The 137,891-nt window shown below is 51.1% G+C and overlaps 7 protein-coding genes and 1 long non-coding RNA gene across 14 annotated transcripts in view; 4 read left to right on the top strand and 4 right to left on the bottom strand.

Annotated features, from left to right (window-relative positions):
• The window catches only part of DNAL4 (dynein axonemal light chain 4), a 12,789-nt gene extending 4,839 nt beyond the window's left edge, over window positions 1-7,950 (top strand). Inside the window, exons 1-4 of one of the 3 annotated variants that reach the window (XM_051961999.1) lie at window positions 3,349-5,038; window positions 5,664-5,875; window positions 6,293-6,376; window positions 6,863-7,950. In XM_051961999.1, the coding sequence (XP_051817959.1) occupies window positions 5,810-5,875; window positions 6,293-6,376; window positions 6,863-7,027 (315 nt within the window). In that variant the 5' untranslated portion in view covers window positions 3,349-5,038; window positions 5,664-5,809 and the 3' untranslated portion in view covers window positions 7,028-7,950. Of the gene's footprint in view, window positions 1-3,348; window positions 5,876-6,292; window positions 6,377-6,862 lie in introns of those variants that run through there. The other 2 variants (XM_051961996.1, XM_051961998.1) reach the window with 2 other exon arrangements.
• A 36,042-nt stretch (window positions 7,951-43,992) lies between these two features.
• On the top strand, window positions 43,993-59,514 carry SUN2 (Sad1 and UNC84 domain containing 2). Of its 2 annotated transcripts, XM_051961986.1 has the most exons (18): window positions 44,005-44,369; window positions 47,022-47,189; window positions 47,882-48,081; window positions 48,214-48,351; window positions 48,563-48,658; window positions 48,851-48,944; window positions 49,698-49,768; window positions 50,459-50,586; window positions 53,771-54,007; window positions 54,151-54,228; window positions 54,822-54,865; window positions 55,123-55,288; window positions 55,501-55,722; window positions 56,192-56,276; window positions 56,356-56,471; window positions 56,599-56,766; window positions 57,428-57,520; window positions 57,689-59,514. In XM_051961986.1, the coding sequence occupies exons 2-18, from the start codon at window positions 47,053-47,055 to the stop codon at window positions 57,806-57,808; spliced, it is 2,193 nt and encodes a 730-aa protein (XP_051817946.1). In that variant the 5' UTR covers window positions 44,005-44,369; window positions 47,022-47,052; the 3' UTR covers window positions 57,809-59,514. The 2 variants fall into 2 exon arrangements, with proteins under 2 accessions (XP_051817947.1, XP_051817946.1); XM_051961987.1 differs by lacking the exon at window positions 57,689-59,514 and having other exon boundaries at window positions 43,993-44,369; window positions 57,367-57,516.
• Window positions 59,515-71,418: 11,904 nt separating this feature from the next.
• GTPBP1 (GTP binding protein 1) lies at window positions 71,419-95,757 on the bottom strand. The gene is made up of 12 exons (XM_051961982.1): window positions 95,517-95,757; window positions 92,031-92,142; window positions 80,799-80,979; window positions 79,837-80,185; window positions 77,289-77,412; window positions 76,069-76,183; window positions 75,458-75,602; window positions 75,180-75,362; window positions 74,497-74,632; window positions 74,008-74,186; window positions 73,413-73,610; window positions 71,419-72,826 (listed from the first exon to the last, which is right to left on the bottom strand). The coding sequence occupies exons 1-12, from the start codon at window positions 95,706-95,708 to the stop codon at window positions 72,734-72,736; spliced, it is 2,007 nt and encodes a 668-aa protein (XP_051817942.1). The 5' UTR covers window positions 95,709-95,757; the 3' UTR covers window positions 71,419-72,733.
• A 9,394-nt stretch (window positions 95,758-105,151) lies between these two features.
• JOSD1 (Josephin domain containing 1) lies at window positions 105,152-115,518 on the top strand. The gene is made up of 5 exons (XM_051961978.1): window positions 105,152-105,269; window positions 106,234-106,985; window positions 112,664-112,792; window positions 112,937-113,131; window positions 113,456-115,518. Exons 2-5 carry the CDS (start codon window positions 106,801-106,803, stop codon window positions 113,553-113,555), a joined length of 609 nt encoding a protein of 202 aa, XP_051817938.1. The 5' UTR covers window positions 105,152-105,269; window positions 106,234-106,800; the 3' UTR covers window positions 113,556-115,518.
• Window positions 115,519-116,517: 999 nt separating this feature from the next.
• On the bottom strand, window positions 116,518-119,377 carry TOMM22 (translocase of outer mitochondrial membrane 22). The gene is made up of 4 exons (XM_051961980.1): window positions 119,205-119,377; window positions 118,029-118,147; window positions 117,533-117,650; window positions 116,518-117,186 (listed from the first exon to the last, which is right to left on the bottom strand). Exons 1-4 carry the CDS (start codon window positions 119,343-119,345, stop codon window positions 117,112-117,114), a joined length of 453 nt encoding a protein of 150 aa, XP_051817940.1. The 5' UTR covers window positions 119,346-119,377; the 3' UTR covers window positions 116,518-117,111.
• A 3,469-nt stretch (window positions 119,378-122,846) lies between these two features.
• Window positions 122,847-131,226, bottom strand: LOC127538280 (protein chibby homolog 1). 3 transcript variants are annotated; one of them, XM_051961974.1, is made up of 6 exons: window positions 131,135-131,222; window positions 128,660-128,777; window positions 125,493-125,598; window positions 125,297-125,415; window positions 124,742-124,846; window positions 122,847-124,667 (listed from the first exon to the last, which is right to left on the bottom strand). In XM_051961974.1, the coding sequence occupies exons 2-5, from the start codon at window positions 128,735-128,737 to the stop codon at window positions 124,766-124,768; spliced, it is 384 nt and encodes a 127-aa protein (XP_051817934.1). In that variant the 5' UTR covers window positions 128,738-128,777; window positions 131,135-131,222; the 3' UTR covers window positions 122,847-124,667; window positions 124,742-124,765. The 3 variants fall into 3 exon arrangements, with proteins under 3 accessions (XP_051817934.1, XP_051817935.1, XP_051817933.1); XM_051961975.1 differs by having other exon boundaries at window positions 122,847-124,846; window positions 125,297-125,409; window positions 131,135-131,226; XM_051961973.1 differs by having other exon boundaries at window positions 122,847-124,846.
• A 212-nt stretch (window positions 131,227-131,438) lies between these two features.
• LOC127538282 (uncharacterized) lies at window positions 131,439-134,547 on the top strand. Its single transcript, XR_007947713.1, has 2 exons — window positions 131,439-131,840; window positions 134,283-134,547. It is a non-coding gene; the product is annotated as an uncharacterized LOC127538282 (long non-coding RNA).
• LOC127538281 (protein chibby homolog 1-like) overlaps window positions 134,132-137,891 on the bottom strand; it is a 15,951-nt gene continuing 12,191 nt past the window's right edge. Inside the window, exons 3-6 of one of the 2 annotated variants that reach the window (XM_051961977.1) lie at window positions 135,809-135,914; window positions 135,613-135,731; window positions 135,034-135,137; window positions 134,132-134,614 (exon numbers count right to left, since the gene is read on the bottom strand). In XM_051961977.1, coding sequence (XP_051817937.1) covers window positions 135,057-135,137; window positions 135,613-135,731; window positions 135,809-135,914 — 306 coding nt within the window. In that variant the 3' untranslated portion in view covers window positions 134,132-134,614; window positions 135,034-135,056. The remainder of the gene's footprint in view (window positions 134,615-135,033; window positions 135,138-135,612; window positions 135,732-135,808; window positions 135,915-137,891) is intronic. The other variant, XM_051961976.1, reaches the window with a different exon arrangement.

Here is a 137,891-nt window from a genome sequence, read left to right as displayed (position 1 = left end):
GTCTGGATTCTGAAATTCTAAAGAATCCTTGTGGTGTCTGCCTTAATGTCCTGTGTTTCTTTGCATCCCCTAATGTTTAACCAGAGGGTGATGGGAAGAGGGGAGGGGATGTATCGCCAGAGATGGATTATGGGTTTGTGTATGAGAATATGTGGTTCCAGGGAGATGGACGAGAATGGACATGGACCTGGGCTAGCCTTGTCTGTACTTTATATAATGATCAGATTATCACTTCCTAAGGGTTCTGGGAGTTCTGCATTAAAGAGAGAGAGAGAGAGAGAATGCTGACAGTGTGCTCCAAGAGCTTCTAAGGATCTAAATCTATAAAAATATCCTTCTTATAGTTAAGAATGGTCAGTGAGGTTGAGTCTGTTTGTAGCCTGGCCCTAGGGTGAATGGAGAGAAATGGAGGAAAGGCTATTCTGAAATAGAAGCATTTCATTTCTGGCTGCCATATATACATGACTGAATGAGAACAGAGATGGGCAACCAAAAGCCCGGAGGGGCTGCTCCCCCTCTGGCCCTTGCTGGCCACTTGAGTACCTGCCCAGTGCTCACCACCCCCAAGCCTCTGCTCTCTCTCCTGTTCTCTGATGGCATTGAAGTAGGTGGTCTGCCACAAATGGTGCCTAATAAATGCTGTTTGCTCATAATACATGTTTGGGTATCCCAGGTCCCTTTTAGCTCCTATAACAGTTCTGGTTTGTAATATTGTCTGCCTGATGTTTCTCTGAAACAAAACTAAGCAGTGTTTTAAGCATCTCCCCAATCACGAGAGCTAGATTTCATTTTGAAGTGTCTGAGATTCGTAGAGTCTGATCTCCTGGTTCCTGTTGCCTAGGAGAAGCCTTTCTATGGGGCAGTGATTGCCAGGATTGTTGGAAAGAGCTCCTGGGTAGACTCTGTCGATGAGAACGATCACAAGGAGAGAGGATGAGGACCCATGGAGGCTTGGTTTTCAGGCACAGTGATGGATTCTGTCGAGACTGGCTCTGGGAGAGCCTGAAGTAATGGGGATTAGGCTGCGGTTAGGTTTTAAATTATTCAAGTGCTTTCTTTTAAGCCTGACCTGATTCCATTCTGGCCTCCTCAGCCCATAAGAACTAGTTACACGTAAGGACCCAAAGGGCTTTGGAGAGTTCATTTTCTCACTTCGGTGCTGTGTGGGATGCCTAAGTTTATTTTTACTGGAAATTTTGTTTTGTTTTTTTTTAACCAAATTAAATCTAGTATCATTCAGTGGGAATGAAAGAAAGTCATAAATGAGTCCATCTTATTATCATGGCCTGATCTTTTTATCTGGTACTTGACAGTGTAGAAAGTACTATCTTCGCCCCAACATGAGGCCATTTTACAGATGAAGGAACTGAGCAAAAGAAGTGGATATTTGCCCAAAGTCAGTGAGTCAATCATCAATGTGAGGTAAAAGTATAATATTCCCATTTTACAGATGAAGGAACTGAGTCAAAGAAATGGATATTTGCCCAAGGTCAGTGAGTCAATCATCAACGCGAGGCAAAATTGTAACATTCCCATTTTACAGATGAAGGAACTGAGTCAAAGAAATGGATATTTGCCCAAGGTCAGTGAGTCAATCATCAACGCGGGGCAAAAGCGTAACATTCCTATTTTACAGATGAAGAAACCAAGTCAAAGAAGTTGATACTTGCCCAAAATCAGGGAGTATCAATCATCATCATAGCTGACATCTTGACAACACTTTTTTTTTTAAGTTTACAAAGTGCTTTCTTTACAGCTGTCCTGTGAGTGAGATAGAGTCTATGTCACTGACCCCATTTTATAGATGAAGACAGTGGAGTTCACCCTCTTTACAGCCGTGTGACAAGTCCCTTAATGTCTCCAACCTTTGGTTTCCTTGTCTTTAAAAAGGAGATAGTAGGAGTAGCACCTTGTACTTCCTAGAGTGGTGAGATCAACATTTTGGCATGCTAAGCAAATCTGAGTTATTAGGAGGAAAAACGGAAGCTGCCATCTTTGATGGATCTTTCCTAGGATACCCAGTATCCAGATGTCTGGATGGCCCTGAGCGTTTTAGGAACACCAGCAGGCTGCCAACCTTGATGTCAGTCTTGGTTGGAACCTTGATTAATGAAGGGAAGGTAGAGGTAAAGAACTAGGAGACTGGCTGAGAGGTGTGACTTAACATGAATGAAGAGAAAGGCTTTGGTGAGATGAGAATCCTGAGGAGTCAAGCAAGATTTTACTTGGGAAATTACCAGCCTTGAGTGTGACCATGGACAACAGTCCCGGGCTCCATCCAGAAGACTCGGCCCAGAGCATCGGTGGAGAAAAAGCAGAGCTGACGGTACTCACCTGTGGACTTGGAGTTCACAGGGTGAGTGAGGAAGGAGAGAACCAGCTGCTGAAAAAGCCTCCTCCCTGTGCCAGGCTCCCAAGCACAACCTGCTCCCTTGCTGCCAGGGAGAAGATGGAGCATCCAGGAGGGAGCCAGCCATTCAGGATGGTCCTTTATTGGCCAAGTAATATCATGGCACCGGAGGTCAGCGGGAAGCAAGGAGGAGAGAAGGCTATTTAATCAACTCCTGCCTGAAGTATATTAGCCTAATAACTCTCCCTTCTGAAGCAACCCTTTGTCTTGCGCAGCCAGAATGAGTTGCTTAGCCACTGTGCAAGATTATTATGGCTCCCACCCCATGCATCCTTCCTGTTGGGAAGGCTGGGCCACTTCAGAGACTTCTCATAGAATGGGAGGGAAGAGAGAGAGAGAGGAGGGGACAAGAGAAGTATTTACTGTGCAAAACACTGCTGGTACAAACACAAATGAGATAATTCATATCCTCCAGAAATTTGTTCTAATGGAAGAAGATGGTACATAAAAGGAATCTGGAAAGCAGGAAGGGAGAAAGATGTGGAGGACCTGGAACAGCCTGGAGCATGAGTGATGAGTCAATGAGGGTAAAGTGAGGAAGGCCGGAGCCTCTCAGGTTTGAGGAATCAGTCACCGAGGGCAGAGTTCTCAAATGCCTACTGTGTGTAGGACTATAGTAAGTCTTGCCTGGGGAAGATAGAAAATTTAGATTGGCTTTCAGCCTAGCAGGGATAGACCAATATCTTTCTCTAGAGACCTCACCTGATGAGATAGTAGGGAGAGGATGTTGGAACCTCGAACATTATGCTCACGGTGTATAAACTCTGACACTACTGGACCATAGACTGAATTACAGAGGGGATTGCAGATTGCATGGATGGAGGGAATGCCCCATCTGGGATTGGAAGAGAACCATAAGAATTATCAAACTCAACATTTATGTCTGAAGAAATGGAAGCACACAGAGATTGCTGAGTGTCTGAGGTTGCCGTTGAACCTGAGTTTTAACTGATTCCACCATACAGCACAGCACTCAAGAGCATCAGAGTTACACACGGTGTGTTGTGTAACCTCTGACAGGGAAGACTGCTATTGATGGAGGTCCAAGGATTTTTGAATTGAACAAATGAAGAGAGTTACAGGGACCAGTGTGAACAAAAGCTCCAATGTTGCAGAGTATAGGTGATGTCTAAGGGTACAAAGTGGTCCAGTTTGCCTAGAATGTAACGAGAGAGTTAGACGGGACTTGGGTGACCCTGTAAGAGTGGAGAGCTGGGCGGTCCCCGTTCTCCAAGGGCTTAGAATGCCGACTAGAAGTCCTTATTCAGAAAACAGAATAGAAAGCACTGATCATTGGAACAGGGATGTGACAGGATCTTTGCAGATAGACGATAAGTCTCAAAGCACAATGAAAACTGGATTGGAGAGAAGACTGGAGGCCGAGAGATCTCCTAGAAGGCTCTTAGAAAGGTGGGTGGAAGCATGAGGCTAATTGGAATTGGGAATCGAGCAGAAGCGGCCGGCAACGAACATTGTGCAGGAAGAATTGGTAGCTGATCATCTGGGAAAGATGAGAGAGACAGAGAAGGCTTAGGAATCATGTGTGAGGGACACAGAAATAGTGACACCATGAAGAGGAATGACTGTGTTTGGATGTGCTGAGGTACCATTGGGATGGCCGATCTGTAGACAGATGGGAATTTAAGTTTAGTTCTCAGAAGGGCTGGAGAAAGAGTTTGGGAAGTTGTTTGCATAATGATGATCACTGAAACCAAGAGAGCATTTGCCAAAGGAAAGAAAAAGAGAAAAGGACCCAGGAACGTCTTGAGGAGAAGAGAGTCACCATGGAAGTGGAAAAGAGGCACTTGGAGAAGAGTCGGAAGACTAGTCTAGAAGAGCACGAGAAGAGTGCTTAGTATAAGCACTAAGTCCAGATTTATTGAATGAGGGAGACCTTATGAGGAGAGGACATTGAGTCACACAAGGTGGTCAACAGTGTGATTCTGCAGAGATAAGGAAAAGGGATCCTGAAAAGGCCAGGTGGTAAAACATCAGAGACAGAATGAGAGATGTGGAAGTGGAGGCGTCCAATGTAGATGACATTTTCAAGAAATTTAGCAGTGAAGGTGAAGACAGAGATGGGTTGGATGGCAGCTGGATGGGTTAGAAAGAGAAGGTGCTTTGTCACCATAAAATGCCATGTATGTATCAGTTTGTCAGGAATTATTATTGTAAAGAACCCATGAGCCACAATAGTGAATTTAAGGAAAAGACTCCATTGGGTTGTCACAACATTTTTTTAATTAAAGTTTTTTATTTTTCAAAACATAGGCACAGATAATTCTGCAACATTAGCCCTTGCAAAACCTTGCGTTCCAATTTTTTCCCCCATTTCTCCCACTGCTCTCCCCCAGATGGCAAGTGGTCTAATACATGTTAAACATGGTAGAAATATATGTTAAATCCAATATATATTGCAACATTTTTGATGAAGAAGGTGGAGATGATGCAAGTCAGTCCGCTCAAAGAAACATTTGGATAAATATTACTGCTGCTGCTCCTGCTGTTCATAACCATGGAATTCTGGAGTGCGTTAGAGGCGAAAGAGACTTCCAAAGATATATAGTCGAGCTTCCTCTTTTAACAAATAAGGCCCAATAAGGGACTTTCCCAAGATCCCCTAGTTGGGTAAGTGATGGGGCTGGAGATAAAGCTCTGGTCTCTCACCTGCCTGCCAGGATTCCATTATGTTTACACATACACTCTTTCATTTCACCCTTATTGCGAGGCATTCAGAACAGGTCATATTATCCCCACTTGACTAACATTGTTAGACGCCCACGGTGGAGCCAGACCTAGCACTCCCATTAGTCCAGCTGCACCAGGAGGGCTGAAGAGTTCACCAGAGAGCCAGTTGCACTTCCCGTTGCTCTTCCTTGCCCATGGCTTCTGCCAATAGGAATTAGGACCAAGTCTCCCGGAGGAGTCACGGTGCCCGGCACATCGGAGGCTTGTTTGTTCCTTGATGGATTGTCCCGTACCGTCACCTAGACTGCTTAGAGTGCCGTTGGCTGATAGTCAAGCTCTGTCTCCTCAGAGCGTGGGCTCACAGCAGCGTCTCAGTATGTTCTTCCTCGGGCCTCGGCATCTCGTGTTGAATCATCCTCCGATCTGCAGACAAGTTGGCCATTTGGGAAGGGACGGTGGAGGCGTTCAGACGGGGGCGGGGGATCAGAGAGCTTCTGCCACCTTTCCAATCTGTGATTTGTGGTTTTAAAATCAACTTTCTTTGACTGGTTTTTCCTGTTTTCAGCGGCATCCCCTTGGGGGGGAGCATTCTCTCCTGCCTCTGAGACAGCTGGGCCTGCCTCCTTAGCCTTCCTGGCTCTCCCTAATTGCTACCATTAGCACCTCCCCAGGAGCGCTCCTCTTTCATCAGCTGTTCACAGTGGAAGGATCATGGGAGAAGAAACAAAGAAGGATGACACAGATTACAAGAGACTACAGATCTTTCCTCTGGTCAGAGTAAGTTGTGCTAGAGGAGGAGAAAGGCCACTCAAGGGGCAGCCTTGGGGACGGGCCCTCTTAGAGCGACCTTGCAGGATAGCCCCCTCTCGGTCTCCAGGGAGCCTCTTCTGGGCTGAGAGGTTTTTCCTCCGTTCTGATGCAGGATTCAGACGTGCTCAGAGGTTATGGGTGAGGTGCTGGGCTTGGCTCCTGGCTCGGCCATCTGTGACCCTGGCTGAATCAGGAAGCCCCCGTGCCTCAGTCTCCCCGCATGGCCTCGCTGGCTCTCCCTGCATCATCTCTGCAACAGGCTTTGGGGCTTTCTCTCCCCAGCTGTGCTCAGAGTAGCTGACCAACCGGCTTAAGCTGGGCGCTGGCTGGCCTGGCAGCATCTTGTGCTGAGCCTTGTCTGTCTGTCCTTCCCTCCTCCCCCAGCACTCGGACATGCCAGAGGAGATGAGACTGGAGACCATGGAGTTGTGTGTCACCGCCTGTGAGAAGTACTCCAACAACAATGAGGTATCTGTCCCTGAAGGGCCCCAGCGGGAGGCCGGGCCCCTGAACTTCCGGGTGGGCAGTGGGGATGATGGGGGAAAGGAGAGAGGCTCTTTCTCATGCCAGGCTCTTCTGAAGCAAGTTCCAGTAACCTCGGGGATCCCTGGCCAATGCCGGGCCCAGTAGGGGCCAGCCCCTTCAAAGTCACCGGGAAGCTGGGGAGGGTTTGGGGACTGGAACCACAGTGGGTGGGAGCTCTGAAGGGAAAGATCCCCGAGAGAACCAGCTGGTTCACCTCATCCATGGGCAGGCAGGGTCAACACAGGCCTGTCGCCCGGCCAGGGAGGAAAACAGAAAGGTCCAGCCCTCTCCCCTCCCCCCCAATGGACCCCCGGGAAGCCTCATGGCTCTGCGCTTTTCTATCAAACGGGGTGGCCGGGTGTAGAAGAGGGGCTGGGTTGCCCTCCGCGGCTGCCCCACTCTCCCATGACGCCGGTCCGCCCTTCACAGAGCGCTGCCAAGATGATCAAAGAGACCATGGACAAGAAATTTGGCTCCTCCTGGCACGTGGTGATCGGCGAGGGCTTTGGTTTCGAGATCACCCACGAGGTGAAGAACCTGCTGTACCTGTACTTCGGCGGCACGCTGGCCGTGTGCGTCTGGAAGTGCTCCTGACACAGGCCGAGCCCCTCCCGGCCTCGCCCCGCCCCGCGGCTCTCCCGGGGCAGGGCAGCCTCAGGCCGGCCCTGGCTTTGGGAGGGAGCCCCGGGGCCTTCTCTTTCTCTCCGTGTGTGTATTGTGTGTCTTTGTGGGCACTTCCCCTGGCACCTGGGTGCCTTACTTGTGCTTGTGTGTGTGTCCAAGTGTCTACCGTCTCACTCCAAGAGTTGGGATATGGGGGCAGCAGGCTCCGGGGCAGTGGGCAGGGAAGGAGCCCCCAGAGCGGAGCCTGAGCCAGTTGGGAAGGGAGGGGGCCCAGAGCTGCCCGGGGCTCCTCCCAGCTTCCCTTCCTGCAGCCTTTCAAGAGGCTTGGGGTCCCTCCAAGCGGCGCCTCTGGGCCCCCTGCCTGCAGGGCGGCTTCCCTCCGTCTTCACTGGCCAGTGAAGACTGAACCTCTCCTCCGGGCGGACAAGGGATTATTGCCCTTTCTTGTCCCCCAAGAAGGGAAGTAGCAGGACCTCCCCACGTGACCTCCTAGTTTACTCACCCACTGCATCTTAAATAGACTGGCAGCAGAAGCAGCCACCCCCTCTGGGGGCCTCTCCCCCCTCCTCCTCGCCTCCCTCCAGGAGGCCAGGTCAGCCTTTTCACACCTCCACCACCGAGGGGGGGGAGGCTGGAAACCCTCCCAAGTCACGGAGGGGGCGCCAGCGGCCTGGTTTGCCCTCCCGGGTGGGCCCCCAAGGCTGCTGCTACTTAGTCATCAGGGACCCTGTATATTTGTACAACTTATTTCTCTGTCTTGGGTTTTCTATGTGTTTTTTTGAGCGTGGGTTGGAGAGGGTATTTAGTAGAAAGAAGAACTAACTGTATTTTACACAACAGTTTTATTTATATGAATGTTTTTGGTTTTTATGATTAAAGTTACCAGAAACAGATTTTGGTCCTTATGCTTCTGAGTTTGGGTTGAGGGCTGTGCTGAAAAGGTTCCTGGGGTGATGGGTTCCAGGGAAGATCCTTCAGGTGCGGAGGCATCTGTGAAGAAACTATTAGCCCATGAGCCAAACCAGGATGACACCCCTCGGTTATTTTTGCTAACTATTTATCCCCTGCTCATTCTATTCTCTCTTTCATTCTGACCCTCCTCAAAAGTGTTTTGCTGTTGAACGCCTCCTCATTGATCCCTGGAATATCATATTCCAAGCTCTCCAATCCTTTAATGTAGAAGCTGCTAAATCTTGTGTTATCCTGACTGGTTCCACTATACTTAAATTGTTTCTTTCTGGATGCTTGCAGTATTTTCTCCTTGACCTGGGTGCTCTGGAACTATACTATTTCTGGGAGTTTTTGTTTGGGGATCACTTTAAGGAGGTAATCAGTGTATTTTTTCCTATATTTTACTGTCTGGTTCTAGAACATCAGGGTAGTTTTCCTTGATAGTTTTTTGAAAGATGATGTGTAAATTCTTTTTTTTTAATCATGATTTTTAGATAGACCAATAATTTTTAAATTATCTCTCTTGGATCTGTTTTTCAGGTCAATTGTTTTTCCAATGAGAGATTTCACATTGTTTTTCTATTTTTTCATTCTTTTGGCTTTGTTTTATTCTTTCTTGATTTCTCATAGTCATTAGTTTCCATTTGCTCAATTCTAATTTTCTTTTTGTAAAGCTTTTTATTTTCAAAACATATGCATGGATAATTTTTCAACATTGACCCTTGCATAGCCTGGCATTTCAGATTTTCCTCTCTTTTCCCCCACCCCTCCCCTAGATAGCAAGCAATCTAATATATTTTATATATGTTAAAATATATGTTAAATCCAATATGTGTAAACATTCATACAATTCTCTTACTGCACAAGAAAAATCAGATCAAAAAAGAAAATGAGTAAGAAGACAAAATACAAGCAAATGACAAAAAGAGAATGCTATGTTGTGATCCCCACTCAGTTCCCACAGTCCTTTCTCTGGATGTCTATGGCGCTCTTCATTACAAGATCATTGGAAATGGCCTCAATCATCTCTCAATTCTAATTTTCAAAGAATTATTTTCCTCAGTGAGTTTTTGTACTTTTCCATTTGGCCAGTTTTGCTTTTTAAGGCATTCTTCTCCTCCTTAGCTTTTCCTCTCACTTACCTGATTTTCAAAATTCTTTTTGAGCTCTTCCATGCCCTGAGACCAATTATTTTTCATCGAGGCTCTGGTTGTAGGAGCTTGACTTTGTTATCATCTGAGTGTGTGTTTTGATCTTCCTTGTTATCATAGTAACTTCCTATGGTCAGAATCTTTTTCTGTTATTTGCTCATTTTCCCAGTCTATTCCTCAACTTTCAAATCTTTGTTGATAAATTAGGGCTGCATTTCCAGGGTGGAGGGTGCACCATTCCCAGCTTCAGGAATTTTGTGCAGCTTGTTCCAGAGATCCAGAGGTCTAGGAAGACAAGCCCTCCTTTGTGTCCTGCCCCATGGTAGCTATAAAATCTAGTGCGCTGAGGCAAGAGTCCTTCCCCAGTGTTAGTAAGGAGACCTCCCTCTGAGAGCTGCCATGGCCACTGCCCAGTCCTGGTTTGCTGGCTTCCCAAGGCCCTCTCATCCCTCTGACAAACCTTTCCTGCCAACCTTCCAAGTTGTCCTTTGTGTCTCTGGGCTGAGAGGTCTGGAAACCGCTGGTGCTGCAGCTGATTCAGAGACCTCAAGGCCATTCCTGCTTGGCTGGCACAGCCTGGGCTGGGACTGGCACTGAACTCCCCCCCTCGTGCCACAGACCTTTCCTGCTGACCTTCCAAATTGTCTTCGCCTGGAAAATTTTGTGTGTTCTGATGCTCTCAAAGTTGTCCAGAATCAATATTTAAAGGAATTTGGAGAGGTTTGGGAGAGAGCTCCACCATCTTGGTTCCCCCTCCCAGGATATTATGCTCCTTGTGCTGTGATATCTCAAGTGAAGGGTGCATGGCAATAGGCTGGGCAAAGTCCAGAGGTGACGGTCTTGGGCATCCGTGGCAGAAATGAGGAACATCCTCCCCCTTCTCTGTGAACACTGCCCCTGCTCAGCCACCTCCAAGTCAGCTTTGCCTCTTTCATCTTAATCACAGCAGTCACTGGGTCCTGTCAATGCTGAATTCAGAACTCCTCTCAACCATCCCTTCCTTCCATTGCCAGGACTACCACTGTTTTCCAGGCCTTTGTTCCCTCTGCCCTGGGGGATGAGAAGGGCCACCTACCTGGTCTCCTGCCTGGCCAGGCCCCTCTGCAGTTTTCCCATCCCCATAGTTCCCATCTCTCTCCCTGCCCATCTCTCTTCAATGACAGCCATGATCCACCAGATAAAGTTCAGCCTCCTTTGCTCATGGAGGAGACCCTCACGGTCCACCTGAGCCTCCCTTGCCAGGCTTTCTCCCACCCCGTGCCTGGTCATGCCCTTAACTTCAGACAAATCAGTCCACACACCGCCCCACGCTTCCCCCCTTCTGCCTTCACTCACGTCAAGTCCTTGACCTAAAATGCTTCCCCCAGCTCTCCTCCCGTTGAAATCTTCCCTCCGTCCCTCAGGTGGGACCTGTTCTGGAAGCTCCTGTCAGTCCTCCCAGACTTCCAGGGGCCTTCCCACGAACACTCAGTCTCCGTTCTTGTGCTCCCCCACTAAGTCAGACCCTCCCTGAAGTCAGACCGTGTTTCCCTGGGCTCTGCTTCCCCCTTGGCTCCCAGCCCCAGCATCCCCCACATTAGGTACTTGGCCTGTCTGTTGGGTGGGATCAAAGTGGGGATGGAGGACGGGTTCTCTGGATTTGAATCCCATCTTGGATGCTACCCGTGGAACATGGGGGAGTGTCACTGCCCCGCACCTCAGTTTCCCCATCTGTAAAATGAGGGGATTGGATTAGACATTCTAATGTCCCTTCCAGCTCTCCAGGACTGGGATCCCATGATTACAGAAGTCCCTTCCAGGTGGGATCGTAGCAGCCCCTGGGGCACTGGTCTTCATCCAGTAGAGGTGAATCCTCGGATTGGAGGCGAGCGTTCCAGGGCCCATCAGGGCCGCGCTCCACATCAGCAGGGAGGCTGAGGGGCTGAAATCAGACCCAAGAAACCGGCCTCCTGCTACTCTGGATCAGGCGAGGCCGGGCTTCAGAAGGAGCCTGCCCGCGGTGGGTTAGTGCCATCAGGCACACACCTGCTGAGCAGAGCCCGGAGCCCATGGTTTGCAGAGCCCTTGGGAGAGGTGCTCTCACAGCCCCTGGGGAGGTACGCTGTCGTGCCCATCTTGTGGATGCCCAGTGGGGCCCAGCCAGGACGCATCTGAGAGGGGTCTGACAGGCCTTCTGGACCCCGGCTCTAGCCAGTGCTGAAGTAGGCCCGCGGCACCCCTGCCCTTTGTCTCAGGAGCAGCCTCCCCTTCCCTGTGGCTAGTGCCCGGCCAGGTCCGGCGGCCCGTGGAGTCAGGACGGGTGTATCTGACGTCATGTCTGAGCAGCTGAGTCAGCTCTGAGCCAGCGTGCTTGGCTCCCTCCAAACTAATTGTTTTTGTTTTTTTAATGTTAATGGCTTCAAAATAATGGATTTCCTTTGTAATCTCATGTATTTTGTGCATTTAACAACATGGCTCTGAGAAGGGGTCCACGACTCCTCCACCAAGGGATCCAGGACCCACCAAATCCCTGCCCTGATGACAGGCCCCTGAGCCACCAGGGGGAAGTACAAGAGGACCACGCTGGGGCCGTGCTGAGGGTCCGCCCTGCCGGCGGCACTTTCACGCAGCCTGGGGTTAAGAGTTTTCCCTCCGCAACTTTCTCACTCGGTCCTGAGCTTGCACTGAACACTGGGCTTGACAAACCCCTGCCTTCCTGTGATAAAACCTAAGTCACGCCAGCTCCGGGTCTGCCCCCAGGTCCAGGGACCAGGCCTCCCAAGCTGTGGCTGCTGTCTCAGGCCGGCGCCAGACTTGGGTCTGTTGGGGGAGAAGGGGACGGCCACTTTTCCATCCATCCCAGCTATCGCTGCTGCGCCCGGAGGCTGCGTGATGGCGGGAAGCCGCTCCACTCATTGGGCACAAAGGCTGCGTTATCACTGATGGATCAGCGGGCTCAGCTGGGGACGTGAGTCACGGACCTCGGCCCGGATGATCCCACCCGCCAGGACAGCCTCCCTGACCCAGGAGGACAGCAGCTTGTTCCAAATGGATCCGAAAGGCCGAGATTTAACGATGAAGATGATGAAAGGACTCGCTGGCGTTGGGCGACAAGGGCAGGCAGGCAGCTGCCGTCGGGGGTGGGCTCCCTTTGAAGCGCTCTGTCTCTTACATCCCATCACCCCGACTGCCTGAAAACCGCCTGAAAACGCGACTCTCAGAGCGAGTATTTAATGTCATCTTTGAAGAGAGACTTAAAGGTTCCCATTGAACCTGCTCTCTGCTCACCACCATGGAAAGGGCGGCTTTGTTCTCAGCTGCAGACAAGGTACATCCTTCTCCTCCCTGAAATACGGCCCCTCATGAGGAGGAAGCGGACCACCGGGCTTTGTTCTCTGAGAAAGGGCAACGTTCAGAGACTCTGAGATGCTATTCAGTCACAGGGAATTGTTAAAAAGTGCCATAGCAGGATCCTGCCGATATTGATGGGATACATCCTCCTCCTCCCTGAAATATGTTCCCCACAAAACCAACGGCCCTCATGAGGAGGCGTCGGACCACCGGGCTTTGTTCTCTGAGAAAGGGCAACGTTCAGAGACCCTGAGACTCTGAGGTGCTACTTAGTCACAGGGTAATTGTTAAGAAGCGCCATAGCAGGACCCCTCTGATACTGATGGGATACGTCCTCCTCCTCCTCCCTAAAATACAGTCCCCACAAAACCAACAGCCCTCATGAGGAGGCGTCGGACCACCGGGCTTTGTTCTCTGAGAAAGGGCAACATTCAGAGACCCTGAGACTCTGAGGTGCTACTTAGTCACAGGGTAATTGTTAAGAAGCGCCATAGCAGGACCCCGCTGATACTGATGGGAAAGGTTCACGTGTAAAAGGAAGGTAGAATCTCCGAGATGGGGGGATCAGAAATCGGGAAGCATCACTTCTAAGGCAGCCCTGACAATCCTCATCCCACCTCCCACTGGCGAGCGATCATCCCCAGGCAGCCTGTAACCCTTTGGGCCACACATCGAGACTGGACCTGGCCAGAGCTTCTTAAACTTGTTCCACTCGCGACCCCTTCTCACCAAGAAAACTTTTATATGACCCTGGGTATATAAGTATATAAAATAGGAATAGGAATCAACATTTGCTAATAATAAATCATGATTTTGTGACCCCCTCAGTGAGTTTTGTGACCCCCCCATATGTGGTTGTGACCCATAGTTTAAGAAGCTCTCCCACTAAGGGAAGTCCCACTACCAGGGCAGATTGGCAATTTCTCTATGACTTAATTAAAGTTAAGTGACTTTTTGAGGGTACAGCCCAAGTAGAAATTTAACCCAAGTCTTCCTGGATCCAATGGTGACTTTCAACTCACTGTGCAACATGGCCTATTTTTAGAAGGAAAAAACATCTTTCTGCAACTCTAGGGCCAAGGCAAGAAGACCAATCTCCTCCCTTCCATGTAACAGCCTTTCGGGGCCTTATCCCCCTGTAATCCATTGTCCAGGCTAGCCATCCCCACTTTCTGCAGCTGATCCCCACGTAGCATGTGGATCTCATGTGGGCCAATCTATTCTCACCAGCTGGTCATTCCTCTCTCCAGAACTGAACTCGGAACCCTGCTAGCGCAGAGAACAAAGCAGCAGTCACCTCTGGGGTCCAGCTCCACTTCAGGCTCACGGTGCTCAGAGCTATGAGGAACTCTTATCTTGCTGACCACTAGGGCCCCTAGCTTTTTGGGGGAAGGTTACTTTTTTACATGAATATCTTGTCCATGAATCCGTCACCCTCTGCAGTCATCCTATTTCCTTCTTCCTGTCCCATCCACTCATCTAGCATCTACCTCCGTGTTCTCATCCAATTCAATTCACAAACTTCTTTTGAGTACTGGCTATGTTCAAAGCCCCATCCCTGGTCATACAGAATCACAGCCTCCAGTGGGAAGGGACTTTAATGCCCTTCCCAAGTCCAGCTCAGACTTGATCCAGAACCTCCACTGGGCAGACCTCCAGACTCTCTATTGTGACTCCTCCAGTGGGAGAACCCACAACATCCTAGCACAGCCCACAGCGAAGTTCTTTCCTCCCATGGATCCCTTGGCAACTTGCCACCGTTTTTCCTAGTTCAGCTGTGTGGGGCCAAGCAGGGCAGGTATCATCCCCTCCCATCAGCCAGCCCTGGAGACAGTACCCATCTGTGTCCATCTTAGGCAGCCATCATCCCACACCTCTCCACCAGCACCCCTAGCTGCGATGAAATGCAGCCACCTGGAAACTCCCATGGGGCTTTGGGCAGCGAATCCTGGTTAACCCCACAAAGCTATTAAAGAGACCCCTGGCCCTATTTTAGGGGGAAAGATGGCAGAATCAGACACTGAAAAATAACACAGTTGCTAAGAAACTATTGCACCAAAGGAAGGGGGAGAGCCAGGAAATAGCCTTCCCTTGGACTTGTGGGCGAGATAGAGGGGACAGAAAAACTGTGTCCTCCATCATCAACACCAAGAAAATGGGGTCCACAGAGAGTCCAGAGCTTCCCAGAGGCAATGAGAGCGGGGCAAGGGGAGTGGTTGTTCCAGGGCATTTCCTGAAAGAAATCTCTGTTAAGCTGAAGCGTTGAGCCCGGGCTCTCCCGGGTCAAGTTCAAAATGGAGTTTTTACTTCCTGACCAGTCTCAGCCATGCTAGAAGTTGTTTGTGGCCAAGGGAAGTCACTCCCTTTGAGCCTTTCCTAAGGGAAGAGCTCTGGATTTGGAGCCCGCTCGCCAGGATTTTGGCCCTCCCACTTCATATTTGGGTGGCCCTGACACAAACGGGGGAATGGCCTTTGGGAATTGGGTTGTTCAAATATTTGGGTTCTCTTGGCAAAGATACTGGAGCGGTTTGCCATTGCCTTCTCCAGCTCATTTCACAGATGAGTAAACTGACAAGGCAACATGCCTACAACTAGTAGTGTCTGAGGTCAAACTTGAACTCGGGTCCTCCTGACTCCCAGCCTAGCATTCTGTGTTTGGCAGGCTTTAATTTTTAAAAGCCATCGATCGGAAGGATTGTCGTATCATCTAGCCCAAGACCTTCCATGAGTCAAGAATCTTCCATGACACTCTTGACCTCCATGTTTTTCTGCCTTGCTTTGTATCCCCAGTACTTAGCATAGTACTTAATGCTTATTGACTAAATGACTGAAGATAACATAGGATGGGAAACCCAATGAACATCATCTTTCTTTGTGGAACAGCTCCAGTTGTGAGGAAGTCTTTATGCTGAACAGAAGCTTCTATTCCTGGACTTTTCTCCACTGGTCCCATTGGACACTGGAGCTCCACAGAATAACCCAGAATCCCTCTTCTCCTTGGTAGTCTGTCAGAACTCTTCGGGCAGAGAGTAAACACCTACATCTCTTTAAGCATCTCTGCCATTTTTGAGAATGATTCCAGAAACAGCTGGCGAGTTTTTTTCTGAAGTGTCTGTGATAGCCTAATTTTTTCCCAGTGAAAAATCCTTTTTGACGTCTCCAAAGTCTTATACCTGGAAGGTGGAGGTGGGATGGGGAGGAGATACAGAATGGAGCCGGGCTGTTCTGAGCATAAGTGTACATGTTGTGCGCCTCTCCTCCCCAGGATGCCCTGTGTGTGTGTTGGGGGGGGGGAGTAGATGCAGTCAGCCCACCTGCCAAAGAAACCCAGTCTGAGAGGCTGTGCCAGACCCTACCTGGCTTGGAGATCAACCAATCACTCTCATTCAAGTCCTGGAGACTACTCTTTGGATGACTTCCTAATTCCAGGAAGCAAATTTTTGAACCTTTTAGTTCAAATGTTAAAAGTTGGGATTACAGTAGGAAATATAAGATGATCCTTGTTTTTTTTTTCTTTGCCCCAAGGCATTTGGTGGAGGATGCCATAGGAAGTTTTCAGAAATGTCTCTGTGCTCACTAACTAGACTCATAAAACATTCTAGCTAGAAAGGATCTCAGGGTGGCTGCCATTCAGTTGGAAAATGGCTGAATAAGTTATAGTACATGAATGTTATGGAATATTATTGTTCAGTAAGAAATGACCAGCAGGAGGATTTCAGAAAGGCCTGGAGAGATTGACATGAACTGATGCTGAGGGAAATGAGCAGAACCAGGAGATCATTATACACAGCAATAACAAGACTATACGATGGTCGATTCTGATGGACGTAGCCCTCTTCAGCAATGAGATAATTCAAATCAGTTCCAATTGTTCAGTGATAAAGAGCCATCTAAACCCAGAAAAAGAACTATGGGAAATGAGTATGGACCACAACGTAGCATTCTTAGTCTTTCTGTTGTTGTTTGCTTGAATTTTATTTTGCTTCTCTTTTTTTCTTTGCAGCATGAAAATTGTATAAATAGGTATGCATATATTGGATTTAACATATATTTCTACCATATTTAACATATATCAGACTACTTGCCATCTAGAGGAGGTGGGGGAAGGAGGAGAAATTGGAACACAAGGTTTTACAAGGGCTAACGTTGAAGACTTGTCCATGCATATGTTTTGAAAAATAAAAAGCTTTAATAAAATAAAAAAAAAGAAAGGAAGGATCTCAGGGATCACCTAGTTCAACCCATTTAAGGTCAACAAAACTCCTTCAGAGGAGGAAAGAGACCCAGAGAAATGACTTGCCATGAGCTGCCTTTGGTGAGGGCCACACTGCTAGTAAATGTAGAGTCTGGGATTCCAGCCCCAATCTCTCCTGAAACCAGGGTCAAGACCCTTATCACCATCATAGACATCATCGAGGTCCCTCTCTGGAGCTCCATATCTGTGATCCGATTCACTTTAGCTAGAATTTTGGGAGCAACAGCTGCCATAGCTGAGGCCCTGTGTGGGGTCCTGGAAATAATTAACAAAAATGAGATATCCTCTTCCCCGAAGGTGTTTCTATTCTGTGTGTGCATGAATGCTATGGGAATCACAAAGTAACTGGGGAGGGGCAGGTGTATCAAGCTTGGGGGAGCCAAAACTTGAAGAAGAAGAAGAAGAATACTCCAGGACTTTGGCAGAGGGTAGGAGGGAGGCAAGCCTGAATAAAAGCACAGAAATGTCATGAATGGAAACCATGAGTAGGCTAATTTGGCTGCATGTAGAGTAATGTGCGACCAATCTGGTAAGAAATTGGAGCCAAATGATGAAGAGCTAAATGCCAGAAACAAGAACTTATTACTTCCTTCCAGGAGATGATAAGGAGTCTTCAAGTCTCTTGAGAAGGAGCACGGTTAGGCTTTTTTTTTTTTACCTTTGGCAGATCAGAAAGGGCAAAGGCCGAGGACCAGCTGCCAGGAACTCATTCTCCACCGAGGGCTCAGCTCAGGTGACTTCTGGGGTCCCTCCCAACTCTAGAATTCTGGGAGTCAAAGTTTCAGCTGTTGACATGTTCACGTCACTGAAGTGTCTCTCCTGAAGGCAGCATAGTGGCCTAAAGTTGAATTTGGAGCCTGAAAATCTAGTTTCAAATCCTGATCGGTCATTTAATCAGTGAGCATTTATTATACACTTATTGTATACCAGGAACTGTGCGAAGGGCTGGGAGTGCAAAGAAAGACAAAAAAAAAGTTCCCGTTCTCAAGGAGTTTCTGGTCTATCAGGAGACAATATGCAGACATATTTAAGATAAATTAGGAGAGTCTCAGAGGGAAGGTAATAAGATCAAGGAGGGTATCTTCTTGTAGAAGGTGGTACTTTAGGGACCTGTACAATCATGGATAAGGATACTTAACTACTCAGCCTCAGTTTCCTCATCTGTAAATTATGACTTCTGAGGTCTCTCAAAGTTCAAAATCTGAATTTGTGGAATTCTGAGTGTTAGTCCATGTAAATTGTTAATAATTATGTTCTTGAGTACTTGCCATCTAGGGAAGGGAGGGGAGGGAAGAGGGGGATAGAACACAAGGTTTTGCAAAGGTCAATGGTGAAAAATGATCCTTGTATATGAAAATAAAAATTTTTGAAAATAAAAACTTAAATAATTTTTTTAATGATGTCCTTTAGGTAAGAAAAGTAAGGACCAGTGTAGGAGCCCCTCCCCAACCCCAACACCCAAATCCCCTTTTTTCTCTTTCTCTGACCCTGGGGATCATGCTCCTGACTCAGAAGCACCTGTGAAAGTTCAGAACCTCCATCTGATGCTGAAATTGAGCTTCCCTTCTCCCTCCCAAACCTGCCCCTGCATCCTGAGAGTTCCTGATGGATGGAGCCTTTTCCTTAACTCTCTGGAATCTTGATCCCTTCAAAGTCAAATAAGTGAAAGCCTCTGGGAGAAGCAGATTTCCCGGATTCAGTGGATGGCTAGCAGCCATATAGGGCAGCTCACTAAAGGGATCTGGGTCTCTTTGCCTCAAGGAATACCCTCAGCAACCAGCAAGTCAAAACTGCTGACCCTCTTCAAGCACTCCTTGTATAGCCCCTAGCCTTGAAACTGGAAGAGGAAAACAAGCTGGATTTTGCAAAATCCAAGGACATCATGATGTCCATGATAATGACCATGGACAGGGAAAGCAAGAAGCAGTAAGATTTGGGGGGCTGGTGCCTTTAGCTTCCAGAGGGTTTTGGATGATTTGACCGAGTGAGGTATGCTTTCTGGGCCTTAGTTTCTCAATCTGCAAAATGAAAGAGTTGAATGCTGTTAGCTCTAAGGTTCCTTCCAGTATTTTAAAAAAATTCTTGTGATTGTATGAGTCTAGAATAAAATTACAAGTGTGATTTCCCTCTAGCTCTAGAACCTCCCATTCTGCTGTAATCCCAAAGAATTGTAAATTATAATTTTAACCCTTAATTTTACAGAAGTGGAAACTAAGGCCCAAAAAAAGTGAATTTCCCAACATCACCCAACATTTGGTACCTTTAAATCCAGAGCTATCACAAGCTTTCCCATCTTCCCACTCTCCCCATTGTCTTTTCCCTGCTTCTAGGTTGAGTCTCACCTCATCCGGCTCTTGGACAGATGTCCACTCTGTCCTGTACCCTGGAACCCAAGAAGCTGAGCTAAACAGTGTGGACCTTGCTGCTGCCCTCTCTGGTCATTTCCCTTGGCCTTTGTGACCTTTAGCAATTTAAGAGAAGGATCAGAGCTGTGCCCACCCACAGGCACCATAGGTGACTGCCCACTGTGATATATCCAGAGAGTCCAGGAAACCCATGATCACTCAGAAGGATTCTCCCATCCACTCTTCGGGATCACTCTCTCTGAAATCCCATCACTTAAAAGATATCCCTTTGAGGAATTAAACATGTCTAAGAATGTTAAAATATCAGAGCTAGAAAGAGCTTAAAAAACACAGAATTTCAGAGCTGGGAGGAGCCTGAGAACAGGGAATGTCAGGGCTGGGAGGGAGCTTAGAACAGGAGATATCAGAGCTGGGAGGGGGCTTAGAACAGGGGATGTCAGGGCTAGAAGGGAGCTTAGAACAGGGGATGTCAGGGCTGGGAGGGAGCTTAGAACATGAGATATCAGAGCTGGAAGGGGCCTGAGAACAGGGGATGCTCTCTAGGGAAAAGGTGGGGAAAGGGAAGGAAAAACCTTAGAATACAAGGTTGTACAAGAGTGAATGTTGAAAATTATCCATGCATATATTTTGAAAATTAAAAAAAAAACAAAAGGTAGATTGTGAAAGACTTGAAATATCAAACTGGGATTTTTATTTGACCCTAAAAATAAAAGGGAGACAGTGGAGTTTACAGAATAGGTAAATATTAGGCCTCTGGAACCTTGCCCCCAAAACGCAGGAGACTCTCACAAGTCTGCACCGTATCAAATTTCAAGTCCCCCCTCAGAACTGAACAGGGGGGAACTCAGTACCAGGCTAAGCAGTGAATCGGCGATGTGGGGTTATCCCTCTTGGTCCCCTTGATCAGGCAGAGCAGACACCCAGGAGACCATTAAACTCCTAGAAACTGGGCCTGCAGAGCCATAAATGGACTCCAAAGGGGAATGGGCCAAATTGGTGCGGGGCAGAGCCGTAAATGGAAGCCAGAGGGAGCTGGGAGAGACTCGACCTTTCAGAATTATGTCTCTGCAGCCAGGCCTCTTCCAAGCACGGCCCAAAGCTTTTGCTGGCCAGCGAGCAACTCAGTTGCTATACTCCCTTGGGGGAAGGGCTGTGGAATTCCTTTTTCACCCCAAAATTTTAGGGGAGAATTGGATTTCCATACCATAGACCCCCAAAGAGAAGCCCCAATACTTTCACACTTAAGTGTTATAATTATCAGAGGTCACTCAATCCAGTGGAAGAGCATTGAAGTTGGGTCAATGATTTGGGTCTGAAATCTGAAGTCCCTTAACTGAAGTCTGTGTTGGCAAGTCAACCCTGGCTGCCTCAGTTTCCTCTCTGGTAAAGTAGAGATAATAATAATATTTATCTCTCAGTATTGCTATGAAGACCAAGCAAAATAATATTGTGAAGCTCTTTGCAAGCCTTAAAGCGCTATATAAATTCTAGTTATCATTGTCATTTCCTCCCTATTTTACAGATAAAGAAACGTGAGACCCAGAAAAAGTTAAGTGGATTGTCCAGCTATGTTAGTTAGTAGTAAGCATCAGGATTTAAAACTCAAACCTCTGAACCAAGAACTAGGACCTTTATCACTAAATAACCCTACCTCAATGAAATTTTAATTTTAAAAATTCAAATTTTAAAATTGAAATAACCCTGCCTCAATGAAATTTTAATTTCAAAAATTCAGAATTTTAAGTTGAGATAGCCAGATAATCCTGCTTTAATGAATTTTAAGTTAAAAATTCAAAATTTTAAATCAAAATAGCCAGATAACCCTGCTTCAACTACATTTTCATTTAATAATTCAAAAATTTAAATTGAAATAATCAAATAGCCCTGCCTCAGTGGAATTTTGATTTTAAAAATGAAAAAAATTAGATTGATATAGCCAGATAACTCTGTTTTGATGAAATTTTAATTTAAAAATTAAAATTTTTAAGTTGAAATACTAGATAACCCTGCTTCAATTAAATTTTAATTTAAATATTCAAAATTTAAAACTGAAATAGCCAGACCACCCTGCCTCAATTAACTTTTCATTTAAAAATTCAAAATTTTTAATTCAAATTTTAATTGAGTTTAATTGATGCCTTAGGTTTTGATGGAAAGGATGGGTTGGATCAGGTTCAGGATATGGGGCTCTGGCTTGGGATAACAGACCCACCAAGAGGCCCTTAGGACCCTGAATGTCTAGGGATGGGCAAAGGAAAGATGCCATGGAAACTCATCTCCCCAAGGGAAGAACTAAAGGCAGATTCATAGTCACGTCTTTAAATTTGGTGGTGTGGGGCGACCTCTTGTGACAGAAAGTAGGCATAATGTTGGACTTGCTCTACCTTGGGTAGCCAGATGGTAGTAAGTGTAGACTTCATGTCCCGGCTCCCCAGCCCCGCTGTCTGCCGGGCCCGAACAGTTTGAAAGAGACCTCCAGAGTCTCCAGTCATTAATAAAGAACCCAAATCAGGAGCCTCCATCCTTCCCATCTCATCAGCTTTCCTCAAGGGATAAAAGACTTGACCAGGAGATCCTATAGCTTTAAGGAACCGCAGAGAACAGGCAAATGGCTTCCCCACTCCTGCCTCAGTTTCCTCCTCCATAAAATTAGACTGAGTGAACCTCAAGTTACCATCTCCTTATATTTTCTATGACTTTTCTGTCTCAGGTAACAAACTGCTCTCTTTTAACCCGGACTGAGGAAGAGAGATCAAGAATCTTTCTTCCAACAATGTGACCAAGAATCCACAGTGTTTCTGACTCATGGTCTTTCAGATCCAACTCAGAGTAAGGTAAACTGAGGCTGGGAAACAGGAAGAGAAACAAACTCCTTATCCTTCTAGCCCACCACTCTGGCAAGAAACTTCTCTGCTGATGGTCTTCTTATGGATTTTTCTGACTATAATGGATGAGCTGAGATCAGAATCTAGGACTGCCCTGAGCCTTCATCCCAACTAGTCCGATGCTCCTTCCATCACACCACGTGGCTTGGGTCCTGGCTCTCATTTTCTGGTGTAAAGTAGGGAGCAAAGCTAGCCTAGCTAAAATATGGATTTAAATCTTGGTCCTGCCATTAGCCTTCTTTCTGATTATTTAATCTTAACTTAGCTTCTTTGGGACTCAGTTTCCTCATCTCTTGAATGATGGGGCTGAGCGAGGCAGCCTCCTAAGAACTAGCTTAGCCTTCTATCTATGATCCTAGGCGTATTAAAAAGATATATATGAAATGCTCTGAAGAAAAGGAAGATTTGTTTTTGGTGAGGGAAAGATCAGGAAGTAGCATTTCATCTGTGTTTTGAAGGTAGATTGAGATTTTCAGCAGAAATGGAGAAGAAAAAAGGTGAAAAAAAGAAGGCACTGTGGGTAGATTAATTTTTTAAAATAGCAGAATAAGGAATAGCTCACTTTAGCTGGAGGGTAAAATACATGAAAGGGAGCACAGCAAGGGAAATCTGAAATTGTGTGTGTGTGTGTGTGTGTGTGTGTGTGTGTGTGTGTGTTTCATATCAGCCAAAGAGTCTTGACCTTATTCATTAGGCACTGGACAATCATTGATGATTTTTAAGCTGAGGAATAACATGGTTACGAACTTTAATTTTGGCAACTGTCTGGAATATGTTTTGGAGAAGAAAAAGATTAGGGCTAGAGACTTTTATTATATAGTCTCAAGTAAGATCTATTAAGAGCTTGAGTAGCAAAGGTAATGACTATCCCTCTGGTGCATGCGCTGTCCTAGGTACTGAGGACCACATAGTCAATATAAGATGGGCAATCCCTGCCCTTCAAGTTGGAAGCTTTATCACACAAAATTAACTAATACTACTAACTTGTTCAACAAAATACAACAAATATCCATTTAACACCCACTATGCTGGGTTCTGAGGGAGGTAACATGGTTTTTTTATTTCAATAGTATTTTATTTTTCCAATTACATGTAAAAATACCTTTCAACATTCATTTTTGTAAGATCTTGCGTTCACATTTTTTTTCTTTCCCTCTTTTCCCCTACAGAGCAAGCAATCTGATATAGCTTATCCTGCACAATCATTTTAAACATATTTCCACATTAATCATGTTGTGGAAACAAATCATAACAAAAGGAAAAAACCATGAGAAAGAAAAACTAAACAAGAAATAAGGTGAAAATAGTACACTTCAATCTACACTCAGTTTCCATAGTTCTCTCTCCGGTTGCAGGTGGTATTCTCTATCCCAAGTCTATTGGAACTGGTTTGGATCACTGTATTGCTGAGAAGAGCTAAGTCCATCATAGTTGACCGTGTCATAAATTCGTTATTACATTATTACATTACAATGTTCTCCTGGTTCTACTTACTTTATCTGGTACCAGTTCTTGTAAGTCTCTCAGGATTTTCTGTTCATCATCTCTCATAGAACAGTATTATTCCATTACATTTATATAACTTATTCAGCCAGTCCCCAGTCGATGGGCATCCACTCGATTTCCAATTCCTCGCAGTTTCGTTTCAATGAGAGATTATACTCCAGAGGAAATTAAGACATCAATCAGTAAATTAACAAATATTTATTAAGCACCTATTAAGTAGGCATTTGGAATACAAAAATTAAGCATGAGTGGCTTTTTAAAATTGCATAAAAATCTCAGGAGTCTGTGGAGCATAATATACAGAGGGGTAGTCCTGGATTCAGGAACATCTAACTTCCAGGCCTGCTTCTGCCAGACTAGCTTCGTGAGCCCATCACTTAACTTCACAGTGCCCTGAACAACCCTGTAATATCGTAAGTTGTCGATCTGCATCCATGGAGGGAGTTAATGTTCCTCTTAATGAAGTCATAGATAGACATGGGTCAGAATAAAGAGGGGGTCAGCCTAAGGGTTGTATGATGAGTGAGTAAGGAAAGGTCATTGCTGATAATGTTGAAGATAGGAGTCAGCAGTACGGGATGGGCCAGGATAGGACTGGAGGCCCCTCTTGCTCACTGCCTGGGAGAGGAGCCCATCTTTTCCAGGGAGACAGGCCGAAGTCTGACTTCCCTTTTCAGATGGTAGGTCTCCCTTCCAAGACCATGGCTCCCACCTACTCAACCTTGTTAACATGACTATTCTAGATTTCCTTAAGAGTGAGATTCAGATGATAAGTCACTGAGGGAGGGAGCTATAGACTTGGAGGGGTACAGAGAGGGTAAAGAGGGGATAGGGGGAGAGACAAACAGACAGAGGCAGAGATAGACAAAGATAAAGAAGACAGAGACAGAGACAAAGGGATAGAGATAAAAACATAGGAGAGAGAGAAACAGAGACGGAGAGAAGACCAGTAGATGAGGGAAGGATGAGGGCAAAGGAGAGTGGCAAAACAAAGGAAAAGGAAATAAAGGAGGAAAAGGAAGCAAATAAGTGAGCGTCAGAGGCAGTCTCTAAAGCTGGGGATGCTGCTGTCTCCTTGTTAGCTGAAGATACAATGAATATGGTCCAGTGGAAAGAGTAGCAGCTTTTGAGTTAAAGAGCCTGAGTTCAAATTCTGCTTGCTGTCTACATGACCCAGGACAGATAAATTTCCTTCTTCGACCACTAATTTCTCCATTGTAAAAGGGTTTGACCGCAATAACCACCTCCGTCCCTCCCTCCCTCCTGTTTTGCTTTTTCTTCTTCCTGCTCCTCCCTTTCCCACTTTTCCCTGTCCAGGAAACCTGGACAGGCACCCCCAGGAGACCTTTCAGAAATCTGGCAATGTCATCTTCCTGCCGCACCTGGACAATGTCTGAGGTTGAGATCAGGGTCCCACAAAGCTAGAGAACTGGGGGATTGAGCCAAGCACTTTGCAAGCCTTCAAGCACTATGAAAATGTGAGCTGTTCATGGGCACTGGAGTACGAATTCCAGCTGTAAATAGGACCTAGTAAAAGTTTTCTCCTGGAGAGGTAGTGAGCTCCCCATCACTGAGGGATTTCAAGTGGAGGCTGGATGACCTTAACTTATCAAAACGGGAATCCAATTCAGGTTTGAATATCTCCTGAGGTCCCTTCCACTCTGAGATTCTCTGCCCTGTGACTTTCAACTGCTGGGGAAGGTGTGAGTCATAGAAGGTTTCATAGAGAAGAGAGCATCTTAAGAAAAAGGAAGACCTTCAGTAATTCAAATCCCCACTCAGCTGTTTAGAATCATGGATAGAGAGAAATTATATATAGCTATATATAATTTATATACATAAATATATAAGAAATTAGTAAATTGATAAGCACTATTAAATGCCATAATAGCTATTGGGCTATTTATCATATGCTTTTTACTAGATATAAAATGCTCTCAGAGAGCTTACATTCTATATAAGGCTCACAGCCTTCTATTCTTTTCTAAGCAATTAATCCCCTTCATGGGAGCAGAGTTCTACATTTTACAGATGAGGAAACTGAGGCCAGGAGTCACCTTAGCAGTCCTATAGTTGGCTCCTGCATTTTACAGTTAGGGAAACTGAGCCCAAGAGTCGCCTTAGAGGCCCCATAGTTTAGCTCCTGTATTTTACATTTAGGGAAACTGAACCCAAGAGTCACTTTAGAAATCCCATAGTTTAGCTCTTGCATTTTACAGTTAGGGAAACTGAGCCCAAGAGTCGCCTTAGAGACCCCATAGTTTAGCTCCTGTATTTTACATTTAGGGAAACTGAACCCAAGAATCACTTTAGAAACCCCATAGTTATCTGTTGCATTTTACGGTCAGGGAAACTGAGGCTCAGGAGTCACCTTAGGGGCTCCATAGTTTAGCTCTTGCATTTTACAGTTAGGGAAACTGAGGCTCAGGAGTCAACTTAGAGGCCCTATAAGTTTAGCTCTTGCATTTTACAGTTAGGGAAACTGAGATCCAGGGGAAATGAAATAACCAACTCAAGATAAATAAATGTTAACTATTAAGTCATAAGATCATAACTCACCATAGATTTAAAGGAATCTGAGAAACCATTTGGACCAAGTCCCTTCATTTTAGAAATGAGGAAACTGAAATGGCTTTGCTCTGTCCTTAGCTACATGAGAGAATGAGGAGCAGAGTTAGGATTCCAAATCTAGTGTGTTTCCTACGGTATCATGGGCGCTTTGGCTAATTTACGGAGTGACCTTAAGTCTCCTCAGTATCCTCAGCCATAAATCAAGGGAGTTTTAACTCAACCATCTTCAAGGACCGTTCTAGCTCTAGCTGTGATCTTGTGAAATTCCCAATTGAGGATCTCCTCCCACCCACTCCTTCCAACCAAAAGGTAAACAAGGAAACCCAAACCGTAAACAGGATAGTGTTCTCTCTATTACCTTAAAAACTTGACCAGATAACACATCAACCCCCAAATTTACAAAGGACGCCCTTTCTCTTGCGGTGTTAGACTATGGGGCTTGTTTACTTCTGCTAATTCAAAAGTGCCCCAGCCTTATACTCAGACCAGTTGGGAAAAAAATCTGTAACAACAGCCCATCTTTCTGACCCTACCCTGTGCACACTGGGAAATGGGGTTTGGGTTTGAGGTCACTTTCTGGCAGAGCCTGAGGTTCTGATTAGGGAATTGATATCTGATGGCCATGAGGTGGCCAGGGCACTGGCCTTGGAGTCAGAGGACTTGGATTTCAATCCCCGCCCCAAGCATTTGCCAGCTGTGTGGCTCTCTGGACCTGGTTTTCCTCATCTGAAAATGGAGATAATAACAGGACCTATTTCAAAGGGTTGTTGTGAGATTCAAATCCGATAAGGGAAAAAGCATTTATTAATCACCAACTATGTGCTAGACACTGTGAAAGTCTCTTAGTGGATCCCCATGAGAAGCAGATATTGCTTTTTTTTTTTTTTTTAACAGGGATCTGAGGTAGATGGGTACGCACTCTCAGGCAAGCGCTCTACCCTCCAGCGCCAGCTAAAACATAACAAAATCAGCTTACGTATTAAAATTTAAAAATAAGTGCTCTCCAAAGTACTTTACAGGCATCTCATTTGATGCTCACAACTGCTCCATGAGGGAGGAAACTCAGAAATGCATGTTCCCAGCATAAAATGCCTGTTATAGTAGAGCGGACACTCTGGCTCATCCAACTTGTCCATCCCCCTGTAACGCATATATGACATCCCATCGCCCATCTCCAAGCATTTTGTAGAGGTTGCCTTCAACCCTGAAAGGAAATCCTCATGAGGAATGAAAGAATTAAAAGAATGAAAATTCTTTTCCTCCACCCTTCAAAATTCTGATTATCCTTCAGGCTGAGCTCCAAAATATGGCATTTTCTGCAGCTTCCAACTTCTAGTTCCTCTTTTACAAAATTACTCTGCCTGTGTGTGCAATACATATACAATGTATTATATATAATGCGCGTTATATACAACACATTATATATAACATACCTATAATGTATATATATTATACACATGTAGACATTTTTATGTACAATACATTATATATAACATACCTATAATGTACATATATTATACACATGTTGACATTTTTATGTACAATACATTATATATAACATATCTATAATGTACATATATATTATAGACATACAGACATTATTTTATGTATATTATCTATAACATCTATAATGTACATGTATATTATACATGTATAGACATTATTTTATGTACAACACATTATATATAACATATCTATAATGTACATATCTATAATATACATATATATTATACATTATTTTTATGTATATTATATACAACATATCTATAATGTACACATATATTATACACATATAGACATTATTTTATGTGCAATACATTATATATAACATATCTATAATATACATATATATCATACATGTATAGACTATGTTTTATGTACAATACATTGCATATAACATATTTGTAATGTGCATATATATTATACACATATAGACATTATTTTATGTGCAATACATTATATATAACATATCTATAATGTACATAATACATGTATAGACATTATTTTTATGTATATTGCATACAACATATCGATAATGTACATGTCTATTATACATGTATAGACATTATTTTATGTGCAATATATTATATATAACATATCTATACTATACATATATATTATAGACATACAGACATTATTTTTATGTATATTATATAAAACATATCTATAATGTACATATAATACAAATATAGACATCATTTTATGTACAATACATTATATATAACATATTTATAATGTGCATATATATTATACACATATAGATGTTATTTTTATGTTTATTATATATAACATATCTATAATGTACACATATATAACATACACATATAGACATTATTTTATGTACAACACATTATATATAACATATCTATAATATACATATATATTATACATTATTTTATGTATATTATATACAACATATCTATAATGTACACATATATTATATACATGTAGACATTATTTTATGTGCAACACATTATATATAACATATCTATAATATACATATATATCATACATGTATAGACTATGTTTTATGTACAATACATTGCATATAACATATTTGTAATGTGCATATATATTATACACATATAGACATTATTTTATGTGCAATACATTATATATAACATATCTATAATGTACATAATACATGTATAGACATTATTTTTATGTATATTGCATACAACATATCTATAATGTACATGTCTATTATACATGTATAGACATTATTTGATGTGCAATATATTATATATAACATATCTATACTATACATATATATTATAGACATACAGACATTATTTTCATGTATATTATATAAAACATATCTATAATGTACATATAATACAAATATAGACATCATTTTATGTACAATACATTATATATAACATATTTATAATGTGCATATATATTATACACATATAAACATTATTTTTATGTTCATTATATATAACATACCTATAACACACACATATATTATACACATATAGACATTATTTTATGTACAATACATTATATATAACATATCTATAATGTACATATAATATACGTATAGACATTATTTTTATGTGTAATACATTACATATAACATACCAATAATGTACATATATTATGCACATATAGACATATTTTTAAAACAAAAAGATATTAATAGACTTATTTTTAAAAGAAGGAAAAATTTCTATATTACATTAATTAAATTCATTAATTCGGTGCCATACAAATCAAACACTTTCACTTGTGCATGCATATGTGTGTTTTCAGAAGTGTATAAATTTCTACAATTTTCTACAATGTTTTCTACAATGTGAGAGTTTTACCTAAAATGGATTTGTCTGCAACGTGGTGCCCGCGGCCTCTGTTCCCCCAGAACGAGTTCTTCATCCTGTCTCCACTTTAGCAGCAGCACAGGTGAGACCCCTTGAACCTTCCTCACCCCAGGACTGTGGGCACTGCCAAAGTAACAGAGTGAGAGGCTGACCTAGAGGCAGCTCCCCACACTGAGAAGAACCCTGGCCCAGGAATCAGATGCTGTGTGATCTTGGCCAAGTCGTTTAGCCTCCTCTTCATCTGCAAAATTAAGGTAGCCTCTCAGGTCCCCTAAGTCTATAAAAGGAATTAACTAGAAAGCTTCTCTCTCATTCACTTCATCTCTCTGGAGCTCAGTTTCCTCCTCTGTAAAATGTGAGGTTTTGAACTTGGAAACTCCTTCCAGCTCTGGAGTGGTGACTGACTCTGACTTCTCACATTCCTGACCCAGGTGGAACCTCCCTGCATCATGTCCACAGCAGATTCTGGCCAGGAACAAAAGAGTTATCAGAAAGGAGGTCAGCTTGGAGAGGAGGGTTAGCTGGGGTGGAGAGAAGAGGGAGGATCCATGGGATCCGGGAGGAGACCCTACTCTGGGGAAGCGACACAGAAAGCTATTAAGGCTGAGGCTGCAAAAAGAGAGGGAGATGGGAAGGAAGGAGAAGGAGAGGGAGGGAGGGAGGGATATAAGACAGGAAGGAAGAGAAGAAGAGAGAGAGGGAAAAGAGAGGGAGGAAGAGAGGAAGGGAGAGAGGAGGGGAGAAGGAAGGGAGGGAGGGATGTGAGGCAGGGAAGAAGGAAAGGAGGGAGGGAAAGGAGGGAGGGAAAAGAGAGAGAAAGGAGGAAAAAGGAGAAGGAAGAAGGGAAGGAAAAAGGGAGGAATGTAGAAAAGCAGGGGTGAAGAGAGGGAGAGAGGGAAGAAGAGAAGGAAGAAGAAAAGAGACAGAAGAGGAAAGAGAGGGAGAGAGGGGAGAGAGGGAAAAAGAAGGGAAGGAGAGAGGAGGAGAGAAGCGAAGAGAAGAGAAGCGAAGAGAAGAGAAGAGAAGAGAAGAGAAGAGAAGAGAAGAGAAGAGAGAAGAGAAGAGAAGAGAAGAGGGAGGGAGGTAAAAAGACAGGGGAGAAGAAAGGGAGGAAGGGATGTGAAGGAGGGAAGAAGAGAGAGAGGGAAAAGAGAGGGAGGAAAAAAGAGAAGGAAGGAGGGAAGGAAAGATGGAGGAGGATTTAGGAAGGCAGGGGAGAAGAAAGGGAGGGAGGGAAGATAGAAAAGAAGTGAGGGAGGGAAGAAAAGAATAAAAGAGGGAGGGAAGGAAGAAGGGAGGGAGAAAGGGAAGAAATGAGGGAGGGAGGGACCAACAGAGCAGAGGATGCCAGGATTAAGCAGCAAAGGGAAGAGTTCACTGTCCCAAGCCCAGATCTTGTCCATGGAGCTGGAAACCACCTCACTGAGTCCAAGTCCCTCATTTCACAGATGAGAGAACTGCAGCTTTAAGAAGTGCAATAACTTCATTTTACAGAAGAAGCTGCAGATTTTGACTGGAACCCGTGGCTCCCCACTCCGGGTGCCATGGCTTTGCCCAAGAACGTGAGCAGGTGGGGCCACCGAGGGTCACTGAGGAAAGGATCATGGGTCCGCACCGATTCCCGCCTCCGCTTCCCTTCAGCATCAGAGTCCAGCTGTAGGCGGCAGCTCCCAGCCCTGGAGCTCTGACACCTGCGTGACATCATGGGAAAGTCTGCCCACCGCTCCTCTGACCGGCTGCTCTCAGAGCGGCAGGGCCGGTGACCGAAGGCAGGGGTAGCCATGTTAGGGAGGTGCAGCCCGAGGGGGTCCTGCCAAGGGGGGCCGCTGAGGAGCCACCTCCAGAGCTGAGAGAGATGGAGATCCCTTCAGAGCAAATCTTAGACTGTGGGCTGGTGACTGAAAGGAGGAGGCTGTGAAATCTGTATACCCGAGGGGCCTAAAAGTGTCTCAGGTAAAAAGGGGTCACGAGGGGAGACGAGCTCAGGAAGCTGTTCGAGGGCACCTGCCCCAGACTGGTGACAGTGGCCTCTGGAGGCTCCTGGGACAGCCCTGGGGAAAGATGGCGCTTGGGAGGAGCAGAAAGGCCTGAGAGCCCCGGGCAGTCTCCTAAGAGCTTCCGAGGCCCGTCCTCCCTTTTGGAGGGACTCCCGGGTCCAGGGACTCCCGTAGGAGAATTCCTCTCAGGAGGGACCCCCTCCCAGGGCTGTTTGCAGAGCTGCTAAGTTACTGCTGAAGGATGCAGGAGAGCCCGGGCTTTATTCCCACAGGGGGAGGTAGGCCGGCCTCTCACCACCAATAAAGGCCTGATGATTAACCTTCTTGCGTGTCTCCACAGCTGCCTCTCCAGCTTAGAGCCCTTTATCATGAGCATCTCTGGCCTTTTCACAATGTCCCCTAGAGGTGGGGAAGGGCAGGCGATTACAGATGGGAAGATCAAGGCTCAAGGAGAGGAAAGCTCTTGTCCCAGGTCACACCAAGGTGACTCAGCTCCTATTAGACCTACCCTGCTCCATGTTTGGAGATCCCCAAGGACGTCCGGCTCCCAGCGTTCCTGCTAGGAAGGGCCGGCTTTTTTCTGGCCCGGCTCACTCATTTCTTCACCTTCCTTTCCCAGCCCCCCATGGGACCCCATGACTCTCAAACCTACCTCTTCCACGAAGCCTTTCTCGACTTCCCCTTCCACGACCATCTCTGATCCTGTCATGTTATCTTCTCATCCGTGAGTGTCTTTTTCATCAGCTAGACTCTGAGCTCTCCGAGGGCAGGCAGACGTGGTGTCTTTTGTTTCCTGGTATCCTCCACAGTGTCCTGCACATAGTAGGCACGCTATGGATTAAACCACTGGCCAACTAAATTTGAAATCTCCAAAACCCTATCTCAGGACACATCTCCCTTCCTTTTTCCTTCCTCCCTTTCTTCCTTCTTTCCTTCCCTCCCTTCCTCCCTCCCTCTATTCCTTTCCTTTTGCCTTCCTTCCTTTTTTCCTCTTTCTTTCTTTCTTTCCTTCCTTCCTCCCTTCTTTCATTCTCTTCTTTTTACTTTCCTTTATTTCACTCTTTCTTCCTTCATTCCTTTCCTTCCTACTTTCCTTCTTTCCTTTCTTCCTCCCTCACTCTCTTCTTCCATTCTCTTCTTTTTTGCCTTCCTTTCTTTATTCTTCTTTGCTTTCTTTCTTCCTTCCTTTTTTCCTTCCTCCCTCCCTCCTTTTTTTCCATCCTCCCCTTTTCTCCTTTTATCCCTCTTGCCATCCTTCCTTCCTTCCTTTCTTCCTCCCTCCCTTCCTTCCTTCTTCCATTCCTTGAAGACTTACATGAAATGATGCTAAGTGAAATGAGCACAACCAGACCATTGTACACGGCAACAGCAAGATAATATATGATCAATTCTGATGGACATGACTTTTCAACAATGAGATGATTCAAACCAGTTCCAATTGTTCAGTGATGAAAAGAGCCATCCACACCCAGAGAGGACTATGGGAACTGAGCGCAGACCACAACATTTCACGTTTTCTGTTCATGTTTGCTTGCATTTTGTTTTCCTTCTCAGTTTTTTTTTCCTAGATCGGATTTTTATTGTGCAAGAGAACTGTATAAATATGCATACATATATTGGATTTAACATATATTTTGACATATTCAACATGTATTGGACTAGCAGCTAGGGGAGGGGGTGGGGGGAAGGAGGGAAATATTTGGAACAGAAAGCAAAACTTTCTGTTTCACTGTTGAAAAATTACCCATCCGTATGTTTTGTAAATAAAAAGCTTTAATAAATAAATGTGTATTTTAAAAGTTAATATACAATTACACAATTATACAATTATACAATATACATGTATAACTGAAAAAATAAAACAATAAAATTTAATTAAAATTATATTAAAATTTTCCATCCCTCATTCCTGCCCCTTATGTGTAAAGATGATCCATTTTATAGATGAAAAAACTGAGAGATTTTTGCTTTCTTCTGAGCCGTGGTGCTCCTCTCTGGGGGCCCGGATGGAAGGGCAGCAGCTGCTGCCCAGGAGCTCTTTCCCAACACTGATTAGCACAAAAGCAGTGACCTACTCTTGGGGCCAGTCCAGCCCTTTTAGGCAGCCCCACAGCCCTCTGTTCCATACTGGAGTAGCTCAGAGTTCCCCGGCCTCAACGTACCTTAGTAGCAGTAATTGTGGGCAGGTGCCATCTCGCCCAACTTGAAGGGAAGTGGCTTGAGGGGGCACAGTGAGCTTTGCTAGCATGGAACCCACTCAAATGCCAAATCTTGGACTCCTTTCATTAGCCACACTGCCTTGGGGATCAGGCCCCAGAGCTGCCACTGACAGGGGATGCTCAAAAGTAAATTGATCCCCAGAAATCCCCCTTAAAGGGTCACAGGCAGCCTGGACTTGCTCAGAGGGCCCCGTGCCTCCTCCCTGGGGGCCCCTTGCCTTATTTCACCCCATTACCAATAACCCTTCTTAGAACCTAGCATGGGCACGTGGCGGTGCGAGAGGAAGACGGAACATTGTGTTCCTTGGGAGCGCAGGCTCAGATTCTGCCTTAATCTCCAGATCTCGGGCTCAGAGCAATCTCAGGAGAAGAGGCCGGTCAGGCAGCCATGGGCTGAGCAGGGAAGATTGAGTTACAAGACAGGCTGAGCCACTGGAGTCCGGCCAAGCTTGGGGAAAGCGAGGGACGAAAGGGTTTCCAGCCCATCCCGGTGGCGGAACCTCAGGGAGGTGAAGGGGCTCCCTCTGCCTGAACAAGCGTTCTGGACAGGGGAAAGTGAGTCCCAACGGGTCCCTCCAAGGCCTTAACTAGGCTAGGCAACCGGACCTCTGAGTCAGGGTCCCAACAAGGGCTGACACGACTGGGGGGGAGGTTGGGGTGTTTCTGCCTTATACGGTCTGAAAACCTGGCCCCATAGTTGTGGTCTTCCCTTTGTATATTAGTTAAACTGCTAACAAGGGCATCAGGGAGAGCTGAGTTCCAATCCTGCCTCTGATGCTTGCTAATCACCTACAAGATGCTCCACCTCTCTCAGCCTCAGTTAAACATGAAGGCTGGACCGGACAGCCTTCTAAGGCCTTTCTATTCCTCCCTCCATGGTCCCAGGATCCCTCTCTAGAACCCTATCACCATGGCACCTTCCTCCCAACTCCAATAAGCATCCTGGGTGCCATCCCCCCTTTAAGGGTGACAGAATGATTAGCTGTTTGGGGGGACCTCTATGAGGACTTGAGGGTCCATTTGTGGGCAGGATGACCTTCCCACAGCAGATGAAGTAAATCCACAGGACTTGGAGCTGAGGGTTTTTTAATTTAAAAAATACATAGAATTGCCAAAAAAAAAAAAAAAACAATTTTTTTGAAATTTAATAATCAAAATATTTTTTCAAAATAAGTTCATGGACCCCCGATTAAGAACCCCAAGTCTGGATAGTCTAACCATCCCTTTTTACAGACAAGGAAATTGGGGCTCCGAGAGGGAGGAGTTGGCCAAAGTCACCCAGTTAACGAGTGACAGGACCAAGAAGTAAAATCCAGCTTCCCTCCCGAGGGCCCCTCCAAGACAATCTCCAAGGGCAGCAGACGTTCTCGTAGCCCTGCAAAAGCACTGCGAGTTTGGGTTAGCTCCTAGACCATCAGAACAATACCCATGAGCCTCCGGGCAAGGCTGGCCTTGGCCAAGATCCCAGGCTCTACATTCCCAGCCCAATTAATGAGACTCGGATCCAAGCCCCGGCTTCCTTGAAGCCCGGGCTTGTCTCTCCATAAAAGCAGGTTAATGATGCTTCCCAAGACCCAGTGAAGCCACGTTGAGGTCCCTGGATGAAAGAATTCGCCGGTGCTGTCTCCAGGGAAGCAGGGCCAGTGGCGAAGGGCAGGGCAGGAACCACACTCTGGTCCCCAGGGGGGAGGGACCCGTCGGGACAATTCCTCCCGGAATTTTTCAAGGGGCCCTGAGGTAAAAGCCCCAGGGGCCCAAGACCAGCTGAACTTGTTTCTCTGGTGGAAGGAGCCCCAAGGGAGGAACCACCCCACTCTCCCTTCACTCCACCCATGGCTGTAGCCACTGATTAACCTGTGGTGGGTAATAACATTAAAGGGTGTACACTGGGCTGCTGAGGTGACCGCCAAGGAGAGAGAAGACCCCCTCATGCAGCCCAAAGCACATCTTCTGACTAAAGGCACCCTCAGAATGGACCAAGTTACCCAGACTGTTCAGCAGCTAGTCCCTTCTCTCTTTTTAAATTTTTTTTTAGTTGTTATAAAATAAAATTAAATTAAAAAACTATATACAGATTTAAAAAAATAAAATAAAATAAAATAAATTTTTTTTCTGGCTATACATGTATATTAACTTTTTAATACACATTTAATGCACTTTTCTTTATGAATCATGTTAGGAGAGAAAAAAATAGTTGCAAAAGGGGAAAACCATGAGGGAGAAATAAAAACAGAAAAAAAATGAACTTGGCTCGTATTGATTTTCATTCAATCTCCATAGATTTTTTTTTGGCTGCAGTTGGTGTTTTCTACTCAAAGTTTATTGGGATTGCTATGGAAGTTAGTCCCTTCTTGTAGAAAGGTGCACACTTTTGGAGCTGGAAAACCTATTGGCTCAGACCTGGCTCTACCCTCAACCCACTAAGTTATCAAGTTATTGCCTTTTTAATTTTTAATTTATTTTATTTATATTTAATTAATTGCTCAATTTTCTTGCGTAGTAATTCCTTCCCTGCATATTATCACAAGAGTGGGATCCAATGAGATAATGTATTGCTGTTTTTAAAATATGATCTATATTGGCTAAGAAGAAAGGAAAAGATGATAAATGTTGGAGGGGATGAGGGAAAACTGGAACACTAATACATTGTTGGTGGAGTTGTGAGATGATCCAGCATTGTGGAGAGCAGTTTGGAAATGTGCACACCCTTTGATTCAGCAGTATCTCGACTGGGTCTGTATCTCAAAGAGATCATGAAAAAGGGAAAGGGACCCACATGTGCAAAAATGTTTTGTTTTGTTTTTTGAATTGGCAAGGAACTGGAAACTAAGTGGTTGGAGAATGGCTGAATAAGTTATGGTGTATGAATGTTATGGAATATTATTGTTCTATAAGAAATTATTAGTAGGATGATTTCAGAGAGGGCCTGGAGAGACTGACAGGACCTGATGCTGAGTGAAATGAGTAGAACCAGGAGATCATTATACACGGCAACAAGAATATACAGTGATCAATTCTGACAGATGTGACTCACGGAGATGATTCAGGTCAGTTCCAATGATCTTGTGATGGAGAGAGCCATCTGCATCCAGAAGGAGGATTGTGGGAATCGAATGTGGACCACAACATAGCATTTTCACTCTTTTTGTTGTTCTTTCCTTGATTTTTGTTTTCTTTCTCATTTTTTTGCTTTTTGGCCTAATTTTTCTTGTGCTGCATGACAAATATGGAAATATGTATAGAAGAATTGCATGTTTAATATATATTGGATTACTTGCTGTATAGAGGAAGGGGTGGAAAAGGGAGGGAGAAAAAATCTGGAACACAAAGTTTTGCAAAGGGCACGATGAAAACTATCTATGCATATGTTTTGAAAACAAAAAAACTTAAGAATATAATGATGATTTTTCTTTGTTAATATTTTCTTCTCCATCATCTTGACCTGAAGTCGGCCTTCAGCTCCTGGATTCCTGCCCCAATAGGTGAAAAAGAGACACCACCATCTCGTCCCCCACTCCCTGGGCCACCTTCATTCTACTTTCTCTCATTATGGAAGGGACAGAGGGAGATAGAAAAGGAAGAGGGAAGCACAAAACCAGTAGTATTCTGGTAAATGCTTCAACTTTGAGGGGAAAAAAAAGGAAATCAGAACATACTTCTAGGTTTAATCTGCATTATTTTCTTCATCGTTTTCCTATATCCGGACAACTGGCAAAATAAGAAATCATAACCTATCTGTAATTACCCAATTTCCAAGGTGTCAATACTGATACTGAAAATTTAAGAATCATCTCTTGAAAGCCAACTCAAGCTGACACACCCCAGTCTGAAATGATGAGAGAAAGGGAAGGGAAAATCTGAGTAAGTGTTCAAGAAATGATTGGCAGAAAACTCAGGTCAATTTTCCCTGAAGTCTAACCAGAGGGGAAAAAATTTACCCCCCCAACAATGAGAGCTGTCCAATAGAAGAACGGGCTGATTCAGGTGTTGGGCTCTCCCTTGTTGGAGTTGTCACCAGTGTGTCAGGGAATGAGTGGACCAGGAGACCCAAAATCCCTCCCATCTTTGGGATTCAATCATTTTGGGAGGTCAGGCCCTCAAAGAAACTCAAGGTCACGGAAATGTCTGTTCAAGGTCAGTAGGTCATTCGGATCATTGATCTAGGAAGAGCTGGAAGGTCCCCTCTTGTGACCTGTCCAAGATTCCATAGATAGGAATCTGAAACCTGGTCCTCTGACTTGGGGGCAAACACTCCATTGAACTGCCCAATGCCTGAGCTCAAATTTCCCCTAAAATACAAACTGTCTTTAGGGGCTGTCTAGTCCATGCCCCAGATTTTACAGAGAAGTCCCTGAGGGACTGAGTGATTTTCAACACAAGTTTAAGAATGGCAGAATTAGGATTTGGACTCACGTCGAAATCACAGTAGTGGGGAGGGGACCCCCATGTTTAAATCACAGTGAGGGGGGAGGAAGGAGAAGACCATCCATATCCAAATCACAGTGGGGAGGGGAGAGAGGGATGACCGTCCATGTCTAAATTACAGCAGGGCAAGGGAGGTAAGAGGGACCGCCCATATCTAGATCATGTCTAAATCTCATCATGGGGGGGACCACCCATGTCTAAATCACTTGGGTGGGGGGAAAGAAGACCACCCATATCTAAATCACAGCCAGAGGGAGGGGGACCCAGCACTATAGAACATCAAGCTAGTTCTATCACATACTGCCTTGTGACATCAGGAATGGCAAGGTCAGTCTCTCTAGCTTCAAAGGGTCTTCACCTGAAGAACTCTATGGTGACTGAGGTCTCTCCCAGCTTTAGATGCAGCCTCAGCCAGCCCTTCACAGCCTTCATCTGGGCCTCCTTGACTCAGAGACTTTACATCTCTGAGACTTCAGGCAGACCGGACCCCAGACCCAAATGCGACCTCAAAGCTCAGAAAGTCTGCTAACTGTGCCAGTTGTCCACGTGCCTCCCTCCTGTGTTTGTCCTTATTCTCCCCCCAGATTAATAAATGCTTGCTCTGAATCGAACATCTGCGGGCTCTCCAGGGGAGGACTCTAGGTCACCCACTTCCTTTCTCTCCCCACGGCCGAGCCTTCTAGCAGCTTCCTCCAGTGGTTGGGCCCTGTTTCATTTCATTTCCTGCAGGCCCCTTTTGGGGACTATTTGGGTAAAACAACTGCTCTGAGATCTTGCACCTTTCCTCAGAGAACTGCAGTTCATATTACCCAAAGCAGCCTTCATGCCCATTTCACAGATAGGGCAACATAGAGGTTCGGGTCAGCTCTTGAGACTTGACTCAAGGTTCTTGACTCTCTGTACCCCAAGACTTACCCCCCTCAAAGGAAGCAAGGTGGGCTTTAGGAATTTATTTCATGAAAATGAGGAGGGGACCAGCACTGTCTCTTCTCAGTTTGAACTGTGGTTAAACGCTCTAAGATCCCTTCCAGCTTAAATCTATGTGTCCAGTCTCCTGTCAAACTCACAGGGCGAGAAAGTCAGTGACCTTTTCTGGAGATGGAGGAGGGCTAGAGTGGAAGACTAAGGAATAGACTCAGGGGAGCCTCTCTGGAACCCCAAGTTGGAAAACTTGCAGGCTTTGTCCAGACTGGTAACTCCCAAAAGTATAAGAATCCCTTATTCTTTTTTTAATTTAAAATTGTTATTTGTTTTTATATCACTTTCATTTCCCAATATATTCTTCTCCCCTCCTCCCCCAAAAAGAGAGTCAACCTTATAGGAAGAATAAAAAAAGGACAAAGCTAAGCAATAAATTAAATAAACTTTAGCTCCCCCAAATCCCTCGGGCTCCCATATTATAGAAGGTAAACTCCTTGAAGTCAGAGGCTATGGATTTATTTTTTATTTTTTTTAACTGTGAATTTATTATGTGAATGTCACGCAGTAAAGTCTTCATTTAAAGGCTTGTTGATGGATGTATGAATGGAAGGAAAGAGGGAAGGAGGGATGTAGTAGCTGCACTATTCAGTATCTGTTGAGTTAAAAAATCCTGCAGCAAGGTGGAATAGTAGAGAGAGTGCTGAACTTGAGCCTAGGAAGCCCTGGATTCAAATCCTGCCATAAACATTAAATCTAAGCAAATCAGATTGTTATATCTCTGGGGAGGAGGGCTTCTTTACAGATATTTTTAGTCTGTTTATCTCAGAGAAAAGGAAAATGAGACTTGACCCCACTCTCCCCAGTTCCACCAGACTTCACTTAAGCTGACAGCAGCTGTGTGATTTTGAGTCAATCCCTTCCCCTCTCTGGGCCTCAGTTTCCCCCTCTGTGAAATAAGAGGGTTTGTTGGACTGGACGGCCTCCGAGATCCCGACCAGCTTTCCAGCTCTCATCTGATGACCTCAGTGAGCTTCAGTTTCCTGGGGGTAACAACAGCACCTCCCACAGAGAGCTATGGAGAGGAGCAGATTGAAAGCCCTGCAAGCCTAATATAAATATAATACATTTATATATATATATAAAATATATTTATAAGTATAAAAGCATATATAATAAAATAACTATAATATTATATAATAAAATAAAAATAATATAATAAAATGGGGAAAGGACAAAAAGGCCCTGGGAATTTGTAGTATATAATCACAGCCACAGCTACAACACAGGGCATGTGCAGAAAACAAGGTTGCCTTATTTCTAGTAACGAGTCGCAAGCTCTTATGTTGTTGGGGCAAAAGAAGGCTGGTTTCGGATCAGAGTGACCCGGCTCCAGTGGAAAGCAGCTTCTCTAGTTCCCTTCCCGCCGGGACGGCCCGAGACAGGCTGATCCCACTCCCAGCCCGGGGACCGGGCCTCTGCACTGTAGAGTCCAGCTTTGAAGTGATTGATTCCAGTTGCTGGGATGGCTGAGATGAGTGGGGGCAGTTCTGCTCAAGCTACTTCAAACATCACTCATTCACTCCACAAAGATTTAGTGCTTTAGTATTTATTAGGAGCGTTTGCCAGAGCAGATTTCGGCTCTGAATGAAAGTCACAAAGAAATAGAGCTAAGGCAGCACCAGTCCCAGGGAGCTCCCGATTGTGCCCAAATAAAAACTGCAAAATGGACCTGGAGAGGACTGGGGGTAAAAAATTAAACAGGTAGAAAGAAGACGGAAAAATCACTTTTCCAGGAAAAAATAAGCTCCGTGAGAGCAGGGACTGGGGTTTGCTGTTGTCTTTAGACTAGCAGCTCCTCCATCGGCCGATGGAAAGCTGGGACCCAGAGATGGTAAGTGTATTTACCCAAAGACATCCAGAGTAACTGAGGCAGCTCGAACCCAGGTCCTCCGGCCCCAGAGCGAGTGCAGGATCGGGAAGCCGCGTGTCTATGAGGCCTCGTTATTTTGCTCTTCCTTTGCCGCCAACAAACAGGAATCTGCGACTCACCGCTGTAAGGAGGAGAACATACCTTCTGTGGGTTAAATAAATAAGGCGTCTCCGCCACTTTGCAGTCACGGTCAGTCAAAAAGTGCGCTTGTTATGGATCACGAGACCCGTTGGTGCAATGGAAAGAGAAGTTAATCCTGCTCTTGAAGGGAGTCTCATGAAGAAAACAGCAGGTAAACAGCGAGTACCCATCGGTTCTGTACAGAGAGAGGTGTACAGGAAGGCGATCTCAGCAAGGGGGGAGTCTAACAGCTGGGATACCAGGGCATCCTTAGCTCAGAGGAGAGAGCACGAAGGGAAAGTGACAGAGAAGAGAGGACTAAGAGGAGAGAAAGGAGGGATGAAGAAGGAAGAGAGAGGGGAAAGGAGAGAACGGAAAGGGAGGAAAGAAACAGAGACAGAAGAGGAGAGAGAGAAGAGAGAAGGGAAAGAAAGACAAAGAAGAAAGAAGAAGAGGGGAAGAGAGAAAGGGACAGAGAGATGGGGGGCAGAAAAGGGAGAGAGAAGAGACAAAGAGAGAGGAAAGAGAGGAGGAGGAGGAGGAGGAGGAGGAGAAAGAACAGGTGAAAAAGAAAGAACAAGAGAGGAAGGCGAAGAAAGAAACATAAAAAGAAGAAAAAGAGAAGAAGAAAAAGAAGAAAGAAAAATGAAGGGGAAAGAGGAGAGGAGGAGGAGAGAGACAGAGAAAAAGGAAGAGGAGGAGGAGAGGGAAAAGAAGGAAGAAGAAGAAGAAGAAGAAAATGAAGAAGAAGAAGAAAAAAGAAGAAAAAGAGAAGAAGAAGAAGAAAAAAGAAGAAAGAAGAAAGAAGTAGAAGAAGAAGGAGGAGGAGGAGGAGGAGGGGAGGAGGAGGAGAGGAGAAGGAGGAGAAGGTGGAGAAGGAGAAGAACAAGAACAAGAACAAGAAGGAGGAGGAGGAGGAGGAGGAGGAGGAGAAGAAGAAGGAGAAGAGGAGGAGGAGGAGGAGAAGAAGGAGGAGGAGGAGAAGAAGGAGAAGGAGAAGAAGGAGAAGGAGAAGAAGGAGGAGGAGGAGGAGAAGTAGAAGAAGAAGGAAGAGGAGGAGGAGGAGAGGAGGAAGAGAAGGAGGAGGAGGAGGAGGAGGAGGAGGAGGAGGAGGAGGAGGAGGAGGAGAAGGAGAAGGAGGAGAAGAAGGAGAAGAAGAAGGAGAAGAAGAAGAAGAAGGAGAAGAAGAAGAGAAGGAGAAGAAGAAGAAGAAGGAGAAGGAGGAGAAGAAGAAGAAAAGAAGGAGAAGAGAAGAAGAAGAAGAAGAAGAAGAAGAAGAAGAAGAAGAAGAAGAAGAAGAAGAAGAAGAAGAAGAAGAAGAAGAAGAAGAAGAAGAAGAAGAAATGAGAAGGGAAAAGGGGAAGGGGAGGATGGAAGGGCAGAGGAGGAAGGAGGGAGGGAGACATCCTAGTTCCCAAATGGTAAAAACAATTTACTGTCCCGCCTCTGAAGGGAACTAGAGGAGTTTGGGCCCCAGCGCTGCGTTAGGGATCGGAGAACCTGCCTACGTTTTGTTTGAATCCTGCCTGCCTCTGTGACCAGCCCCTTCTCTCTCTGTAGGAGGAACTAGGGCCTCTGCAGTCCAGCCCCCACAGACCACTTCCTCCCCACAGACCCCCAGCACTTAGTACAGTGCCGCGCACATAGTAGGTGCTTAATAGATGTTATTGGCCAACTGTCTCCAGGCCTTGAAGAAAGCTCTTCCTTGAGGGCTTGGCGGCCAGATTCTGCGGGTCCTTAGGGGCTTCCTCCACCTCCTTAATGTCCTAAAGGCTTAAGCTGGATCTCCCCATCGCCCACCCCACCCCCACGCAGTAGGTGCTTCGGGGCCTAGCAAAGGAGCATGGGGGGGAATGTCAGAGCTGTGGCCCTCGGGACAGCAAGGACGGGCCGGGGCATTCCAGGCCCAGAGGAAGCATGAACAGAGCTGGGCAGAAAGAGGCGGGAAAGTGCCTGGCGCTGGCCGGCTGTCCCGGGCCCAAGGGAAACGCGGGGAGAAGCCAAACCCTGGGTTCTTGTGGACCTTTTGAAAGCCCTTCCCACGCTTTATTTCATTTGAGCCCTAAAACTGAAAGGAGCCCAAAGGTGGGGGCCGACCCCTCACCAGAGGGGGAAACTGAGGCACCGAGGGGGAGGTAACCCCCCCAGGTGAGGTCCTCGGGCCCCCAATCTAGCCTCCCCCCAACCCCCTGCACGTTTCCTATGGAGTCAGGGAAGGACACAGTGTTAGGCACTTAGGGTGTCCCAGGCACTGGGAAGCAGGTGCCCTTATGATGGAGAGCTGGGCAGCCGCCCGCCCCGACCCCCCCACAGGCTGGGGACTGGGGGAGGGACAAGGCTGTGTCTCAGGTGCTTTGAACTACAAAGGAGGATGCTGCCGGGGAGTCTGGAAACCCCTGACACCGGCCAGCGCCCTTCCCGTGCCCAGGCTGGCAGACCTGGGGGTGCCAGCCCTCGGGCAATGGGAGGAACAGGGAGGAGAGCAGGGAGGAGGGAGGGGCAGGCCAAGGGAGGGTTGTCGGGAGCACAGGAAGGGGAAATGAGTGGGGAGAAGGTAAGGGAGGAGGCCCCAGAAGAGGAGGGTGGGGAGGGAGCAGGGAGGGCTAAGGGGGAGAAGAGAAGGGGAGGTGGATCATGGAGGGGAGGGAAGATGGAGGCTAGAGGGGGAGGGGAGAGGAGAAGGGGAGGAGCAGGGAGGACTGGAGGTGGATAATGGAGGGGAGGGAAGAGGAGAATGAAGGGGGAGGGGAGAGGAGAAAGGGAGGAGCAGGGAGGACTGGAGGTGGATAATGGAGGGGAGGGGAGAGGAGAAAGGGAGGAGCAGGGAGGACTGAAGGTGGATAATGGAGGGGAGGGAAGAGGGAGGCTAGAGGGGGAGAGAAAGGGGAGGGAGGGAGCAGAAAAGGAAAGTTAGTGGGGGGGAGAAAGGGAGGGGGAGGGGGAGGGAGAAGAGGAAAGGCTTAGGGGAGAAGGTAGGCCAGAGGGGGCGGGGCCTGGGTGGGCGTTTCCGGACGGCGGGGCGGGGCGCATCCTCGAGCTCAGACTGGTGGTTTCGTTGGAGGGCGGGGCCATCGGAATCCTTTTTGTTCAAACCGCCCAATGGGCGCGCGCGGGGGGCGTTGCCGGGCTCCAGGGGCGGTTGCCTTGGCCTCGGCCTGTTGGTGGTGACAGAGGCGGCTCGGCAGAACGGAGGCGCTCCCGAAGCTTCGTGGAACGCTCGCCGCGCGCGCTCATTGGCTCCTGCTCGCGCCCGCTTTGTCCTCGCGCGTCTCGGGAACGCGCACCGCACTCCCTCGGTAGCCGCCAACGGACGCGGACGCGGACGCGGACGCGGAGGGCGGGGAGGGACTGAGCGGTCTCCGCAGGTACCGGGGCGGGTCCCTCCGGGCCAGGGCCGGTCCGGGACATGAGAGGGGAGGGAGGGGGAGGATCGGGGCGCGGGCACGGTGCCCTCCTCGGAACCAGGATGCAACTGTCCCCCCCGAGAGTTACCCGCCAAAGCCCGGGCACGGCGACTGCCCCTCCTCCTGTCTGCCCCCTCTATGCCAGGGCACAGCTTCCCCCCTCGTCCGCCCCCCAAGCCCGGGCACGGTGACTGCCTTTCCTCTCGCCTGCCCCCTCTGTGCCAGGGCACAACTGCCCCCCTCGTCTGCCCACTCCTCTGTGCCAGGGCACAGCTGCCCCCAAACCTGGGCACGGCGACTTCTCCTGTCTGCCCCCCGTGCCAGGGCACAGCCGCCCCCCAGCCTGGGCACGGCGACTTCTCCTGTCTGCCCCCCGTGCCAGGGCACAGCTGCCCCCAAACCTGGGCACGGCGACTTCTCCTGTCTGCCCCCCGTGCCAGGGCACAGCCGCCCCCCAGCCTGGGCACGGCGACTTCTCCTGTCTGCCCCCCGTGCCAGGGCACAGCTGCCCCCCAGCCTGGGCACGGCGACTTCTCCTGTCTGCCCCCCGTGCCAGGGCACAGCTGCCCGGGCACAGCTCCGGGTCTGGGAACCCCTCCCTGGGCTAGGGGTGGGCGGGACAGTGCCTCCCTCTCACACAATCCCGAAATCGAGTTGCGGGCGCGCTCCTGCCAGCGCCAGGGCCCGGCGCGCCTTCCCCTCTCCCTCTGGGCCAGAGTTGTGTTGACTTTCCCAGTGGAAGGGATGGGGGAGAGGGGCGCCTGCCCCATGCCCCGGGTTGATCCGCCCCGGGCGGCCCCAGATGCCCGTTTTTGCCCGCTGTCGGCCGGGGATGCCCACCAAAGTTGGGCGCGATCCCCCGGCTCACGGGGTACCCGCGCCCCTTTCCCCGATCCCTTCCCGGCCTGCCCCGAAATCACCTGAGAAGTGAGCGAAACTCAGAGACGGAGTCGGGGCAGGTGCGGGCGAGTCCTTCCCTGTGGGCGCAGCCGACGAGCGACGGGCGGCTGCCCGGGGACCCACGCTCGGCAGCCGGGGCGGGGCTGACCCCCAAACTTTGCTGACCGCTGGGGGCAGGTCCCGGGTGCCGCGGCCTGAGCCGGCCGGGATCCCACAGCAGGGGCGGGCAGTCGGTGGCCCCTAACTCACTGGGCAGGGTCGGCGCGGGAGCTTTCCCGGGAGGAGGCATCTTGGCGGGCGCTCCCAGGGGGCAAAGCGGGCTCCGGCTGCCCCGAGTTGGAGGAGCAGGAGGCGGAGGCGGCCGGGGCCACGAGGGGGCAGCGGTTTGGGGGGTCGGGCACCCCAGCCCCATCCTGTTCCTGCCACCGACTTGCCGGATGACGGCCCGTGCGTCCAGACCTTTCTAAGCAGTTTCTTTTCTCCTCATAAGCAGGGGCTCTTGTGGACGGAGCGGGGCGACTGGCGCGGCGATCCGCGGGCCCCGGCGGGGGTGTGTGGGGGTCCGCCAGGCGGCGGCGGCAGAGCGGGCAGCCCAGAGAAGCGGGTTTTGTGCCGTCGGGACCACCGGGGGGCTCTGAGGGGGAGGCGGGCAGGGGAAGGCCGCCGGCGAGCGCTCGGACCCCAGAACCTTTCCAGGCCCCTGTGAGGGGGACAGGTCGATGTCAGCGCCCGGTGCCAGATCCGGCTTTGTTCTGAGGCCTCGGGGACAGGCTCCACCCCAGCATGGGGGCGGCGGGGGCTGAAAGGGAGAGAGACCAGCGGGCGGGGGGCCGAGGGCAGCCGCCCAGCGGGCACCCTCCTCCCGGAGCGCCGGCGGGTCTCCCCAGCGGGCTTCCTTGGCCAGCCGGGCATGTGGCTTCTTGCTTTTCAGGAGAGTCTGGTAAGCAGCTCCCTGCCAGCCGAAGCAGACCTGCTCGTTCTCCCGGGGCGGGCGCGTGCTAGGGTCGGACCCGCCACCCGGGCAAGGCCACCGAAGCAGAGGCACCGGAGGGGCGGCAGCCTGGGCAGGGAGCGGGCGCCCGGACTCGGAGGGAGGGCTCCCCCACCGGCTCATCCCCCGGCCTTAGGCTGTGGGGCAGTCCCTGGCCGTTGAGAGCTCCCCGAGGCCCTGGGGGGGGCGGGAGGCCGGCGCCTCCTGGGGGCCTGGGGGGCTTAGCGCTCGTCCATTACTGGTCTGTAAATGAGTTCGACGGCCCTAACGGCTGCGATCCAGAGAAAGGGTGTGGGGCATGCGGAACCGCATTCCCCGGGCTGGCCCGAGAGCTCCGCCCGTGCCCCCAGGAGGGGCCACTTTCCGGGTCGGGGACAGAAGCTGCTCTGAGGAGCAGGAGAGGGGCTCGCAGTCGGGGAGGGGTCCGGAAAGCTGTGCTGGGCCGGCGCAGGGAGGCGGCGGCGCTTTACCCCGGGCCGCCTGCGAGGGCCCGGGCGCGGCTGCCGACAGGTGGCACTTGGGGGCGGGCCCGAGCTGGGGGGCTCGCGGGGTCAGGAGGACCCTCTCGGCCCGGCCCCGCTCCCTTCGGAGGAGAGTCTGGGGCGTCTCGTCCGCCCCTTCGAGGTCACCCCTCGGGGTCTCAGGAGTCCCGGACACGGCATCGCCGCCCCGTCAGCGAGCACCTGGGTTCCTGCGTCTCATTCCTTTTTTCTTTCTTCCAGATTTTTCTAGAATTTCTAGAGCGAAAAAATAATGATGATGTCTCGACGCAGTCAGCGCCTGAGCCATTATTACCAGGTTGATGATGATGGAGGCAGCAGCAGCAGCAGCGGAGGGAGCTCCCTGACTGTGGGCCAGCCCGCTGCCTTCAAGGACAGCAGCCCCGTGAGGTGAGCCGAGGGGCTCGGGCCCTCCCGGGCAGGCTGCCCCCTCGGTGGCGGGGGGATCACCCGCGGCCCGAGGCGGCAGCTGAGGACGGTCAGCCCCCTCCCCCAGGGCGAGGGAGCTTCTGTATTTAAAGGCCCACAAAACGGGCCCTCCCTCCCACAGTCTGAGGGACAGGGAACTGGCCCCTATTTAAAACGTCTGCGGGCCCTGCCAGTGCTTTGTTAGCCCACAGATGTGAGGATTCCCTGTCCCCGGCGCCCTCTCTTCCCCTTCGGCCACAAACAGCCTGGGGTTTGCTACTGCCTTACTCTGAGAGCAGGAACTGGGGGGAGCTGGGAGCTTCCGGAAGCCTGAGGCCCAGTGGTGGGTGCGAGCCCCCGCCTCTGCCCCGGGTCCCTTCTCCGGGGCTCCCAGCGGCAGAGGCAGCCGCGCAGGGGAAGGGCCTGTCTCCGAGGGCGCGAAGGCCTCATCCTGGGGCACGTGGGAGAAGGCCTGGCCGCGGCAGCTGCGGCTCGTTCCCCGCTGCTGCCGGTTACAACTTACCCATCTGCTTAAGGCTGGGAAAGGGGCTGGGAAAGGGGCTGGGGGGCCCTTCCCTCCCCTTCGGGGCAGCCTCCTCCCGGCCGGCCCCCCCCCCCCCCCCCCCCCGCCCCTCTCTCACCCTCCCCGCCGCCGCTCTGCTTGCTGCCCGCAGGGCTCTGAAGAGGAAGTCGAGCAGTGTGAAGCACCTCTCTCCGGTCCGCCTGGCGGGCCCTGCTCCCAGTGCCCAGAGCACCTATTACAGCGAATCCGTTGTCAGTGAGACTTTCATTGGGAGACCCCGGGCCACCCCAGGGGCCAAAACCCAAAGCTCCATCCTGAACGATGAGCAGCTGGACAGCGATTCCTATTGGAGTGAGTGGGGGCTCGGGAGGGGGAGAAAAGATGCCCCGTCTTAAAGCTTTCTGGGGGTGGGGCAGCGGGCGGCGCAGCGTGACTCCCCCCAGCTGTCAGAAAAAACCCAACATACATACGCTCTGTGCACAGGTGGGGACCCACTGGTGCGGAGGAGGAGAGGCACAGGAGGCACTGAGAGCAGCAAGATTAATGGCCTGACTGAGGGCAAAGTCACCTATGACACCTATGGGTCTTCCTCAGGATACTCCTCCGAGGATGACTTCACAGGTAGGTAGCGCCTCCTCCCCGGGAGCCCCATCCCCGAGCACTGCTCACCTCCCTGGGAAAACCATCCTCCCCCGGAGGGGCAGGTGGGTCTCAGTAAGAGGAAGAAGAGACTGCAGTCCAGCTCCGGCCGGGGGAGGGGAGGAGCCACCCAGGGGAGATGCTAGGCCCGGGCGCCCCCGGTGCGGATCCTCAGTTCTTCCCTTCCCTGCAGGGCGGGCAGCTATGGACCAGCTTAGCCCAGTATCCGCCCTCAAGAATGCCGCCGCCCAAGTTGGCGCTTTCCTGTGGATGGTGATCACTTTTCCAGGTGGGTTTTGGCAGGGAGAAGGCCTGCTGCCCGGGGTCCTCGGTGCAGGGGCACGTGTGGCCCTCTCTGGTGGTGTGGCTCGGGGGCAGCGACCCCCAAGCACAGAGTAGCGAGAAGCAGCTGCAGAGAGGGCGGGCTGGGGGCGCGGGGCTCGGAGGGGAGGCCTTTGAATCCCGTGCTGGACTTTTACAGGATGGCTTTTTGGACTGCTCTACTGGTGGATCGGTACCACCTGGTACCGCCTGACCACGGCCGCCTCTCTGCTGGATGTTTTCGTTTTGACCAGGTCAGTGCAGCCTCCCTGGGCCTTCATTTCCCCAGACTTCGCCGTTTGTTTTCAGCTTCTATCAGTTTTTAAGGTCAGGTCAGGGTCAGGGGTGAGCCGGAACCAGCTCGAGGCTGCCCCGGAACCGGCTCCGGCCGCCCAAGGCAGTCAGCTACCAATCAGGGCCCTACTGAGTGTGGAGGCAGAAGCAAAGGATGGGGAGGGGAGGGCCTGTGGGCCTTCCGCCGCCAGAGCCGCTTGTTAAACATTTACCAGCCCCGCCCCCAGCCCTCTCGGCTCTGAGTGCAGGGTGGGTCGGAACCGGACTCCTGCCTCTGGTGTCGGCCGCGGCCGCTGGGCCCACCTTGGCCGTGAGGGGACGATCCCTCCTCGAGCCGCTCTTGCAGCTTCTCTGGGGGGGAGCGGGGCCAGGTCAGCGTGCCCAGTGACCCCCGGGGCTGAGGCAGGGGCCTCCCCACCAAGGCCTAGGCCTTCCTCCTGGGGCTCTTCGGGCCCATGCGTCTGAGCCCAGGAAAGAAGTCGTCCTCGGTGTATTAATTTCTAATGGAGGCCCGAGAGGAAGGCGCGTCCCACCACACTGCCATATTGCTTAATGGCGGGGATTGTTTCCTACCTCAAGGAGCGCCCTCAAAGCCCAGCGCTCCGCGCGCGGCGGCTGCCGAGGGGACTCCCCCGTGGACCCCTCCCTCGCTCCCGGGAGGCTCCCACGGGAGACTGAGCACTAACGCCCCTCTTTCATCCCGATGAACGCAGACCCTTTTCCTCTCTGAAGAAGTTGTTCCTGATTGTCTTGATGATGCTGCTTCTGGCTTCTCTGGCTTATGGTGAGTCCCCGGCAGCCTGGCGGGGGGCCGGACAAGGGTTTGGGGGCCGGGCCACGGAAGGAAAGTTTGGCAGGGGAGCCTCGAGGGGGGGAGAACAGAAGCCCTGGGAAAGGGGCCACCTGGGCAATCCTCGTGCCTCCAGTGGGAGCCAGGTCTCGGTCTCCTTCTGTCCGGCAGCCCTTGTGCACGTGGGCGGCGCAGTTGGGGGGCCGCCTCCCCGGGTGTTTTATCTGTGCCCTCGGTGGGCACGTGAGGGAGGGGACTGACAGAGGAACAAAGCCGGGCTCCAGGGGGGCTGCGCCCCTCCTCTCAGGGTGGACCTCCCTCGCTGGTCCCGGAAGGCCTGGACTCTGTCAGGAGCCGTGCATCCCTCCCCAAAGCTCGGGAGCGATGACCCCAGGGCTGCTGCAGGGGCGTCCCTGCAGAGCTTTCTGGTCTCCCCCATTCAGAAGAGACAGGGCTGTGTGCGAGCCAAGCAGCAGAGCTTCAGGGCTCAGTCTCCACTGAGCTTACCTTTCCCCTTATTCTTGCCATAACCTGGACGTGTCTAAATGACTCGAGAGGGAACTCCAGTCCTGGGGCCCCTAGTGCATCCGCCATCCTTGGGGTCACCCTGGACTTCTTGCTGCCTTCCTGCGCGCGTCCTGCGTGCGACCTCTGCCTTAATTAGCCTCTCCTCCCGTGGGCTAGGTGCTTGGTATTTCTACCCCTATGGACTACAGACCTTCCACCCTGCTGTGTTCTCCTGGTGGGCAGCAAAGGGCGGCAACAGGAGAGAGGAGGTGTGGGAATCGGGAGACTCCACCCCATATTTCCAGGTGAGTGCCGGGAACGCTCCCCACAGAAAAGGCAGACCACCTGCCCACGGCTGATGTCATCCGTCTCCACCCCAGTGTTAGTCTCAGCATTTATTAACCATGGCCTAGTGTGTGTCGGGCACAGCGCTAAGCACAAGGGATTCAAAGAAGGGCAAAAACAGACCAAAAAATCCCCATAGTCCCTGTCCTCAACATGGCATTCTCCTTTTGTCCTTGACCACTCTGACGGTGTCAGGTAGTTTCTCTTAATTATTAGTGATTTGGAGTTTTTTTTCCCCCATAGGTTATTGATTGCTTGCATTTCTTTTGAAAAATAACAATTTAAAAAAAGAGAAAAATTTAAATGTCCATTCATATCCTTTGACCATTTATATATTGGAAAATTAGCCACAGAAGTCTGAAGGGGAAAAAAACCACAGGTCCTTTTTGTCTTTTTTTTTTTTTTTTTTTTTTTGCTTCTTCCCTATACTCTTGATTTCAGCTTCCTTTGTAAATTTGTTAGATTTGTGATCTACCATTTTTACCTAAATTATTTTTTGTTGCATTTAATTTCTCATTTCTAAGCATTATTTTCATAATTAGGCTGTTTTTGCTTAAAGTAGTGACAGTCCCGGCTCATCTACAGCTTTCACATTCTAGACCATCCCTAAATGTGATTCGCTTTGGGCCGTTATCGTACAGTCGCTCTGCAGTTACAACAGTTCCGATCCTTCCTGTTCAGATGTGTTAACAACTCAGGAATGAACAAAAGTAACACTGACTCACAGTATCGTTTCCTAAGGATGTTTGAGCACTGCCCCCAAATACCACATTCCAGTGAGAAGGCTTAGCAAGCCTGGAGGCTGCCCCTTGTCAGGGACCGGAGGCTCTTTGCCAAGCGAAGAAGTCACCGAAGCCAAAAGCAACACTGGGTCCAAGGACGGGTCACTGGCAAAAGGGTGGTGACTAAAGAGCACCAACCGTGACCTCGTGAAATGGCAGAAAGCAGGAAGGGACTTCAGTCCAGGCCTGAGAATGGAGGCCCTTAACCTCCTGAGGAGGCAGTCCTCTCCCTTTTTAGCAACTCGCCCCGTTAGGAAGTTGTTCTTGCCTCTTTGAAATATGGCACAACTTCCGCCCTGCCGGGGCAAGCAGAACAAATCTAACCCCCGTCCTCCAATGTCTGAAAATAGTCTTCTGGTCGTCTTTGTTTTTGTTTTTTAAAAAAATGTTAATATCTTTTGTTTTTACATAATTTACATTTCCATAACCTATATAACCAGTGGCTCAGAGGTAAAACCTTCAGAGCTTATGTGATCTAATAGTGAAAATAATTACTAGATAGGTATATAGTTTTTATTCATATCACCCACCTTTTTCAATATAGCTTTCCTAAAAAAAATATACACACACACACATACACACACACACATACATATAGAGCTTCCCACAGAGCTGTCCCTTACAAAAAAGAATTTTTAAAAAGGGGGAAGACCAACCCAACATTGGCCACATCCAGCATTATATGCAATACGCATCCCAGTAGGCTCATTTTTGCAAAGGAGGAAAGGGAAGAGAATCCTCATTGGTCATCTTTGGGGCCACATCGAGCATGATCTTTTCACGACATTCGGTTTCAATCATTGGTGATTTATAGGGTTGACCGTGGTCCTTATTATCATGTTCTCCTCGTTCATTTAATTTACTTTATGGGACATAATAGTTCATATAGGTGGTCTTGTGTTTATTTTATTGAGATCATGGTTTCTTATAACACAGTAATATTTAATTGCATCTATAAACCGATTGGTTTAGCCAATGAGTATCTACTTTATTTACAATTCTTTGCCACTAAATAACTTTTGGGCTAGTTTGAGTGGTAGGGCATTGAATAAGAAAGTTAATTTAGGTAATGTCATTTTTATTTTACTGGCTTGACCTACCCATGGGCAATGAATATGTCTCCAACTGTTGAGATTTGTGTGTGAAAACTTTTGTAATTTTGATATAGTTCCTGTGTATATCTTGGCAGGTAAACTCCTATTGTATGCTGACTACACTCATTTATTTTTAATTTTTTTGGCAAGGCAATCGATGCTAAGTGACTTGGCCAGGTCACACAGCTAGGAAGTATCAAGAGTGTCTGAGGATAGTTAGCCACATTTATTTTAAATGGAATTTCTCTCTCTCTTCCTGCTGGATTTTGTGATTGATGGTTTTTATGGATTGATTTTACATCCTACAAGACGGATAGTTTAGTTTCTTTGTTGCATATGTTTATCCTTTTGATTTCTTTTTCTTGTCTTACTGCTTTGTCTTAGAATTTTCATATCTAGTACAATATTGAATAGTAATGGTAGTAATGGACATTCTTGCTTCACTCCAATCTTACTAAAAAGGCATCTAGTTTTATTTCCATTACAGCAGCTGCTTGCTCCTGGTTTTATTTTAGTTAGCTAATACATAAGCCATAAACCATTTTAAGAAACTCCATTTATTCCTGTGCTTTCTAGTGTTTTTAACTGCAATTGGTGTTGTATGTTGGTTAAAGCTTTTTCTGCTTCTATTGAATGTGATTTTTGTTGTTTTTGAAATTAATTTATAATTATATATTATATAATTAGAATTAATAGTTGTTTTCCTAATAATTGAAATCCGGCCTGGTCAGAGTGTATGATCTTTGTTATATATTCCTGTAATTTCCTTAATGGTCTTTTTAATTATTTGCAACAGTATTCCTTAGTGAAAATGGCTGTCTTCATGGGGAGAATTTATTCTGGGCTCCCTTTCCACTTGTATTTCTGTCCCCCAAGCTGGTGTCCTTTGGCATTTAGTAAGCACATTGTACCAGGCCCTGCCTTTGGGTGGGAATAAAAGTACAAAAAAGAAACCATTTCCATTTGCAGTGAGTTTAGGTTCTAAAGGGGGAGGTGAAAAATAGTGTAGGAAATGTCAGCAGCGTACGCAGTATAAAATTAATACACACAGTAGTGTAATACCCGGCAGTCTGGAGTGTTGTCACCGTCATTAGGACGGAAGGTGAGGGTTAGGTTTCATTTTTGGTCCTTGGATTTCTAGCCTCCAACCCCATGCAGGGCAAACAGGAGGTACTCAATAAATGCTGGTGGCTCTAATACACAGTGTTGTTGTTCCTCCTCCTCGGAGACTTTTCACCTTTGTGTGTTTTCCCTTCTTGATCCCCAAGGCTGAACAACACGTCCTGTCAAAGATTCATACCCTGGAAAGACGCCTGGAAACTCTGTCTTCCGAATACTCTACCCAATGGCAGAAGGCGATCCTGGAGCATGGGGAACTAGAGAAGGGGGCCGGTGGGAAAGGCCTGAGCGCCGACAACACTCTGACCATCCTGGAGGGCCTGGTGAGCCGGCGAGAAGCCGCCCTGAAGGAGGACTTCCGCAGGGACATGGCCGCCCACGTCCAGGTGAGGAGAAGGGCCGCCCGGTGAGACCGCGAGAAGCAGTTTTCCTTTGGGGCTGAGTGGGCCGGGGCGGAGCATGGCGGTCTGGGGGTGAGACAGAACTCTGCAGCTTGCTGAACCCCCTTCTCCTTCCCTTTGCTCCCCAGGAAGAGCTCGCCATGCTCAGGGCAGAACATCGGCGGGATTTGGATAACCTTTTGAAGAGGGTTACTCAGACCTCCCAGGTACTGCAGAACCTGGAAGGCTCCTGGGGCAGAGACAGTGGGGGTGGGCTGCTCGGGGCGGTCGCTTTTGCTGAGTCAGCGGCCTTGCAAGGGTGCTGCTGCGGGCTGGGGCCTGGTACTTGCCTCCAGGGGCGTGGCCAGATGGGAGGTCTCGCTGAGGGATGACCGCTCCCTGCCGGAGCTGCCTGGAGACCCTGGGCCCTCTGGTCTGGAATTGGGGCACGAAGTTTCCCGAGTAAGAGAACCTGGGCCTCCCCCGCAGCTCCTCTCTGGGGCCCTCCCGTGTGCACATGCGCGCATGGAAACTAGGCAGGGAGAAGGCAGTCAGCGAGAAGAGCCGACTCGGCAGCTGCTGCGGGAGCTTTTCTTCTCCTCACTGCTCTGGGGAAGTGGTTCATGGCTCCTCCCGGCGGGTCTTTCTCAGTGTCTCCTCCCGCTGGAGCCCCAGGGTTTTGTCGGCAGGGCCCAGTCTCTGAGACCCCTCAGGTTAAGGTTTGTGGCTGCTCCCCGGCAGACAGGGGCCCCCCAGAAGGGAGGCAAGTCCTGGGGGGCGGCACTGAGGTTGTCTCATAATGTCCTCCTCTTCCTCATAGGAGATGGAAAGTTGGGTCCTCCAGTTCAAGTCTGAGTGGCAGAGGTAAGGTGCCGAGCCTGAGGGCCAAGAGAAGCGGAAGGGAAGGTCCAGAGCTAGAGCTTCCCACAGGGGGTCCGGGCGGGGAGGGTGGGGAGGGGTGGGGCAGCCAGGATCTGGGGCGATGGCAGCCCCAGAGGGAAAGGAGCCGCTCAGGGGACTCCGGCTCCACTGGGCACGCCTGTGGTCTCCTGGCTCCGTCCCACTCCCTCCTGTGTGCCCGTCCGGGAGCTGACCTTGACCTTTCCTTTGTCATTGACCAGTTTGGCCCAAGAAGCCCTCCGGGAGAACGTGCTGAAGGAGATGGGCCCACTGGAGGCCCAGCTGGCCGGCCTGAAGCAGGAGCTGTCAGGCCTGAGCCAGAAGCAAGCGGCCGTGGCGCAGCAAGTGGACCTTTGGCCGCAGAAGATGGAGGCTTTGCGCGATGACGTGAGCTCACGGGTCCCGCAGTTGGGGGGGGGGGGGGAGGGGGCGGCTCAGGCCGGGCCGTGGTGGCGGGGGAGGAGGGGGGGCTCAGGCCGGGCCGTGGTGGCGGGGGGGAGGAGGGGCGGGGGCGGCGGCGGGGCCGGGAGCCCGGCCTTCTCCGCACAGGGGTCCCCATGTCGGGCCGTGGCTGAGCTGTCTCCTCTGCTGGGTTCTAGGTGAAGTCGCACTTGCCAACTTGGATCCGCCAGTTCCTCCTCCGAAACAAGGAGGCTCTGGCCGGGCTCTTCCAGCTGGAGGAGGTTCAGGTCCAACTGCGGGAGCTGGAGCGCAGGATCCTGGGGAGCGTGGCCGAGGAGCAGGGCCGGTCGGCACGTGAAGCCGCCGCCAACCTGAAGCTGACCCTCCGCAAGGAGGGCATGACCGGCGTGACCGAGGAGGTGAGGCAGCGGGCCCGCCCAGGGTGGGAGCAGGCCGGCCCGTGGGCAGGACTGAGGGGGGACGGGCAGGGGGCTGGGCCCGGCCTGGGGTGGGAGCGGGCCGGTCTTGGGCAGGACTGAGGGGGGACGGGCAGGGGGCTGGGCCCGGCCTGGGGTGGGAGCAGGCCGGTCCTGGGCAGGACTGAGGGGAGACGGGCAGGGGGCTGGGCCCGGGCCGGTCCGTGGGCAGGACTGAGGGGGGACGGGCAGGGGGCTGGGCCCGGCCTGGGGTGGGAGCGGGCCAGTCCTGGGCAGGACTGAGGGGGGATGGGCAGGGGGCTGGGCCCGGCCTGGGGTGGGAGCGGGCCGGTCCTGGGCAGGACTGAGGGGGGACGGGCAGAGGGCTGGGCCCGGGCCGGTCCGTGGGCAGGACTGAGGGGGGACGGGCAGGGGGCTGGGCCGGCCCCACAAGTCCGTCCTCGTCCTTTAGGAAGTGAACCAGATCGTGCAGCAGGCTCTGAAGCGCTACAGCGAGGACCGCATCGGGTTGGTGGACTACGCCCTGGAGTCGGCAGGTAGGCGGCGGCGGCTGCTGAGACGGGTGGGGGGCCGGGCCCGGCGGGGGCTCCCCCTTCACCTGCCTCTGCTCCTCAGGCGCCAGCATCCTCAGCACCCGCTGCTCGGAGACTTACGACACGAAGACGGCCGTCCTCAGTCTGTTTGGTGTCCCCTTGTGGTACTTGACTCAGTCCCCAAGAGCCATCCTCCAGGTAGGGCTGAGGGTCCCAGCCTGCGGCCGCCCTCCCACAGGGCTGGGCACGTGGGCACTAACGGGGAGGCCCCCCCGCCGGGCCCCGGGCCCCTTCCCCTCTGAGCCCGCCTGCCTTCCACCCGCAGCCGGACGTGTACCCCGGCAACTGCTGGGCATTCCAGGGCCCCCAGGGCTACGCCGTGATTCGCCTGGCCGCCCGCATCCGCCCCACCGCGGTCACTTTGGAGCACGTGTCCAGAACCCTGTCCCCCTCGAGCGACATCCCCAGCGCCCCCCGGGAATTTGCTGTCTTAGTGAGTATCGGAGGCTGGCGGCGCTCGGGGGTGCGGGGGGACGGGACATGGGGCCGCCTCCTGGGCCAGGAAAGGACCGGGAGAGCAGCCGGACGGGCCCAGGTTTCCCTGCTGTGGTCGGGCTTTTTAAACACGGCCCCTCCGTGGCCCCCATGCCAGGGGTGCCCGGGGAGGGGGCGATCGCCATTCCCCGCGTGACAGTCGCCTCCCGGGACGGAGCTAGAACGTCCAGTAAGGAGAGAGCAATGAAGGCAGAGGAGGGGGTGCTCGGGACCTAAATCCCAATAAACTGAGGCACACGGGGCCAGCATTCGGCAGCCATGGGGAAGAGGCCGGGGAGGTCGGGCTCAGAGGGGAGAGGATCTGATGGTGGATGTGAAGGGGGTCGCAGGAGAGGCTACTAAGGAAGCGAACATCACTGTGGCTTTTGTTTTCTCCCCTTTACTCTCTCCAATGTATCCCTCCCCCTCTCCTCCCCCCATCTCCCCTCTTTCTTCCTCCCCTTTTCCTCCCTCTCCTTCCCCCCCCACTACTTGTTGTCTCTCCCCCCCATCTCCACTTCTGTCTCCCCGGATTGATTTGGATTCTTGTCCTTAACAGCATGATCTCTCCTCCAGCCTCCGCCCAGCCATCCCCTCCCTCTGCTTTTCCTTCTCTGCAGGGACTAAGTAGAGAATACGAGTCAGAGGGGATCCTTCTCGGGGAGTTCACCTACGATAAGGACGGGGATCCCATTCAGACCTTCCAGCTGCAGGTAGGAGGGAGGCCTGGGTCTGGCCCCGGGCAGGCTGTGGCTCTGGGGGTGGCAGTCATGGAAACCGGGAGCCCGTGGGCCGAGAGCAGCGGGAGGGACAAAACTCTGCTTGGGCCCAGGCCCGAGGGCCCCCGGCCTCCCTGACCCCCCACACTCCCCTTCCCACAGGGCAACAACACATTCACATACCAGGTAGTTGAGCTTCGGATCGTGAGCAACTGGGGTCACCCGGAGTACACCTGCATCTACCGCTTCCGTGTCCACGGGGAGCGGGTGTCCTCCAATTAGGCCCCTCTCAGTACCCCGTGCACCTCCCCCCTCCCCCCTCCCCTCCCTCCCGCAGCAAGCAGCTCCCCCACTTCCTCCTCCCGCCCCCACGCTTAAGCCCCCTAAAGGCTTCTGGGAGAGGGACGGAGGAATAGGAGCCCCCTTTGGAGCAGTCTTGCCTCGGCGGGCTCCCTCCGACATGGAGAGGGCCCCCCGAGCTATTTCTGTTTCATTCCCCTTCCCTTTGGGCCAGGCGGCCCAGCTCCCCCCTGCCCGCCCCCCAGAAGCGTATCTACGTGTTACATGGTGGGGATGGGGCCTGGACCTCGGGGGGCCCTTTCTGCCCAGCACGGCCCCGCGGCACCACGGCTCCCCCGGCTGCAGGCCGGGACTCGGGTGTCTCAAGGACGGACTGATTGAACAGTTGCGAAGGGCAGACTGGCGGCCAGCCTGTGGCGAGCGAGCCCCAGGCGCCGGCCAAAGCCCCTGCCAAGGGACCGCCTGGTCCCCTCCACCAAGGGGCACGACGGGTGCGGATTTGAGAGCGGAAGCACCTGAGATGGATCGTGACTCCCTGGACATTGTGCCAACAGCCTCGGTTCGGGGAAAGATGTGCGTCCGGGACCACCTGGCGCAGCATTTAGAGACTGTCTCCCCAGGGACCCAGCCCTGGCGGGGAGGCCTTCGACCCAGCGGGGTTCGAGAGGGATCGAGGGCTTCTGATGGCAGTATTAGACGCAGCATTAATCATGGATTAGATGATGCTGAAAGGGAGATGGGGCTGGGGGTCCTTGGGACCCAGGCCCAGGGCTCCCAAGGCAGCAAGGGCAGCTTGTTTAGGGGCTCCTCCCTCCCCCTGCAGGCCCAGAGGCCCTTCTGTTCCACCTTAGAGCCCGGCCAGCTCTGCCTGGGTCCCCGGGGGCTCTCCTTGGGGCCCGCCAGCTCCGTAATTGGGGGCACGGTGGGAAAGGAGCCTGGCGGGGATGCTGATGAGAAGGGGCCCTCCGGGGTCCTCTAGGTTTGCACTGAGCATGTGCTGCCCTCTCCCGGGGCGGAGCGGGACTTGCCATGCCTGAAGGGCCTCTGCAGGGAAACTGGGCCTTATAGGCCCCCCTGGGCTCTCAATAGGGGCTCGAGCTCTTAAGTTTTTTTCTGGCTTGGCTAACCAAGCCCAGGGCAAGTGTTAAATTCATTGGGATGGGGGTGGGGGTGGGGGTGGGCTTGTTGGAGTTAAGACCAGGTTGGGAGGGGGAGGGCACAAAGTCTTTGGCCCTGCGGGCCACTCGTATTATGTATATAGATCTATATATTTCTATATAGATATATTTCGTGGTTTTTTACCAGAAAGAAAAGCTAAGGGCTTCATTCTTGGCCACCTCCCCTGGGGCTCCGGGTGATATTCACTCCAGCCCCAGCTGGGGAGGGGCTGTCGAGCACCGATTCTGCCATCCTTTCTGCCTCTTAACCATCAGGAGGGAAGGCCGCTCTGTGCCAATTGAGGCGGGGCTGCTGCCAGCTGCCCCTCGGCCCAGCCCGCTCCCTCTGCTTCGGGCCCCTCCCGGGAAGCTGGCATCCAATAGGAATAGGATAGGAATAGGATAGAACTGCAGATGGGGCTTTAGCTCTTCCCCATCCCAAAGGCTACACTGTTTAATTCCTTGTTTTATTTTTTAATCGACAAGATTCTAATTTATGCCTATGCAAAAACAATAAAATTTTTTCTTGCATCTGTGGGGTCTGCTCGTCTGTCCGTCATGCGAAGGCCGCTCCGGGAGTAGGGGGGCCAAGGAGGCGGGATTTGGGTGGAAACCCCCTGCTGGCGGGTGAGGAGGAAGGGTCCCGGGCCTGGTCAAGGTCATGGGCCAGCGAGTGGCAGAGCCCGGATGGAAAGGGCCCTCAATGCGTCAGCTTCCCGAGTCACAGAACTCAGGCTGGATGGTTAGAAACGGAGGAAGTGCCGGCGGTGGCCTGGAGCCTCCCCTCGGGACAGCCTGTTTAGTCCAGTACAGACCAGCTCCGGGGTCCCCAGAGAAGACATCAGCGGGAGAGATGACGGAGTCTAAAGGAGGAGGATCTTATACAGGAAAACAGGAAGAGCTCCAGAATCGGACCAGGGCACACCCCAAAGGTTATGGGCCCAAATGTCTCTCAAATCCCAACCTAAATGATTCCTCGTGGCCCCTCAAAGGGCCATGTTGTGTGCACTCCGTCGGTTAGCCACTCCAAATGAAGTAGGGATAGAGGCAGGGCTTGGGAGGTCGCCGCTAGGGATATATTATCAGCGAAGAAAAATGGCCTCTTCCCTTACCAAGTAACTTAGTACATGGGCAAACATAAAGGTGAAACTTTGGTTCAATGTACAGTGCTGGGGCAGGTGGGAATACCTTGAGATGGGGGTTCAGTAGGAATAGTTCATGAGTGACTGTTCACAACTCATCTGGGTTTCCGTGGCAGATAACTCGAGTGGGTGGCCATTTCCTTCTCCAGCTCATTTCACAGATGAGGAAACTGAGGCAAATGGTGAATTGACTGAACCTTGAGCCCAAGGTCTGGCCTAGGAAGCTGGGAAGACACTGAGGCTGGATTTGAATTCGGGAAGATGTCTTCCTGCCAACAGACCCGGCACTGTGGGCCCCGTGGCACAGCCCAGCTGCCTCAGCCCTCTGGATGACCCAGGAACTCACTGGTGTGCAGTGAGCGGAGCCAGAAATAGCGAGTGAACGTAACTTTCAAAGACTTCCGATGAACACAAAGTTTCTGCTGAAAGAAGACACAATTTGGGAAGAATGTCCATGAATCTGTTACTCTTGACACACTTTTGTTACAAGAGGGTTTTTTTGTTATTTTTTTTATGGAGGAGATAGAAGAGAAAAAAGAGATCTTTGTTCACTGAAAACTTTTAAATCTGAAGCAGAGATGGGGGCGGGGGGAGGAAGGAGGGAAGTGTTTTAGTATTTGTCATGTGAGAGGAAGAGGGCAGAACTGAAAAATAAACCAGATACCACAGCCCGGCACTGGCTGAGCTGGTTCTCCTCATTCTGTTCGCCCCTTCCATGAAGCTTCTCCGGGTCTTGATGCTCCCTTCCAGTTCTGGGCCCCCAGAAATCTGTATTTGTTTTGTGCTTGCTTGTTGTGTCTAGATATCCATATGTACCTAGACAGATCCGTCAGATGCTCGTTACATCTTGCAGTGGCAGGCGAGCTCCCCAAAGGAAGGAACGGTTCTGTGTCTTAGCTCTCCATCACTCGGCACACAGTCTGCCCCACAGCCAACGCTTACTAAGAGCCGTTCCAGTCTTTTAATTTCCACGTAAAGAATCCCCTCTACAGCAAAGCTGCTGAAACTCTGGGTTGCGACATAAGGGAATCGCATAACTGAATATGGGGGTTGCAAAATATCAAGATATTGATCAACTCTGAAAAACTCTGTCTTACAGAATCAAATATTCCACCAGAATTTAATTATATATATATTAAAAAAAAGCACATCCCTTTCATTAGTATGCAAATTTGCTTTTATTTAATAAATGGTAAAATTATGTAAATACCAAAGAATCGTTTTTAAAATGAATTTATGATTTATCAGTAAATGTTTGCTTTGTATATGTATTTTATATACCTATATACCTGAGGTTGTATATAAATTTCTCAAACAGGAGTTGCAAGTGGGAAAAGTTTTTTTTTTAATTAAAGAATAGCTTTTTATTTTCAAAATATATGCAAAGATAGTTTTTAATATGAATCATTGCAAAACCTTGTGTTCTAATTTTTTTTCCCCTTTCCCCACTCCCTCCCCCAGATGGCAGTAAGTGATTTAGAGCTTTTTTTCATCTGACTAGAAATGGTTTTAATTTCATCTGAGAATACAGAGAGGACTGGCAAGACTTACATGAACTGATGCTAAGTGAAATGAGCAGAACCAGGAGATCATTATATACCTCAATAACGATGCTGTTTGAGGATGTATTCTGATGGAAGTGGATCTCTTCGATAAAGAGAGCTAATTCAGTTTCAATGGATCAAGGATGGACAGAAGCAGCTACACCCAAAGAAAGAACACTGGGAAATGAATTTAAACAATTTACATGTTTGTTTTTCTCCCCGGGTTATTTCTACCTTCTGAATCCAATTCTCCCTGTGCAACAAGAGAACTGTTCGGTTCTGCAAACATATATTGTATCTAGGATATACTGTAACCTATTCAACATGTATAGGACTGCTTGCCATCTGGGGGAGGGTGTGGAAGGAGGGAGGGGAAAAATCGGAACAGAAGTGAGCGCAAGGGATAATGCTGTAAAAAATTACCCTGGCATGGGGTCAATAAAAAGTTATTTTAAAAAAACCTAACAAAAAAATAATTTCTTCATCTGAAAATTGTCTGTTCATATCCTTTGACCATTTATCAATTGGAGAATGGCTTGTATTCTTATAAATCTGAGTCAATTCTCTATATATTTTGGAAATGAGGCTTTTATCAGAATTCTTGGATGTAAAGCTTTTCCTGTTTTCTGCTTCCTTTCTAATCTTGTCTGCATTAGTTTTGTTTGTACAAAACCTTTTTTAATTTAATATAATCAAAATAAATAATCAAAAAAGAAAGAACCAGAGTACAGTATGAAATGCAATTTTGGCCTTATGTATTCCTTCTCCACACATCTGAGAGGCAGACTATCCTTTGTTCTTCAAATTTGCTTGCTTATAGCATCAGTGAGTTGGACAAGTTTAAGAAGCCGTGGTTTACGGTATTCTCAACATGGCGCCATCTAGCATGCCCTTGAAACCCTCCAGCAAAGATCAAACAACCCACTTTGGGACTATTCAGACTGTTGGGAAATTGGTCCCGAAATCTTCCTCTTGCTGCTGAGTCAAACAAAATTGGCTAATAACAGCTAGCACTTATAAAGCACCTACTATGTCAGAGCACATTATAAATATCTCTTTTGATCCTCACAACAACCCTGAGAGAGAGGTGCCGTGATTATCTCCACTTTGTTAAAGATGTGGGAACTGAAGCAGATACAAGTAAGTGACTTGCCCAGTATTACACAGCTAGTATCTGAGTGTGGATTTGAACTCCAATCTTTCTTCCAGGCCCAGTGCTCTATCTCCTAGACCATGTGAAGACAGTTCCCAAGGTCCCTCTAAGTCTCTGAGGGTCTTCCAGCAGTCCTTACGGCATTTTCTTTGGGTCTTTCATTATTCTGTTCACCCTTCTCTAAATGCGCCTCAACTTGTCCATTTTTTTTTTCTCAAAACATGATGTTCAGGCATGGACAGTGTTCTCTAGCTGTGGTCTGACCAGGCTGGAGTAAGGCAGGCCTATTAGTCTGTCCCTCTTTCTGGACCAGTAGGCCCCTTGATGCCTTGTAGACAGGAACTAGTCACTCCAGCTGCCATGGTCCACAAGTGACTCACACAGATTCTGCTTCCTTTGAAATCCCCAAGATCCATTGAACAGGGGCCGTGTCCACCTCTTCTCCCCACCTCGGTACTTGTTCATTTTTTTAAAACTCAGATTGAGGATTGAATGTTTCCATCTTACAAGAGATTCTAGCAAGCTGAAATGTCCCTTCTGATATTCATCTCCACCCCTTCCAGCTCTGGTTTTGGTACCTTTGGAAGTACACCTTCCATGGCTTCACTTAAGTCATTGATAAAAATGCTGGAACAAGCACAGGGAAAAGGAGAGTTCCCAAGGGCAATTAGGACGGTCACCTGAGACCTCCGGATGAGTTGGCATCCGTTCATCAGCCAGCTCTCCTCAGGCTGGGTGATTTAACCCCTTAACTGTTTCCAGATCCAACTGTCATCTGGTCCCTGTCCCAACAGTCTGCAAGGATGGCAGGAGTGATGCAATCAAAGATTTTGCTCAAATTTTAGTGCACTTTGCAACATTTCTCTGATCTAATCAAAGACTAGCTGTACATCGGACACTGTTTTACAAAGGATCTGAGATCTCTGCAGAGTAGGCAGGAAATGCATCTTTTTATCACACGGTTCTGCCCTCCTGTCACAAAAGATGTAAAAAAAATTTTCCAGTTTTCTGCTTTCTTTCTAATCTTGTCGGCATTGGTTTTGTTTGGACAAAAACTTTTTAATTTAATATAATCAAAATAAATAATCAAAAAAGGAAGAACTAGAGTACAGTATGAAATGAAGCAGTGCTCCCAGTGAGGTTGAAAACAGCTTTTTTTGGAGGCAGTTCCCACCTGCTCGATGAATCTATACACCTTCTATAAATCTGTGCCTGATTTCTATTCTCTGTTAAGAGTCACCTGCAGGAGTAGCACCATGGATAGAGTATCTGACCTGAACTCAGAGACCTGAGTTCAAATTCAGCCTCAGACACTTAACACATAAACTGTGTGACTCAGCACAAGTCACTTAACCCCAACTGCCTAGCCAAAAAAGAAAGAGTCCCCAAGGTCTCTCAAAAAGCATGCATGGGGCCAGAATGTAAATATCTCTAAGGGATATTTAGAGTAATCTAGAGCTCTTTCTAAGCCTAAATATATACAATCTATGGGAAAGGAAAAGAGTGAAAGTATTTAAGACCTCTTCCTCCTTGCTTTTCACTACAGGAAAAAAAGTTTAAAAATGAAAACAATCCAAGGCACTCCTAATAGACTTTGGACAGAAAATGCCATCTGTACCCAGAAAATGTAAATCGACACATACTATGTTCACTTTCTTTTGTTTTTTCTTCCTCTCCTGTGACTTTTTCCTTTTCTTCTGATTTTTCTTTCCTAACATGATTCATAAAGCAATGTGTATTAAAAAATAAAATAAAATATTATCCCTCCAATATAATAAATAAAAAAAAATGAAAATGAAAGCAAGTTAATCCAGGACTTACAGTTATCTGAATGCAATTTACCCGATGTAAAGGCCTTTAGTAGGCCTTCCTGGGCCTCAGTGCAGAAATCCTGAAGAACTCTGGGGAATATCCCCAGAGTAAGGAGGTGTGAACTGGATGAAAATCCAGACAAGGACATTGAGAAGGAGTAAATAGGAGGAAGAGAACCAGACCAGGGTGGTGTCAAAAAACTTTTTTCTAAAGAGTATAAAGGAGCCTTGGGCTCAAAATTCTCTTCTCCCTCCATTCTACTTCACTTGATGATCTCATCAGTTCCCATGGATTTTGCCATTTCTATGCTGAGGGTTCTCAACTCTACTTATTCTGCCTAAAACTCTTTGCTGACCTCTAGTTTTGTATCTTGTTTCATTCAGATGTCATAAATTGGATATCTAGTAGACAACTTCAATTCAATTCAACATGCCCTTGTTGGTGGAGTTGTGTCTCCATTCTGGAGAGCAATCTGGAATTATGGCCAAAAAATTATCAAATTGTGCATACCCTTTCATCCAGCAGTGTTTCTATTGGGCTTATATCCCAAAGAAATACTAAAGAAGGGAAAGGGACCTGTATGTGCCAAAATGTTTGTGGCAGCCCTGTTTGTAGTGGCTAGAAGCTGGAAAATGAATGGATGCCCATCCATTGGAGAATGGCTGGGTAAATTGTGGTATATGAATGTTATGGAATATTATTGTTCTGTAAGAAATGACCAGCAGGATGAATACAGAGAGGACTGGCGAGACTTACATGAACTGATGCTGAGTGAAATGAGCAGAACCAGGAGATCATTATACACTTCGACAACGATATTGTATGAGGACATATTTTGATGGAAGTGGATTTCTTTGACAAAGGACCTGAGTTTCAATTGATAAATGACGGACAAAAGCAGCTACACCCAAAGAAAGAACACTGGGAAACGAATGTGAACTATCTGCATTTTAGTTTTTCTTCCCGGGTTATTTATACCTTCTGAATCCAATTCTCCCTATGCAACAAGAGAACTGTTCGGTTCTGCAAACATATATTGTATCTAGGATCTACTGCAACATATCCAACATATAAAGGACTGCTTGCCATCTAGGGGAGGGGGTGGAGGGAGGGAGGGAAAAAAAATCGGAACAGAAACGAGTGTCAATATAAAGTAATTATTAAATAAAAATTAAAACAAAAAAATTCAACATGCCCAAAACAGAAATCATTTTCTTCCCCCCTAAACTTCTCCTCTCTTACCTCCCCTATTACTGTAGAGAACACCATGATGCTCCAGGCTCCCAACCTTGACATCATCCTAGAGTCTAATGTCTCTCACTGCCATCACCTCCACATCCAAGCTGTTGCCAAAGCTTGTCCCATTCATCAATTTTACCTCTGCGACATCTCTTGTGAATTTCACTTTTGTTTCTCATCAATTTCACTCCTGTAACATCTCTTGCAGATTTCACCTTTGTAGCACCTCTCATCAAGTTCAACTCTGCAGATTTCACTCTTCAACTTCATCCCTGCAACATCTCTTGTAAATTTCACTTTTGTCTCTCTTCAACTTCACTTCTGCAACATCTCTTGCGGATTTTACCTTTATAGGCACTTCTCATCAATTTCACCTCTGCAACATCTCTTGTAAATTTCACTTTTGTCTCTCTTCAACTTCACTCCTGCAACTTCTCTTGTAAATTTCACTTTTGTCTCTCTTCAACTTCACCTCTGCAGCATCTCTCATTAATTTCATCTCTACAGCATCTTTTAAAAAATGAGCTGAGACTCTCCTCTGTTTCCCCCTTACCCTGGTCCAGGTCTCATCACTCCACCCCTGCAGCTACTGCAACAGTAGCTGCTGTTAGATCCGCCTGCCTCAAATCTCTCCCTACTCCAGTCCAGCCTCCTTTCAATTGTCTTGATTTCCCTAAAGTACAAGTCTATGCCATCCACCTACCAATAAACCCCAGTGACTCTCTATTACCTCCAGGATCAAATTCAGAATCCTCTACTTGTCATTCAAAATCCTTCATAACCCTCAGCTCCTTCTCTCTGCATCGTCTTCAGTCCAGTGACACTGGACTGGCTATTGCTTGTACATGACCCTCCATCTTCCAACTCGGGAGCCTTTTCTCTGGCTATTCCCCATGTCTGGGACATTCTTCCTCCTCACCTTTACCTCCTGGCTTTTGTGGTTTCCTTCAAGTACTAGTTAAAATCTCACCTTCTACAAGAAGTCTCTCCCATCCCTCTTAATTCTGCCTTTTCTTGAATTTTTCCTATTTTCTCTATACATGGTTTGTTTTTACATAGATGTTAGCTTGTCGTCTCCCTCAGCAGATGGTGAGATTCTTGAGGGCAAGGACCCTGTTTTTGCTTTTCTTTGTATTCTTAGCTTTTATCACAAAGTCTAACACAAAGTAAGCATTACTGATCTCATTAAAGCCTGTAGAGAAATGAAAGACAATGACTACCGAGAGAAAGGCTTTATACTGGGCAATTAAGAGGTCAGTAGAGAGTAGCTTTAGTTGAATAAGAGGTCAGAAGCCAGACTGTAGGGAGTCAAAAGAGTGAAAGGAAAGGACGTCTAGGTACCTCTTGTGAACAAGGTAATCAATCAGTATACATTTCTCAATCCAGCTGTTTTTTTTTTTTTTTTCCCATTTTCTACATCATACAGAACATGAAGGACGGAAACATTAGCGTACAATGTGATCAATGATAAAATAATCTAACAAATCTGTCCATTTTTAGTACTTTTGTTGGCTTCTTGCCAGTTTCATTTTTAATACATATTCTTGGAATGATTTAGTTTAATTAAGTCTCACACCCGGTTTTCTGGAAATTTACTTTCCCATTTACTATTTCTCACTGTTTTTAAAGAATGAAAAGTGATCCTGTTCATGATCTTCCACCATCCTATTTAAGGTTTTTATGTCTTTTTATGATTTTATGTTTTAAACTGGTCTTACCTGGGTGCTTTATTTGATAAGACGATAAGGTGTGGTTAGCTAAAGCACCTACTTTATGTTGATTGAATTTCTACCCTTTCCTTAATCTCTTCCCTGCTTTTCAGCACTTCGAACGCATTTGAAACTGTTTTAATTATGCGCCATTTTATATTGCTGTTGAAGTTTTTAATTACATGCCATCTTATATTTTTTCTAATATGGGATTTTTGACCTTTGCTTTAACAAGATGATTTGACTGCCAAGTTTATTCAGAAATCTCCTCATCAATAATCAATGATTTCTTATCCACTAGGATTCAATTTCAATTTTTTAGTGAGATTGTTTAGCGTTTGCCACATCCAGCAACTTCAAATTTTAATTTTTTTTTTATTAATGAAAATCTACCCGTCTCTCTTTCCCATCTCTCTCCACTGAAAAACAAAGCCCTTGTAATAAACATGTAAATTTGAGTAATACAAATTCCTGCATTTAAATGTTTTTCAATTCTTCTAAGTCTTCCTAAAGGAAATATTTATGCTATATAGATATTGAACTCTTTCCTTTCCTACTCCCAAATTATACTTTCCAATGTACTTTTTGCCATCTTCTCTGCCATCCTTTGCACTGAAATCACTAAATATTAAAGTATACATCGACTTCATCTGGAGAAATATATTGATTTTTCACAGAACTTCATCTTCTGCTCAGAAGCTACAACAATGTTTTGTGCTTGTAATGAGCTCTGCAAGGTGAGAAGATTAAGTCATCGAGGAACGTTTCCCATTTGTTGCTTTGCAGGCCCAATGAAATCAAACCTTTTTCTACTTCTTCACTTCCTGATGTTTCATTTCCAGGAAGAATGACAACACTGATACACTTCAAATCCTCCAATAGAAGGTTGAACAGAGATCTCTGGTTAAGGCTCTGATATGTAAGGTAATGCAGTTAAAGCTGCAATTTCACGGTCCTCCTCTGCTCCCTTTGCTGATGATGTACAAGGGGGATGCCCACAAATGAAGGCAATTTCGCATTTTAGTTTTATGAGTTGTCATGGCCAAAAGTCACCACCTAGTGGCTAGCCCACAGTTCAGATTACGGAAAATCCCTATCTCAGGTGCTGCCACCTTGTAGGAAGCCTCAATTCCCCTAATTGTTAAGTGTTCTCCCCACCCTCAAAGCATCATATATTGACTTATTCGGGTACATGTAGCAAAACAGCAGCTTCCTGGGGACAGAGATTATTTTTCCATTGCTGTCTCTGTAGTTTCTCAGATTTTATGGAGTTGAATGGACTCTCCACCTCCACACTGTTCTTGGGCTTCGATTTTGGTGTCTTTATCCTTCCTCTTCCAATACTCATTCTTCTTGGGAAAGAAAATAGAAGCAAAGTAAAAGATGAATAGTTCAGTGATCATTTTTATTGGCCTATTTATGCTGAGCATTAGTCCCATCCCTTCCCTGTACCTTCTCTTGCCTCCACTATAGCTTAAATACACACACACACACACACACACACACACACACACACACACACACCCCTTTGTACTTAAAACTAATATATTTAAGCGTTAGATCTAATAGTTGAAAATCAAGTTGTTATAACCATTCTCAAGTAGTGTTAATTTTTTCAGAGTTGCAGTTTGGGGTTAGGAAAACAGTTTAATATTTACCAAAACAAATGCTGTTCATACGCCTTTGTAGTTAAGATTAATATATTTAAAGTGTTAGACTTCCTTGTATTTTGTTGCCTCCAATAAATACACACACACACACACACACATATACACAAACACACACACACACACACACACACACACCTACCTTTGTACTTAAGACTAATATATTTAAGCGTTAGACCTAATAATGGAAAATCACATTATTAAAACAATTTTCAAGTAATATCAATTTTTTAGAGCTGTATTTTGGGGTTAGGAAAAGAGTTGAATATTCACCAAAACGAATGCTGCTGAGAAACATAACAGATGTTAAGGGACTTGGGATGTTCACATAGGGAACTCGCACACAGGAGGCTGACACACCATACGCAAATGCAGTTTGGTGATTCTTCTTACCTGGCCCATGAGCCTGGCACTGGGTGAAAGGGAGGCTGGAGCCTGGGATTTCATCCCATTTGTGAAAATGATTGGATGGTATTTGCAAGTAATGGAATATTATTGTTTTATAAAAAATAAAAAAAAAAAAATGATGAGCAAGCTGGTTTTAGAAAGGCCTGGAAAGATTTACACAAATTGATGCTGAGGGAAAGAAGCAGAAGTGGGAATACACAGTAACAGCAACAATGTATGATGATCGACTATGAAAGACTCAGTTCTTCTCAGCGGTTCAGTGATCCAAGGCAATCCCAAGGGATTTTGGACAGGCCATGCCGTCTGCATCCAGAAGAAGAACTATGGAGACTGATGGTAAATCAACTCATCTTCTGTTCGCTTTCTTGGTTTGTTTTTCTCCTATCATGTCTTTCTGATTTTTGTCTCCCAATGGGATTCATACAGAAATGTCTATTTTTAAAAGTTAACATGTATGTAAAACCAGGAAAAAAAAATGAAACAGGCTTAAAAAATAATTGCTGCTGGATGGGAACTCCGAGTCCTGCTTTTCTGGAGTCTTCCCAGTGCAGGGTTCCGAGCCGTCAGGACGGCAGCTGCCTCACTTAGCCCGGGGAGAGCTGGGTTCTCGGCTCTGGTACCTCCTGTGTGATTCTGGCCCAGCCACGACCTCGACCGAGTCTCAGGCAAAACCAAGGTCACGCTCCATCTCCCAGAGGCTGCCGTTATTTGTGCAGAGGTGGGACTGCCTGGGTTATACACAAAGCCCGCGCCTGGCAGGAGACCCTCACTAGGGGTCCGGGATGTTACCGGGGGGAGGCGGGGGGGGAGGGGGACTGGGAGACTGCCTTCCTTTGCTCCGATTCTCTGCTCTGTGAGGGGTGAGGCTGGGGGATCCCGAAGGGATGAGTCCCCATCACTTGGTCACTGCCATGTGGATCTGGGTTAGTGGGTATGGGGAGGCTGCCCCCCTTCTCCCCCCCCCCACCACTTTGCAGGCCAGAAGTCACGGCCAGCACGGAAGGCAACGGGGGACTCCAAGACTCATTTGCAAACAGCCCGACCCAGCCAGGGGGCCAACATCCAGAGCAGGATGGCGGCCCGTGAGGGAGGGGCACGCGGGACTGCGGAGCATCATGGGAGCATCCAGCACAGACTAGGCTGCCAGGACGAGGGCAGGCCCCCGGGAAGACTGGCGAGTGTGACGGACCGCTGGCGGGCATTTTGAGGGGGCCACGCTACAGGGCTGGGCAGCGTCAGCCACCAAGGCTCCTGCTCCACCTGTCACCCTCAGTCCAGGTTGAGGGCGGGGAGGACTCCACCCCAGCGGGGCTTCCTGAAGAGGTGCCCAGGAGAGGCTGAGCAGCTCGGATCTGTGGGAACGGTCCTCCACGAGCAGACCTCCAGGACCCCTCATGGGACCTCCCTGCTGCTCCAAAGTGGTAGGTCCCGTGGGCACCTCCACCCCCCACCCCCCGGGCTATAGTGGCACAGGCCGGAGGCCTTGGCTCCCCGCCCTGGTCCCGCCCACCCCACTGGCTCTGCGGGTCCCCATGTCTCCAGGTGCTCTGGGAGACCCTATGTGGCTCTCGGCACCACTAGCCTTGAAAGGGGGGGTCAAGGAAGCCCAACCTGCCTGGGATGAGACACCATCAAACTACCCTCCACAGCCTCTCCTGTGCCAGGGGCACCGGCCTCTCCCCAGCGGGGCCGCCCTCACCCGGCTCCCCTCCACGGGCTCCCCGGAGGGGCTCAGACTGGCCAAGGGAACACGGGAGCCCATTCAACTTGGAACAAACTTTTATTTTGGATGTCAGTCTGGCCGGTCCATGAATGCTGGTCAGTAACAACCAGGGCAAACACCTGGGGGTGAGGGGGAAAGCAAGACAAGTCTGGGGAGGGGCTTGTCTTCCAGTGGGAAAGGGGGCACCAGGGGTGGAAGATGGAGGCTGAGGGAGACCCCAGCTGGGAGAGGGCGCCCCCCGGGCTGTGGGTCCTCCCCCTTCCCAAGGCTGCCCCCACAGCTGGTCCCATCCCCAGCCTGGGCATCTCTGAGGCACAGAGGTCCCTCCTGAACCTCAGGCTCCGGGGCAGACCATGGAGGCCTCTCAGCACCCAGGTCCCCAACCTGCCCCAGGAGCGGCCACAATGGGGACAGGGTGGGGATGCTGGAAGGGCGAGAGGGTTCGTATGGCTCAGGAGGGCGATGGAAGCAGCTGCCCCCCCCCACTCAGGGAAGGAGTCCCCAGCCCACAGGGGACTTTATAAACACGACCCCCAGCAGGCTGGAGGCCCCGCTCTGGGCCAGAGTGAAAGGAGGAAGATGGGACTTCTCCAGAATCCCCAAAGCCAACCCCAAGGGACTGGCAGGGGGGCTCACTCTGTGGCCGCCGAGCTGGGCTGAGGGGGGCAAAAGGGGGATTGTCTCCAAAAGGGGAAAAATGGCAGCCCCCCACGGCAGGCCGAGGGACAGGCCTAAGGCCGATCTGCGGCCCTCCCATCCAAAGTTAAGCGCTTGGGACATTCCTTTTCAGGAGAGGGGGGACTAAAAAGAGATGGAGTGAGGGTGAGGGGGCGGCGCTCCCGTTCTCGCCCCCATTTCAGACAGAAGCGGGGGGCCGGAGGGGCCGCTCCTGCCGCTGTGCTCTCCAGAGAGGGGGAGGCCGGAGTGCGGCGGCCCCCGCCCCTCGGCCCGTCGGTCGGAGAACCCCTGAGGATGGCTGTACGGAAATGGCCGAGGCACGGAGGGGGGGACGGGCCTGCCAGCCGGCCTAGCCGCCTTCATCTGCACACACACACACACTCTCTCTATATATATTTATATATATAATAAAAAGGAATAAAAACTAAGGGCCCAAGATGTACAAAAATGTGTTGGGGAGAGGGGGGGCAGAGGGGCCGGGAGGGACGTGGGGGCTGGTCAGTCCCACGCTCCTCTGGGCCCCTTCTTGAGCTTATAAATTACAATCCCGGGGGGGAAAGGCTGGAGAGAGGGAGGATGCGGGGGAGGGAGGGGGAAGTGACAGCTGCTCGGCTTCGTCCCAAGTGGGGGGCGGACAGAAGGGTCCCAGGGAAGACTGGGGGAGGCAGGAGGGGCTCAGCAGCCGCTGGCCGGCATCACGCAGGCCCCCTGGGACTTCACTTTGTGCCGCTGGCCTCCCCGTCGACGGCCCCCGCTGCTGGGCTTGGGCTGCAAGAGAGAAGGGGGAGCCTGAGCCAGGAGGCGGGGTCCCAGGGGTTAGTTCCTGGCCCACGCCACCACTGGGCGACCTCAGGAGCCTCGGTTTGCCCATCTCTAAAAGGGGAGGGCCACTCCTTCTCTCACACAGGCTCATGGGAAGGACCTCGCCTGACCACAAGGGCCCAGAAGGACCTGTCCGAGAGCACGGTGGCGAGCCAAGCGCCAAGGGCGCTTCCAATGGGAAAGGGGGCACCTATGTGGCTCTCTTTTTTAAGAGAGCCAGAAGGGCAGGGGGCGGGCGGCCGCCCTCCCCAGCCGGCTCCCCAGCACACACTGAGAACCTTGGGGCCTTCACAACCCGGGGTCTCCTCGTCCTGGGCGGCCTGGCAGGGGAATGTCGAGAAGGGGAGAGAGGAGGTGAGCGAGAGACAGAGCGAGCACGAGAGAGGGACCAAGGGACGGCGCGGGCTCAGCGGAGCAGAGGCCTCCCACGGCGATCCTCAGGCTGACCCAGGAAGAGAAAGGCAGCGGAAGATGCAGTGATGGGGGGAGCGGGGAAGAGCGGAGAGCAAGCTGCAGGGCCTCCCAGGCCTACCTGGGGCTGAAGGATGCTGGAAGGGGTGGGCTGGACGGCCCCTGCTGGGGAGGCTTCCTCTCCGGAGGGCGCCCCTGCTGCCAGCCCACTGGGCAGCCCCCCGTCCTCTCGTTTAGTCAGGGGCCCCTTTTTTGTGGACTGCATCTTGATCTGCTGGGGTTTGGCGTTCATTGGGGAGTTGTTGGTGGTCTGGAGGAGCTGAGAGGCCGGGGAGAAAAGGAGTTGGCAGCGGCCCACACGGGGGTCAAGGGTGGCCACGGAGGCCCAGTGGGGAAGGGAGCTGAGCAGCCCTTCCCGTCCCCAGCCCCGCAGCGGCCCGTGCCTTCCAGAGCTCCCCTCCTCCTCCCGGGCCCACCCCAGTTACAGACACCCGTCTTGTCTGGGGCCTTCCCTCTGCCCCCCTGCACAGGCCCTGCCTCCCTCCCTTCCACGTGGCCAGTCACCAAAGGCCTCGAAGTCTGTCCATCCTCCCCCCCGGCCCCTGCCCAGGGCCTGCAGTCCTGCCCCAAGCTCCCTGGAGGGTGCAGATCTCCGGACAAAGGGGGGCTCCATCCCCCAGGCAGTCGGACGAGGCAGGGGGAGGGCAAGGGCCAACCTTGGTGATGGTGCCCACGGCCTTAGTGCGGCCCTCTCGGAACACCAGCCTCTGGTCTATGTGCAGGTACTCGGGGGTCTTGATGAAGCGGAAGTGGACCGTGGCCTTGTCTCCGGTGCGCAGACAGTCTTTGTCCATGCTCAAGATGGTGGCGGTCTGCCGGATGCTCCCACAATGCACTGCCGCAGGAATGGGGGGAGGCTCATCTTGGGGAAGGGGCTAAAGAGGGTGGGGCCCAGATGACTTGGGACGGACTAACAGCAGTACGTTTGCTGAACAAAACTGAGCTGAGACAAACTGCAGGCTCTGCCCTCCCGGACCTCAGAGTCGAGCTCGGGAGAGGGGCCGACCGAGGTCCATAGATGGGGGAGAAGAGTCAGGGGGACAAGGGCTGCTCTTTGTCAGCTCTTAACACTGTCCCCCCGACAGCAGCAGCAGGGGCAGGGGCGGGGTGGGAGGGGGCGCTCGGGGTCGGGCCCGGTCACCTACCCATTGCCTGGTATCGCGGGCTGATGGTCGTGGGGTGGTGGAGGACCAGGATCTCTGCCTCAAACTCCCAGGAAGCTTGGGGATTCAGGCGTGGAGACACCATGACCATGCCTTTCCGTATGGAGGAGCGCTTAATCTGAGAGGGCGGGGACCAAACGAGTGCCCTGAGACTCCCCAAGCCATTGCTCAAGAGACCTCGTTTTCCCAGAGGGCAAAGGCCCTCTGAGAGGAGATGAGCCAATCAGCAGCAGGCCTGGGCTGTGCTCCGGCCTTCCTGGGGCTCTCGGCCCACGGGCATAATCCCCCGCTGGCATCTGAGGGCTGCCCCCCGACCTGGCTCAATGGCCACCCCCCCGGCCTGGTCCAGCTGCCCCGCCCTGCTCTGCAGCTTCCTCTAGGGCTGGGTGCGAGCCTCCCACATCAGGACCAAGCCCCCCAGAGAATCTCTGTCTTCTCCCCAGCCCCAGAGGAGCTCAGGGGGCCCATTCTAAAGCAGGGCTTCGGAACGACCTCAGTGTCTCCGGAGCACTTGGGCCCGCAGAGCCCTTCTCAGGACCATGGTGATAAACGCACAAAATAAAATACATAGAGTCACCACAGAAAGCATCATATTAACAAAAGCCCCAGGCGCCACGCTCAGGCTCCTACCTTCGGGCCGGCCTCCCCCGTGCCCCCGGTCTCACCTTCTTCAGAGCGAAGGAAGCCGTCTGGCCCCCGCGCACCTCCTTGACCGGCATCCTCTTGCGGTGGATGGACTTCACGGCGATGGACAGGAAGTTGCCCAAGGGGTCGGGGCCCAGCAGCAACGTGTCGTTCAGCTTGATGAGGCCCCTCAGGGTGGTTCCCGACACCACGGTCCCCACTCCCTGGAGGGGAGAGAGCGGGCGTGGAGGCGACCCCGCGGCCAGCTAGCGGCCTCCCCCCCCCCCCCCCCCTCCCGGCCCGGCCCCGAGCCTCTCACCGGAACTGAATACGTGTCATCGATCTGGAACTCGGCGGGCTCGTCCTCCCGGTAACTGGTGCGTGGGGACAGCAGGTTCAGAAACATCTTGAGCAGGTCTAAGTTCTCTCCTGTAACATTGGAGATCTGGAATATGGGGCACATCCTAAGCAGGGAGTGAAGAACAAGTGAGCACAGGCAAGCTGCACTGGCGGCTCCTTCCTTGGGGGCTCCCCCGGGGCCGGATACAAGCGCCTGCTCCCGGGGAACGAGAGGTGGGCGCCGGGCTCTCTGCCCCGACACAGCCTCGTCGGCCTCCTCCAGACCGGGCAAGAGCCCGCTAGCTGCCGCGGGGTCGCCTCCTCGCCCGCTCTCTCCCCTCCAGGGAGTGGGACCGTGGTGTCGGGAACCACCCTGAGGGCCCCCTTCCGGGGGACGAGCCGAGCTCCCTCCCAGCGCTCCCGCGAGAGCCGGGGACCCACAAACCACCAGGGACCAGATCAGCGTGAGCCTCAGCGGGGCCCGGCCGGGACCTGAGTCAGGAGAAGGCCAAAGAAGCCCGGGGGGGCTGGGGGAGGAGGAGGCGGGACAAGGGGCCCGGGGACACGGCTCGCAGGCAGGGGCCTCACTACCTCTCCGAGCTGAAGTTGGAGGCGGTCACGATCACGTCGTCCTTGCTCTGCACCAGCACGGGGATCTTGCGGCAGCCCGGGGACTTGAGCAGGCGCTGCAGCAGCTTCAGCGTCTCTTAAAGGGCGAGAGGGAACAGAGTGAGGGCCCGCGCAGCGACCCCTCTGGCCGGGCACCCTCAGCACTGGCGCGAGCGGGAGACGGGCCGACAGCGGCCGGACGGGCAGAGGAGGGCTAACGGTCACGGCGCCTAGGGCGGCAGAAAGAAAGGACACGACTCTGCAGGGTGGCCTGCCCCGGGAGAGACGGGGCGCAGAGGGAGCAAAAGGGAGGGATGGAGTGAGAGGCAGCGGGGAGAAAGAAGGGAGGCAGAGGGGGAGCCCCCCAGCCCCTGCCACCCGTCCTGGTGCAGCAGGAAGGGTCCCACGTGAGGTAAGCCAATCCTTCCCACAAGCTGGCAGCACCCACAGCCAAGCGGCCCGTGGCCACCCTGGTGCTGGAGCGGGCCAGGAGGAGCGACCCCTGGTGCCGGCTCTGCCCGCGGCTGGGAGAAAGAAAACCCAGCCCCCCCACCCCCCCACGGCCTCACAGGCTTGGGCCCACCCTCCTGGCAAGCACAGCTCCCCCTCCGGCAGAGAGGAAGCTCTTCAAACGCCCAGTGCCCCCTGACGCCCCCTCCCTGGAAGAGCGCTGGGCGAATTGAGCCCAACGTAAGGAAAACCTTCCTAAAGACCAGCGCCGTCCCAAAGGAGGAGAAGTCTGTAGGGACCCTGGTCAACAGCGCTGCAGAGGGGATTCTGGGAAGTGACTCCAGGGCCTTCCCAGAACAGCTGAGACCTGCCTCAACAATGCAGCCCCCCCAGTCCCCAGACCCAAAGAGGGGGACACTCGGCCCCTTCCTCAGCAAGCCTGGTGCCTCCCGCGGGCCCTGGTCTAACTACACAACTGGTCACAAGGGAGAGAATCAGCGCGAGCTCCAGGGGAAAATGGGGGAAGAAGCCCCTTTCAGCTGAGGACGGGCTGGAGTGAGGAAGGGGGAGGGAGGCGTGCCAGCTGGGTGGGCAGGGAGCCAGAGGGAAGGGCGGCTTCCACACCCAGTAACCTGCCTCTCTCGGCCTCTGGCCTGTCGCCCCCGGTTGCACCATTTGGGACCCGGCTTGCCGGAGGGAGCCAGTGCGGGCAGCCCCCCCGCAGAGGCTCCACTTGCAGAGCTCCCAGTTACCTTGCAGGATGTTGGCGGGACACATGTCGATCTTGGTGACCACGACGAAGACGGGAACGTTAAGTGCCAGTGCCAAGCCCAGGTGCTCCTTGGTCATGCCCACGATCCCGGCATTGCTGCCCACCTGCCCCAGACAAAGAAAGGAACCGTGAGTGGGAGGGAGGCCGGGGCAGAGCCCCCGGCCCAGGAGGAAAAGGAGGACCGGGACAGCGGGGCACGAGATTGGACACTGGCGGCACGAGATCGGACACTGGCGGCACTCCAGCCCGACACAGCCAGACAGGGCCAGCCCCATCATCAGCATGGAGAACTCCCTCCACCAAAGCAGTGGTCACGGGCACTGGGGCTGCCAACAAAGAAGCCGGACGGCGCAAGCTGCAGGCTGGAGAGACCCAGAGCACCAGAGCTGGCCCCGGGAGCCCCCCTGCTGGGAGAGAAGGCTCTCCCTAGTGCGTGGTGGAGCCGGTTCCAGTGCCCGGAGCAGAGGGGCCTCCTGCCACGCCGTCCATCCCTACGGCACGCACTTACAAGACTCGTGGCCCAACCAAGATGGCGGTGAGTGTCCCTGTGACAACCACGTGCACCAAGAGGCATAACGGGCACGTAAGGACACGAGAGAAGATTGCAAGAGAACCGACAACAGGGGAAAGGTCTCCAGCTCACGGTGTGAGCTTCTCTGGCAGGCTTATAGTGAGACATGGCCGAGGAGGTCTGCATGGGCTGGGGGCCCCCACCTGCACCCACAGAATGAAAAACAAAGGCTATGGGCCCCAGAAGTGCCGTTTTCTTGAAAGGTCTTGTCTAAGGCCATCTGTGGCTCTAAGACCCTGCCTAAAATTCCAATCCCACTCGTGGTCGGAAACCAGAACTCAGTGGGAAAGACGTCTCATTTTAATTCCAGATTAAAAGCAGCTTCCACACCTTTGTTCCACTGGAAGTTTAATGGCTGCCCATCAGTGGGAGAATGGCTGAATAAGTTGTGGTATATGAACATTATGGAATATTATTGTTCTGCAAGGAATGACCAGCAGGATGAATACAGAGAGGACTGGCGAGACTGACATGAACTGATGCTGAGTGAAATGAGCAGGACCAGGAGATCACTGTACATGGCAACAAGATTATACAAGAATCAATTCTGATGGACGTGGCTCTCTCAACAATGAAGTGACTTAAGGCAATTCCGATAGATTTGGGATGAAAAGAGCCTGCCACATCCAGAGTAAAAACTATGGAACTGAATGTGGATCAAAGTATAGTATTTTTACCTTTTTTGTTGTGACGGTGTTTGTTTGCTTGTTTTTTTCTTTCTCGTTTTTCCCCATCGATCTAATTTTTCTTACACAATATGACAAATATGGAAATGTTTAGAAAAATCGCACAGTTAACCTATATTGGATTAGTCACTGTCTATGTGAGGGAGGTTGAAGGAAGGGAGGGAGAATAATTTGGAACCTAAGGTTTTGCCAAGGTAAATGCTGAAAATGATCTCTGCAGCTATTCTGAAAAATAAAAAGCCATTAAAATATTCTGCTATTTTTGGTTTTCTTCTCAGGTTATTTTACCTTCTTTCTAAATCCGATCTTTCTTGTGTAGCAAGAGAACTGTATAAATATGTACATATATATTGGATTTAACATATACTTTAACATATTTAACATGTATGGGACTGCCTGCCAACTAGGGGAGGGGAGAGGGAAAAGTTGGAACAGAAAGTTTTGCAAGGGTCAATGTTGAAAAATTACCCATGCGTATGTTGTCAATAAAAAGCTGTAATTAAAGAAAAAAAATTCTGCTAACAGTCCTTCAAAATAACTGATTTCCTATGTCACCCAACAGACTGTTTTTAGATATTTATAAACCCAACTGAGGCTTCAGAAAGCTGGCAGCCTGAGGGCTCAAATACACCTTTCTTCATTGGGGGTTCCCAAGTGAAGGCATGGGCCCAGGCTGAGGTCACATGCAGGGCTGTGTTCCCCCAAGCATCTGTGCAGGGGAGCTGCTAGGCGCAGATGCTCACGGAGGGACTTGCTCACGTGGGCAGCAGGACAATGAGGGCTGGCTCCGGGGAGGGCTGGCCGACACATTTCTGCCTTCCAAACCGAGTCTCGGAGCCTCGTTACTTATGAGGCTGAAAATCTAACGGATTCCCAACGTCCACCACTTAAGCCGCTTCAGACCAAAACCCCCATCGGCTACAAGGCCCGGCGCTCTCCCCGCTTCCATTTCCTTTGTGTAGGGCAAGCCTGGACATCTCGGACCCTGCCAGCTCATCCTCTCCCATCTGCTCCCGACCCTCCCCACTGCCCAGAGGCAGCGCTTCTCTCCCTTTGTGGGCGACGGTGTGTCCCTGGCTCCCCAGGTAAGACCCCCCGGGGCCCGGGTGACCTCTGCCCCACAGACCCCTCTCTGGTGCTCGCTGAGACTGGACTTCCTGTGTTTTGGGACAGCGCGCAGATTCACCTGGGACGCCGCCCTCTCCCCTCCTGACACTCTCTGCCCCCAAAGCCCCGCGTGTCAGCCCCGGGGGGACGGCCGCCACACTCACCATGAGCATGCAGAAGTCGGGCAGGTGGCCCGTCATGCCGAAGACCGTGGTCTTCAGGTACTTCTCGTGGCCGGCCAGGTCTATGAAGGTGATGACCTTGGTGGACTTCTCGCAGATCTTGGTCCACTCGAGGCTGCCCCCGTGGCTGTCGGGCTTGTTCACCACGTTGCCCTCGCTATCGAAGCCCAGGATGTCGTTGCCCACGCTGCTGGTGCGGCCGGACTCCATCTCGTGCTTGTGTCGGAAGAGCTTCTGCCGAGCGAAGCCGCGGCCGTTGTCCAGCTCCCCGTGCGTCAGGACCCCCAGCAGCGTGCTCTTCCCTGCATCCACGTTGCCCACCACGGCAACCCTGCATGGGGGGGAGAGGGAGGGGTTAGTGAAGAAAACACCCCCCACGTCTGCAGCTCAGGCCTTGGCCTCCCAAGCCTCAGAAGGCCAGATCCTGGCTCAGTGCCGGCCCGGGCCACGTGCCCACGGACGGGCCAGGACCCGAGCCCGGCACGTACCAGGAGGCCTCCTGGGCTCCGCCCAGATGGACGGAGGGAGCTCCCGCATGGCTGGGCTCAGGCTGGCGGTGGCTGCTCCCAGAGGCCTCCCTCCCCCTTTCCTCTCCAAAGCCAGCGGGAAAACCCAACACGAAGTTCCCTATTCGCCCTTCGGTCTCGCCCTGGACCTCCCCTTCCCAGACTGGTCTCACTGTGGACAAAAGGACAAACGCCGCCTTCTCCCCAGAGGGCCCTGACTGTCGTTCTCTCTCCTCCTCATCTTCTGGCTCCCCCAAACCTAACCCCCGATGGGAAAATTTGGGGACAGGAGCCTGTCCTTTCTCTGCGGGCCTACACACTCCTGCAACGGGCACGAGCAAGTAAGTGAGGGAAAGCAGAGACCCGCCAAGCCTGCGGCGTGCGCCAGGGCAGGTGGAGGGAAGGCCGGGGGATCCTGGGGCGGGCTGGCCGGCTCACCTGACCTCCAGGAAGTCGTTGTCTCCAACCCGCTTCCGGACGAGGTAGTCCCGCACTCGGCCGCCGGCCTCCTGGTGCTCCCGGAGGAGGATGACGTCGGCCTCCATCTGCTCGGCCATGCTCTTCACAGTGGCGTACGAGGCCTCCATGTCGGCCTCGCTCAGCCCGTACTCGGTCCCGTCTGCAGGAAGGTACTTCCGTTCATTCAGAGAATTGACCGAGCCCCCTCCAGTCCTGCCCACAGGCCTTGCGCACCCTTCGGGTCTCTTGAGCTGAAGCCTGCCAGCACCGAGACGCCGGGGGTGGGAGCGCGAGGACAACCGGGAGCGCAGGCGGGCAGGCAGGGGCTTCGGCCTGGGGGCGGCTCAGGGGGCGCCTCGGGCGCGGAGCCGCCACGGCAGCCCCTCCTTCCGCACCTCCCCGAGGAGGCCGAGACGTCCGCGGGGCTTCGGGGCTCTCCAGAGAGAGGAGACTCTGGGGAAGCCTAAAGGAGCCCTTCCGGCAGGCTCACGTTTTTAACGTACGCAGGACTGCCAAGGAAGCCAGGTATAAAGGAGCACAACAGGGAAATATTGTCAAAGCGAGCTCCGGGGGAGTCCTCCCTTCTCCCGGTGAGGGCCGGAGGGAGGCCCTGCTGTGGGTGCCAACAAGGCAGTGCCAGGCTGAGGTCCGGCCTCTGCCCACGGCCCTGGGCTCAGGTCGGGTAAGAAAGGAGAGAGGGATGCCATTCCTTGCCCCTGGGCCAGCGCCAGAGGCTGAGGCTCCCAGAAGCCCGGCCTCCTTGCCTCCAGTTCCGAGCATGAGGAGGCAGCCCGACCTCGGCTCCCTGTGTCACTGCAGCTACCGAGCGGCCCCTAGGACCACCCCATAAGCACGACGTGCTCCTTTTCCATGCTGGGAGCAGCCCCTCAGCCCAGGGGAGCCCTGCTTGCCAGCCCAGGCCCCAGGCACCCCTCACAGAACAAGCACGGCCTCCCTCCCTTCCCCCGGCCCTGCCCTCACTCCCATGAGCATCTCAGGAGCCACGATGGCAATGCGAGGTCACAGGGATGACGCGCTCACTCCTCAAGAGTGCCCGCCTGGGGTCTGCCTGAACCCTGGCTCTGCCCCAGCACGGCCCTCGGCCCCTCTCCCTCTTGAGCTTCCCACGCCCACCCTGGAGCCCCTCTGCCACCTGTGCTGGGACCGCTCTCTGTGTTCGTCCCCATTCCCAGTCTCAGCACCTGCCTCTACTCTGCGGAGACCAGCCACACTAAGGAAGGACCGCGCCTTCACTTGCTCTCTCCTCCCCATCAGAGATCCTCTCTTCCGAGGGGAGCCCAGCCTCTTCCTGGCCTCCTGGGGTCGTGTCCTCCCTAAACACTCACCTCTATACAGTTCATCATAAAGATGGGGAGGAGAGGAGCACAAACATTATTGCTCCCACTTGGCAGAAGTGGAAACTGAGGCAGAGAGCGGTGCTCTTCAGAACTGGCGGCGGCTCCGCTCCCCTCCCCCAGTCTCCCTGCTGCCCGTCGCCACTTCCAAAGCCTTCCCAGTTCTTGACACCTGCAGATAACCCGAGCCTAGCATTCGAGGCTCTCTGTCGCTAAGCCTGACCCGCTCCTAGTTCCAGGAGGAACCTGACCTCAGCCTCCTCATCTGTAAAGGGGGGCTAGTTAAGTCCGGAGGGCCAACCTCACAGGACTCCGGGGAAGACCCAGCAAGACAGCGCCTGCCAAAAAGCGCTCACAGACCTCCACGGGCCCCGTCCATGTCAGAGGTCATCGCTCCCGCCCTATCACCCCATGCAGCAGTGGCGGCTGGGGAAGGGGCCCCCCGCCCACGGAGAGCAGAAGGCCTTGCTGACCCCCTTCCCGAGAGGGGGAGCCCACACTGCAGCCGGTCCCCAATCTCCCCAGGCCAGACGCAGCTCAGCCTTCCACCAGCCATCCTGAGCCCCCCCCCCCACTGCCCAGGCTGCCTGAGCAGTCCCTCCCAGCCACGCGCCCCCCAAAGCATCCACGAGGAAGAACGAGAGCAAGCTGCGGGGACGGCTCCAAGGTCAGAGGACACGGAGCGCGAGCGAGGAGCCAGGAGGAGACTCGGTCTGTCCAAAGCCAGCCGGGAGGCCACGGGACAGTGAGGGGGACAGGGAGACCAAGGCCGGCACATGGCTCTGCTGATGGGCAGCTTACTCAGAGACAAAGGGCAGGCGGTGGCACATGGGGACCAGGGCCGGGGTGTACACAAGGAGCGGCTAAGAGGGCAGGGACAAGGTGGGCAGAGAGCCTGGGAGGACAGGGGCGCTTTCTGTCAGACATCACTGCCCACCTCGCCAGGAGAGAGGTGTGGGACGGAGCTCCCAGGCCCAGCGCGGGGCACCAGAGGCGCCTTCCTTTGTGCGGCTTAGGGAGCTCTCTCCCCCCTTCCCTCTCTGTCCCTCCCTCTCTCCTCTCTTCTTTCTGCCTCTCTCCCCTTTTTCTCTTCTCTCTGTTCCTATCTGTCTCTCCTCTGTTATTTTTTCTTTGTCTGGCTTTCTCTTCTGTTTCTCTCTTGTCTCTCCCTTTGTGTCTCTATTCCTCTCTCCATCTGTCTCTCCTTTTCCTGTCTCCTCTCTCTTCTGTCTGGCTTCTTTTTCTTTCTGTTTCTGTCTGTCCCTCCTCTCTGTTCTCTCTCTCTTCCTCTCTATTCTCTGTTTCTGTCTCTCCTTTCTCTCTCTTCTCCCTGTCTTCTTTCTCTTCTCTCTGTTTGTTTCTGTATCTCTCTGTTTGGTTTTCTCCTTTCTCTATTCCTCTGTCTCATTCTCCCTTCTCTGTTCCTCTCTCCATTTCTCTCTCTCCTCTCCCTGTCTTCTGCCTTTCTCTTCTCTGTTCCTGTTTGTTTCTGTCTCTGTCTGGTTTTCTCCTTTCTTTCTCTGTTCCTTTGTCTCCTGTCTTCTGCCCTTCTCTTTTCTGTTCCTGTTTATTTCTGTCTCTGTCTGGCTTTCTCCTTTCTTTCTCTTCTCTCTGTTCCTGTTTGCTTCTGTCTCTGTCTGACTTTCTCCTTTCTTTCTCTGTTCCTCTCTCCATTTCTCTCTGCTCTTCCTGTCTTTTATCTTTCTCTTCTCTCTGTTCCTGTTTCTCTTTCTCTCTCTCTCTCTTCTGTCTGGCTCTCTCTGTCCCTCCCTCTGACTGTCTGCCTGCCTCTCATGCCCTGGTGAAAGCCCCGTTCCCTCCCAGAGTTAATGACACAGAAAGAGCAAAGGCAGGCAGCCAAGTCCAGCATGGCGCCTGGAAACTGGGGAAGCAGACTTCAAAGAGAATCCAGGTGGGACACCATGCTCCAGCTAAGGGTCAAGGCCTAAAGACTCAAAAGGGAGTGATTCAAATGAGGAAGAAGGACAGGCAGTGGCTGGACAGACGTGTGTGTGGCCCCGGGAAATCACCAGCCCCCTGGGAAGGCAGGGGGAAGCCTGGCCAGCAGGGTACCAGAGCGGGCCGTCCTGGCCCACCACACAGTCTGGAGACTGTGTCAGAGGAGACAATATCAAAGCTGAATAATCAGGGCAAAGAGAAAAGTACACAATTACAAGGCTACAGGACCCCAACAAGGGATAGGCAAAATCACCAAAGAAAAAACAGATAATACTGATAATCTGAAATGTAAAAGTCCTTACATAAACAAAATTAATGCAATTAGGACAAAAAAACAAGCATCAGTGGGAGGAAAAGCCTTCTAATAAATATCTTAAGCAACTAACAAGTCTACACAACCATCCAAGGCAAACCGTTTCGTGGGAGCTAAGTGGTCAAATGGTATGGACAGTTCTCAGAAAAAGAACAGAAATGATTAATGGCCACAGGAGAGAGCTCCAAATCACTAACAATGAGGAAAAGACTCAGAAGACCTTGGGTGAAATGGTGATGCCGGTGGAGTTGTGGAAAGATGGGCACACTGATGCAACCATTCTAGAAAGCTCAAAGTGACAGAGACGTCCATACCCCGTGACGCAGACATCACACGGCTAATCAGGTACCCCAACAAGGTCAGTGACCTCCACCAAAAAAAGGCTTCAGATAATCTGTGGTATTTACAGCAGCCCTTCTTGTGGTTCTTTGATACCAGTTCGATATTGGAATGAGAGGGATGCTCATGCCCTAGGTATGGATTCACCAAATGTGCCAGTGAAGCAATGAGGCAAGGGGATAAGGCAGGGCAGGGGACCATGGACCACACCTGCCCCACTCCTTTTCAGAAGGAAATTTGTAGGATTTCATGAATGAGGAGCACCACATACATTCTTACATTTAAAAACATATATATGGATCCATCTTGCTGATTTTTTTGTCTTTTTGCATTTTTTAAAAAATGGTCATAAGCAATGGCTTCTGGGAGATAGAGCTATATGTGGAAATTTAGGTGATAAGTAAAAGATATCAATTAAAATATGCATTAAAAAAAAACTGAATGTGGTGAAATTATAAAGACCAAGCTTGGTCTTAAAGAGGAGATAGGAAAAGGATCCTTTTCCAGCCTCCCCAACATACTTTTTACAGCTATGAAATGAGAATATTGGACTTTTTGAATATCTTGCTTACTTTTGTTAAATTCGGTTGTCCCCCACCATTTTAAAAACGTATCATGTCAGGGTTCACAAACCCTTAAAGGATCCATGGAGTCCAGGAACCTGTGGGGGGAAAATTACACCTCTAATTTTCACTAACATCTATGTGAAATTCAGTATTTCTTTCTATCGTGAAATTATCTTTTTTTTTATTCTAAGGAGTCACTAGTTTCCACAAGCTGCCCAGGAGGACCATGACGTAAAAAAGGTTAAGGACATCGTTAAAAGGGATGAGCAGCAGAGTCGATCATAAAAGCACCCTTCTCCCAAAGACGATATGAAGATCAAACAAGCTAATATCTGTAAAGCACTTAGCACACAGGTCTCTATTAGCTATTTTTATTATCATAGGACAGCCTGGGAAATGTAGATGATGTAAAAGCAAAAATGGCAAAAGATCCCCTACAACTTAAAAGAACAAAATCACTTCAGAAGCGCTGAGGCTCCCAATGAGCCTGGCCTGGCTCGGACAAAGCAAAGGACAAGAAAAAGGCGGTTGCTTTATTTCTGGTTTGTCTCCAGCTGCATTGGAGTGAAACAGAGAATGGTGAGGGGACAATGGCAAGAGAAGACAGGGCAAGGTGGGACAGCGCCACTCTGCAGCTCCCATTTCCAAGCTCCAAGTTATAAGAGAACAGTCTTTACACTGGGAACCACCAAAAGAATAATGACTGATAAGATAAATGAGGAGGGCCCCCAGCTGCCTTTGGTGAACTCAGGTTGCCAGGCCCAGAAAGAGCGGGAGGAGGTGACTGGGAGAGGGGCCATGGGGCCAGAGAAAGGAGGCCCCCAGCCCAACGTCCAAACACAGGGTCTGCAGACTCTGGGCTGGGGAGTCTGACTTTGGTTCCTAGAAGACAGACCGGTTCACTGTGAATATCTGGTCATGAGACACCAAAGACAGAGTCTCTCTCTGGATTCCAGCAACGCACCTGATGTCCCTCCAACTCTGCTTGTGGGAGACAGAGAGACGAGACTGAGTGGGCAGGGCTCGGTATGGGGGAATGGCACGCTCGTACTTGGAGTGCCCCGGTCTTGGCAGTGACTTGGACAAATGAATTTGGAGGGTCCTAGGGCTCGAACTGGGCCATCCTTGACCCGCAGAAGGCAACGATGGTAGGTAGGGCTAATGTGGCCGAGAAAGGCCCTACCTAGAACATCCTCCTGACAGGGTAGAGTCTGATGATATGCAATTGGGATGAATAATTAATTCCCAAGTAGATGATGGAGGAGAAATGGAGGGGGAGCAATTCGTCTGAGAAAGGCCAGAAAGGTTCTAAGTGGACCGCAAGCCCCAAAGGTCACAGCCAAAAGGCTCCCCAGATCGTGGGCATCGCCTGCTGGCAGAAAGAGGCGGCCACAGGGGACAGCAGGAAGGCTGGATTCGGCACCACATTTTAGGAAGGTTACCAGGTCCAGAGGCAGGCCCATGTCCCATGAAGACCCACAGAGAGGACACTGAGAGGGGGAGAGCTGAGGCCTGGTCTGTGTGCCTCCTACGCCAAGAGCGGGGAAGTTGCGGCATAAGAAGGGCCGGCCCGTGCAAGGAGCACCAGGTTCATCCTGCCCCCCGGCCTCAACAGGCAGGGCCCCCTTCAGCCCCAAATCTAGGATCCAATGGATTTATTTACTGTTTCACTCATTTAGACTCAGCAGGTAATTATGACATGCCAGTCTGGGCTAGGTCACTAGGGTCAAAGAGACAAAAGGAAAACCACGAAGGTTTCCTCCTCAGAGAGACTGAGGCAGGGAGGAAGTAGGGAGCTCTTCCAAACAATGAGAGCTGTCCCAAAGTGGATGGCCCATTCGCCACCTGGAAAATGGTCAAAGAATATGAAGTTTTCAAAAGAAGAAATTCAAAGTATCAAGAGGCAGATGACAAAAATTCTCCAAATCCCTATTAAAGAAACAAATTAAAATAATTCATGGTTCCATCTTGTATGCATCAAACTAGTAGAGACGACGGAAAGGCACTAAACCGTGGGTACTCTTGCCAGGCCAATGCCCTCAAAGAGGTCTGAAAGGAAAAGGACCCCATATATACACAGGTACTTAATGAAAGTTCTTTTTGTGACATCCAGAACTGGAGCCACGGGGTGCCCATCACTGGGGGAAGCATGTGTTAAATAAGTTAGGATAGGGGGGGTGTGATGGAATTCTGTTGCAAAAGAAGAAATGATAAAAGGGGATGATTTCAGAGAAACCTGGACAGGTTTCAAATGAACTGATGCAGAGCGACTCGAACAGAAGTGGACAATGTAAACAATAATCATCCCCCGAAAAGAAACTTTGAAAAACCAAAGAACTCCCACCCCGTTGACCCCATTGTTGATGCAACATGCCATCATTCCCTAAGAGGTGATGAACAAGAGACAAATGAGACCCTCGTGGGAATTTATTTTGCTTGACTCTACTACTGATGGGCTTCTTTTTTCTTTGGTCTTATAAGGGGTTTGGCTTTTTATGAAGAAAAGGGAGAAGAAAAAGAGTGGTTAGGAAAATGTTACTGCAGACTTAAAAAGCAAATCCTGCATGAGAGCACGATTGCATCCTCTCCATTTCTACACTTCACACGGAAGCGCTCGTTTTATCTGGTGTCTGTCCAGAATAAAAGAGAAAACATGGCTCTGTTTAAAATAAAATTCATTTTAAAAAAATCTCTGCAGCAAAGAAGTGCAGCGAGAGCCGCGGCTGGAGGGAGGCCTTCACTCAGAGCTGACCCTGACCTGGTCCAAGACGTCCTAGAGGGAATTTTTTCAACTCTCTAATTCTGTTTACACTGGCAGCAAATGACATTACCTTGTTTATTCTAGGCCCAGCAGCAATGTCACCATTAATGTTTCCAGAGCCTCAAAGCTGGAAAGAAGCGCAAAGGGCTTCTCCTAACAAAGTCCACAGTAGCCTCTGGAGACAGGCCCAAAGGAAGGGCAAACCCAGCTCCTGCCAGCTCGCTTGTGCCCGGGGGAATGGCTCTCTGATCTGGATGCTTCAATAACCACTGGGCTGCCCTCCCCTGATTCCTTTGCTCTCTTTTTCCCTGGGACAGAACCTGGCACTGTCTCTATTACCTGCTGAGTTCATGAATGAATTCATCCTGAAGCCCTTCCCACCTCTGGACGCTGGAGGAGAGGTGGCCAACACCAGGCTTCCCAGGGAAGAACGAGCCTGGTCCCCCTGGAGCCTGCTGGCCCTTCGGAGAGCCGATGACTCTTGTATGCACCCACCCCGTCATCACCCCCACTCTAACCAGGAGCAACCCCAGCAACTAGAGCAGGGAGGCAGGAGGAAGAGTCTGATGACCCAAACCTCAGTTTCCCCATCTGTTAAATGGGAAGGAGCCTGCCCCACAGGGCAGTGTACTGTAATGCGATGCCTGTTTTTCTCCCTCTCTGCCCCTCTTCTGCCCAGGCACACTCCTGTACCCACAGTTCTCCTCTGCCCCTCCGTAGGTTTGGGCAGAGATGCCCAGGGAAGGGACAGCCAGTTTAATTAGAGAGGGCAGCCCGACTCCAGCCCTGCTGCTACAAAGGGAGGCGTTACGTCAGGGGCAGGGCTCCACAGACAGACCCCACAAAAGTTTAAACACCGCTGATTTGGCAGCCACCGAGTTCCAGGATCAGAGAAGCATGACAGCCTTATCTGGTCATCACAGGGAAGGGGGGACGAGGCGGCCCCATCCATCCCGAGAGGCCGAGCAGATGGCGGAGACACGGGGGGCCGGTCCGACGGGCCTCCCGGCAGCCAGGAGAGGCTGGCCGCTGCCGAGCCACAACAGCAAATGCAAGCCCAGAGGGGCCCTCGAGCCCAGGCGCCTCACCCCGACTGACCACCCCAGCTGTCCGAAGTGGGGCAGGGCTGGGAGCCTGGGGCTGGCCACCCAGATGGGAGGGCCTCCTAGTACAGTGCTCCAGGCCTGAGCAGCAAGGGCCACCCTAACATCTCACAGACTAGAATAGAACTGGAGAAGGGAGGCAGGAGGGGATTTCCTCATTCTTTACAAAGCACAATGTGATTTCCACCTCAATGCCTTTGCCCTCTACCCCCTCCCTCCTCACTTCCAAACTGCTGGGAAGGTCCCTCCCCCTACCCAAATTACCCTATGCTTATTAGTCTACATCACTGCTTCATCTCCCGGGCACCCAGCCCACTGCCGACGTGAAGAACAAAACGATCACAGGAGGCCAGGGCTGTGTGGGCCAGGCCTGGGGCAGCCCACGGGTGAGCCCTTCTCTCTGTTACCTCCATCACCTGGAGGACTGCTCTGACCGGCAGGCCCCGACCCGGTGAGACACGGGGACCTGATTGAGCTTGCAGAGTCAGCACGCATCCATGGCTAAAAACGGGATGCCGCCAACCAGCAGTGAGCGTCCACTCGGGCTCTATCCTGTGTAATCGGGGAGCAACCCTGGAGGGAGGGGGCTGAGTGATCCTGAGGGAGCGGGGGGCAGACAAGGAGGGGAAGCACTTCAGGCAGGGGGACGGAGCCACAGGGGGTTACCCGACTCCCACACAGAGTGAGTCACCTTGTTGTTGGTACTAATCCCAGTCCTTTCCCAGGGTCCAACAGACACAGCTTGATGAGGATGACCTAATGAGTATTTCGCCACCATATGGTGCTTTGGGATTGAAGGGACTAATTAGCTGTCTGACGCCGGGCTGGAAAAGACCATTGAGAAGCCACATGAAAGAGGCAGAGCACAGTGGTCCTGAGGCCTGGCCCTTCAAAAGACTCTCCCAACACTGGCCACTCCGAGGGACATCACAGCCCCAGATCTGGAACCGAGATGCCTCAGACGGGCTCGTGCCCCTTGCCTCGTTTCCATGACCCCGGGCCCCATCTCCATCCTGGCTCCTGCTGGGGTCTCCCCTGGCCCAACTTCCCCTCTCTTCACAGTTTCATCTGCTGCCCCTGCTAGGAAGACGACTCCTTGGTCTCCGCCTCCCACCCAGCCCACTTCCGTGGGCCCCAAGCCCGGGGCCTGGCATCCTGACACACAGTAGGCCTTCACAAATGCGAGGTGAGCGAATTTCGCAGCAGAATAATCCAAGAAAGCTCACGAGGGAGGGAGGTGGGGCAGGCGGGATGTGGAGGCCGCACAGGAGGCAGGAAGGCAAGGCTGGGGGACAAGAAATGGCCTGCAGTGGGACAGGGAAGAGGGGTCCTCTGGTGTCTGGGGAGTGACATCATCTGGGTCCTTCTGAAGCGCCTCTGTTCGTCGCATGCGGCCCAGCCCAGAGGGAAGGATTCACCAGAAGCAAGGACAGAGCTGGCAAGCTCGGCTCCAGCCCGGCTCCCGGGGCACCATCACCAGCTCCTTTCAGACATATTCTGCATGAGGATTCACTTGTTCGTTAGCAGGGATGCTTCTAGAGGGAAAGAGGGGGAGAGCTGGAGAGTCCCTGGCCGCTGGCGGAGCCCAGGGCCGAGCTGGGACGGGCTGCTCCCCTCTCTCGACTCCCTGCGGCCTCCTGTCTGCATTTCTCCTCCAGAACTCCCTGGAGGGAATCAAGCCTTCTTTCATTCACTCGATTCCAAGCTCCATCCCGGCAGGGAGCCCGTCTTCGCCTCGATCTGACACAGCAGCCTCTCCAAAGACTTGGCGAGTGAAGGGGGGAATGTCCCACTCCGAGCCTCCCTGGGCAAAAACTGAGGCCAGAAATGAAGCCGCTCCTTTAACAAGGGCCCCAGCCTCCCGTCAAAGGCAGGCGAGCGGCACACGGCGGGGCCGGACCTGTTTATGGTCACTGGCGCGAAGATGCCGAGGAGGGTCGAAGGCCTCCCGGCCTGTGGGCGCCCTGATCCTCCAAAGGACCAAGGACTACTTCGGAGAAAAGTAGCGGGGGGTCAGCCCTGTCCCCCGAAGGCCGCCAGCCCCAAATGCCACCCAGCAGGCGCCAACAAAACTCTTCCCTGACAGAGCCGGGTTCCGGGGAGCAAGCAGCGGAGAACAGGGGCCTCGGCAGGAAGGGGGATCGGGCTGGGCCCAGGATTCCCCTTGTCTGGGCTCCCGGGCAGAGTCAGACCCGGCCGTTCTGAAGATCCAGGCTCGACGGGAGCCGCAGTCGGGGCCCGGCGTCCCATCACTCCTTGACCTCTCCCCATAGGGCCAGAAGCACACTGTGAGCCGAGGGTTTCCTTGTCGTCTTGGAGGGGACAGAAATGCATCCGGGACATGGTCTGAAGACCGCCTTTCTCACCCCAACACTAAGGAGCCTCGGTGGGGAGGACCGCGGGTCCCCACATCCTTCCCAGCTTCTAGCCCACGCCGGCGGGGCAAAATCAGAGGGCCACGCAGAGAGCTCCTCCACACGGCAAGTGAGGCGGCGGGGGGTTTGAAAGGAGACCCGGCAGAGGCTTCTGTGAGGAGAGGCTGCCCCGAGCACCCCGGGCCACCCAGGCTCGCCCGGGACGGGCCTCACGGTGCCGGCCCGGCTCCGAGCACAGCTTGGCACAGGCCGGCCCGGCGGCAGCGCGTCCTCTGAGGCCACGGGGGTGAGCGGGGCGTCCGGCCAGAGGGGCTCGTGCCGACAGTCTACTCAGACCCGAGGGGTGGCGATCTGTGGCCGCGCAGGGGGCACCGCGGCCCTCCGGCCCAACGGCGCGGATCCCGGGAGTCTTCAAATGCTGAAAGGAGAACGGTGCTCACCTGATCCCTGCCCAATGACATATATGGTCTCTCCGCATCCCTCGTCCATCCTCTCCCACATCTGCCGGAGGAGGCTGTCATACTGCTCTGATGTTGGGCTCACTAGCACCAGCTAGGGGAGAAACCAGAAGGCCTTAGGATTCCTGGGCCTGCAAGGCTGGCCCAATCAGAGCTGGCGACCACACAGCCCCTCGCCCCCTGCCCAGGGCCAGCCCGCCTCTGCCCTTCCTCCTGGCACCCCCTCCTCCTGTCCCTGCCCTTTCTCCTGGCACCCCCTCACCCTGTCCCTGCCCCTCCTCCTGGCACCCCCTCACCCTGTCTCTGCCCCTCTTCCTGGCACCCCCTCACCCTGTCCCTGCCCTTTCTCCTGGCACCCCCTCACCCTGTCCCTGCCCCTCCTCCTGGCACCCCCTCCTCCTGCACCCCCCTCACCCTGTCTCTGCCCCTCTTCCTGGCACCCCCTCACCCTGTCCCTGCCCTTTCTCCTGGCACCTCCTCACCCACTGCCCCAGGGTGGGCCCACCTCTGCCCTTCCTTCTCTCCCAGCACATGGGAAGCATCTCGGAGGGGAGAGTCGGGCCTCCGTCTCCTACCAACACAGAGAGGGCTGCACCTTCTCAGCTCCTCCAGCCCCCCTCGGCCCAAGCGCTCCAGGCAGTACAAACCCTCGAGAACGGGCCGGCACAGCCCAGGCTGGGGGCACTGCTGGGCAGAGGAGCGTCCCCTGCTGAGGCCGAGCCCCTCCACCTGCCCGGCTGCTTCTGAAGCGCCTGCGCCGCTCGATAAACTCCCTGGAGTGGCGCCGGCTCGGGTCCGGGCCTCGGGCACTGGGGGTCCCCGGCAGCTCCCAGAGCTCAGTCTGGCCGGAGGAACATGTGGCCAAGCAGCAGGCGGGGTTACAGGCCCATCGTGCTGACTGGGTTAGGGTTTCTCCCACGTTTCTCAGTCAATGACCCGAGGACCCCTCTCTGGGAAGAGATCCTGAGCTGATTTGCCCACAAAGGGGCCTGGCTGTCACTTAGAAAGCTCCCTCCTCCCCGGGGACCTGTCTCCACTTTAGAGCCAACTGGGGAGCTGAGGAAGGCCGGAGGGAGGCCCGGCTGGGGCAGCACATGGTGGGGCAACAGGGGTCGCCCTTATGGTGACTGTTTACTGCCAGAGACGCCTCTGCTTCCCGCGACCTCCTAGGTTATTTTTGCATGTGTTGTCACATTATAGTTCAAGGCTCACTGCACCCACCTCTCTCAGATTGGGGGGGACACATAATGCACAAAAGTCAAGCCTTGGGTGGGCTATACAGGCAGCATGTCCACCTCTGCCCTCCCCTGTGGCTCCCCCTGGCCCTGCTGCCTGCCTGGAACTTAGCGGGCATAGGAGGTAAGAAAGACGAGTTCTCTGGCCTCGGAGGGGTCACCCCTTCAGTCTCCCCGCTGGGCTGCTGGGAAGCTTGCTCACTCCCTCTCCGTCTGTCTCTCTCTCCATCTGTCTCTTTCTCTGTGTTCCCCTCTCCCCCTCTCTCCTGTCTCTCTGCCCCCCTCTCCCTCTTTTTCAGTCCCTTTGTCCTCCTCTCCTCCTGTCTCTGACTGTGTCCCCCTCTCCCTCTCCTGTCTCTCTCTCATTTTATGAATGTGTTTCAAGACTTACCCGCCCCCATTCTGTGTGAGGTACCCTCATGATCATGGCTCCCAGAGGAAGGGGGTTGCCAAAGGTTTACAGGGCTCCAAAATGTCAGTGCTTGGAACCCAGGTGCCCTGCCTGGAGCCCTAGAGGCAGAGACTGGGGCCGGGGACACTGTTACGAGCCAGTCTTTTCCTGCTTGGTTTCTAGCCAAGACTCCAAAGCTCTGAGATCTGTGAACAGCTACCAAAGCAGGGGGACCCCCTGCCCCCCCACGACAACAGCGCCCCATCAGGGAAAGAGAAGGTGGTGGAAAGCAGAGCTTCCACCCGCCATATGCTGCTCCTCCACTGTCAGGTCCTGGGAGGAAGGAGAAGTCCGGGGACCAGGAGGAAGAGCTAGTGCCCTGGGGGGAGGGGGCATCACTTCTCTCTGCTAAGTGGGAGCTCAAGCAGGGTGAGGGCCGGGGAGAAGGATCCCTGGGAGAGCCGGCCCAGACAGGCCAGGCCAGGTGTCAGCGCCACAAAGGCCCAGAGGGCTAGAGGCAGGTGATTCCCAGAGCATCCCCTCCATGGTCCTCAAGGGAACCTGACTCCCAACCTCGGGGCCACAGGAGCACCAGGGCCTTGCCTCCCAGGCCCGTCCAAGTAACACGGGTGGGCCCTTGGGCCCCTGTCCGCGAGCGATCCCACCCTGGGCCACCGCCACCCTTACATGGCCCACTGCGGCCACCTGCTCCACTCTTCCTCCCTGCCCACGCCACCAACCTCCCGGGAGAGGGGCGGTACTCTCCGGGCTGTAACCAAGGATGCAAAGCAAGGGGGTCCCTGGGCTGGGGGCAGAAAGAGACCCCCAGGTCTGATGGCAGCTCCGGTCAGCAAGGTCTCGGAGCTCTCAGACTGAAAAGTGGGGAATCCCAGACCCTGCCATACCTGCTAGACAGGGCCAGCAGGGCCCGGGTGGGGAGCAAGCTCAACCAGGTGAATCACCACCATTAGCTGGGGGCCTGGCCCTCAGGGGCACTGGCCCAGCACCCCGAACACTCCCTCTGGGACCCCAAGGCTTGGGCAAGGCATCCCTCCATGGGCCTGTTTCCTCATCTTGTAAAAAGAGGGGCTGAGCCAGTCCCAGGTCCCCTCCAGCTCCCCTCTGGGTCACCCCGCCTCCCCCCGCCTCAGTTTCCTCCTCTGTAAAGTGGGGCTGAGCCAGTCCCAGGTCCCCTCCAGCTCCCCTCTGGGGCACCCCGCCTCAGTTTCCTCCTCTGTAAAGTGGGGCTGAGCCAGTCCCAGGTCCCCTCCAGCTCCCCTCTGGGTCACCCCCCCCCCCCGCCTCAGTTTCCTCTTCTGTAAAGTGGGGCTGAGCCAGTCCCAGGTCCCCTCGGTTCCCCTCTGGGTCACCAACTCCCAGTTCCTCCTGGGGCCCAGCCTGAGCCGGGTTCGTGGGGAGCGGGGGGGAGTTGTCCACGTGGCGCTCGGCGAGGGAGGCGCTCCAAGGGCTTATCTGGGGCGGGGGGGGGGGGGGGGAGACGGGGGGGGGGGGGGACTCCCCTCTCTACGGATCCCTGATAAGCTAGCTGCCAGCCCGGAGTTGACAGGACTGACGCTTCGAGGGTGGGAGTCCCCGAGACGGCAGGGGATGAGGAAGTGTAAAAGCTAGGGTGCCCTTCCTCAGTTTCCCCAGGGCCTCAGTTTCCCCGGCGGTGGCGGGGCGGGACGGGGCTCGCAGCGCAGCTGGGGGGCCGGGAGGGGCGGGGCAGCGCGCCGTTGCCATGGTGTCGCCCCCTCCCCCGAGCTCTTCCCGGCATGCCCCGCGCCCGGCCTAGGCCCCCCGCCCGCCCGCCCCAGCCGAGCCCCGGCGGCCCCCGCGCACCTTGCTGGTGAGGTCCAGCTCGGGCTCGCCGTTGAGCGCCTCCCCGTCCTCGCTGCAGTCCGAGTCGAAGCCCGTGTGGAGGCGAGCGGCGGCGGCCGCGGCGCGGGATGCGCCCGGGGGACTGGGTTCCGGCGCAAACATACAGGCCGGCACCGGCGAGCCCATCGGGGAGCGGCTTCGCTCCGCCGCCATCTTCACTCGCCTCGGCTGCCTCGCCTGCCCCGCCGCCGCCGCCACTGCCGCTGCTGCCGCCGCCGGCCTCCCGGCCCGCCCCGCGCCTGCTGCATTTGACTAATTTATGCGCGGGCCCGCCCCCCCGTCGCCAGCCGCTGCTTCTGCGCAGCCGCCGATGCCGAACCGGGCTTTCTGCGCAGCCGCCACCGGCCGGGGAATGGAAGATAATGGAGCTTGGGGAGGGGTCAGCTCATGAATAATCGAGCAGGTGCCCCCGAGCCTCCAATAGCCGCCTGCGAGGCCGCGCGGGCTAAGGGGAATCTTTAATACCCCGAATCCCCCACAACAAATAATGATGGAAACGTCACACGCCTTTCCCTCGGCCTTCAGGAACTGTCTTCCCTCCAGCCCAACTACGTTCCGCCAATGGGAGTGGAGGAGAATGGGATGGATGCCGCCTCCGACCAATGGGGACGCGGGGTGGGCGTCTGGCCCCCTGGCCCGGCTCCTCGGCACCGTAAAGCTTGGAAAGTTGCAACAAAATACCCGGTGGGCAGGCTGCGGGCCAATGATCGCGGCCGACACGGCCCAGCGCGCCCTGGGCGGGCCCTCGTTTAAAGGGACGCTGAGGAGGCACTGGAGGCTGGTGCCAGGCGCCAGCTCGGGGCTGCCAGGATCTGCGTCTGGGGCCTGGCACGTCGTGGGCCAACGAAAAGCATTGCAACAATTGCTGCAGCCCCGAGAAGAGAATGCCTGCTGCCTGCTGTCAGGGTTCAAATCCCACCTCGGCCACTAACCATCCGGCGTAACCCCGGCTCACCCACAGATTAAGCACCTACTGTATACCAAGTACCTTCGGGGCGCAGGAGATAAAGACACAACTTGAGCTTCACCCCCACCCTACGCAATCGATGCTGCTAATTCTCCCCGTTTACGAACGAGGAAACTGAGGCTGACAGCTAGTGTCTGAGGCAGAACTGTCAGCCTGCCTCCACCCTCAGTGAGAGCACTTGAGCCCCTCATGGACAGTCGTGAGGAGCAGAATTCAAATGACTGAGAGTTGTGTGGATCTGAGCAAATTTCTTCAATCCCTTTATGCCTCCGTTTCTTTATCTATAGAAAGAGGGAAGGGGATCGACTCAGCTGACTCCAATTGAAAGATTTAAAGATCTATGTACATATCTGCCTAATATATGCGAACAAACGCGAGGTTTATTGGGAAGGAGGGGATCAGTACATCTCGGTATCAAGGAGCTAGGAATGAGGAAGGACTACGGGGAGGATCCAAGTGATTTAACTTCTGCTCCCAACCCTAAACGTCTCCAGTCTCTTCAGATCTCCCCCCAAGGTCGGCAGTGGCTTTCTATAATGCCCTTCTCCTCTAGGTGGGCATCCATCGTCTTACCAACAACAGTCTTCCTCGCCTGGAACTGGGGCTCGAGTCAGAACACAGTGACCCAAACCTGTCTAAGGGGACTTGTAGTCTTGGATTGAAAGTTTCTTGTAATGCTGAATTATCATTAATATAATTCCAAAATAAATCTTAATTAAAAGCAATTTCAAACATATATCAATAATCAAAAAAGCATCTTCAATTATTCCTGTTCCATTTTCCATTGACAATGCAAATTGGAAGATTCTTGGTAATGAACTGATTCCACAGGTCAAGCCTTCATACTTTTTAAAAAGCAATTCTCTGCCATATCTTTTATACAGAAGTATAGCCATTAAAAGCTGCTCCGTGGCCCTGGGTCTTAGGACCTGGCCTCTGTGTCTGAATCTTTCCTCCTACTGCATGTGACTGGGGAACTCAGGCTCCTCTTACCTGGAATAATATAATTAATAGTGTTCTAAGGGGTCTCCTTGCTTCCACTCTGTCCCTTCTCCCCAAAGCCCTCAATTGTAATAATGACTAGAATGTATGTAGGACTTTAAAGTTTACAAAGCATTTTACAAGTATTATCTCATTTGATCTTCACAAAAGTCCAGGGAGGAAGGTACTATTATCTCGCCCATGTTACAGATGAGAAAAGTGAGAGAGGGTAATGAACCTGCTCAGAGTCACACAATGAGGAAGTGCCTTAGGTAGGAATCACGCTCAGGTCTCCCTGACTCCACATCCAAGACTCTATCCTGGCCCTCCCTAAATAAGAATTTTTTTCATTTGGGCTAATAACAGTTGGAGGTAGGAGCCCCTAATGAAGAGGGGAGTGATACCCCAGCTTCAATATCTCTCACAGAGGGTCTAGCCCTGCCTCTGCAGGTGGTAAAATGGGTGCTGTGGAAGGTAGGCCCGTTAAGGAAGGCACTGGATCTTGGTGAGAGAGTGGGACCTCATCTTGAAGACTTGGCGGTCATTGGATGACAAGTATACCTGTGCTACTACAGGGTAGTAGCATCTGCCCTCATTAAGAAGGGAGACAGTCCACTCCTTAAACTGTGGGCCAGGTCTGGCATTTCAGGTTCAGGTTTAGGCAGAAAGCTGACAGTGAACAAAACTGAATCACAGCATAGAAAGGATACTCCATGAGCTTACTACCGCCCCATTTCAAGCTGAATCTAGCAGACACTTAAATACAGCTGGTGAGCAGTTCAAACCAGGTGTGGTGACTCACAGGGACCAGCAAAACCATCAGGTCTAAAAGTCCCTGACTCCTCCCAAGCTGACCTTTGATACCCCAAGATTCTAGGAAGCCTGGCAGTCCCTTCTGAGCCAACTTCCTGGGTTTATAAGAAACGGTCAGTTTGTCTTCATGGCAGATGTTGGGCCTACCCCACCCTGGATGTGGGCTTCCTGGGAAAGAGCCTCCATCACCGTATTCCAGTTATGGCTCTAGCAGCAACTCTACCAGGCAGCTTTTCCCAAGGCTCAGGCTTCATCATATTGCTGCCATGCTCTAAAAACATCAATGGCTCCCCATCACTTCTCAGACTACAAGATTGAATAGTCTGGGATTGAAACCTTCCAAAATCTGACTCCAACCTATCTTTGAGTCCTTCTAAAAGCATTTGTTAAAAGCCTATGGTGATGGACATTGTGCTCAGCTTCTAGTCTTCTTCCCTCAAACACTCTATGAATTGGGCTGGCCCCTTAATCCCCAATTACACATATCCTACCTTTTCTCACCTATGAGAGATTCCCCCTCTTGAAGCTGTAAAGGTCTTTCCTCCCTACCACCAACCTTCCTTTCCATCATATGTCTCCATCCATATGTCATCCTATCTTTAACATTAAAAAAAAAAAAATTCTTGTATCTTTGTAGTGTATATTGTTTACTTTATTTCACCCATAAGATAATAAATTCCCTGAGGGCAAGGGTGATCATTTCTTTCCTCTTAAGCTCTCCAAGGAAAGAACAGGCTTTTCTTAGAGGTTTCTTGAATTAAAGCCAACTTAGCCAGATTGCTATTTTCTAAGAAGTATCCTTTCCGCCTTTTTCCTTTTCTTTTGGATGTAATAGAGGTTGAGTGACTTGCCCAGAATCACCCAACTCATATGCTCTGTTTTCAAATATAACCTCAAATATGAGGATATAAAAGAAATAAACATGAGTGGCTCAGTAGATCTGCTTTTTTTTTCCTGAAGAAATCATACAGCATGAGCTAAACTGAAGATGGTCCTGCTCTTTTCCAACAGCTGTGTGCATAAGGCTTCATCTCAAAAGAACCAAAAAGCTGTATATCAAACCACTCTTATCTGGGACAGAGGTTTTGAAACAATTTATGTCCTGGCCTTTCTGACAGCCAGTCTGGTGAGGTCTATGGTCTTCTTCTCAGAGTTTCATTTGTAACTGTATAAAATACATCAGACTGCAACAGAAACCAATTCTATTAAAACATAGTTATCAAAATATTAAGAAAAGGAGGGTCATAGGACTCAGGTTAAAAACCTTTGCCCTAGAAAGTTTCCTTCTCCAAAAATGGTGAAATGTCATTAAACATGCTACTGAATGATTCCAAGAGAAGTGAAACTTGGAGTGGACTCTTGTTCCTTTAATCTTCCCCCATTAAAAACTCTCTTTTTAATAAACATGTTAAGAAGAATAGAGCACCATCCCTGGAGTCAGGAGGACCTAAATTCAAATCTGGCCTCAAACACATATGGGCAAGTGGTTTAATCACAATTGCTTCCAAAAGCAAGAAAAGAATGAAGGAAGAAAGGAAGAAAGAGAAAAAAGAAAGAAAAAGAAGAGAAAAAAGGAAGAAGGAAGAAATGAAGTAAAAAAAGAAGAAAGGAAGGATGAAAGAAAAGGGAAAGAAAAAAAAAGAACAAAGGAAGGAAAAAAGAAAGGAAGAAAGAAAAAAGAAAAAAACAAAGAAAAAAAGGAACAAAGAGATATTCAGTGCTGGATTTTAGGTTAACATTTTGGAAAGAAACTCCCTCTGTGTCTTTTATCTGTCTCTACCTTCTGTCATGGTCTCTGATAAGTGGCCCCTGTTGCAGTCATTAGAAACCTCAAGAAAATCCCCACAGTCCTAAGTTAGGGCTGAAGGCACTTAGTCAGCACAGAGCTTTGTACAAAATAGATACTTTTGACATTTCATAAGATCATGAAATTGCAGAATTGGAAAGGACCTATCCATGAATCCTCTTGGGAGTTCTACCAAGTGGGTATTTGACCATGATGACTAGAAATGTATTAGGAGGGATACCTCCTTCATTGTGATAATTCCTCCTTTTTTTTTCTTTTGGACAATTCTAATTAGAAAGTTTTTGCTTTCTAATCTGTGTCCTTAACTACTACCTTGTACATGATGTCTTTCCTTAGGCACCCAGCTGCTAATACATTTCTTCCCCAAATTACCTTTTACTCATTTCTTATATATTATGTATATTCTGAGAATATATCTGTCTTCTCCATTAGAATGAAAGATATTTGAGGGAAAGTACTGATTCTTCATTCCTTGTCTATCAATTGTTTTTAAACTACTAGTTCAGAGTGTGCAGTGTTAAATAAATGGCCTTCAAGGGAAATCTAATACTTTTTTATTCAGTTTCAAGTACTATAAAAATGCATGAAGCCTCTAAGAACAATTAAAATTAGGAATACACCCTGTTGAGTTTCACAAGACTAAAAAAAACAAATCATGGAAGGCTTTGAATATTTTGCCTTTCCTAATCATATTCCACTAGATTCAATATCTTTTTTAGGAAATTGTAGCATATGTTCTAGAGCTACTCTTCCAACCTCAACTTGTATTATTGGGCTAGATCCCCGGGGAAAATTTCTCCATCTCTCCCTAAATGGGATAACCCAGAGGAGTTAGGAAGTGTCTTTCCAACACTATAATATGAGCCCCTACCACTGTGTACTCCCCATTATGATTAATGGTTGAAATAAATTAGTTGGCCAGACTTAATTTACTTTTAGAAATGAGTTGAATCATTAAAAGTGTATATTAAATACCTCTTGAATGCCTGGCACTGTGATAATCAATAAGGATTTAAAGACAGGCCAAAAAAAAAATTCCTGCTTGCAAGGAATTCACAATCTAATGGGGAACCAACAAACAAATAATTCTGTACAAGCAAGATATAGCTATATCTAGATTGATCGATTGACTGATAAATAGACAGATATAGATAGAGACATCTCAATAAGGTGCTGGGCCTGGAGTCTTAAGACATCTTTCTAAGTTCAGATCTGCTCTCACATACTTTCTAGTTATGTGATTCTGGGCAAATTGCTTAATAATCCTGTTTGCCTCAGTTTCCTCACCTGTAAGATGAGCTGGAGAAGGAAATGACAAACCACTCTAGTATCTCTACCAAGAAAATCACAAATAAGGTCACAAAGAGAAGTGACTGAAAAACAACTGAACAAAAATTACTTCTATCTAAACATGTAGAGACAGAGAGTCTGTATCTATATTTTATTTGTACAGAATTGTTTGCATTTGTGCATATATGCATATATATGATAAATTGGTGATCATTGCAAAGGAAAGGTGCTGCTATTAAGGGGCCTAAATGTAAGGGAAAGGACTTCTTGCATAAAGTAGAATTTATGATGAAATTTGAAGGAGACCGAGAGGCAGAGATAAGGAGGAAAAGAATTTCAGCAGGTGGAGAGCCAGTGAAAATGTAGAGAATAAGAGGTGGAGTGTCCTGGACAAGGAAGCAAGGAACCCAACGTCATTGGATTGTAGATTATGTGGAAGGGAGTAACATAGGAAGGGAGCAAGTTGGGAAAAGCTTTAAAAGCCAAGTAGGGGATTTTCTGTTTGATTTGGGAGGGAATAGGGAAGCACTGGAACTCACTGAATGGCTTGGAGACCAATGAAATTATTCTAACAGTCAAAATGTGAAGTGATGAGGGGCTGCAGGGATGGAGGTTGACAATGTCAGAGGAGAGAAGGGGGCATATGCTAGAAACAGAAAATACCATCCAGAAAAAGAACCAAGGAGACTGAATCTAAATCAATACATGTTATGTTCATTTCTTTTTTCTGTTTTTTTTTTCTTCCATGGTTTTACCTTTTTGCTCTAATTTTTCCTCTTTCAATATGATTCATAAAGCAATGTGTATTAAAAATAAATCAAAACAAAAAAAGAAATGCTAATTTAATCTATAGGAGCTGATGAGATCTTAAGTGAAGTAATTAGCTTAGAGGAAGAAAAGAAAAAGATTCAGGACTGAGCTTTGGGAAACACCTATAGTTAGTGATTGAAGATCCAAGTATGAGCATAATAAATAATATGTGTTAAGGACCACGCCTAAGTGCGAAACCCAGAAAGCCTAAAAAGGGTTAAAGGGGACTGTACCATTAAGGGGCAGGTCAGTTCTCTGAAAGCCCCCACAGCTGTGAATCAAAACATTATTGAAAGAATTCCAAAGCAGATTTTACTGACGCGGATGTTGCTTGTGAATTGGGAATGAAATAAATAGGAGACAAGAGGGAAGAGGAGAGAGGTCAGACAATGTAGCTGCCTCTCAGTCTCCTTGTATCATTATCATCCTCTCACATGAAGGGATCTATTCTGCTAGTCAGAATTAGATCCCCAGCAGCCACTAGCAGGTTGCTCCCATAACAAATATGGATATTTATGAAAGTTTTAGTTGAAACAAAACCATTCCCACAAAGGTTGTGATGAACTCTCCCACAGGAACACAACAGTCCAAAGGAATGGCAAAGGGTAATTCATTGTTCCTTGAGGTACTCTTCATGGAGTTCTTCTTCTGTCCAATAGTTCTCAAAAAAAAAAAAAAAAAAAAAAAGTCCTCCAACCTCTCCAGACCTCAGTTTCCATAGTTGTAAAATAAAAGGATTCAATTAGATGGCCTCTGAGGTTGCTTCTAAAGATATATCTAGCATCCTATGTGTGATCTTGGACCACGTACCTTCCACTTTCCTCATCTATTAAATATGGATTTGGATGAGGAAGCTTTGAAGTTTCTTCCAAGATCTTTCCAATTGGGCGGAACCTGCCGGTTTGCATTCCTCTGGTGTGGCCTTTAAAAACCAAAAATCATTTCCATAACAGGAGGTGAGACTAAGGATCAGGAGAAGCAATTCTGCTTCAGATATGTCAAGGAAACCAGGATCTCATCAGCAGGGAGATGCTCTAGGGTTCTTGTCCATCCGCTTCCTTCACTCCTCCTCTAGGCTTGACCTTTTCACCGTCTGGGGATACTAGCAATACTTCCTCTCTTCTTGACATTCCCGAGCCATCTTGCTTGTGTTTTTTGTCCCCCTTCAAGCTTAACAAGTCATCCTTGGTGACATTTGACAAAGCCCGCCCACACCCCCCATTGTTCTTTGGGACACCTGCCATTAGGATTCCTTTGAGATGGGAGTGTCATGTGATTCATGGCCCTAGAGCATCCCCCGGAGAAGATGGGCAGTGGGCAGCTTAGGATCATTAAATGACTGATTGACTACCTCCCCCGGACCCCCGATAGCATGGGACCTGGAATCTCCATGCTACCTTTGCCTCATGAGAAAAAGAGGTGACAATGGTCACTATTCTAAAATGCCCAATAAGGTGCTTCGAGATCACAGCGGGGAGCCAGAAGCCATATCCTGAAAAACATCTTTTAATCAAAAAACAAACTCTCAAGAGAAGTGGAGCTAGAAAATGTTGCCCTTCTCCCCAGCTTAATCTTCATTAACCATGGAGTCTTCTAACAGAGATAAACAGCTTTTATTTAGCCAATGACACATAAAATATTATTCGTACTTATAATAATTTCATTTGTGTAACTTTTACAAATATTTACCTGACACATAGAAGGAGAAATTATCGTTCGTATAAAATTTATGGAAGTGATCATTATACACACTGCAATCCCGGAGCAGTCAAGCAGTTGTCCCTCCTCCCTACGGACTGTGATCAAGCACTCCCTGTCCCGCAGTCACAGGGGCACCGAGGCAGCACATGGTCACTAATCGGCCCATGGTGCTATGTATGGAAATCTATTAGCGATGGACCAGAGCAGCACTGGGGAACCCACCGCCCCTCTGGGTTCTCCGGTGCTCTCGTCTCGGGCCCAAGGCCTAGTTTCCCACCTCTCTCTCGGATGAGCCGCCTCAAGAAACCAGAGGCCTCTGCAACCTGCAGGTCCCGCCAATTTAACGGGTCTGAGCAGGCACCGAAGCCTCCGAACGCACAGTAAGGAGAGGGGGGCTCTCAGACCGAGCTCCAGACGGGCGGTTGGTTTGACCCCCGCAGTTGCCCTAGGGACAGGGTGCCGGGCTTCCCTCGGTGGGTAAGGGACCTCGGAGACTGCAGCCTCCGGCCCCGAGGGCGCCGCCCCTCCTCGGCCCCCTAAGCTAGCGGGTCCCCGCCTGCTCGCGGCCCACTCTCGGGAGTTTCCCATTTTCCCCGCGGGTGGGGGGGCCCCCTGCCCCGCCAGCTTTTTTAGTTCCCTTTAAAAATTGTCTTTCCCCGCTGGAACATAAGCTCCTGGAGGCCAGGAACCGTGGTTTTTGGTTTCCTTTGTGTCTTATCATAAGAGGGAGGAGGAAGGGGAAGGAAGAGAAAAAGAGGAAGGGGGAGGGAGGGAGGAGTGCGGTGGGGAGGAGGGACAGGAGAGGGGGAGGAAAGAAGTGTGAGAAAGAAATAGGAGAGGAGAAGGAAGAAGCGGGGAGGGAAGAAGAGAGAAGGCAGGTGGGGGGGAGGAGGAAGAGAGGGAGGAGGAGGAGACTGGAGAGGAGACAAGAGGAAGGGGGAGGGAGAAGAGAAGGGGCGGGGAGGGCGGGGAGGGCGGGGCGGCCGCCGCGGAGCCTCCTCCCTTTTCCCCTCCCCCGCCACGCTGACGCTGACGCAGACGTCTCACGCGCGCGCCCGCTGCCGCCGCTGCCTCCGCTGCGGGACGGGCCGTGCTGCGTCCACGTGACGCGCTGTGACGCGCAGCGCAGGCTGGGGAGGGCGGGACGAAGGGGCGGGGCTCAAGGCCACCGAGCAAAGGGAGAAGGCGTTTCTGGAGCACGCGCCTGCCGGGCGAGGGCCGGTGACGTCGAGCACGGGAACGCGCGCGCGCCCTCAGGGCTCGCTCCCGCTCTGCTCCTCCTCCTCCTCCTCCCTCCCCTTACCCCCCGCCCGTGCCGAGGTCTGGGCCGGGTCCGGCGGCGGAGGTGAGTGTAGGGGACCCGGGCTGGAGTAGAATGAGAGCCCTCCGGGCTTCTGCGGCCCCCAACCGAGCTAGACGGGAAGAGAGGCTTTCGAGAGGAAGGGGCTGAGTCCTAGAGGATCCTTCCTTACAGGGCTCGTGGGGGGCTGAGGAACGCGGGGATCCCCCTCTGCGATCTCAGGAGTGGGGAGCTCAAGACAAGAGGATCCCCTTCCCGGCTCGTGGGAGCTGAAGATTGAGGGGGTCCTCCGAGGGTTCACAGGGCCTCGGGACTGGGGGATCCTCCTCTAAAGGCGGGGGGGGGGGCGAGGAACGGGGGAATCCTTCTCTTGAGGGCTCCTGGGGGACAGAGGAAGGAGGGGGTCCTCTCTTGAGAACATACAGAGGGCTGAGAAGAGAGGGACCTTCCTTATGGGCCTGAATCCCCCCTCAGAGGGGCTCGGCACAAGGGGATCCCCAAACTACCCCCAGCTTCCCTGGAAGGGCTTAGGGGCTTTGTGGGACCCTGAAAAAGGCCCCCTTCAGATTGTGTATCCCCTTAGAGTTGTCGAATTATTTAGGGCGTCCTGAAGAGAAGGAGACCCCCAGGCTACCCCTCCAGCTCCTCTCTGGTGGCTTCATGCCATTTGGGGAACCCGATGGGGGCTCTGAGCCTGAAATGCCCCCTCCCCCAGGTCTCATTCCCCCGGCAAGGGTCCAGGACGGGGGGTGACGGTGCGCCTGGCCCCGTCCCTTTAGAGGGTCGGTCTCACCCCCGCTTTACCCCCACCGGCGGGCCTGGGGTTCTCCCCGTTGCACAAAACCTTGCCCTGGGGGCAGGGATCGGGGATGGGCCAGGCGGAGCTCCTTCCCCCACCCGTCCCGGTCCCTCCCTCCCAGGGCTCTGGCCCTGCTTGCTGGCTCCTGGTCATTTGCGAGCAACTTGTTGGGGCCGGGGATGCTGATTGGAGTTCCTCTGTGTTCCGCAGGGCCCTAGGAGGAGCCCCAAGGAGGACATCGGCCGCCTCTGCAGCGCTGCCCTCCTCCACCTTGGCATGTGCTGGGCAGCGGCTCGCAGCTCCCCAAGGGATGGAGCCCTGCCCCCAGAGGCAGGGGTGTGGTCCCTGAGGCCCGGGGCCGCCACCTGCTAGCCGACCTCCTCCCTGCTTCCCGGCTGCCTGGGGAGATGGAAGAGAAGGAGAGGTGTGATCCAGCCCCCTCAGCAGCCTTCAGTTAAAGTTCACTGCTTCTCCAAGCCAGCGAGAAGGGGATGACGCTCCTGGGTTGGGGACATTTCGGGGGGACCCAGCGCTTTAGCAGTAGAGATAACGGCCCGATAAACTGAAGCAGAAAGAGTTGTTTTTCTCTCGAAAAGGGGATTTTGTTTTAAGGTTTTTGTTTCTGCTGCTGTTTCCAGCCTCTCCTCCGAGGTAAATCATGGCCCCTAGAGACTGAGTGAACCCCACCAATCCCGGAAAGACCCAGGAGGCTGCATTCTTCCTCGCAGGGGAAGGGTGGGGAGCTTCCCAGGCCTCCTCTTCCTGGAAAATAAAAACATGAGTTGCATGCCATGGAGAGGTGACAAGACCAAATCAGAATCATTGGAATTGCCCCAGCCAGCGCCCCCCCAGATCTACCATGAGAAGCAGCGGCGGGAGCTGTGCGCCCTCCACGCGCTCAACAACGTCTTCCAAGACAGCAATGCTTTCACCCGGGAAACACTACAGGAGATTTTCCAGAGGTAGGAGGACTTTCCCATTGGGATTCTGGTCACCTGGAGGTGTGGGATTTCTTGTTTTCTTGGGGGAGGAAAAGGGCGGGGGGAACTGTCCCGAATTTCCTTAAGCACCCCCCCCTTCCCCAAAAGGGACCCTCCCTGTCAGACTCCCATCAAGTCTATCTTGGAACAAGCCTTTTGAGATCCTATTCTTGAGTATTTTCAGAGGTTGACAGTTTCTGGATGGACCCCAAGTAGCCCTGGCCGGGAGCTTGTCAGACTCTTCCAGCTAGAAGGAACTGGGCCTGCTTGGGGCTCAACCGAGAGGAAACTTAGGGCTCCTCGGGACAAGCTGGCCCACCCAGAATGGGGCTGTCAGGGGACCTCCTCCCCAGCTAGGAGCTTTGGATGGAGCTTTGAAGCCACCAACTAAGTTTTAATGGGGATAATTACTTTCTAATGGTAGTAATAACTTTACCTGTAGTGATGGATGGGCAGGGACTTCGTTGGCCTGTATTGTGGCCCCCATCGGGTGGGGAGCAGAATTCTCTCCATTTGGGAATTGGGGTGCAGGGGGGTGAAATGACTCATCATCAGGTGACCTGGGGGAGGCGCCCCCATGTACCGTTGCCTTCCCCTGCTCCCTTTCCATGTGATTGACTAATGTTCCTGAGCACTTCCTGCTCCTTGGATGGAGAAAAGAAATGAGGTTGGCCTTAGACGCGGCCCCAGGGAGGGATGAAGGATTGCTTTAAAAGCTGCTCTTCACCTCCAGCTGTTTAGGAGCTGACAGGGGCTCTGAGGCGGGAGGGAGGCTGGGCCATGTGTGGGAGAGTTTACCAGCCCATTTCCTCTGACTGGAAGAGGAAGCCCTCCCGTCTCTTTGGCAGGGCAGTGTGAGGGGCTCCAGAGACAAAAGACCGAGGCCCTGGACTGTGAACTCAGCAGGAAGCGTTGGATTTAAGTTGGGCTATGAAGGAGAAAGGCAGGATTCTCCTTATGGGAGTTATGGGGGTGGAAGGGGGTCAGAAGAACTGGAGGGACAGAAAATGAATGATTCGGTGCATGAAGGAGGAACACTGTGAAACGAGGCGGACTGAGGAGTCTTTAGAGATGATGGGCTAAAGCAATTTGGTGTTCACTTGGGAGGCAGTGGGAGCCATGAAAAGCTGCTGAGCAGGGGAGTGGCAGCATTAGCACTGGCAGTTAAAAAGACCTCAGTGAAGTAGAATAAATGCCGGGCTTAATAAATTCCTTTGAAATAAACTGCCAGGCTTTTATCTTCTTAGCAGTTGTGCAAGCTAAATGTAATCCCAGAAGAAAGATGTGCTGTAAGGTAGCTGGTATTAGACTCCAGGTAGGGAGACCTGAATTGAAGCAGCTGGGTGACCCTGGGCTAGTAACTTTACCTGGGCCTGCCTCAGTTTCCTCATCTTTAAAATGGGGGTGGTAGTAACGGCACCTGCCTTCCCGGGTTGCGAGAATCAAATGAGAGAGTGAAAGGAAAGGGCCATCTAAATGGTAGCTTTTGGCTTTATTCCTCGTTATTACACAACCAGGAGGAGTTGGATGGAATTAAGTAGGGTTTACACATGAGAAACTGTTCAAATTAGCCAACCCAGAACTTTGAGGGGAGGAAGATGGGCAGAGGGTGGACTTGAGATGTTGTAGGAGCGTGAACACACTGATTGAGTTGGGAAAGCGTTGGCGGCCACACGGGAAGCGTAAAGGGGCTTTTTAAAAGTTCAGCCGGCAAGGCTTGTTGAGGGACAAAGGGAAGAAGCTTTTGGAGGCCGTTGCTGAGGGATCCAGAGGACTTTTCCATTATTACGGAGGATCGGGGACAAAGGAGATCATTTGTCCTTGCTGCCCGCTTTGGGACAGTGGCCAGCGTTGACTGGCAGCGTCCAGCTCGCGCTGGGGTCCTCACTGAGCCTCTCGCAGCCTCCTGGTCAGTTCAGCGGGGACAGGACTGGCAGGTTTCAGCCATTTGTTCCAAGGCTATGGTGCAGCTGCAAGCCTGTGCTGGAGTGGTTGAGGGGGTTCTGCTAAGGTCACTGCCCCGGGCTCCTAGGCTGAGTGTAAGCCCAGGGAGGGAGAGCGGGAGGTCGGAGCTCTAGAGGCAGAAGGGACCAACTCCAAAGGCTGTTAAATCCCAGCACCTTCATTTTTACAAAAAAGCAAGCCAAGGCCGAGGGAGGGGAAGGCTGGAGGAGAACGAGATGCGGTGGGACTGGCCAAGGATCCTCCGATGGGGATCGGGGGAGCCCCAGTGACTCCACAGGGGAGTCTGGCCTTCCACGGCTAGCCCTGCTGCCCTCTTCCTCAGCCTTTCTTGGGGTCTCCTTACTTAAAAGCCAGGGAGCAAACTGCGTAAGAGCCTTCTTGACAGCTCCTGAGGTGGACTTGGTGACAGGCTTCCTGCTTCCCGCCCTCACACAGCTGGGCTCTCGCCTGAGGCAAAGTTGGACAGACGGAGGGACGGACCCTCTGACGGGTCAGCCCTAAGCGGGAGGGGGAGGTTCCCCGAGAGCTCCTGGATAGGAACGGCCCAGCTCTCACAAGGAGTGGTTCCCATGGGCTTTCTCTGGGCCACGGGGAGGCCGGTCTCTGAGGCTCGGGAGAATCTGATCCCGAGCAGGAGGAAGTTTGAGAAGGCCTCCGGGGTTGGGCCTGGCTGTGGGCCGAGCCCAGGCGAGGCAGCCCTGGGATGCCCGGCACAGGTTAAGGGGGCCGGAGTTTTGTCCCTGGGACCACTTGCTTCCAGCTCAGTCGCTTTGTGTGGGCACTGACCGAGGGCCAGAGGGACAATGAAAACAGTCTCTGCCCTTCGGGAGCTTTTAATTAGGTGAAGGCTGAAACTTACCTGCAGGAAATATGCAAGACAAGATATAATTAAGTGTCAGATCCGGTGATGTCATCTGGGAGTGTAGTCGGAAATCCAGGGAGGGAGGGAGCTCTGTCCATCAGGATTGGGCCCGGTGAGGAGGCTTCCAGGAAAGGGGCAGGGACCCCAAGGGATGAGGGCAGGAGGAAGCATGGAGTTTGTGGGTGAGAAACAGGGAGGCTGTGAGGATCTGGGAGATGGGGTTGGAGATGAGTGCCGGGTCGCATTGTTGTCATGAATCCAGAAGGGAACGGGGAGCATTTGTGACATCTGCCTGAAACCCCAGCCTGCTCATCACACTGCCCACCGAGAGGCAGCTGGGGGCTCAAGAAGGCCTTGGACTTGACACTGACCAACTGCAAGTCATTGACCTTTCTCTGCTCCCTCCTTCCCGAGCTGCTCTAAGAATTGTCCTAAGGGATTTGACTGCCAAGTCACTGCCCCTGGTGAAAGGCCTAGAGGGTAAATAAAGGTCCTCCCATCTGTGGCCTGCTTCCCATTTTTTCTTCCCTAGGCCTTCCATCTCCTGCCCTGCAGGCCTAGAATGCACTTGCTCCTCATTCCTCTGGTGCTCCCTCCTTCTCTCTATCAATCAATATTTGATTCTCCAGGAGTTCCAACTCAGTTTCTTTTCGAATAAGGTACTTTTTTAGGGGACAACCCTTAACAGGGCAGGGACTTTGTCATGTTTGTCTCTGAACTCCAACCCCCTTGTCTGGCACACAGCAATTAATTTGTGTTGGGTTCAATTAAAGTTGGGAATATTAATCTGGAAGCATTATGCATAAATGACCTTTTAAAGCTTGTTCAAGGGCCCACATAGGGAGGAAGAGCCCACACTAACGCCAAAGCCCTGGGAATGGACAAGGGCATGTGGGGACTAATAGGACAAAAGACTCAAAGATGACAAAATTTTTTGAATCCGAGATGCTGAGAACAGAATCACACAACGGGCAGATTTCTCTGTGGCCAAAATGTCCTGAAGTGAATGAGGAAGACTAGATTTATATGAGTGACTTAGTGTGACCCACCAGAGTTTGAGGAAGGGGGAAGGGGTTTACACATGAAGAACCATTCAAATCAACCAACCCAGAACTTTCAGGGGAGGAAGATGGACAGAGGGTGGACTTGAGGTGTTGTGGGAGCGGGAGCACACTGATTGATTGCTAGAGGCAGTAGTCCTACTAGTCCCTTACATGACTTCCAGTGGCCCAAGGGGAGGGTGAGAAGACAATGGAGGGCCCGACAGCTCTCGGGGAGCTTAGAGACCTCTTATTGTCAAATAGTTTATGAAAAGGCCACAGAGAGAAAAAAACAACCCAGAGGGGGGCTCACAGGAGCAGCAGGAATTAGGAGGGAGGCATCCTGTGCAGAGGAGTGGAGTATATGGGAAAGGAGGAGAGAAGGAAGCCCCTTAGGGAGGCCAGGCTGACAGCAGAGGCTTCTGCTCAGGGATGGGCTGTCCAGTCCCTTTAGCAGGCAAGGGGGAGAGAGTTACTGCTGCCAGAGACACTACCTCCAAGTAAGTGTGGGGAAGGGGAGAAAGCAAAGGGGGAAGGAGAAGGGAAAGCAGCGGATGGCTATGGCGTCCCCCCAAGGGGAGAGAGCATCATGGTAGCTCTGCCAAGAAAAGGTTGGCAGGACCAGTCTACAAATGAGAAAGCCCTGGTTGTAGGCAGCGATGAGAGCTGGGGGTTTTTGAATCAGGGAGTGACCTGGTAAAAGTAGTATCAGTGTCTGTCCGGTTTGGAGGTAGAAGTGTTGTCAGAGAAACGGGGCAAGGATCATTTGGCCTGATACGTTTATAATTTTGATTAAATCACTTCAGTGGGTATATGCTTGAGGGACCCATGATTTCACTAGTATAGTTATAAGGCAGGTCACACGTAGACCAAATACTTGGTGGCCTTCTATAGCTGAAAAAATTCATCCTTTAGTGACCAACCTTCTGATAATGAACCTTCCTGACCTTAGCAAGGCCAGTCACACTACGGTGGGCGGTGCATTTGGTCTAGGGTCCCCATCTCAAGCCTTCTCAGCTCAGGCTAGGGCCTGCCTACCCCCTTCTATCTTTCTCTCTCTTCTGATGCATTTGGGGTTAAGTGACTTGCTCAGGGTCACACAGCTAGGAAGTGTTAGGTGTCTGAGGCCAGATTTGAACTTCGGTCCTTCTGACTTCAGGGCTGGTGCTCTATCCACTGCACCATCCTGCCTTTCTCTAGGTTGGCTTTTCAAAATCTAGGGTCCCCAGCACTACTAAGGTGTTAGGTGATCTACCCCACGGAAGCGCTGCCTGACAGAACAACCTGATGGGGGATTCCAAAAATGTGGGTGCTCCAGGGAAAATGTGCCCCTTACTCGAGGTAGAGTTTCCTGACTGTGATATAAAAAGAGAGAGGCCATCTCTAAGACACCCACGCTCAAACAACTGAATATTTTATGGGCTCTACTTAAACTGTACTTTGAAGCAGATGGGTACAATTAGATGTAATGGCCGGGAAGCAAGCGTAAGTTGAGTAATAGTGAGCATCCTCTTAACATCCCAAGTGGCATTGGGCACCCCATAGGATGGCAAGGATGCTGGATTGGGCACCAGGAGGCACGAGTTTGACTCTGGGCTTTGCCCCTTGATAACTCTGCCCCTCAGTTTGTTTATTTGTGAATCAGGAAGACCTGTCCTGCTGAAAGCACTCGGCCTTCAGTACTCGATAAACAAGTTTTGAATTGTCCCTATTAAGTACCACCCGGGCGTACCCTGGGTGGGCACAGAGACCCTAGATCCCACAAGTGAGCCCCTCACCCTCCGTGTTTGCAGGCTGTCTCCAAACACCATGGTGACGCCCCACAAGAAGAGCATGCTGGGAAATGGGAACTACGATGTGAATGTCATCATGGCGGCCCTTCAGACCAAAGGCTACGAAGCGGTTTGGTGGGACAAGCGAAGGTAATGAAAGCAGACGTGTTGTGATGGAAGCGAGTTTCCAGCAAGGTTTCTCGGAGAAACCTTGTGCTTGTTGGCATGAGTGGGAGGTGCAGCGGCCTTGGGGACAGGCTGTTTCACAGCCATGCCTCGTTTCTCTTTCCTCAGGGACGTCAGCGTCATTGCCCTCTCCAACGTCATGGGCTTCATCATGAATCTCCCCTCCAGCCTCTGCTGGGGTCCTCTGAAGCTCCCCCTCAAGAGGCAGCATTGGATCTGCGTCCGAGAGGTGGGAGGCACCTACTACAACCTTGACTCCAAGCTCAAGGTGCCCGAGTGGATCGGAGGCGAGAGTGAGCTCAGGTGAGTCTCCTGTAGCTTTGGGGCTGCCACCGAGGAAGCACGGGGGTTACCTCCCATTTCTCCTAGGCACTCCGTGAGGCCGAGGAATAACGTTGGAGATTTGTGGGCTTGGGATCTCCCCCCCCGCAGAAAGCTGTAGTGTTGCCGTTGGTGGCGATGCGTTCATCTTGGGTGTGAATGTCCCTCCTGCACACGGGCAGGAGGCTGGTCAGGTGGCGACCTCTTCCCTGGCACAGTCTGCCATGCCTGAGCCGGAAGGCCCGAGGCTGGAGTGTGCCATCCTTACAGCCTTTCTCCTCTCACTAGTTTCCCTTCTTCCCACAGGAAATTTTTAAAACATCAGCTCCGAGGAAAGAACTGTGAGCTTCTGCTTGTGGTCCCAGAAGAGGTGGAGGCCCACCAGAGTTGGAGGGCGGACGCGTAATTCAGCTCCGCCTTTCTTTCCTCTTCCTCCCCGCCTTCCCCTCCCCAAGAGCCTTTGCTGTGTCGTGGCCTGTGTCGCCACAGGTCTCTCTCCTGCCCCCACATCTTGTTGGGTTGGTTCTTCCCAGACTTGACGATGCAGTCGATCAGCTGGGAGGACAGCCCTTTGTTCCTGGAGAAGGACGTGAAGATGGGGTCCGAGCTCCCGTGGGCTTGCCCGCGGAGCCGAGGAGGAAGGGTGGTCCTGGCATTGCCGCTCTCCTTCCCTGCAGAGGTCCCGCAGCGGACCTGACCCAACCTTTGCTGGAGTTAACCGCCCGCCGCCCCTGATCTGGAGATGCTGCCTCCACTTTCCCTTTCCTGTCAACCTAATGGTTCTGAAGATACTCATGAAGCCCAGATGACTGGCTTGGAAGGCCAAAAGCATAGGGGTCTCTCAGGAAATCATCTTCATAACCTTACTGAGCAATGGTACAGCGTGCCGAATGTCCACCCTAACGGAGGAGATCTCGAAAGGAAACGGGCCATCTTGAGTGTTTCCCCAAAGGAGAATTTCTTTAACTCGGGCATTAGTTGAATCTCACCATGTTTCAGAGGGGCAAGGGTGGGGTGGCTGCACATACACTAAGTGAGGGTATGACCTGGTCTCAGGGGGCTTATTTCATGAAGTCCCCAGCATTTCACTACATGCTGTGGAAGTGTCGGGGGAGGGCACCACAGCAGGAAGGGAAGAGGGCATCTTCAACTTGACCCTCAAGTGTCTCGAGAGGAGGAGTTGACAAAGGAGTTCTAGTGATCGAGGACTAGAAGGGCACAGAAAGTGTTGGAGCCAACGGGACTGGGAGCGGAGGCAGCTCCAAGAGCCAGAGCCTTCCAGTCAGGGCGGCCTCAGCTTTGTGGAACGTGGCCTTTGACAAGTTAGCTCAGGAATGACCTTTATCTGTCAGGTGACAGCTTTTTTCAGGTGGCCATTTTTCTCTTAAAACTCTGGAAGGTGACGGGCAGAAGGCAAGTGATGGTGACTGAGCTCCCCTGACCGGGTCATGCGAGTCGGGGCCACCCGAGATACGGAAGCACGGGAGTGGGCCGTTCTTGATGCTGATGCTAATGGGCAAGAGCTTCACGCCACAGGGGGGCCGCGACTTCTCTCCCGCAGCAGAACTAGGACCACAGGACGAGCCTGGGCAGGCCTCGCTGGCCCGAGCCCTGAGGAGCTTTCTCCCACCTGTGACTGGAGCGCATGTTTACACCAGCACTCTTCTGCACACTTACCTACAATCCAACAAGGCCATTTTTTAATGCTGAATGACGGCAGCCAGAAAGCAGTTCCTGCATCACACCCTCCCAGCACCCGGTCGCAATGTCTCCTGCACCGTTTTCCAAACTAGACCTGCTGCTTGGCCCCTCGAGGAGCTCTGTGCCCCCTGCAAGATGACATTCCATTCACCACCACCAGCCAGAAGATCCAGCCAACTTTGGTGGGCCTGTAGGAGCTCTGTCCGATGACAGCAAGCCATTTCCTGGGAAGGAACCTGCTTAGATCCATGCAAATGGCACGAGGCCTCTTGCACATGGAGTCCACAAGCCAATGGAATATGCAAAGACGATTTACAAATATTTCAGGGCTGGTTTCTCTGTTCATATCCAACTCTGGTGCTCAGGAACAGGGACCCATGCTGATGCCCAAGGGCATGGAGATCCTATCCCTATAGGGAAGGGGGGGGTCCCCTGCCCTATTGCCCATCAGTGGGCAACCCTAGGCTGTTTATTTTTCTTGCTTCCCTTTCTTCCATTTGTTGGCCTTGTGCTGGGTTTGTTTACAGAGGATGTATTTTGTTTAACCAAATATTTAAAAAAAAAAAAAAGAAAAAAAAAACCTCTCCATATATAAAATCCCTTTACTCGTCTGTCTGCCTGAGTTCTGTAATTATGTAAAAGGAAAAAAAAATAAACCTTTTTCTTTATTGTGTTGTTGATTTCATATAAAAGGGTTCTCTCTTCATGAGTAGCACAAATTTTTCCCTGGCCCATTTTGGATCAGGTTAGCTCACTCGGAGCCCACTGTAGCCAAGGAGTCCAGAGGCAGTTTTATAGGCTTGGGGCCAAACCTGCTTTTCTGCTGGTTTCTTGGCGTAACCTTGGACAAACCATGTAATCCAAGTCAATCCATTTCCTATGAGCCGCCTTTTTCTGTTTAAATCCAATGCTTCTAATTCATAAAAATGATTTAATCCCTTACCAATGAGTTCTTAACAGTATATTTGAAATACAAATTGATTTTTCAGAAACAACTATTGTAATCTAAACACTGTATTCCCAAGGATGAAAGTCTTGTAGGACAAGGATCTTGGACCTCCCAACCATCCTCATAGAATGTCTCTGTGAATCTGGTTTTTTGGTGAATTCTGCCTCCATTTTGTCACCCCACACCATGGTGGCCTTTCAGTTACTGGGGCTAAGGAAGAAAAGGTCAGTAGCCAACCACATGGAGACTAACCTCCCCATCCTTTGCTGAACTGGTACTTGAAAGGCAGACACATTATTCAAAGCTTTCCCAAATTTTAGGTCCTGCCACAGCTGCTCCCTCCTCCCCCAGTTCATATACAAAATAAAGACAATTGTTTATTGGCCTAATTGATTACTTCTCCTCTACCAATGGCTTTTTATATGGCTGTGGCAAGCTCTGGGGCCTTCTCCATTTATCTGACAGCAGTCTCTGGAGAGCCAGCCCCGCCATGTAAGATAAACACAAGCCACTGCCAGGGTAAGCTTCTTAGCCAACACAAGAAAAAAATGATACAGAAGGGCCCAGACTGACTGCCCTTTTAGTGACTCCTGGATACATCAGCTAGCATGGGAACACTGGGTGCTTGTGCTCCTGGCTGCTTAAGGTCTAATCCAAGGAGTCACTGGGGAGGATCACTGCCCCAAAAAGGGAGACAGATACGTCATGCAACCAAGACTTGGAGATGGAATTATTTTTAATATTTAATACAAAATGTTAGTGCTGATTTTCTCATACACACATTGCTCTAGAGGGCGAACAAAAACAGCACACCAGGAGGAAGTCACGCCTCCTTCATCCTTCACTCTGCCCTCCCGTGGCCTCTACAACCCACAAATTCACAGTGACTCTTGTCAGCCCCACACTTGATGCCCTGGGTCTGATTCGGCCTCTTCACCATGGTTCTCAAGCAATGGTCAGAAGCACATTCTTGCTGACTTCAGTTCCCCCAGGAAAAGGCAAGGGATCCCTTGATTGACAGCAGCTTAGCAATGGGGACGGGGAGACCAGAGCTGGGGTCACTGCATCTTTGCACTCACTTGTATCAGAGTGGGAGGACTGAAGAATAAACCTCATGCCAGTGTGGAGGGCAGAGAAAGATGGATGCCTCGAGAGAGGGGGTGGGGAGGATTCTGCTCTTAGTGTTCAGTTGGTTCAACATGCCCCAAAAAGCCCCAGAAAAAGCAAAACCGTTTCAAATAACCAACAATTTGCTAACAGTTGAATTTGAAACTTTTCCCCCTCAAGCACAGTCAGATGCAGCAGATTCTCTCTAAATCTTTCCAGGAAGTGGAGGCAGGCCCCCTGGCATCCCTCCAGAGAGACCCGTGTTAGGGCCGAGGAGTATCTGTAAGAGAAGGGAAGGTTCACAAGGAAGCCAAGGCCCACCCACATCCCACCAGGCAGGGACAGCCCGTTATAGGAACCCTGGAGATGACCCGATCCGGCACTTCGTCTGACAGATAGCAAGGCTTATCCAACAGACACAGAATCTGGAGATTCTTACTTCAATCTGGGCAAGGGAAAAATGGCCCCTCGAGGCCCCTGCTAGCTCCTGGACTCACATGTCCAGCCATACGCTTACACTCGGGTATTAGGAGAATCAATGTTCGTCCAAGTAAAGAAAGGCCCAATCAGCCTTGAGGGTCACCCAGAGGCAAACCCTGCACTAGACCCGCCCTCCAGCTTCTCACCTGTCGCTGCTGCAGCTGCTGTTGCTGCTCCATCTGTAGCTTCTCCGTTTCAAAGACAACCGGAAGAACGAGGATCATGAAGGAGGTCGTCCCGATCCACAGAGCTGCCCTGGAAAACCTGTAGCAAGGCACAGGAAGCGGGGTGGGCTTGGCAAGTGGGAACCATGGCTGCCCACCCTGGCAGAGCATGTCCGCCATGGAAGCTCTGAAGGAAAACCACTGGTGTGGGGGAGGTGGTGAGTGACCTTGGGCTTCACGTCACCTTTCTATAAAATGAGGAAACCTCCTACCTCATGGGGGCGCTAGGAGAGAAAGTACTAGAGATCCTCTCCTGTGTCAAAGAAAAGGGGATTAGCTTTACTTTTAAATGGGAGCATGATGAAGGAGTGGAGAGGCAGGATTCAAAGCTTGGCCCTGAAAGGTAGGAGGGGGTTAACAGTGCTGAAAGCCACCGCTTCTCCACATCTGAAGGGGTCTGCTGATGGCAGCAGCTCACCTGTACATTTTCTGGGCCACTGTGAGGGAGAGGTCAAAGGTAGCTCCGGCGGCAGTCCGGACGCTTTCAGGGAACATTTCTGTCAGGCCCCACAGTCTCTCAGCCAAGGTCTCATCGAGCTGCAGAGTTAAAGCAGAAGGTGAAAAACAGTGGGACTCGGGTCAGAGGAAATCCTAGCCCTGCTGCACCTCTGATCCTGGTGGTGTTTGCCTCAGTTTCCTCCTCTGTAAAAGAACCGCTTGGGGCCATGGCTGACGTCCTGTTCAGATCTGGCTCTCTGCTGCGATGACCTGAACATCCTTCTGCCCCTTCTCTCCGACAGACCCACCCATCTTCCCCCTCTTCGCCTTTCCTGGCTCTCCCTCCCCTTCCTAGTGAGCCCTGGGAGACCTCAGGTGGCAGGTTGGGAGGTGGAAGGGCCCTGGCCCTTGTCTGTCAGCATGGAGTCAAGCAGCTGCACTGGCACTTTACAGTTAGCATCTTACACCAGGAGTTAGTATCTTACAGGATCCTCACTGGCACTTTACACTTAGTGTCTTACAGGATGCTCACAACAATGGGGAGCAAAGGTTTCACCCCCATGTTACAGAGAAGGAAACGGGCAAGGCTAAGTGAGCTGGGGACACAAAGGCAAGTGTGTGTGGGCTCAGGGAGCTGGGTTCCAGTCCCGCCTCTGATAAGTCTATACTCTAAGTGGGGGCAATCTCGTCAGAAACCCCGGATTCAGATTCTAACTCCTCCCCTCTCTCCCCATGACCTTGGGCCACTCCCTCACCCTGCAGGGACCTCATCGAGAGGCTGGGCTGGGGCCCTTCTAGGCCTCGAGCACCTCCTGGACCAGGGTCCAAATCCCAGCCCTGCCCCTAGCTCGTCGGCTCATGTAATGAATGACCTTGGCTAAGTCATCCTCCACCGTGCCTCAGTTTCCGTAAATGTCCAATACCAGGCAGCCTCGGACTACCATCAGCAGCCTCTCCTCCCTGCCCCCGTACACAGTCAGGGCCGAATAAACGCTCGCCTCCTGCACTAAACTAGGCATTAGGAGTCGGAGGGCCCAGGGAGCCGATCGGCCCCGCCCCCTCGGCCCCGCCCCCCGGGCCCACGCGCGCCCGCTTCTCCGCCCCCCCCCCAACTCCCGGCTCGCGGGCGCTAGGCCCGGCCCAGCAGCGGCCTCACCTCGTCGTCGTCATCGTCGTCCAGCTCCTCCTCCGCCTTCTCGCCGTTGGTCTTGGGCGGCACCTCATCCACAGACCCCGGCGACCCCACCGGCGACTCGGCAGAAGTGGGGACGGAGGCGGCGGGCGAGGCGGCAGCCATGGTTCTAGGGGACACCGGAAGCGGAAGGGAGGAAGCGAGGCGAAGCGCCGGAGGCGGGGCAGAGTGGCCGGGAGGGCGGAGGTGGAGCTGGGGAGGAAAGTAGGGAGGGAGCGCGAGCGCCGCCGCGCGGCCCGGAGGAAACACGGACTCCTCGCGAGTCTTCAGGTTCAAGACGAGTCACTTCACTTCACTTCACTTCACTTCACTTCACTTCACTTCACTTCACTTCACTTCACTTCCGCCTTAACACTGTGGGATGACCCCCCGAGCCAACGTGGGAGAGATCCCCGACTGTGACATCCCCGGAAAGGGTCCTGTCCTTGGTGCCGAAAGAAGTATCTTCAGTCCACGATTTGGGTGCTTGACTTTGGCCCTGCTGGAGAGGCTGCCGTTGCTTCTTCTTACCGGCACCGGGAGATCTGGGCAAGAAACTGGGCCTCCCGCTGGCTGCCTGCCCGCCGAGCGCTTACACTCTACCCGACCTTGGCGTGGGGGGGGGGGGAAAGGGGGGAACACAGAGCTTACACTCTACCCGGCCATGGCGGGGGGGGGGGGGGGAGGGGGGAGGCAGGGAGGGGAACACAGCGCTTATACTCTACCCGGCCATGGCTGGGCGGAGGGGGGGGCGGGGGGAGGGCGGAGGCGGGGAAGAGGGAGAACATAGCGCTCACACTCTATCGGGCCACTGCAAGAGTGAAGCATATGGAAAAACATAGTTGACGTCAAAAGGCGTCAGTGGATTAACGGTGGGGAGAAATCAGACCTTCCCTGCCCTCGGGGAGTTTACCTTCTAAAGGGAGACATAAAATTTAGGGGAAGGTTAAGCTGTAAACCCAATGGAAAGGCCCCAAGGTTCTTAGGGTACAATAACGAAGCAGGTGGTTGGGCCTCATCCCTAATGTCATTTTCACTAATATATGTCTTTTAAAAAATTTTTATTGTTTTAATTTATAAACTAAAACAAGCATTTCCATAACAGTTTAATTTTTTAAAACGATTACACATGAGATTGCCTTATGTACAACTTGCCAGTCTTCTTAAATATGTAATAGTTATGTCAGTTTTTTTCCTTCTCATTTTAGATATGGCTATTATTAAACACTTGTGCGCATCTATCATATTTAACCATTCTATACCTACTTCTATTTATCAGCTCTTTGGGTGCAGATAATGGCTTTCTTAAGCCATTTATAGTTAATTTGGGTATTTAGAATAGTCAAAATGACTTATTTGCTCAATTGTTCTTAAAGCAGTATTACTGCACAGCATTTAGTTGTTTCTTCTCATTTACCTCATTTTTTTTGCAAGTGTCAGAAATTATTTCTTTCATAGCTAACAGCTAATTTTTGTAGATTTGGGATGGAAAATGCCATCCACATCCGGAGAGAGAACTATGGAGACAGAATATAAATTAAAGCATAGTGGTTTCGGTTTTTGATTTTTTTTCCTTTGTCTGATTTTTATTGCACAATATGAAAAATATGGAAATATGTTTAAAAGAATTGTATATATTTAACCCATGTCAGATTAGTTGTTGATTTGGGGAGGAGGGAAGGAAGGAGAAAACACAAAAGTTTTACAATGTTGAATGCTGAAAACTATCTTCACATGGATTTGAAAGAAATATTGTTGAAAATTTTAAAAAATAACTCATTATATTAGGACCATTATATTTTCCCATTTTCTACTTCCTCATCCAGAAATCAAGTAGTGTGGGAAGTCAGAGATTTACCCAGGCCAAAATCTAATCAGACAGTAAAGTTTGGACTAATGGGTGCATTTTGTTTACTCAAGCAGATCTGGGAAAATGTAGATCCTCCCTTTTGTCAGACAGGTGATATGGAAATTGATGTCTCTTCAACCAAGATTGGGTACACCAAGACTCTCACTGTAAAATAGCTCACTCTCTTATTGTAATATTCATTTTCTAGTTAAGCAATTAGTGTTGATCACCAGTCTGAGGAACACCTATACTCTTCCATGGCCATGTAAGCCATGTACTGTAAGGCCACCATGACAGGTCTTTGATCCACGAGATGACCAAATGATCTTTTTATTAATAGGCTGACCTTATTAAGCAATTAAGTTACACAATGTTTCTTGAACCTTTTAAAACATCACCCAAGTCTATCCATGTTTTTCTAAGATCATTGAACTCATTTTTTACACCAGAGGAGTCCATTACAATTGTATACCAAAATTTGTTCAGCCATTCCCCATTTGACAGTCATCTCTGCAATTTCCAGTTCTTTGCTGCCACAATCAGAGCTGCTTTAGCTCTGATATATATCACTGATACATCTCTGATGGTGCACTGTCAATGGTGGCTGGAGCTAAAGGCTTTGGTGATGAGCCCCTTTCTGGAGCTTCCAGAGCTATGGCCGCAGCCTCTGTAGAATGAAACCATTCCCAGGCTTCATCTCCTCAAAGACAGTTTTCCAGGAAGGGGATGGGTAGGGGAGGAGGGAGCACTGGGCTGCTAGCATGGCTGTTCCCTAAGGTTCTTGGGCTCAGGCTCCTGGATTATCTCCATCAGGGTTGAAGGGACCTGTCAGAGTGGTGGCAGCCTTATTTACCTGACTGTCCCAGGGGTATCCTGATGCTCCTGCCGTAACAGTGTAATAGTGGGGAGTGGCCCTTTGTGCTCAGGAGGTACCTCTGGAGAGGACACTGGAAACATGACTGATAGTGGCACTAGAATAGGGTGAGGGGGTTCCCTGGCTTCTGTGTCTGCTTGTTGGTAGGAGTCATTCAGCAATGACATCAGGTTATAATGAGGGATGTAGGCCCTTCTTTACAACCATTTCTCCTCTTAATAGCTGTAATAGATAATAGAACTTAGATTGGGATATGCTCCTTGGAATGGAGCCTCTTCACCCAAAGGCACCCAAACCCATTCCATTTAGTTTCTCATCTTGGCTCTGTGCATGGAACTTAGATTCCTGAAGGTGGTGGTCAAGAAAGAGGTTCAAGATGTGGTTGCTCAAGGATGGATTGTTAATAATTCCTCCGTCTAGATCCCTTTTTAAATTTTTAACTTTTTGATATTTACTTGTTAAAAAACTTTTAATAGTGTCTTATTTTTCCAAATACATGCAAAGATAAGTTTTCAGCATTCACCTTTGCAAAACCTGTGTTCGAAATGTTTCTCCCTCTCCCCTAAGACAGCATTCTGATATAGGTTAAACATGTAATTCTTCTAAACATATCTCTATTTGTCATGTGTACACAAGAAAATCAAGTCAAAAGAGAAAAAAAACCCTAAGGGGGGAAAAACAAGCAACAAAAAGTGAAAATACTATGCTTTGATCTCCATAGTTCTCTGGATGCAAGATGGCACTTTCCAATCATAAGTCTATTGGAATCAATATTTTTCTAAGATTTTGATTTCCATGTTTTCCCTCTCCCCAAGATGGCAATCTGATATATTGTACAATCACATTAAAGATATTTCCACATTAGTCATGTTATGAAAGAATAATCAGAACAAAAGAAACGAAATCAGAACAAACCAAAATGACAAGAGTGTATTTTGATCTGCATTCAGACATGATAGTTCTCTGGATGTGGATAGCATTTTCCATCATGAGTCCTTTGGAACTGTTTTAGATCATTGTATTGCTGAGAAGAGCTAAGTTTAGCACAGTTGATCATCACACCATCTTGTTGTTGCTGTTTACAATGTTGTCCTGGCGCTGCTCTCTTCACTCAGCATCAGTTCATGCAAGTCTTTCCAGGCTTTTCTGAAATCCACTAGCTCATCATTTTTTACAGCAAAATACTATTCCATTACATATACTGTAAATTGTTCAGCCATTCCCCAATTGATGGGCATTCCCTCAATTTTCAAATCTTTGCCACCAAAAAGAGCTGCCGTGAATATTTTTGTCCATATATGTCCTTTCCCATTTTTGTGATTTCTGTGGGACATAGACCCAGAAGCAGTATTGCTGGTTTCTTGAAATGAATCATCTTGAGGCAAAGTGGAGTCAGTGGTGCCATTTGGACATCTTTCTAAGCTAGAAATAGCTTGGATATATATGAACGTGATATTAAAATTGTCCCTGGGAAGCTTGGTCTTTTTTTTTTCTGAGGGTTAAGTGATTTGCCTAGGGTCACACAGATGTCTGAGGTCAAATTTGAACTCGGGTCCTCCTGACTTCAGAGCTGATGCTCTATCTACTGTGCCACCTAACTGCCCTGAAGTCTGATATTCTTTCCCCCTGATTAATGGCCACATGAAAAATGGGCTACAAATCTAAAGCTCTCAATGATCACCATGTGTGTTTACTTATGATTTTGACTTAGTGGTAGACAGGCTGTTTGCCCCAGTAGCCTATAAACTTGAGGGAAGGGACTATTTCATTTTGGCCATGGACTCCCCAGCACCTAGAGCATAAGACACTGGCCTGCTAGCCCACAAGCTGTGCCTTGGAGAGGGCAGGACTCAAAGGTCACCTCCATGTTCATCCTGCCTCACAGTGGCGATGTATCCACTCCAGAAGAGAGTGCTTGGGGCACCCTTGGATCCTCTGGTCGTTTGTGCCCTTTGGCAGATCATCTTGGCGCGCCCTCCACTTCTGGTGTCATCGCCTCCCAGCACAGTGATCTGGCCTTAAGTCTCACCTGAGGGTCCCCAGCTCCCTCCCCTAAGGCTGCTGTGTGGGAAGTAGAAGCCCAGCAGAGCACTGGAGGCCACAGGGCACTCTTAGCTCAGCTCCCATATAGGGTCCAGGTCAGAGAGGGGCGCCTAAAGCCCTCGCTGGATTGAAGGCATGGAGCCTTTATGTTGTGCTTCAAATTCTGCAAGGCACATCCTTCTATTGGATCCCAGCCCTTCCCCCATGGTGGTCCCTAAGAGAAACCTGTCATACCCTGACCTTATCAAAACCACCTGTGAGCATCCGCTGCATGGCTCCCCTCCTTCCTCTGAACCACAAAAGCTCTGGTTCTACCTGCCTTCAAGGCGCCACAGATGGCCAGTCTCCCCCTGTTCACCGGAGGCAGAATCACCTGAGCCACAGAACTGGTTTCACCTTTAATAAAAACTAATAGTAAAAACTAGAACACCTGCACTCCCATGGGAGCAGGTAGAAGGGCCGGATGAGCCAATGAAGCCGCAGAGCTACTAATTTAGGAGAGGGTCAAAGCTGGACCCCAGAGTTTGTCGTGGCTGGGGCCAGGTAGGAGCGAGCTGATGATCCATCTGAACGAAGCATGTCTTGGATGGAGCTGCTCTGTCGGCCATATCACACCAAGATTTCCAGGCTCTAGAATGAGCTCCTCTTCCTCTCCTGGCCCGGAGGCCCGGCCCAGACGGTCCTGCATGCCCGTATGTTCTGTCAGTACCTCCACCAGGGCCAGCCCTCCCTCTTCCCTGACCCCTTGGTACTGACCCTGGGGGCTTGGCGCCTCTGACATCACTTCCTCCTCTGGCTAATGCTCTTCAGTTCATCTAGTTCCTTCTCCATGAGATGGGACTCGGCCGTGGTCTCGGCGAGCTGGAAGGAATGTGGGACACACCGTGACGTCGGGGGCCCTCGGCACAGCTGGCCCTCCCATCAGGAGGCAGATGAAGACAGCAGAGGAGCCCCTCCTCTTGGGGCTCCCAATGGGGAATGTCTTATTCTGCCTGAAGATGCGCAGCTGCCCCCTGAGCTCCTGAGGCCCATGTCAGGAACAAAACCTGATGCGGGCCACATGGAAGGGGCTGCTCCACAAAGGAACAATGACTAGGTCGGGGAGATTGTGGCGGGGCCAATGGACAGGCACTAGCCTTTTAGGCTACAAGCCCATTCTTCCCTACCACCCAGATGGCACACCCACAGATGGCAAGGGCCATCTGTCTCCTCCAAGGCAACCCCCCTCTCTTGAGCATCCTGACTCCAGCAGAAAGCCCTGACCCAGCCCCTCACCACTTCCAGCAGGATGCCCCGGGCCCAGCCCCTCACCATGTCCAGCAGGATCTCCACTTTGACTCGCAGGAGATTGTTCTCCTCTTCCAGCTGCTTATTCCTCTTGCGCAGTCGCTGGGTCTCCCTGCGATCCGCGCCTCCACAGGCACCTGACTCTGGGAGAAGAGGAGCAGGATCCATGAGAGCCCCTCTCCCCATGCAGGGACCCCAGGGGGTGGCCCAGCCTTCTCACCTGCTATCCACTGGCCATTCTCAAACTTGAGGCTCTGCCCAGCCAGGTTCAAGGTTGGTGCTCCATAGTCCAGTCCCAGCTCGACCTCCCGAGTGGATCGGTCCAACTGTGGGCAACAAACAGACCAGGGGCAGCTCAGCTCTGAGCCCGAGGCCGGACCCCTCAGGAGGGCTTGTTAAGACCCTGCCTTGCAGACATGGCAGAGTGACCCTGAAGGGCGAGTCCGAGACTGAGCTCTGCAGTTCAGTACTTTGTGAGGCCGGCCTTGGTTTCCTCACTGAAAAGTGGGGCTAATGGTGTCTCCCTGCCTGAGAGCTGTCCTGAGTGGACAGTGCCCCACAGATGGGAGGGGCTCGGTCTCTGGGTGGCCACCTGACCCTGGGATGGGGCTCTGGGTCTCTTCAGGACCAAGTCACTGTTTTGTCCTCACAATATGGAGGACACAATATGGAGGAGAGTGGCCCCCACTCTCAGGGCAGGATACTGGGGTGTGCTCCTTCATCCCCAGAGTTACAAAGTAATAGGCTCCTTCCGACCATGTCAACCATGGACAGAGACTTTCCTTCCTGGGAGTCTTGCTCTGCTCATTAAAGGGTTGGGGCAGGCAGCTTGCCTCCTCTTCCCCTTCCTCCGCCCGGCCTCCATGCCCTGGCTCCCTTCCTGCCCCACTGGCTCATCAATGCTCTGCTCCTGAGGGATTCTGTAAATCCTGCTGGGTGGCCACTCGCCAGCAGAACGGCTCTCTGAGGGCAGCGGTCGTTCTTGTGGTCTTTGGAACTGCGGGCACTGGCACGTCACATGGTTTTTTTAACTGAAATCTGGCCACACTGTCAGAAATTGGCATCAGAGAGATCCCAAATATAGAACTGCAAACACTGGTCACTGCTTACAATATGTTTCTCGGGGAAACTGAAATCCTGCAAATTGAATCCTATTTCAAATGCACTGCTGAACTGGGAGACGTTAGTTTTCTTAAAGCCATACCCAGGGACACCCCCTCCCATTTATTCTTTTTACATTCGTTCTGGGTAGTGCTGCTTTCCTCCATTCAGGTACATCCTCCTTGAGAACAGATCCCAGGCGCATTCAGGGCAGAGACATCACTAAGGCTCTCACCCACTTCCCTTCTGAGCTCTCTTTCCTCCAAGATCATTTCTGGGAGGCCCTCAGCCCACTTCGGGGGGCGGTGATGGGCTGGGGGACTTTGTGAGACTGAAATGGATGAATCCTCTTCTGCTCTGGCCCTGGGGATCCCAGTGGGTGTGTGGGTACAGTCTGAGGGTGAAGACACTGAACTGGATCCCAGGTGACTGGGACGGGGAAGAGCCTCAGAAGCAGGATCTACCAGGATCAGGTGAAGGAGGCGGGCCTCCAGGCCTCAGAAGGCACACCAGCTCCCTTAACTCCCAGAACAGGGAGTGCACTGATAGTCTAAGCAAGAACAAGGAATGGAAACTGCGGGGTAGGTACTTGAGAACAGGTTCTGGAAAAAACAGAATGGGTGGCCTTGGAAGGCAATGAGTTAAGAGTTAAGCTTTCTGTGGATGAAGCTTTGCCATAGTCTAAAATCGTCCCAATAATCTTGAGAAGAAGGGGCTAACATCCTCCCAATAATCCAGAGAAGAAGGGGCTATTATTATCATCCCTAATCTATGAAGAAATGATGATAGCGAGAGCTTTGGGGACCTGACCAGAATCCCACAGCCAGCAGATTTGAACTTGGCTCCTCCTGACCCCAGGCCTGGCGTTCTGCTCTACACACTTTGGCACCGTAGCCACCTCTTGCTCTCCTCTGGCCCTGATGGATATTTCCTGGCAATGTTGTAGAAAATCTCCATTTTGAGAAGAGGTTGGACTGTTTGACCTCAGAGGTCCCTGCCAAAGATGAGATCCTATAATTTGATTGACATGATATTGGTACTTCTCTAAAGATATAGTTTAAGTAAAATAAACAAGTTAATTTGTAGTTGCCTTGTGCTGTTGTCCTAGAGGCAGCTGGAGGCTGGCTGAAGAGGTAGATGGGACACTCGATTGGGGGTCTGGAGTCACTGGCCCTACCACTGATAAAAGTGTGACCTGGGGACAAGTCTCTGCTCTGCTTCCCACCCTTCACTGGCTGACATGACCTTTGTCCTTAGAGCACTTCCTCCTTATTCTGGTCTTTTTCTTCTCCAAACTTAATGGGTGAGACCTGATTTCAGACCTGAAAACTGAAAAATGGGGTAAGCAGGAAGTAGTTCACTGCCCAATTCCTGACCTAGCAGGAACAGACCCTAGATGCTCCTACCCGTGCAAGAACTGGCCTGGCTTGATCATGTACTTTGTGATTTTGTGACTAGAGCCTTTTTTTTTTTTTTTTTTTTTTTTGGAAAAAATTAATTTAAAATATACAATCTTCTTTTTCATGGACTCTTAAGGATTCAAAAGCACATTAGGGATTATTGGACGCATTTCTACCAAGCAGGATTATAATTCTGCGACTGATTTTTTTCATAGGATATATAGGGGTTCATGGGAAACCAGCCTTAAAGGCAGCAAGACCTGCTCAAGTTCTGTTTCTCATATATCTGGGCTCAGTAAGCTGGGCAGTTTACCTGAGATAACCGAGACCACAGGCTGCCCACAGCATGCTGCCTGGCACCTCCACCAATGAAGTCCCAAGTTTTTGTCTCTATCCCTGCAGTGAGACTGCAAGCAAATGCATGTTATCCCCCCTGGGGGTTGGGAGTGGGCTCCAGGAATTGTCCCAGTGAAGCTGCCTACAGCTCCCACCACTTTTTGAAACACATCCTGGTCCTGGAATATGCTGTTCGGGAGATCTGCTATCATGGCAAATCTTGCTCCTATCCCCTAAAGCGAGTTGGATTTTTTATAATTGTCAAAGCCATTTAATCCCAAGTCTGGGGAACAGAGTTCAGTGATAAAGCAGGGTAAAGATACTGATTTTTTTTTTTTAAACATTTTAAATTATCCAGTTATGTAGCAATGAGGCAAATTTTGTGATATGACAAGTAGGTTCTAAAGTTAGTGCCCTTCAAAAAAGACCCCTGCACAAGGGTCTCTTTATGAGAAGGTGGCTTCCTAAGCTGTTCTGGGCCTTCCTGGAAGTACCCTTTTGCCCTATGCCTTTATAGTCACTCCTTCTCCCCGAGCAAGGGCTCACTCACAGAATGTAGATTGGAGAGAGAGGCTGACTTCCGAGGAGGCGTCTTCTTGGGACTGAACTTATTCCCGAAAAGAGGCATCTCTGATAGGCTCCCAGTAAAGCTCCACCTCCTCCTAGAGCTGAGAAAAAACAGTGAGAAGTTAGGTGATGACTATGGGTGGGCAGGGGTCACAAGGACACATGGCCCAGAGCCCCTGGCTGCCACTTCTCTCATCATGAGAGGCTTTTCTCTCTCTTACTGACTCCTGTCCTGGTCTACAAAAGACACAAGGCTAAATGGTCTTCCCTCAATAATTATCTCCATCCCCCAACAGCAGGCTCTCAGGACAGGTACGCCAACCTGGGGATGGGAACAGCTTAGCACATCGCTGCACTTTCTGAGGTACGTTTGCACATGGTATAGGAAAGGGCACTGAGACAAAGAATAGGGTTTAAGTCATTCACTTGTCTGTATTTAAAAGGCTTTCGTGGTTCACCCCACAGGATCGTTTGGGGTTATTCTTTTCCTTTTGCAAGGGAAGTGGGGTTAAGTGACCTGCCAAAGATGGCACACCTAGTAAGTGTTACATGTCTGAGGCCTCCTGACTCCAGAGCTGGTACTTTAACCACTCTGCCACCTGAGTGCTCCTGAGGCAGCCAAGGCCAGTGCAAAGGCCAGAAGGATTGAAAGTCAGAAGGCAGTTCATTTTACAGATGAGGAAACTGAAGTCCCGAAAGTTGCCTTACTTTACAGGGAGTAAAGTAAGTGAGTAACCGGGCTCAACATCCATCGGATCAGATATTTCCCCCATATTCAGCAGGCAAGTGGATGTAAAGCAACCCCTGGAGCAGCCCTGCCCAACATGCCTCAGCTGGGAAGCCGGACTTACTGTCCACGTCCCTTCCTGTCCTGGTTTCTCCAATCCTTCTGTTTTAATTACTATGAATAGTTTGAATACTATGAAGAGTTTTAATGACTCTATTCTCTATGGTGCCCCCGCCAATGCTACCAGGACATTTGAGTAGAAATGGACATGAGGAAGGAATTGTCCCCAACTCTGCCTGGACCCACTGAACCATAACCTTCTAATTGGGCATCAAGCTGCCAATAACCTGAGAAAAGCTTCTCAAGGTTCCGGAGGCATGGGGGGACCCAGAACTCCTACTTATGAGAATGACCTCACTTACCACTGGGTTGTCGCTATGGTCCAAACAACCTCAAAGGCCCCTCTACAGCCTGTGCCATCAGTGACTCAGTGTGTTGTGTGTCACTGATCAGCACATCTAGAACCCTTCCTCCCGGGCCTACAACATGCAAGGAGGGCCCTGTGCTGGGCAGGGACAGAAAGGCAATGGAAGCCCTGACCAGATGGATGGAGGGACCCCCTGGAGAAGGCAGGTGAGGTCATGGGAACCCTTCTGGAGGAGATCATCCCAGCTTTACACCTCGAGGGACCTCAGAAAGCATCAAGTCCAAGTTAGAGATGAGGAAACTGAGGCTCAGCCTCAGGAAGGGGCTAAGGGAGGATTCAGATCCCAAGTGTTGCTCTCGCCACTCACTGGGGCTCTCTGAAGTGGCTCCTGGGGCCAGAAAACCCGTGCTCCTAACCCCAAGGAAGGCTGTGGTGGAGAGAGCCGGGAGAGCCCTCCTCCAGCTGAAGGCACCAATAAGTCTGTTATCAAGCAGCCCTGAGCTAAACCAAATATTCAGCAAGCGCTTGCTCTGCCCCTAACACCGGGAACCAACATCCAGGCAGGCGGGCTTCCAGAAGCGCCCCTTCTACAGAGGGGAGACAGCACAGATGCCTACAACACGATATAGAGCCTAAGGCTAGGCACCGCGCGAAATGCTATACAGTCTGAGATCATTATCCTCACTGTAAACCCATAACAGCTCCGGGTGGCAGGTGATATTATTCCCATGTTACAGACCAGGAAACTGAGGCAGGGGAAAGTGACTTGCCCAACGTTACACAGCTAGGAAGTGTTGGCTGAATTTGAACTGAGATCGACCCAACTCTGGAACCACCGCTCTACCCACTTGATAAACACAAGCCAGCCGGTCATTTAAAATGCAAATATTAAGCACTTGTTACTGTGGGTGTTGGGGATGCTCAGCCAAGAACACTCCTGCTCTTAAATAATTTACGCTTACTGAGGGAGCGCCGTGTACACTCAGGAGTCCAGGTGCAAGTATTAGGTGCCCGCAGTGTGCCTGGCGAGGGGTGGAGTGCTGACAATTAGGAGACCTTGCCCACAGGGAGCTTACATTCCACTGAGAAGACACTTTCCCCGGCTGGTCCATGAAACCCCAACCCTCCTTTGGCACAAATTAGGCACCTGCTGTATTTAGTCCTCAGGGGACCAGGAGACATATAGAAACAAGCACACTCATCATTCCCCATGCAAAGATTAGGCGCCTACGGTGTGTGCCTGGCCCGGACTGTCTGTAGAGAAACCCCAGAAAGGGATGGGCGAGATGGAAAGAGTCACTTACCAGGGGTGTTCTGCTGGTGCCCTTCGGGCCCCAAATCCCGCAGCCCAACGGCCCAGTGGCCGCGCATGCGCTGCACCGCCTCGGGTTCTACCACTTTCTGGGAGCGGGGGGTGGGCAGATTGATGGGGAGGTGAGACTTTGTCGGAGAGACGACGTATACGCTCGAATCGTGTAGGATTCCTCTAAACTGAGAACAAACCAGGGGGTCAGCTCGGATAAGCTCCCCAATGTGAGTAAGGAAACGGGAAAATGTCATCTGTTCCCCTCCGCCCCCTACGCCCATTGGGCTCGTCCCCATGCCAACAATAGTGGATCCTGAAGGAAGACGCGCCCCTGCGGTCGCCATAGTAACGGCGTCGCGGCGTTCCAAGCCGGGCTTGCGCGCGCACGTACGCGCACACACGAAGGAATGCTGCTTTCCTTGGGGAATCGCGAGGCTCCGGCAACCGCGTGCTCGGGCGCACTACGGGGGCCGCGAAGGGCCAACAGCGGGGTCGCCTTGGGAACGTAAGAACGCACAGTAGGCCGGAGCCACGATGGACGTCCGTCTCGGCGGTCCCACCGCAATGGGGCCCCATCTCTCCACCCCAGGGCGTCCTTCTGGGTGTCGAAGGGGACGCTCTGTGGGTCGTGCAGAGCTGGGCCCGCCACACACCCGAGGGATCGCGGGCGTGAGAGGCTTGAGGCAGGGAGCCGCCCCGCTTAGGTAAAGGCACGCGCTGCCCGCCTTTCACGACAGCGCCGCGCTTTACGACTTACCCCCCACCCTCCCCGCGGCCTCGCGGAGCTTAGTAGTTTGGGCTGGGTCGGGGCCCAACCTCAGCCGCTCCATCTCCTGCCTCCGCGCCTTCGCCTCTCGCCATGGGTATACGTGTTATAGCCGACATCTCTAACGGTGGTGGGGACCGTTAGAAGGAACTGAATTCAAATTCTACGTCACTCCTCAGCTGCAAGTCCCTCAGCCTCCGTGGCCTTCCCTTGTGGGGACCCAAGGTGCCTGACACTTAATAGGCCATTGAAAAGGACTCACCAATAGGCAGTGATGTGGGCGGGGCTTTGTCTTCAGACTCAGCCCCTTGCCCCCGCACACAGTAGGTGCTTATTCAGTGTTAGTCCCCATGAGTTTGAAGCGCAGGAAGCCGGGAGGTCAAGTATGAATCCGTGCCCTAGTCCAGCAGTAGTCATTCAGTTGTACTAGGTATTGTGGGAGAGTGGGGCATGGGAATGGGCATTTATTATGCACCTACTGTATACCAGTCTGGCCAGAACACTACAGATGTCCTCCTGTTTGTGTCACTGGTGCCTTCGGAGCTCCGCCCAGGATCCCCTTCCTGCACTGATTGTCCCCGGGGCTGTGACCCTGGGCTAGGGCAGGAGGATTGGTCAGTGCCTAGGGGAAGCCCATGCTTGTTGCCCAAAGGCAGGGACCCCTTTGTTTTGCATGTGTGTATTCCTACGGGCTAGCCTGGGTCAGTACAAAGTAGGTCTGCCTGAAGAGTGAGTGAATGAGCAATGAACACAAGCAGGAGAGTAACAAGGATAGGCTTCTCTGTTGCCTGAGCCCAGATGGAACAAGTTTGTCCCAGGGCAGCCGGCCGTGCACTGCTGCCAGCTGCAGAATTGGGCCGGGGCCGCAGGTTAGCCCACTCGCTGCCATCAGGAAATACAAATCCGAGGCGATCGTGATGAAAGATGAGCAGGGTTTGCCCAAGGAGGGAGATGGAAGGGGAAGGCCCTATCATTGTGCCAGGGAGCTGATCCTTTCCTAGGGTCTCCAACTCACCTGTCAGGGAGGGCTTGGGCAGAATGGCTCCAAGGGCCTATTGGCTTTGTTCAGAAACAAGGGAAGTCTTTGCATCATGGCCTCCAACTCCTAATGGGGGGCTCCCAGTAGTGGGGTATTATCTGGTGTGGGAGCCCCCCTAGTATGGGGTTCATTGTGGTGTGGAGCTCTCTGTAGTTGGGGGACTCCCCCAACTTTCCCTACAGAAAATCTCTGTAGTGGGGAGATTTTCATTGTGAGGGGTTCCCTCTAATAGGGGCTCTCAAAGGCAGGGCCACTGGAGGGGCAGCTTGCCCAGCACCTTTTCCCACATCTGTGTGTCCAGGGTGGGCCAGTCTTGCCCCATCACAAGCTGGCTGACCACCAGGGCTTTGCCCCAAAATGACAGATTTTGAGAGCTGGCAAATACTCATCCCCAGGCCCACCCATCTGTCCTGTATGTGATAGGGTATTTGTAGCCTCTGTCAGCAGAGCAGCAGGTGGGAGCCCAGTCCCTGTTGGAAGCTGAGGCTCTCTCAGGCAGCTCTTGGCGGGGAGAAGGGCTTCTGACTACATCCTACTGTGGCCCCTGGGTCTGCTTCCTGGGGCCACTGAAACAAGTCTCATCCCTTCTCCAGTAACGGCTCCTTCAGCCCATCTTCACAGAGTGTTGGCTCAGGGCTCTTCCCTGTTCTGATTGCCTTCCTCTGAGCACAGACTGCCTCTCAGCAGGTGTCCACAATGGGTCTGGGGTCTCCATGCTGAGGGAAGCAGGAGTTCTCAGTGTATTAACCCCATCTCAGCAGGAAAGGCCCGGCTACCCTGGGATGGTGGGCATTTGGTTAGGAGGGACAATAGGCCATGATCCTGGTAGAGTGGGGTGTCAGCCTTGCTGTTGCCTTCAGCTAATTCTGGGGGCCCTGGGCAAGTGCCCACCACCCATTGGGCCTCATATAGGAATATATATACATATATATGTGGCATATATATGTGAATACACATGCACACATAGATATAGCTTCAGAACTAGAACACCAGGTAAAATGGGCATTTCTGTATACAGAGTAGAACATAACATAGAGTAGAACATGCGATTGGACCTGAAGCTGGACTTTCCCTTCTGGTTGGCTTTTTATTTACTTTATATCTAGGATAGTGATGAAACTGTCTCTAAAAATCGGTCTCTAGAAGTGCATAAAATCAACGCCTTCTTATATAAAAAAGACAAGTAAATGTATGCTCCAGTTCTCCATTTAATAAATCTCACAGGTTATTGTGAAAGCCGGCCTGCTCAAGCTCGGGTTATTTCTGGCCTTCTCTGCTGTGCATTTAAAATAAAAATGCTTCAGTAGCCCTGCTTTTCTCTCTCTTTATTTTTTTGGACAGCCCTACGGCCAGCTCTCCAGCCCCTCAATGGAAAACCCAAAAGCCAAAATCCTTGTAACACCTGCATAGTCAGAATGGATTCCCATGGTGGCCCTACCCAAGCATGTGACACTTGACACTCATCCCACAGGCCCAAGGCCTTTCCAGTACTGCATCCGCTGGTCCTGAGAAATGAAGCCACAGGATCCTGAAATGCATAATTTTCTTCAATCACCTTGTTTTGCTTGTTATTTTCATATAAATATCTTGAGTGATTTTGTGGGAATGTCGATTTTTAATTTGTGCTGCTGTGTTTCGCTACCACCCCTACCTCCTCATTCTCACTTTGTTGCCTAAGAGAAAGGGCAGAAGGCATGGGAAGGTGCTGTAATCGGGGCTGGTGCATCTCGGGGTAACGAGGGGCCTCCTGGGGTGGGGTAATGGGCACATAGCCCCTCTCAGCCTGAGAGTGGAGAGCAGACTGCCCAAATGGACCAGGGTGCTAATCCCCTAGGGTGCTCGGGAACTTGGGTGGGAGAACAATTACATCTTGGGTCTCCTTGACAGTTGATTTCTTTTCTAATCCTCTGCATCAAAAGCATGTTCTGAGAAGGGGCACACAAACTTCCCCAGCTAGACCATCCCCAGAAAAGGTTAAAAGCCACATCACCCCAAGATTTCCCAGCCCCAGACGGTCCTGCATGCCCGTATGCTCCATCAGTACCTCCACCAGGGCCAGCCCTCCCCTCTTCCCTGACCCCTTGGTACTGACCCCCGGGGCTCAGCTCCTCTACATCACTTCCTCCTCTGGCTAATGTTCTTTAGTTCATCTAGTTCCTTCTCCATGAGATGGGACTCGGCCGTGGTCTCGGCGAGCTGGAAGGAAGGTGGGACACACCGTGACGTCGGGGGCCCTCGGCACAGCTGGCCCTCCCGTCCGGAGGCAGATGAAGACATCAGAAGGAGCCCCTCCTCTCGGGGCTCCGGAAGCCAAGGGCACCCGATGGGGAATGTCTTGTTCAGCCTGAAGATGCGCAGCTGCCCCCTGAGCTCCTGAGGCCCATGTCAGGAACAAAACCTGATGCGGGCCACATGGAAGGGGCTGCTCCACAAAGGAACAATGACTAGGTCGGGGAGATTGTGGCGGGGCCAATGGACAGGCATTAGCCTTTCAGGGTACAGGGCACCTGGCCCACTCTCCCCTACCACCCAGATAGCACACCCACAGGTGGCAGGGGTCAGGTCTGTCTCCTCCAAGGCAACCCCAACTCTGAGCATCTTGACTCCAGCAAAAAGCCCAGCCCCAGTCCCTCACCACATCCAGCAGGATGCCCCGGGCCCAGCCCCTCACCATGTCCAGCAGGATCTCCACTTTGACTCGCAGGAGATTGTTCTCCTCTTCCAGCTGCTTATTCCTCTTGCGCAGTCGCTGGGCCTCCCTGCGGTCCGCGCCTCCACAGGCACCTGACTCTGGGAGAAGAGGAGCAGGATCCATGAGAGCCCCTCTCCCCATGCAGGGACCCCAGGGGGCGGCCCAGCCTTCTCACCTGCTATCCACTGGCCATTCTCAAACTTGAGGCTCTGCCCAGCCAGGTTCAAGGTTGGTGCTCCATAGTCCAGTCCCAGCTCGACCTCCCGAGTGGATCGGTCCAACTGTGGGCAACAAACAGACCAGGGGCAGCTCAGCTCTGAGCCCGAGGCCGGGCCCCTCAGGAGGGCTTGTTAAGACCCTGCCTTGCAGACATGGCAGAGTGACCCTGAAGGGCGAGTCCGAGTCTGAGCTCTGCAGTTCAGTACTTTGTGAGGCCGGCCTTGGTTTCCTCACTGAAAAGTGGGGCTAATGGTCTCTCCCTGCCTGAGAGCTGGCCTGAGTGGACAGTGCCCCACAGATGAGAGGGGCTCTGTCTCTGGGTGGCCACCTGACCCTGGGATGGGGCTCTGGGTCTCTTCAGGAGCAAGTCACTGTTTTGTCCTCACAACATGGAGCCGTGAGCAGGCCCAGAACCGTGGCTCCCACTCTCGGGGCAGGATACTGAGGTGCGCTCCTTCATCCCCAGAGTCTCAAAGTAACAGCTCCTTCTGACCATGTCAACCATGGACAGAGACTTTCCTTCCTGGGAGTCTTGCTCTGCTCATTAAAGGGTTGGGGCAGGCAGCTTGCCTCCTCTTCCCCTTCCTCCGCCCGGCCTCCATGCCCTGGCTCCCTTCCTGCCCCACTGGCTCATCAATGCTCTGCTCCTGAGGGGTGGGTGACCACTCGCCAGCAGAACAGCTCTCTGAGGGCAGCGGTCGTTCTTGTGATCTTTTGAACTGCGGGCACTGGCACGTCACATGGTTTGTTTTGTTTTTATAGCATTTACAAAATATGTGCATGGGTAATTGGGTAATTTTTCAACATTGATCCAAATTTTCCCCTCCTTCCCCCCCTCCCCTAGATGGCAAGCAGTCCCATACATGTTAAATATGTTAAAGTATATGTTAAATACAATATATGTACTCATATTCATACTGATATCTTGCTGCACAAGAAAGATCAGATCTAGAAAGGCAAAAAATAACCTGAGAAGGAAAACAAAAATGCAAGCAAACAATAACAGAGAAAGTGGAAATGCTAACATCACATGGTTTTTTAACTGAAATCTGGCCACACTGTCAGAAACTGGCATCAGAGAGATCCCAAATATAGAATTGTAAACACTGGTCACTGCTTACAATATGTTTCTCGGGGAAACCGAAATCTTGCAAATTGAATCCTATTTCAAATGCACTGCTGAGCTGGGAGGTGAAATGAAACCTAAATGGCTCCTTTGGCATGGGAGAAAAAAGGCCTTTTTTAAAAGCACCAACTGCTCTCTATGATCTTAATCCAGATTATTTTTGCTTAAGGTTGAAATTTCCTCAGAAATGCTTTCGGGGCTCCTCCACATCTTGCTCTGCCTTTCTGGGAACACAGTCTGGTCTCGGATAAATATTATGTGCCAGAGTCAGCAAGCAGTCCGTGCTCTTCACGCATTCTATCACGGGAGAGAATTGGTACAGATTTGTGCGTGTACACATGTACGGACACGTCCACACATGCAAATACAAGTGGGAGGTAAGTTCAGAGGGGCTGGCACTGGCAGCTGAGAAGCAATCAGGAAAGTCCCATGCAGGTGGTGACATTTAGCAGGGAGCCTTAGACACGCGTCTGACGCCAAGTCCCCTGTCCCAGATGAGGCCTCATGGGGGCAGTGCACGGTAGGGCCTGTGCCCACTGTGGAAGCCACTGCCATGGCCCCTCGCTCTGCTGAGAGAGCCTGATTCCTTCCTGCCTTATTGGGCTGAGACTGCAGACAAGGGGGAGCCTCCTGAGCAGCTGCCCCCGGGACCGCTAATCCACCTGTGGCCTGGGCAGGCCCCTGCAGTCGCCCTCAGCCCTCCTTTCCTGGTCCGACCTGCCTTGCTCACTCTGGTGGTCTGCATCCTGGAGTCATCAGATCATCATGGTGTTCCCATCCTGCTCTTGGGCAGGTTTTCTTAAAGCCATAGCCAGGGACCCCCATTTATTCTTTTTATGTTTGTTCTGGATAGTGCTGCTTTCCTCCATCCCAGCACATGCTCCTTGAGAACAGATCCCTGGCGCATTCAGGG

The sequence above is a fragment of the Antechinus flavipes genome, chromosome 5 (assembly GCF_016432865.1).
Source record: "Antechinus flavipes isolate AdamAnt ecotype Samford, QLD, Australia chromosome 5, AdamAnt_v2, whole genome shotgun sequence".
In the NCBI taxonomy this organism is placed as follows: Eukaryota; Metazoa; Chordata; class Mammalia; order Dasyuromorphia; family Dasyuridae; genus Antechinus; species Antechinus flavipes.
This window is presented reverse-complemented; position numbering and strand designations above follow the sequence as displayed.

Coding starts and splice junctions, on each gene's coding strand:
- GTPBP1 (XM_051961982.1), bottom strand. CDS start 95,708: ATGGCGGCGGAGCGAAGCCGCTCCCCGATGGGCTCGCCGGTGCCGGCC. Junction 80,186..80,798: donor AACGACTTCCTGGAGGTCAG/GTGAGCCGGCCA, acceptor CCCCCCATGCAG/GGTTGCCGTGGTGGGCAACG. Junction 74,187..74,496: donor CCCGCGATACCAGGCAATGG/GTAGGTGACCGG, acceptor TTCCTGCGGCAG/TGCATTGTGGGAGCATCCGG.
- JOSD1 (XM_051961978.1), top strand. CDS start 106,801: ATGAGTTGCATGCCATGGAGAGGTGACAAGACCAAATCAGAATCATTG. Junction 112,793..112,936: donor GTTTGGTGGGACAAGCGAAG/GTAATGAAAGCA, acceptor CTCTTTCCTCAG/GGACGTCAGCGTCATTGCCC. Junction 113,132..113,455: donor GGAGGCGAGAGTGAGCTCAG/GTGAGTCTCCTG, acceptor TTCTTCCCACAG/GAAATTTTTAAAACATCAGC.
- LOC127538280 (XM_051961973.1), bottom strand. CDS start 128,737: ATGCCTCTTTTCGGGAATAAGTTCAGTCCCAAGAAGACGCCTCCTCGG. Junction 125,416..125,492: donor GAATGGCCAGTGGATAGCAG/GTGAGAAGGCTG, acceptor CTCTTCTCCCAG/AGTCAGGTGCCTGTGGAGGC. Junction 124,847..125,296: donor TGGAGATCCTGCTGGACATG/GTGAGGGGCTGG, acceptor CATTCCTTCCAG/CTCGCCGAGACCACGGCCGA.
- TOMM22 (XM_051961980.1), bottom strand. CDS start 119,345: ATGGCTGCCGCCTCGCCCGCCGCCTCCGTCCCCACTTCTGCCGAGTCG. Junction 117,651..118,028: donor GTGGCCCAGAAAATGTACAG/GTGAGCTGCTGC, acceptor GCCTTGCTACAG/GTTTTCCAGGGCAGCTCTGT. Junction 117,187..117,532: donor AGCAGCTGCAGCAGCGACAG/GTGAGAAGCTGG, acceptor CTTCTCTTACAG/ATACTCCTCGGCCCTAACAC.
- SUN2 (XM_051961986.1), top strand. CDS start 47,053: ATGATGATGTCTCGACGCAGTCAGCGCCTGAGCCATTATTACCAGGTT. Junction 50,587..53,770: donor ACTCCACCCCATATTTCCAG/GTGAGTGCCGGG, acceptor TTGATCCCCAAG/GCTGAACAACACGTCCTGTC. Junction 55,289..55,500: donor TGGAGGCTTTGCGCGATGAC/GTGAGCTCACGG, acceptor GCTGGGTTCTAG/GTGAAGTCGCACTTGCCAAC.